The following is a 142,721-nucleotide window of genomic DNA, read 5'->3' as shown; positions in this document are numbered from 1 at the left end:
GTGCAGACAATATTACATAATAGAAGCCCTACAACGAAAATTGCATTGAAGGTTGTCATTTCTGGAACTAAAGAGTATGAGACAGCTAAGTTGCTGAAGGATTTGTTTTTGGCATTTGTAAAGCATCAAAGTCGACTTCACAGGAGGTTACTTATAGTAGAGGGAAAGATCTCGCATTTGATGCTCTAGAGAGGTGAACGCTTAAAGCTTAGTTTCTTCTACATGTTAGCGTAGGATCATACAAAGATATCATCTCTGATGAAGGGTATGAAAATGATAAATGATATTGTCTGTGTGGACTCCACGAAAAGCCAACTGCAAGTCTGTAACAACTAAATGAGACTTCTGATTGTAGACTGAGCCTGGATAGCGTTAGATATTTTGTCTGTGTATTAAAATCTAAGGGTGTAGGTATATGTTTATATCCAAATCTCGCTGGAGAGTCAACTGTGAAACAGAGTTATCAGGCTAGGAAGATATACTGCCTTGGACCCGAGTAGAAAACAATCTTGTGTCTGTTGTAACTAGTTGTGTGTATCCAATGTTCCAATCCATCTCTCTGCGGATTGTAGTTGGTTGTATTTTCTGCAACTAATTCTGTATCCATTTGCAAAATTATGATCAATTGTGAAATGTGAGTGATTTTCTGTAACTAATTTATTCAAGTAACATATTGCTAGTTCTAGCCACAGCTAAATTTATTTAACGTCCACAAGTATATGATTGAAGTCTAAACATGCATTTAGAACCGAGTAGGGTACAATATGAACTAGAGCCAAGTTTGGTAGGTACAATATGCATGAACAAGATACCATGTATTTCATGAACAATATACCCGTCTCGAAACAGATACCTTGACAAGAGTGTAAGCATGCATTTAGAACCGATTCAATTTTGTGAGTGAAAATACTCGTAAAGATGCAATTTCACGAATCTGATAAGTATTCTGTTTTTCAAGATGATATGTGTGAGTGAAAAGACTGAAAACTAAATGAGTGCATCTGGTAATTCTGCTATAAACATTTTTATCTTACTTTTGTAGATCATGGGATGGGGAACATGGAAGGGAGGGTGGGTTATGCCTACCTTTCTATTTGGGGTTGCCGACAGTGGCGGTGGGGATGCTGAGCTCCAAGGTGGTGCAAGGTTCCTATTCTCACAATATCGATCACTTGCTAAACATACCCCATACATTTTCTACGATTTCTATGAAACTCTATTGCATACGTTGTTGGACCTATGCAAGAGTTGGTTTCCTAACAAATCCAGCCATTTCAAACATACTGCCTCCCATTTTCTTGTGGTCTAAGTGTGGTGAAAAATCCGTTTTTAGCTGGTGAATGCTTGAGAGAGAGAGAGAGAGAGAGAGAGAGAGAGAGAGAGAGCAGCTTAGATTTCGAGGCAAAGGAAGTACAAAACTCTGGTTTCACTCTCACCTACCTCCAAGCTAATTAAACAGCTAGCATTCGGATCAAACTTGGTGAAAATTGAAAGCAAAAGCAAGAACACCTCTACACTCAAAGTCTCGTAAATACATACCTACATGTATACTGTATACATGGTCCATCGTTTGGCAAGCTGTTGGATAAAAAGGACAAATCAAATTATTATTATTCTCAGTCTATTCTATTAAGTTCATTTGGTAATTAGACTCCTAATTAATTTACTTTTTGAACTTTTGATGATTATTGCATTAATTTCTTCGAAAATTGAAATTGAAATTATATTTTTCATGTTCATACACGAAATGATTTGGCAAAAACTTTATTAAGCGCATTCAAATAGATATGACAAACATATCAGCCACGTGGTACACTCAGCCAATCAGGTCTCTTTATTTTTTAATTGTATTTCAAAACTATCCATGTTTAGTTATAAGGAAATACCCAAAATACCGTCTTGCACTTTAGGCGCACCGTCACATGGCACGCTTGCCCTACCTAAGAATCTCTCTTTCAGATAATAGCGTACTTTGCTAATGAAAAGAAAATTGTCAATTTTTGCATGAAAACTTGCTATTATTTTGCATGTGGCAGCACTAATTTAATTGAGACTCATAGCCAACCATCAACATTCCTCATAACAACTTGCTTATAAAAGCCAGCAAAATATATCTCATCTTTTTGTTGCTTGAGAGGGAATGCTACTTATCATTATAAGGATACATATCATTAGTTTTGAGTGGGATTTGGAGATTATTAATTAACAAGAATGACTTTTATATATATTGAGTAATATAAGGTGAATTATTTTCAAGTACCACGTCACATAAATCCCACTCGAATAGTCAAAGAAGAGGTTGGTTCAAATTAGCCGTCACATAACATTAATTGTTTGTAAGTTGTGACTAAAACGACAATTTATCGACTGTCTATAATATTTCTATAACTTATACATAAAATGAATATAAAAGAAGCTACTTGTCAAAAGATGTCACGATGGATTAGGTAACAACCAGCAACTTGCGAATAATACAAGGAGACCTCCCATTATTGGCAAAAATGTAAATTAAGGAGAACAATAGTTTAAATTAAAGAATATAACACTCCATTCGTACCTACTTATATAAATTCATCAACTAATAAGCAGTTGGAGTTAATCCAAGTATTTATTAAGTATTCTTTTCTCAAAAAAAAGAAGAAGAAGTATTTATTAAGTATAGACCAATCAGTCTTTGTAATGTTGCTTATAAGGTCATAACGAAGATTATGATAAACAGGCTTCGTCCCTTACTAGTTAAATGTATCTCTCCTAATCAAGGAGCCTTTGCTTCCGGTAAATCTATACAAGATAACATTCTTATTGCACATGAATTGTTTTCGACGTTCAATAAGAAGTGAGGTAGAACTGGCTCCATGGCAATCAAAATAGATTGCTAGAAAATACTTGAAACACCATCATTTGTTTACTATACAGAAAAAAGCATCCAATTCCCTGCCCTGGATGGGCATTCTTGATGCTCGAGATTTACTGTCACAGGGTATTATATGGATTGTTAGGGATGGTCATACTATATTATTTTGGTCTTTTAATTGGGTTTTTCTTGTTCCGGTTTTCCTAATGCTGCTAGAAGATCAACGTTCTCAATTAAACTGGAATCTTACAGTGGCACACTTTATCACTGATCATACTTGGGATATCCATATGCTCTTCACACTGTTCTGCCTCCTGATATTTTCCAACAAATTACAGCAATCCCTATTCCAATACATTCTACTCTGGATAAGTTTGTTTGGGGGCCTTCATCTTCTGGGGAATTTTCTATCAAATCTGCTTCTTGGATTCAGACCCAAAATATTCCTAACCATTCAAGATCTTTTTTTTTTTTTTTGAATAAAGGGCTTGTGCGCTGCCCTCAAGCCTTGATTAATGAAACCGTCGAATACAAGGGGGGGACATTGAGCCTAAACCCCTGATTACAATAGGCACCTAGAGTACATCCTGAAATAATATCATGAGTCTCTACTAAAGAATTGTATTCAAATACGCACCAACTAGCAAAGAACACGCTCCAGACATTTCTATTTGCTTCCCAGCGGTGACACAACGGAAAGATAACTCGATCTGCAACTCGAATACAACATAGCATAATATCCATTCTCACAGCTTTCCCATCATGTTGCCACTAGAAAATACATCCAGTGACACCAAGTTTCACCCTGCCACTAGGAGGTAGCGACCATTTGACAAAGCAAGAAAATCGCCACCTACCTAGAGCAGACAAGGCACTAGGAGTGCACACACAGGCACGCAGCCCGACTAGACCCACACGATAAGTGTATGGACTTATTACTCGCAAAAAGCGCAACCAAACTAAATAGCATAAATGTGGAAGCTCAACATTGCTCCTAAGGTTAAAATTTTTGCATGGAATTTAATTGGTAATGCACTTAAAACGCGAGATAAACTCTCTATCTATAACCATAACATTGCTCCACTTTGTCCTTTCTGTGCTATTGCTATTGAATCCATTGACCATTTATTTATGCGGTGTTCTTTTGCTGTTCAAGTGTGGTCTTTGGTTCCTACTTTAAATCCTCTGTCTTGGAATTGATCTTTTTTAGATTGTCTTGACCATATTGGAAACAATTCTTCTTGTTCTTTAGATTATTTGGATTATTTGGCTTCCAGTCTCTACACTGCTTGGGCCATTTGGCATGGCAAGAATAAATTAATTTTTAAGAACATCAATGTCTCTCCTGGTTCTTGCGTGTTTCAAGCTTATGTAATGAGCTCTAGTTAGTTGAAGGCCAATCCCAGATTCCCGCCCAAAAATTTCAAAATATTTTTTTTATCAAGTGGCAACCTCCCAACATAAATTGACCTGATTTGAATTTTGATGGTTCTGTCAGGAATGGTTTGGCTACTATTGGCTTTGTTATTCGCAATGAGGACGGTAACCCTGTTTTTGCAGCGGATAGAAAGATTGAAAATGAGTCAGTGCTTGTTGTGGAAGCCATGACTCTTAAAGATGGACTACATACAGCCCTTCATCATCATTTCAACATTATTGTGGAAGGTGATTCCAAGTTATTAATTGATTGTGTTCGAGGCCATTGCCAGACTCCTTGGCGCATTAAAACATTATTACAGGATATCAAGGCGCTTACACTTCAATTCCAGTCAGTAATCTTTCGACATGTCTATCGTGAGGCTAATTTTGTTGTAGACTGTTTAGCTTCGGAAGCGCATACTGCTTCATAATCCATCTGTTTGGTTTTTCTGTTTGCCCCTTTCCGTGTCCCCAGTGTTCCATTTGGATCAGCTAGGAGGGGGTGTTTCCCGTGGTTTTTTTTTTTAGTTTTCATTTGGTTTTTCAATCATAAAAAAAGGGGCTGTGACCAACTTACCCATTTTTAGCTTAAAAATTACCCACTTACTCCACTAAGAGTTTTTTAACCCCATTTACCCAATCTAAAATTCATTGACAATTTTGCCCCATTAAACAAATTAAAACTCATCATCTCTCTCCTCTCAGAATCACTCTCCTCCCGGACTCTCTCTCTCTCTCTCTCTCTCTCTCTTGGCTCTGACGGCACCGAAAAAGCTACGTTAGATTCCTCCAGCCTCAGGTCGCGGCCCTCCATGCCATGCCCATCGTCACCTCCTACTCCGCCGACTCCCTGCCCGTCCTGAAAAGCAGTTTTTGCGGCACCGGTGATGTGGAGGTGCTGTCCAGGCTGAGCCGGAGCCAGTTGCTGTAGGTGGTGGTGAATCGCCGGTGGTGCAGATGAGGATGTTGGATCTCAGTGGAGTAGATGAGGATGTCGGATCTCGGTGAATCGCCGGTTTCCTCCGATCTGGAGACGTCGAGAGATGGTGGCTGTGACGGTGGAGAGCGCCGGCGTGGGGCACCTGCAGGCATGGATGAGGCTGCGTCGGGGCTGGGACCGGTCAGAGATGGGCTGCAGGTGAGCGACTGGAGAAGAGGGCCTGGAGAAGACGAAGGCGGTCGGAATCTTGTTGGAGCAGCATGGGTGTCCACAGGGGAAGTGTGGGTGGCCGGGGAAAAATTCTTATGGTTTTTTTTTTTTTTTTTTTTTTTTCTGATTTCGATGGTTTTTTTTTTCCTGATTTCGATGGTTTTTTCTGTTTCTGATTTCGATGGGAAGAGCTCCGAGAATGGGGAAGGAAAAAAAAAGAAAAAAAAAAGTGAACGTTTACAATTGAACATATAAATTCCATTGATCAATTGTGTCTGTAGTGTATTCATTTTGGTTTTGAGAGTTTACGAAATTCACTTGAGGGCAATAATATGATTATTAGAGGGTAATAATATGATTATTGGAGGGTAATAATATGATTATGGGGGCAATAATATGATTACTGGGGGGCAATAATATGCATATAAATTGATCAATTGTGCCTGTAGGGTATTCATTTTAGTTTTGGGAGTTTATACAATTCACTGGAGGGCAATAATATGATTATTGGGGGGCAATAATATGATTACTAGGGGGCAATAATATGGTTACTGGGTATTATTAGGGGGCAATAAATTCAGACGCCGGAATCAGGTCAATAGTCCGGTAGTCGGATTCCGGTCATCGGTTGCCGGATTCCGGTCGCCCGAGTCCGGTCACCGGTCGCCGGAGTCCGTGGCTGGCCACTGGTCACCGGAGAACAACAAGGTGGAGGATGACATTTCTCTCTAAGTGAGAAAGAAGGAGAGGGCAAAAAAGTCCCAAAAATAAATAAAAATAAATAAAAAGAATAAAAAAAGAATTAATTGGGTAAAGGGGAAATAATCCCTTAGAATGTTTTGGGTAATGGGGTTAAAAAACTGTTAGTGGAGTAAGTGGGCAAATTTTAAGCTAAAAGTGGGTAAATGAGCATTTCCCCTAAAAAAAAGGGTTTGGCATGAAAATGTAACAGGGTTTCGATCCACAATATTAGAGAAAAGATAATAATAAAACCCTAAATTTAATTAGCCTACCTGTTGCATCCTTTGGGTCTTTGTTTGTGGCTTCTGAACTTCTGTGCTTTGCAGCAGGTATTATATAGCTTGAAAATTGATTGGTGTTAATCAGTTTTATTTAATGTTTGATCGAGAGCATCTCACTTGAGTAATGTTCTATGCGGCAGTTAATGTGGTATGGAAACCACCTTAATTATCAAAAACTTTTATTAAATGAATATATATATATATCACATCAATTGCCATATAAAGTAGTTTCTATAATATCATCTTATATCATCGTGATTTAGTATCAAAATAAATATGAGTAAAGCACTGAAGAAAGAAACGAGTTTCTCTCTCACCTAGGGAAACCCTAAGGCCTACTCTGGTGGCAAATTTGTTCTCATCCGGCGGCGTCCGGATGATAGGACCTGCTCTGAAATTTCAACATAAAATCTGAGGTGGCTTGTGGGGCCCCACTTGTAAAGAAGATTTTATCGAAAATTTAGTAAAACCTCCCCTAAAAGTAGGCAACCCAAAACCTATAAGAACACGTACATTTACACTTCTAACAATCCAACCTTATTCTCCTGAGCCATTTGCTCTTCAAATCACAACAACTCCACAATAAGCAATAGAAATCCGAAATACAACATGTTCTAAATCTACAAATTCTATAACAATTTCCCCACAGGTTATTAGAGCAAACTAAAAGTGGAAAATAATTCAAGATACAAGTAGGTTCAATAAATAACCTAAAATATAGAAAACAACATCAGCAGATGCTATGCCCCGAATCCTATTATGTCGAACTAGCTTCTCTGCAAACTGGGAATTTGAAACCGAAGGGCCCAGGGGAAAAAGCATATAAAAATGTTAGCGTGAGTGGACCAAAAAAAGAAGAAGATAATTTAAATGAAACAAGCTTTAATACTTTCCCACAATTTGAATTATTTACAAAACCTCGATGTATGTAACCTTTAGAAAACACAATTCTTTAAACTCGAAATCTCGAAAAAACAACCAACCCCGCTGGTTAGGCACAAATATATATATATATATATATATATATATATATATACAGGCGGGTTCTGAAGCGGACGTCCGCACTTCGCTAAAGTGCGGACGCCGGCGCTGCAGCCCAGCTCAGGCATCGACGGCGGAGCGAATCGGGCCGGAAGCATCCCAGACGGCTTCTGGGCACCGTTCGAGGTGGGAGGAGGTCTGGGTTGCCGGTTTCTGGGTAGCCACCTCACCTGCAACTGCAGGTTCTGTGTAGCACCGGAAAACCCATCGCCGACGACTCCACTCGACCGCAGACCCCTCTGCACGACCCCTGGCCTCCCTCCGGCAAGCCGCGCCGCGCCGTCGTGGCCTGAGTTGGGCTACACGAATAATTTCTATGAACCCAAGTATGGTGAAGAAAACATCTGAAAACCATAAAATCCATAAAGGTTCCCCACAATCTCGCAAATGAAGTCATGAGTACGATTCCTAATCGTACTCGGAAAATCTCAAGAGAAAAATCAAATAAATTCAATGACGTGTCCCACACACCAAAATATTCTCTAATTGATAACAAATAAGCAAGAATAAATTATAAATTGTAAATCATAAACAATAACTCAAAACCGAAATCATTGCTTAACGCATTCCCAATGCCAAAACCGAAAGTCGATGAATAATCGAGAAATATAAATCCATCGAAAATCCCATTTTCAAAAAGCTTTCAGAAATCTCAATAACAACGAATACACATATAAACAATTCCTGAAATCACCTCGGGAACTAAATTGTTGAAAATCGTTATAAATCAAAAATCAATTTAATATGCTCAACAAATATTATGATAATTAAGTAAAGCATTAATTTGAGAAATAAACGCATGCATCATTACTTAAGACAAAAGTCCACTCACAATATACAACTAACGTGGCCAAGTGTATGCATCCTCATCAAGCGATGGGCCAATACCTCATCCTGTACAAAATTACAATTCGTAAACAACGATCCGAAAATTATATACAATTCTAAAACGAAACCCGAAAACCCTTAGTAAACCAACATCTCCATTTCTTCTCCGATTCAACCCAAACTCCACCACTAACACCAGTTCATAAATTTAAAGGTTCTAGGGTAGAATCAAGAGAAATCTGACGGTCGGATTCTCATAAATCGATGACCAAAACTCCACACTTCGGAAAAATCACAATTGATACTAAACCTTCTCCAATCTTTACAAAACACACACCAACATGCTCCACAAGTTACAAGGAATGCAACCAGCCAATTTAGGAGGCCATAATAGGCCCCCACGCTCCCCCAAGCGCCACCAACAGTAGTTGCACATAGGCCCTACGCGCCGCTAGCCAACCCCGAAACCGAGTATCAACACCTATGCCAAAATCTTCCTCTCAACAAGCCCAACAACTTTTCCAACTACAACAAAGTCTAGAATTACCTTGATTAGTCCAAATTTGGCCGGAAAGGAAAGAGGCTGAAATTCAAACCCTGAAATTTCAAATCTTCGATTCTTCCTCCACACTTCAAATTGGATCAAGAGACTTGTAAGAGTTGAAGTACACCTCAAGAGTTTCAAAACAGGACTGGTTTCGTTGCCGGAGGTGGCCGGAATTAGGAGAAATTGCCGACTACCCCAAATCTGCTACAGTACACTGTTTTGCTTATATTCTCTCTCCTCTGGCCAAATCGCCACAAACTACCGCCGCAAACTTCAAGAAGAGGTGGAGGCGGTTCTAACCGTACAGGTGGCCGGACGGCGGAGAATGGCAGGAATATCGATATGGGTAGGAGAGGGAGAGGGGGGAGAGAGAGAGGGAGAGAGAGAGAGAGAGAGAGAGAGAGAGAGAGAGAGAGAGAGAGAGAAATGTCGGGGGTAAGTTTTTGAAAATAGAAACTTACTACAGTAACTCCTCCTTTTATAGAAAACTTATCATCAATAGTAACCTTTACGTGTCCACAGACTCGATTTTGACGTCCTCTACATCTTTCGTGAAGAAAATTTTCTTAAATTAGGAACGAAACAAAAAGTCAAATTTTAGGGCCCCTAAAGTACCGAAACGAAAGTAAAAGTAAAAGAAATTGTCGTTTACCGTCCAAATGACTAGTAAACTGGTAAATTGAGGTACGGAACGTAACATCGGATGTCGGGGCTGACCTCCAGCCTCGCTACCGTCATGGGGTTTGCTGTCAGATGGGAAATCTACTGCCCATGGGACTCTGTTGGAGGGATTTTTTTTCGGGTTTTGTCAGATGGTTCGACTGGGATGGTGGCGAAGGCGGTGGTCGTACAGTACGGGCCGATAATCGATCCCTGTTGATGGGTTTCTTGGATCAACAGTGTCATGGATCTCGATCGATGGCGGTGTTGGGTTGCGAGGCCTGGATCGGGGATGAGTTTTTTCCGTGGTGATGCAGGTCATGGCGGTTTGGATCAGGCGACGTGGGTCGACCGGACGGTGACGTATGATGGGGGTGATGGGAGGAGACGGTTGAATGGCCCGAACCAGGATGATGGACCTGGGGCGATTTCCTTGGTGACTACCCTATTAGGCCGCAAAATGTTGGGCTAGGGTTCTGCCCTAGTCCATTTAAGCCCTTGGCCCAACCCTATGTTTTTAGCTTTTTTGTCTAATTACAATAATTCTTCTTGCATTAGGAACTTAGATATTTAGCTCCTCCGGCGTAATACTAATGGAGGATCACCGCTACTTCTACATATTTGATTATATAGTGAGTATGTCTAATTCTATATGCCACTATGGGTACTACCACTATCTTCTTGTCTACCTATGTCCTTAAAGAGCAGCGGAAGGGTATGTAACGGCCTATTCTAGCTTCTGATGAATATATTATTTCGCCCCCGGGGCTTGACTCAAAAAAAAAAAAAATCAAATATAAGTAAAATAATAATAAATCTATCTAAAGCGATAAAACCATAGTGAATTACATATATAATCTATATGTGTGTACATGTATACAATAATTTTTTAGGACTAAATTCAGTTTGCCCCTCCAACTTTGGGGCAAACATTAGTTTGGTCCCTAATTTTTTTTTTTTTTTTAATCATGATCGTCCTTACACTTTTAATTTTCAACCAAATTTCAAAATTGACTCTAAACATGACGTCACAAACTGAGTTGGCCCCGACATGAGGGCCCACCTTTTAGTTTTTCAACCCTCTCTTTTACATAATCCCCAAAATAACCCTTGGCACAGTCTCTCTCTCTCTTTCACTCTTTCAGTGGTACCTTGCTGACCTCCTTCAGATTGGACCCAGTCTCAATTCTGGAAAAGCAAATCCAATTTCCAAAACCTCTGCATCTGTCATTAAACCCCCCCTTAATCATGAAGTATAATGCCCAAAACCCATAAACATGTTCATGATCTAATTCTCAATCATCTTCATCTGAGTATGCTTGCTACCATCCACAAACACATCATCTGCACCCAATTTCAGTGCTCTCGAAGTTATTCTGCTGCTTATGCAATCAGTCTTTAAAACAGCTCCAAAAATTGGCAACAACTCAAAAGAAGAAAAGCTGACCGCAAGAGGGTCTGCCCCTGGCAAGAGAATATCGAAGCAGTTAAGTCGTTTTCTGATAACTTATCTACCTCCTGGAGTAATGTCAAAGAGGAAGAAGCTCTCGGAGTACTGGAGATCAAGTGCCCATTTTTTTACTGTGGAAGAGCAGGACGTCGTCGTTTGTGGTGGTTCGGGTGGTCTTAGTTTGCCTTCTTTCTGCTTACCTTCTTCTTCCTCTACCCACCTAAGGCTGTCAATTCCTACATGACCTGATAACACGATTTGAAACTCGCATGAAATAAAGCGGGTTAAACCCGCACAATTAAAAAGCGGCCAACTCGCCATGACCCATTTAATAAATGGGTCGGCCATGGGTCAACCTGCCAACACGAAGTTAACCCGTATAACCCTATTATACTATACTTTTTCTTGAAATTTTGGACGTTGGGAGTATTTGATCACAAAATTAGACAATTTGAAATATTTTGCTTTATAATGATTGTATTTAATTATTTATGAATTATATATAATTATTTATATTCTTTGTCTTGTGGAGTTTTTAGTGAATTTAATCAATTTATGCATTTTCTTAGTTAAATAGGTCGCATAGTTAACCCTTAAATGAGTCATTTTGTCTAACACGACACGACCTATTCATTAAATGGGTTAAGTGGGTTGGAAATGGGTAATCCATTTAATAAATAGGTTGGGTTTGAGTTTAAATTTTTGACACGATTAGTAAATGGTTTGGGTTTGAGTTTGTCTCTTGCGACACGACAAATACCTTGACCCAACACAAACCCAACCCGACACGACCCATTGACAGCCCTATACCCACCTCGCTCTTTACCTTCTTCTTCAACTCAACCCATTGAATCACAACTACCCTCTGTAAATTCAATTACTTCCACAATTTAATTTCTTACTCTATAATTTTCTTCAAAGGCCCATATACTTTTCTTCGTATCTATTTTCTGTCTCTCATACAATTGCTTCTCTCTCCATGAACTAAATCTAGATGCAAGATGGTTTGGATTGCAGATGTAAAGAAGATGAGAAATGGTGGTGTGGATAGAGAAGGGAAAGCTGCAAGCTGCCAGTCGCATCAAAAAAGGACACACTGGAGAAGGATGCTGTGAAGAGAAAGAAAGAGGGCGGCGGGTGTCCAGAGTAAATATGGGTTTGCTATGGTTGTGTGGTGTGTGATGTGGGTGTCAAGTATATTTGTGTCTTCCATGGTTGTGTGGTGTTTGATCTGGGTTCAAGAGAAGAGTAACTTCTAGCTATTTTTGTTTGTTCTCTGAATTGGGTTAAGAACATAAAAACTTGCTGGGTTTACTGAGATTGAAACCTCCGAGGACGTGAGGCGGAGGACTAGCAACAGATTGATCTTTGAAGAAAAAGACCGCCAAGGGTTAGTTTGGGAATTATGTAAAAGAGAGGGTTGAAAAGCTGAAAGGTAGGCTCTTATGTCGAAGCCAACTCAGCTTGTGACATTATATTTAGAGTCAATTTTAAAATTTGGACGTTGGTGATGAAAATTAGAAGTGTAAAGACGATCATGATTAAAAAAAAAAAATCAGGGACCAAACTGATGTTTGCCTCAAAAGTTGGAGGGGGCAAACTAAATTTAGTCCATAATTTTGTGTACACTCACTTAACTACTTTTATATATACTTAATAAACATGCATTTGTGTTATAATCTATAATGTGTGTTATAACAAGATAACATGCAGGCAACGACTTCAAGTAATAATACAGTTTGCTTCCCATAAATATAGAACTAATACAACCATGCCGGCCGGAAAGTATTGGCAATACATGTGTCAACCGGCCCTCACTTTTTTGAATTATACAGAACTGGCATCTTTCTCTTCTATACTACTATATGTTCTCACAACGACTCGCATTCATTTTCTCATATGTTGTAAGAATTCATATATGATAGTCATCTTTAATTATTTACTCTTTGCATGATCTACCTCAAAAACCTTTATATAAAAACAGCTCCTCCACTTTTGACATATACATAAACTGCTCGAAAAATTGAGCGTATAGATATCACTCATTTCCTTCATTTGTCTTCTGAGTTGAGTCGCTTGCGGTCGATCTTTGGACAACTGTTGTTTCTTGTTTAATTTCTAGCCAATTAGTTTCTCTAGGTTTTACATTGGGAGTTTGGTTATTGCAACAACCTTCTTCGCTGGAGCAACCTTTTCTGGTTTCCTTTGTCTCAAATTAGAAAAGCCGAACAAGACACACGTACAGACCAAAAAAAAAAAAAAAAAAAAAAATTCACACCCGTTATTGGACCAACCTTTCTTTTCTGGTTTCCTTTGTCTCAAATTAGAAAAGTCAAACAAGATAAACAGACACCAAAAACAGAAAAAAAAAAAAATTCACCCGTTATTATATTATAGCAATCTTCTTTGTTAGAGCAACATTCTGGTTTTCCTTTGTGTAGGTACAAGTTTTGATCAACTTGGTGTGTTGGCATTCCATACAAAACGGGAAAGTATCTTTAGGGTTAATGAGTTTAATATCTTTTGGTTATTTAAAGATATTTTTCTGTGTGCCATATTGGATTATTGATTTCCCATATATTTTAGGGTTTGGTGTCCTTAATTATGTATATTTTTTATTAGCACAAAAAGATTTGTTTTTCCTTGTAGAAGGCGGATTAGGGTAAATAGCTGTTTTTTGGTTGTTTTGGTGTACATGGCAGCTAACCTTAGAAGGTGGAAAAACAGACGGCATATATGCAGAACCTAGAGACGTAAGAATACTTGTAGAGTCTTGCATGTTTGCTTGAGATTGAGTCTTCACAAAGAGTCAAAACACTTGGTCCATGTATAAGTGTTGTTGATCATGGTTTCATATGCATAAAACTCTCTTAAGATCAGTAGAGAGACTATGAAGAAAGAAGAGCAAGATTTGGTGATCGTTCAAGTGAAGGAGTTTAAGAAGGAAGACAAACTTTGTGGTAGATTTTGTCTAATCATTGTAGCCGAGCTAGTGCTATTCAAGTCTGTAAAAGAACATATCCTTCATAATAAGATCATTCTTATTTTGGGCTTTCAAGAGTAAGAGCCCCGCAGTGTTTTTAATCTCATATTTGAGGTTTTCACTGCGTAACCAAAATCTGGTGTTTTGTTTATTAATTTTGGTTTCTGCTGCCCAGTAAGCATTGATCAGTGCACTGCAATCCCCATTTTCTAGAAAATCACATTCTATCCTTGTATTTTCACTTTGTACGTATTAGACACACATCCCCGAAAGATAAAAAAAAAAAAAAAGTTTCACCGGTATCCTTTGTCCCTTAATTTGATTGTGTTATTTTCACCTTCATTTTTCTTTTTCTCTCAATTTTTTTTTTCCAACAGAACTCAAGAGCTAAAATTCTTCACTTTTGCTCACATTCTCTTGGTTTCTTTCAGGTTATTTTCCTTTACGCGATAGATTGTATTCTAGTTAAGCAGAGGAATCAGTGAACAAGTAGCCTCCTTGCCTCCTTCTCAAGTCAAAACCAAATTAAGGGATATAGAATGTACATTCTTGGGTACGTATTATCTGCTTTTGATTTACTAAGTTTCCATCTCACCTTGTGTTATGATCGACTTGTTTTCTAGCCATACCAAATTTAACATTCGAGTGTATTTTAGATTTCTTTTAGTGCATAGAATTTTCCTTAATCTATATATTGCAATTAATTGGGAGTTACATCCCATAAACATTTGACTTAATAACATGAGTCTTTCTTCTTAATTTTAATTCTAATGACCTCCTACTGGTTATTAATGTATAATAACATTAAAAAAATAAATAAATTCGTACAACGTTGTTAAAGAGATGATTGATATTTGATATATTAATTGTTGGGTTCAATATGGATATTATATCTTTTTGATTGACTAAGTTTCCATCTCAGCTTGTGTTGCTATGACATGGATGTCGAATTGTTTCATATAATTTTCCTTCATCTATCACAAGTGATGATAAACATCCTTAATAAGTCTCTGAAGCAAAACACATTCTTGGGCAGCAAGTGTAGCAGCCCTGTACTCTGCTTCTCTAGATAACGAAACTTGAGTCTTTTTTCTTGCTAGAAAAAACACCAAGAAACACTTGTGGAATTGCATTGAAAAACATAGCCTAATGTTGATCTATTTTTCTCTAATTCTCCACCAAAAATCAGCATGTTTATAGCCATACATCTTATAAGAAAACACCACCTCCTCTTTTGTAAAAGTGTCTCAAATCAAGCTTTTGTAAAAGTGTCTCAAATCAAGTGTATGATAAATATTGTTTCTGTTAATGTTTAAAGTTCGGCGGTAGCTAAACCTTTGTTAACGCTAATCCGATGGGCGGACCGATACTTGTGATGTTATCAGAGCTTCCGCTACCTGTCAAGTAAAATACAAAGGGCGTCAGAGGGAGACCGCGTCGGGCGGTCTTCTCTTCTCCGATGCCTAAGTTAGTCAATGTATTTATGTTGACAAAGTAATAGTAGGTAAGTATTGAATGCGTAATTTATAAGGAGAGAAGATAGAACCTTTTATAGGTGAAGAAGGAGCTAATCTTCTTCATGTTTTGGATGTGGGACTGATGTGCTTCAGTCCCTAGCTTTGGAGCCTCTGATGTTGTCTTGGCGCGGCGCGTGGGCGACGATCTGGGGGTAAGCCGGGTACCTGGCTGTGTTCCCAGAGGTCACTCCCTTGGCGGGAATTGGTACCGCTGACGGTAGCATGAGCGTGGCTCATTATAGCTAATTATGCTTGCAAATGGCTATGTAAGTACAGTTTCAAATCTTCTTTGTTGCCTCCAAACATAGTTTTATTTAGGGTTAAATACTGTTTAGTTCCTAAACTTTTACTGAAAAAAGGTGCACTTCAGTCCTTCACCTTTTAATTTGACATGTTTACTCCTTCATCTCTCAATTTCTCACTCAATAGGTCCAATCTGTTACTCCGTTAAATTATCCGTTAAGTGGTTGACGTGGCATCTCTTTCGCACTAAAATGTCTATTTTACCCTCACATACCTTTTTTTTTGTGCTGTTTACCTCTTCTTCTTCCGGCTCTCTCTCCATCTTTCTATTTCCCAATCTCAACCCACACTTACTATTATCTCTGGTCCAGACTTCAGAACCAAGTTCTGACATAGAAGTGCTACGAGAGAACAACCTCTCCTTCTAGCCTCTTGTACTCTTCACTGACTTCCTCAGAAAATCAGAGCATCTATACCACCCTTCACCGACTCCTCTAACGCCGCTTTGAATCCACGCCGCAATCTCGAGTGCCATCACCGACACCACTTCTCCGCCGCCCAAAACCCATCTCCTCATCATCGCAAATCTTCGCGAGTCTTCTCGATCTGGGTTTCAAGAAAAATGAGTCTCTCTTGCGATAAACATCTTTGATTCATGAAAACTTTGATCTTTTCTGCTTTTAATTATTGCAATCATCATCGCAGATCTTCGCGAGTGTTCTTGATCTGGGTTTCAAGAAAAATGAGTCTCTCTTGTGATAAACATCTCTGATTCGTGAAAACTTTGATCTTTTCTGCTTTTAATTATTGCAATAAGAGTTTTGCTTACTGTGTTTGATCTGGGGATCTCTGAGACTCAGTGCAAGTTCTAAGATGAAGGAAAATATTGGATTTTTAGTGTTGTTTGGTTTTTGCTATGTGGGTTTTCTGTGGGGAGGTTTGTGGTGGAGTACAACAGCTTAAAAGTGATTTCCTCAAACTCATTCAAGAATGTTTATGAATGTGCAACTAGAAAATTTGGGTTCCTCAGTATGGAGGAAACCGATGACGGAGGTGTAGAAGTGGAGGAAATCGACGGCGGAGGTAAAGGTGGAGAAGAGGACTGTGGTGATTGAATAGAGGAGAAAGAACGGTTTGTGTGAGAGATTACGGTACAGTAGCATGGTGACAAGCGATGGAAGAAGAGGGAGAGGAGGAAGAGAGTACTATTAGAGAGCTTCGACGTCCCAGAGATGGAGGCCGAAATAATCTTAATTCTGAACTTGTTGATGGCCATGATGGCCTTGGCGTTGTCAGGGGATAGCTCCTGGGAGGTGTAGGGCGGGGTTTCGAAGGGGTCGCCGGTGTCGGATAACATGGGGGAGAGGTAGCGGAAGGGGGAGTCGGCGGTGTAGGCGGAGTGATCGGAGTTGATGGAAGAGGATTTCTTCAGGGCTTCCATTTTGGTGCTCTTGGAAAAAGGCCAAAAAAAAAAAAAAAAAAAAGAACAATAAAATAATTGAAAAAAAAGAGAGACCAAGTTAGGGCTATAATAGATATTTTCATTCGAAATGGGTCCACCAAACTGAGTTAACATCAAAGGATTAGCCACGTCAGCCACTTAACAGATAATTTTGAAAGTTAATGGATTGGACCTATTGGGTGAGAAATTGATTGGATTGGACCAAGTTAATGGATTGGACCTATTGGGTGAGAAATTGAGAGATGAAGGAGTAAACACGTCAAATTAAAAGGCGATGGACTGAAATATTTTTTTCACTAAAAGTTCAGAGACTAAATAGTATTTAACCCTTTTATTTATCTCCAATGTCTTCTTTTGCTCATCTTATAATTGATAGAGGGATAGGTAAGGTTTTCCCTGTTGTGAGAAATTGAGATTTTTTTCTTTTCTTTTTGTACCAACAAATAATTTTGATCAGGGAGAAAAGGTTAGCAGTACAGCTAATGAAAACAGTGACTATATTATTCTCCATCATAGATGTCAAAAAAAAAACACTGACCCATCCTGTCTATCTTGCCCTATAAAATGCAAGCTGGTTTGTTCAAGTCAAGAATTTATAACAAATTAATCCAAGTAAAGTCTATATACATGCAACTAAAAACTCACCTAACATGTACGTCACTTTCGGGGTATAAATAGCTAGAAAAATCAATATTTGAATTTGTTAAGAGTTTGCCATCCGTGTCTTGCTAGTAGCCATGCAGCACCAACCCATTTCAAACTCTTCCTTTCTGCTGCGTCTAGGGCACCAACCATTTAATAAGAGTGACTTTTACTGCAAAATGCAAAACCCAAACTTAGCTTGCTTGCGACAAATTGTGTCTGAAAAGGAAAAATAGTGGACATCGATTGCCAACTACACTGTCTCTCTCTCTATATATAGGTATCGTGTCTTTGTAATAACGGAAGACATAACCAGAGAGCTAGGCAAAGACATGGCAAATGCAAAGAGCAACCTTAAGGTTCTTGTGGTAGGTGGTACTGGATATATTGGGAGAAGGATTGTTAGTGCAAGCCTAGCACAAGGCTACCCGACTTATGTCCTTCAAAGGCCGGCAACGGAGATTGGCCTCGATATTGAGAAACTACAAATGCTCTTGTCGTTTAAGAAGCAAGGGGCTCATCTCGTGGAGGGTTCGTTTTCTGATATCCAAAGCCTTGTCGATGCCGTGAAACAAGTTGACGTTGTCATTTGCACCATGTCGGGGGTGCATTTCCGGAGTCACAACCTTTTGTTGCAGCTCAAGCTTGTTGAAGCCATTAAACAAGCTGGAAATGTTAAGGTATTTGACTCCGATTTATTTTCTCTCATTAATGTACATAACAATTACATATGTATGGCAATCCAGGATTTTCTTCCTTCAACAAGGCTATGAACTAACTCAGGGCGTAGAATAGCTTTGGGTCAAAGTTCTAAGGAATAGGTTCTCGAATTTTTGCAAGCAGGTCTAAACCCTAACATTTAGTCTATCATGAGCCGTATTTACTTTTTTTCCTCTCTATGTGTAGCGCTTCTTGCCATCAGAGTTTGGTTTGGACCCGGCGCGTATGGGACATGGACTTGAACCAGGAAGAGTAACATTTGATGAGAAAATGGTGGTGAGAAAGGCAATAGAAGACGCCAACATCCCCTTCACTTATGTGTGTGGTGCTGGCTTCGCCGGTTATTTTGCGGGCAATCTCTCTCAGATGGGAACACTTGTTCCTCCGAAGGACAAAGTCCTTATTTATGGAGATGGCAACACTAAAGGTAACGTTTCATGTTATGCATATTATACTTATCAAAAAACAAGTAAACAGAAAAAATCTTATTGTCCTTATATAAAGAAAAAAAAATTTTGTTGTCCTTATACTCAAGTGTTACCCATCCCTTTGGTAATTATATTTATTTAATTCATTTGGTTTTTTAATTATTTAGGTTCTTTAAAGGTTGTTCACAAAAGGAAATAAATATATTTTCATTTTCTTTCAAATTAATTTTAAGACTCCGTAAACCATCCATCCTTTAGAGTTTTTAAGATTGTGTTTTTAACAAAATTAAAGTCCAATTTAACAACCAAGATATTTTAATGAAAATTCGATTTTATACAAGGGTACGCTACCAAATATTTGTCTGAAGTTTTTGTTGTTGTCCATGTACACAGTATCTTTCATGGACGAAGATGACATTGGAAGCTATACAATCAAGACAATAGATGATCCGCGAACTTGCAACAAAACATTGTATCTTCTTCCGCCCGAAAACCTACTCACTCAAAGACAATTGGTGGACATTTGGGAAAATCTTGTTGGAAAGAAACTAGAGAAAATTTCCCTTTCTAAAGAAGACCTCCTTGCCTCTATGAAAGGTAAGAGTACTAAAGTGTTGCAAGGTAGCTAGAAAGTTGTTTGAGTGAATATATATATATATATATATATATATATATATATATATATATATTTTAAAGAGGATCAAAGGATCGTGTTATGAATAATTTGAAACTCTCATACTTATGCAATTTGTTTTCCATTACTGTATCAAGCAATAATTTTAGTTTAGATTTTATTTTGGACATGCATTATTCATTGTTGGGTAAGTTCTGAACCTGCACGAGAGGCATAACAATTTGGACACTATTTCAGAGAGAGACTCGGTGAAATAGGCATGCCTGTGAAGATGCATATATACTACTTGCACCTAGACATGTATACATTGTACTTCCTCTAATCCTTTGAGTAATATATAGTTATATATATATATATATATATATATATATATATATATATATATATATATGTTTGTGTGTGTGTTTTTCAGGTATGGACTATGCAGGCCAGGTCGGGGTGGGGCATTTCTATCACATTTTCTATGAAGGCTCTTTGACAAACTTCGAAATAGAGGAGGAAGGAGAAGAAGCTTCAAAGCTTTATCCAGAAGTGAAATACACCCGCATGGATGAATACTTGAAAATTTATGCATAAGAATGAAATATATGTCTCTGCAATCTATATCTAGAATCACAATTAGCAGATGGACATAATCATCATGTAAACACACCAACTCACCAAGACATAAACGCGGGCTCGTGTGGCCAAGCATGTGCAGCACTCTTTGCAAACTCTCAAGTGTGCACAGAGCCCCCCTATTTATGGTGACCACGATCACTTAGTCTTCCATTTTTCTATCACTCTTGACGATATATGTATATGAGAAACAAGAAATAATATTACTAAGTTTTCGAAATTTACCTTTATAATAAGTACAAGGCTAAATGTGAATTGGCGAAAGAGGTCGGAGAAAGCATGCCGAGGTTGGATGTGCTGAATGCCTAATGCCCTTTTTTTCTTTTTCTTTTTTTTCCTTAAAAAGAGGGTAAAATTGAAAATTAAGGTACAAATTATTAATTGCTATGTGTATTAAGATTTTTACTGTACATTGAACAACACATTTTTTGAAAGTGCGTGCATGCACTGTTAATCTCCCATATCCCTCCCTCAAAAAAAGAAAGGGAGTTTCTATTCATATCTCTTCCGGATCAAGTAGTCACTTTATTGAGCGTTTCAACCTCATTACAAATGCGCTCCGTGGTCTATAGAGTCACTTGACTTGGGTAAATGAAGTTCATCATGAACCTTCATGTATATTCCGTATCTAGATCCCCATCGAGATACGTAGTGACCACATTCGTAAGCTATATGTTTAGTTATTCAGAAACTACCAAACTGACAAGGTAATGGAGTGCAAAGACATCCATTACAAGAGAATTTGTCTCATCGTAGTCGATTCCAGAGCGTTTTGTGAGAAACTTTGCACCATAAGGCTAGATTACCATATCTTTTTCTCATCACGCTTTCTAACAAAGACCCATTAATCAACAAGTTTTATGTTAGGAGGTGTTGGCATCACTGGCTCGAAAAACCTTCCTCTTAGTTAGAGAATCCAACTTAATCTGGATCGCATCTTTCTATTTAGGCCAATTTTCTCTATGTTGGCATTCATTCATCAACGGAGCGCAGTTCGATATCATCGGACTTAACAAACTCATGAGCTATGAAATGGCGAATACATCATCAATCATGATGGAGTTTTTATCCCACGTCTCATGTACACTAGTAGGGCTGGGATTTAGAACCGTAAAACCGAAGGAACCGCACCGAACCTCACCGAAAGTCTCGGTTCGGTTCGGTTCTACGGCATATGTGTTTGCATTTTTCTCGGTTCGGTTCTTGGAGTTGCATATTCGGTTCGGTTCCGGTGCTTGGTTTTAAAAACTCTTTGGAACCGAAATACACATGTCATTGTATAATTAGATAATAAGGCCAAGCTTATTTCTGTAAAATAGACCCTTTCTCATGTGATCAGGTCTTCCAAATGCGATCAGAACCTTCCATTTTATCTCATAATCTCCTATCCATTGGATCAAAACCCTAAATTATCTCTTCCCTCAAACTCTCAGTCTCTCACTCTCTCATTCGATCAGATTCGGAGACTCTCTCAGTCTCTCACTCTCTCAGTCAGTCAGTCTCCAACTCTCCATCCTAGATCACTCTCTCATTCTCTCAGTCTCCATCCTATCTTAGATTCGAAGACGACTCTGACTCTCTCAGGCTCTCATCCCAGATGTTAGTGACGAACCCAGAACGAGCGAGCGAGACGAACCCAGAACGAGCGAGCGAGACGAACCCAGACGAGCGAGCGAGACGAACCCAGAACGAGCGAGCGAGACGAATCCAGAACGAGCGAGCGAGACGAACCCAGAACGAGCGAGCGAGACGAACCCAGACGAGCGAGCGAGACAAACCCAGAACGAGCGAGCGAGACGAACCCAGAAACATCTCGTCTTCGATTTGTGTTGGCCATCTGCGATTTGGTTGATACAGCTCTGCCTGGGACTTGGTTGATGCAGATCCGTCTGCGATTTGGTCAATGTAAGCTTTCAATCCTTTCACTATGCAGATCCGTGTGCGTAACTGCTGGTTTTCTTGTTTGAGATGTTTATAAAAAATGGGAATGGTGGAACAAGGCTAAGGGCAAGGACCTAGGGTTTCTAATTAGTAATTAATTACTTACTGAGTTATTATGAATCCTCAAGTCGCCTCTGTGTTGGATGCATAATGGACTGATGGGGTATTACTTTATATTAAGGTATATGTAGGATCGAAGCTCATATGTTGAACCCATTTCTGATTATTACTGCACTTTGTTTCCTTCAGTATTTCACTCAAAGTAAAGAAAAAAATAGTATAAAAAGGGACATTGGAAAAATTAGTGTAAGTTTTGAGTTCTCTCATGAATGAAGTTTGGAGTTTGACATGCATATCATTCTTAGCTCAAACTATTAATGGTGAGTTTTAAAGGCTCAGTTCATGTGAGTTTGTCATTAATTGTTAAGAAAGTTGAGATGACTCAATTATTTTCACTGTCATAATCTAACTGTGATGGGTTGGTGGATTGAATTACATAATAAATGCATGAGTTTCCTCGAATACCAGCAGTTGCAGATCAATTCATGCATATGCAGCAGTTACGCACACGTCAAGTTGACAGTAGTTGCAGATCCATGTTGATTGTTGAGATTTGATGCCCTAGAGTTAATTCTGCTACTTTAATTTGTGTTTAGTTCTTGTGATTCAAGGGTAACTGAATGTGGCTTCATGTCTATCTGTTTGCAGGGAGGAGATTGAAAAAAAAAGGCTCATGAGCGATACATGTGGTTGCACTGTTGCAGGAGCAGGGAAAAACTGAACATGATGATTGGAAGATTTTGGATTGGTGGAAGCTGAGTGGAGGTAAATATCTCAACTTGCAATCATTGGCTAGAGATATATTAGCCATACAAGTGTCTACAGTTGCAAGTGAGTCAAGTTTTAGCACTGGAAAAAGGGTAATAGATCCATACAGAAGCTCTTTAAACCCAAAAACAGTTGAAAAACTGATATGTCTTCAAAATTGGTTGAAGGCTGATGCCATTATGGGGTTGGAGTACATTCCAACTATAGAAGAAATGGAGTCATATGAACAGATTGAAGCTGGTATGTGTTTTTGGTATTTTTAGTTGACTGTTTTTAAATCTGGTACAAGAAATTAGTTTCAAAATCTATGTGATTTACTGTTTTGAGTTTTGACATTGTGCAGACCATGAAAAAAAGGATAGAGAGAAAGCTGAGAAGGCCAAGAACACTGCTGCTGCATCTGGATCTGCACCAAGTGGCAGAGCAACCAAGAGTTCTGAAGCTTCAGCTTCAGCCCCTACAACCAAGAAGAAAAAGCAGAAAAAATGATCCAATTCACTCAACAATCAAGGCTGCACAAAGGTCTGAACATTTTTGCTTCATTTGAAGTTCAATTTTTTTTTAACTGTCCTAATATCATTGATTGCAGCTTCAAATTCTGTATGCAGATTTAATATTGATGGAAGCCTTGTTGCATTGAGGAAGCCATGCTGGAAATTTGTTTGAAGTTGTGCACTTTGATGAACTATTTTAATTTTAAGTTATTTGTTTCCGTTGGAGACTTTCAATTCATTTTAGTTTACTGCAAATTGATGCAGCTGCATTGTTCTGGATGGACTATGGACAATCTATTGCTTATTTTTATTTGTTGCAGTTTGCTGGAATATGTATAATTGTATATTGTTGCATACTTGCATCTTTGCATTGTTCTACAGTTTTGCTTTGATAGTTTGAGTCTTTGAGAATTGTTGGAAATTGCTGATTTGCAATTATGATGTTGAATTGTTGATTGTTATATATGTAGATAATGTTGAGCATGAATGAGTGAATAGATTGTGGTATTGTGCAATGTTGAGTGTGTGTCTGGAAAACAGGAAACAGGAAACTAAAAATGGCTGGAAAGTGGTATTTCATGCCAAACTGACAGTTTGGTTAACATAGGAACCGAGGAACCGAACTAGGAACCGAGGAACCGTAGAACCGAAGAACCGAACTAGGAACCGGGAACCGAGGAACCGTAGAACCGAAGAACCGAACTAGGAACCGAAAACCGAGGAACCGTAGAACTGAAGAACAGAATTAGGAACCGAAAACCGACCCGAACATAGTCGGTTCGGTTCTACCTCGGTTCTTGATCCCAAAAACAGCAAATCCGAACCGATAAGCAATAGTCGGTTTCGGTTCCGGGTTGAGTACTGCAAACTGCAGAACCGACCCGAGGCCAGCCCTATACACTAGTGTAATTTTCAGAGAGCTCTATGTTCTTAGGAATAGGTTCTAATGTTGAGGCGTCCCCCAACGATAACCTTAAACTAGAACATTCTCATGAGGCGGATTTTGAGTATCGATGATCAAATTATTGGATTGTGCTAAAGTATCCTTCGAACCCACGGGCCTCCCACACATCCTAGCTAGGGCCATGGCCTGTGATGCCAAAGTGCCACTCTCTCTGGCGTTGGTGTCATGCCTACCTCGATGTAGGGTGGCATTACGTTCTCTCTTAGGGACGTCCATCTTTGCAGGCATGTTCGCAGTAGATGTGTGTAATCTCGTCACTTTAGCGAGGATCGAGATGAGACATAGTAGGGACAGACCACGACAATTCCTGTCATTCCTGTTGAATATCCGTGTTCTTATCTGCCCCCTAACGACGGGAAAACTGTCTCATCAAAGTGACAGGACCAGCCCCAGATTTCACCCTGAAATCCGAAGTGACCCTGCGGGGCCCACCCACCTTAGAAGAAATTCTACCAAAAATTTGGCGGAACTTCCCCTAAAATGGGCTACCCAAACCTGTACAAAACATTTACACTTAATCAATTCATCCTTATGCTCCTGGAGCCACCCTGCTCCCCAAATCAACATCAGTCTCCAATTCCCAAAACACACATCTCAACTCCAAATAGCATAAATCCCAAAGGTAATCAGAGCAATTCTAACAGAAAGGTATAAGAGGAAAACCTAATTCAAAGGCAGATGCGGAAGCCATGCTGTTGACTATGCCTCAACCCGTGTACGCCCGACCTCAACCAATTCGCCTGCAAACTGGGCATTTGAAACCGAAGGGCCCAGGGGAAAGTACATAAAATACGTTAGCGTGAGTGGACAAAAATAAACAATTTTTAAACTCAATGGATTTTATATTTTCCCACATTTATTTCCTTAAAAACTCTCGATGCATGCAACGATTTAGAAAACAAATCACGAGAAGCTCCGCTCAAGAAAAACCGACTAGCCCCGCTAGCTAGTCACAAACAACTGAGAGGAAAGATCGAAACTCCGATACTCAACAGGATAAGACCAGCCCCGCTGGTTACACGGAAATCAGACTAGGCCCCGCTAGTCAAGAAATGATAGGATATGGGGAAGAGATATCACCATACGGGAAATGGAGCCTCCCAGGCTCTACCTACCCTCAACTGCCACTCACACATAGATTGTGCGAGGAGGAGAACTAATAACCTCAACTTCCACTCACACATAGATTGTGCGAGGAGGAGACCAAATAAGCTCGACTGCCACCCACGTGAGGAGGAGAATAAATCACCTCTACTGCCACTCACCAACACAAAGTAGGTGAGGAGGAGAACAAGCTACCTCAACTGCCACTCACCAACACAAAGTCAGTGAGGAGGAGACCTAATAACATAACCCGCGTATGGTGAGGAAAAATCATCGAAAACCAGTAAATCCATGTAGCTTCCCCACATTTCTCACGAGATAGAAACCATGTATTCAACGACGTGACCCCGCACGCCAAGATTACTCTCAATCTCAAAATGGATAAGTGAGAAATATGAATAAATCGACGGCGTGTCCCACACGCCCAGATATTCTCAAATCCGTAACCAAAACCGGAAATTAGTTTAGGTAAATCCCATTTCCAAAAATCTCTCAAAATCTCCAAGAAGCCAACCAAATCCAAAATCCTTAATTAGGCATTCCCGATGCCAAAATTGAAAGTCAATAAACAATTGAGAATATCCAACTCCATTGAAACTCATCTTAAAAATCTTCCAGGAGCTTAACTCGGTGATTAGGGATATGCTTAATTCCAGAAATTTACCTCGGAAATAAGGAATTCATCAAATAATATTATAAATCAAAACCAACCTTTGAAACTCATTATTGAAAGCAAATCCATGATATAATTCGAAATCAATTTCCGAAAATTAATTCATTTCCTCAAAAAGTAATATGAATAATCACTAGAGCATTATTTAAGAAAATAAATGCATGCATCGCTATTTAAAACAAAAGTCCACTCACAGTACTATTCCGACGATCACGCATTCGTGTTCCGTCATCGAGCAATAGCTCGGTACGTCGTCCTGTACACAATTATATTCCGTGAATAATTCTTCAATAATTTAATACAATTCCTAAAATCAATTCCTCATAATTTCACCTCCGAATTCTCCTCGGATTTAGCCCAAATTATACCACTAATACCAATTAGTTAATTTAAAGGTTCCAAGGCAGAACCGTGAGATATCTGACGGTCGGATTCTCGTAATTCGGTAATCGAAACCCTAAACTTCAGAAATTCATAATTAATTCCAAGTTTCTCCAAAAATCACCAAACTTCACATACAAGCTCTACACAATTTATAGGATTTAATGGGCTAAAAACCGGAATCAAAACACTGTCCTACACGCCTCCACGCGCCACCAACAGTGGCAGCGCGTGGGCCCCACACGCCACCGGCAACCACCTCCGATGGCCACCAAAATTTGGCAGTACCATCTACTCAACAAACCCAACCTCTTTCTCAACTACAAAAAGTTCCAATTTTACCTGGAAGAGCTCCAATTGGCCGGTGAAAAATTTCCAGAAATTCCAAGAACCCTAGAAATTGAAATTGTTAATTCGACCTCTACACTGCAAATTGAAATGAAAGACCTTAGGGGAAATGATCTATGTCAAAAACCGAACCTTCGACGCCAATTTGGTGGCCGGAGACTGCCGGAATTGGAAAATATCGGCGTTGACTCAAAACTGCTACAGTGACCGTCCTCTTCTTCTCGTTGCTGCACCTTCCACAGTTCATATCAAGCTACGAAACGAACCCAGAAATGAAGAGAAGGAAGAGAGCTTTCCAACGACATCTTATACGTCAAAATCCGTCGCCGGATGGAGGAGTTATGGCCGGAAGAAGGTGAAGAGGTCGGAGAGGAAGAGAGAATCGGGGAGAGGGCTCGGTAAGTTTCTGAAAATGGAAACTTACCACAGTAACTCGGCTATTTATAGAAAATTATCATGAACAGTAACTTTAGTATTTTGGCCATAACTTTCGCATATGAACTCCGATTTTTACGTACCACATATGCACGCGCTCGGTTTAACGTCCTCTACAACTTTCATGAAGAACATTTTCTCAAATTTTGACCCGAACAAAAAGTCATATTTTAGGGCCACTAAAAGTATCGAAACGACGGTAAAAGTGAAAGTAGTTGTCGTTTACCGTCCAAATGACTAGTAAACGGGTAAGTGAAGATATGGGATGTTACATGCAGTAACACCAATTCGATAGTTCTTAGCAACTATCAAAGCAGAGACGGGGAAGGTAGAGAGAGTCCTCTCAATCAACATCGCATCTGTGATATGTTTTCTACAGAATTCCATCGAGGATTTAATGCAAAGTGCTTCCGAGTTGTAGTCAAGAACTGTCTTGAAATCACAGAAGCGGAGATTATGCCATCTCACTTCTCGATCAGGAAGCAAGGAGTCACGGAAGTTGCTAAAGCATTATGCAAGTGAGACTCACAGCCTTCTAGGGTCTTCTTCATTCATATACTTGTACTGGAGTGAATCATACATATGACGAGACATTAGGATGATGGCTTTCGCCTTATTTGCCTCCAAGGCTGGTCTATTTGCTTCCAAAGCTTGAGCTTGCTCAGCAGTTAGCACGTCCTGGCTAGGCTCAAGAATCGTATCCAGGATTCCTTCGGCCTTGAGATGCTGGCGGACATTATGAACCCACTTCTGATATCTAGAGCCAGTTGTTCCTAATGGAGCAAAGTCCAGTTTGTTCAGGTTACTTATCCTGAAAGAGAATAAGAAAAATGGTTAGTTTCGGAGCAGAAAAAGCTACCACAAAAACAATAGAAATTTCTGAGCGTAATCGCTCCTAAGAAATTCGATTCCAAGAGGTATTGGATTATATTGAAACAATGATGTAAGTGGTCGATCATAAATTCTCTACAAACTCTATGTTTAGAGATCTCAACAAACCCTAAGTTTGGAGATAGCACAAACCCCCACAGTTCGTCTTAGGTCTCCCCATGAAAGAAGAAAGGGGGGTAGAAGAAGGGAGGTTGCAAGTCCCCGAGAAAAAGAAGAGAAATTGAAAAAACTCAAAAACGAGAACTTTCAGTAAAAAAAAAACCTCGAAATAGTGGTCGGAAAGTCAATGGAAAGTCACCGGAAAAGTTACCGGAAACTGGTGGTGGCCGGCGGTGGCCAGAACTTGGTTGGGGCTGGCTGCAAGCGAGGCTAACCTTTTGGATGCTGGCAGGTGCGTGCATGGGTTCTAGGCAGCAAGCGTGCGCTGGTGAGGCTAATCTGCTCGGCATCTTGCACTAGGGCTGCGCTGGGCTGGCGTGCGAGGCTACGCGTGGGAGCTGTCAGCAGGTTGCGCAAGGGGGGCTGCGAGGCTGTCGGTAGGTGGTGCGCGGGGCTTGCGTGAAGCATCTTTCGAGAGCTGTCGGCAGGATGCGCGGGGCATAGGGGTGTAGGGTTGCTGGCGAGGCTAGCTCTGGCAAGGCTAACTGAGCAGTTCAGGTTTTCCGGTGGCCGGTTTGGGGCTTTTTGGCCTGTTCTGGTGATTCCGCAGCAGGTTCTGGGTTTCTGGGATCAAGGGCTTCGATGTGTGCGGCGGTGGTCGGTAGGGTTTGAAGGCTACGATTTTAGGGTTTCAGGGTTAGGACTTCGTGCTGATAACGTGTTTTAGGATATCGAAATTGGGAGAGAAATTGTTGTGTCTTTCATTGATAATAGGGGTCTCTTTATATAGAGGATTACAAGCATAGAATCAGAGTTGTACATGGAAACATAATCGTACAATAAATGGATATCTACAAAGATATCTCCGAGAATATCTCTAAGATTAACCCCTATTACAACTTTTACAAATAACCTAGACTTTGGGTCAGACACATATTCTAGATATACTTGAACAATGACGTTAATTTTTTTTTTTTTTTGGTGGTGGTGGGGGAGAAACTACCTGTCTCATCCACTGTGGTTGTGGTCAACAGTTCTCTCGTGACCAAGTAAACTTAAATTAGGAAGGTTCATTAAGGGGGGAGGGAAAAAAAACACTCCAAAAAGAGCTAAAATGATGGCAAATTGATCATCGTGCTGTTGTCCACTAACCCAATGACAATTATATCTAATTGCATACCCAAATCTAGGGCTGCCACTTGGTTTGGTAATTACCAAACTGACCGAACACCAACTGATGTTTTAGGTTCGGTAAACCGACTTTTTGGTAACCGAGATCGATATAACCGAAATCGAAAATTACCGAAAAAGTTGGTTTGGTTTTGGTAAATATCGAATCTACCGATTATCTAAACATTAGATTTATATACTATAGTTTTCAATACACATACATGTATATTAATAAATAAACATAAAAACTTTTATAATAGTATGAACATTACTACATATACTACATTAATAGTACATGTATTTTAAGTAACCTAGTCAAAGACAGTTAAATAACCTAGTTTTATTGAAAATTTCTAAAACTTGATGTCATATATACAAAAGAAAGCTATAATTAGTAGATGAATACAAAGTTTATGACTATAAAATTCAAAAACCTAGTTTTGTTCATTCTAATTTATATTATAAAGACTTCGTTGTTCTAAAGTTGGTAATACCGAAAACCAAAATACCGAATTTGGTAGATATAATTAAAAACTGAAAATTTTGGTTGGTAATTGGTAGCTCAGTTTTGAAACCGAAAGCTTTGGTTTTGAAGTTGGCAATACCTAGGCCTGGGCACGGGCCGGGACTGCATGCCAATTAGCTAGGCCCGGGACCAAGCCCATTTTTTTCGGGCCGGGTTCAAATAAAGATTTTTAGTTATAGGGACCGTGAAGGACCGGACCAAATAGGCCCGGGCCGGTCCTGCCGGGTTTTCGGGCCCAAACGAAGAGAATAACATCCAAACTCATCCCCAATAACTGCAGCTGCTTCGGGTTCCATCACTGCTTCGAGCACTATCAAAATCGATTCTTGAATCCTTGTACCTAGAAACAAAAAATTGGAATCAAATAACCCCATGACTGAAAAAATAAACTAAAAAAGGAATTTTGAGTTACTGAACCATTTACTGGTTCCAAGCCATGACTGAAAACTCAGTTTGTATTACAACAAATTTCATATCAATGCACATACGAAAACCACTAACTGAATGGATACCTTGCTGGGTTCGAAATTGGGAATGCTAGGTTCGAAATCAGAAATGCTAGGTTCAAATCGATTGCTGGGTTCGAATCGATTGCTGGGTTTCTGGAAATCGGGAACTCGAAGGCTACAGATGTTACGGATTGCTGAGTTTCGATTGATGGGTTCAAAATCGGGCTAGGGATTGCTGGGTTTACATCGGGTTTTCAATGGCTAGGAATTCGAGTGGGTTCAAGCTAATCGAGGAAGGGCAGAAGGGATTGAGGGCTACAGATGCTGTGTTTCTGGAAATTTCAAATTCGAAATCGGGAAAGCTCCTCGGCTGGGTTCGAGGCTTCGAGCTGCTAAGGGAAACTGGAGATTTCCAGAAGGGAGCTCCGAAGAAGCTCTTGATTTGTTCTGATCACTCTCTCGTTCATAAAGTCTCCACCTTTTGCATGCAGTTTTGGGCTCACAGTCAAAGCTCCCCTGTTTCTTACAGGCTATTTCGATCAAAGAGGTATGTGGGTTTCCAGAAGGAGGAGTTGATGCCCTCCTTTTAGAGATTTAAGCTGTAGAAGGAGATTTAAGGTTGGGTTTACAGAAGGAGGAGGTGAGTTTGAGGTCAGGGTTGCGTTTGGTAGTTTGGGAAAGGCTCGAGTTCAGTAATTTCCAGAAGGAGGCTGTGAGTTTGAGACTTTGAGGTCTCTTAGTCAAGGCAATATACCTACAGATATTACCCTATATGACTTCGGGCTTTTCTTCGGGCTTTCAGCCATTTGAATAACAATGCCCGGGACTGGCCCGATTAAACACAAATGGTCCGTGCTTCAATTTTTTGTGTTTTTTTTTCCTCAAAGCAGATTTGGTCCGGGTTTTCGGGCTAAAATGCCCAGCCCTTGTAATACCTATAACCGATTCGAACAGACCGAGTGACAGCCTTACCCAAATCCCTAATACCTACTTCCATTTTTTACTTACTAATTTGGGTCTGACCAGTATATTAGTCATTCCATTGAGCCTGCTATATGGATGGGAAGAAGAAGATGGGCTGCATATGGGTGGGGAAGAAGATACTGCCCTAGTTCATTAGGTGAACTTAGAATTGTCCGTGGAAAAAATGAATTTCTAAACCTTAAAATATTAAATCAAAATTAAAACAAGATAAGTAATGGAACCCATTGTTTATACAGTTGAGTTAATCTAAGAGTGGGTAGCGGGAAAATTTTTAGGCTTCGACTGGTTGCTAGCTTCCTTTCATATTTTGCTATAGATCATATACGAAAGAACTTCTTAGGTAGAGTTTCTCCTTCTAATGATCGACTTATCTAAAATTTCACCTTGCTAGATGAAGTTTCAGACATCGATCTATAGAACTTAAAAAAAAAAGAAGACATGATTGTCGCATCACTTTCATGAACCATTTTTGTGAACTAAATTACGCGGTTTTTGAATAAATTCCACTCAATTATATTTAAAAAAAAAATATTAACGATCAATTATTCAAAACTAGCAATTTGCAACTACGTGGTGTGGTAAGGTTGGTCGATTTGCCTAGTATGAAACCCTCATGTTTAGAGTTTGAATCCCAACTCCCACCAGTTCATGGCTAGCAGGTTTGAGGGGCTTTCGGGTTCATGCGCTTGTGGCGGGAGATTAGTCTGGTTTTGCTGGGATACTCTAGTAGACCTTGATCTGAATAATAACTGGATAAGTGTATTACTAAATCGTTAACGTAACCGAGGTAACTTGCTACCTCACTCCCGATCAAAAAAAAAAAAAATCTAGCAATTTGCTGCTGCAATTCATCCCACAACTAAAAGAAGTTCCGGGGCGTGGCTGCAAAAAGGTTTGAAGATATAATTTGACAATATAACTTATAAAATAATGAAGGCAAATCAAATAATTTGCAAAGTTACCAACTTACAACAGAAGAAATGTATAAAAATCAGATAAACTCGTTCAATTTAAAGTACCATTTGTGGGACCATAATTATGGATTATAAACCATCACAAACGAAATTATCAAATTATGGTGGAATTGATCATGACATCTGGTCCCATTTCTCACCAGATTTGTGTTGATTTTCAGATATGAGCAACTCCGGAAGGATTTGATAATGATTAATTAAAAAGGAACTGAGCATGGATTTCCAGCAACTACTACTTTCGCGGTTTGCCTGCCTTTTAGACTTCTTTATATCTTGTTCTCAAAAAAATATACAAAAATCAAAGCTAGATCACCAACCACTCCACTTACCATGGAACACCAACCATTTTGTCTCTGGATCATCTATATATGAGGGTCTGAGCTGGTTTTGCTAATGGAGCAAATATTGGAAAGCTAAATACGTACATAGAAAATGGCAACTACAAAGAGCAAGGTTCTTGTTGTTGGTGGAACTGGTTACATGGGGAGAAGGATTGTCAAGGCAAGACTAGCAGCAGACCACCAGACTTATGTTCTGCAAAGGCCGGCGCCAGAGATCGGCCTCGACATTGAGAAGCTACAAATGCTCCTCGTTTAAGAAGCAAGGGGCTCACCTCGTCGAGGGTTCGTTTTCGGATTTCCAGAGCCTCGTCGACGCTGTCAAGCTAGTTGATGTTGTCATATGCACCATGTCGGGGACACATATCCGGAGTCACAACATTATATTGCAGCTCAAGCTTGTTGAAGCCATTAAAGAAGCTGGAAATGTTAAGGTAATAATTCAAGGTTTATTTTCTTAATGAGATTTCTCTGTGCATATATTAGACAATTGGATCAGCCTCTTAATGATCTTGAACTTTTTTTAAGCATGGACGGGTAGCCAAAGTTTCTAGACTTGGACGGCTGCTTGTCATAATTGACTAAATTGATAGAATGAGATAGGCAAATACCTTTCACTATTTGGATTTTACCTAAATTTCAGTTAGGTAGTAATTAACTTCGCTTTTCTATAGAGCACTCTTCGCTAATTTGTGTAGTTTAGAATACATATTTTTAGTTGAAACGCCTGTTATTATCTCAGGTGGTTATCTTGATGCTTATTATAATTTGGAGTTTAGGCACTATGTTCCTCCAATGTATTCTTTAGTTTCATTAATGGTCAAGACCTAAGAGCAGTTGCACCGGCCCTTTCTTCAAAAAAAAAAAAAAATACATTGATCATAATCATTTATATTTGAGATCTCAACCATGCAGAGTATATTTTTTTCAATATAAAAAAAGCGTCACATTATAAACCAATTGGTTATCTCAATCATACAAATAAATACAATTTGTGTGCAAAAACATAATGACGAGCATGGTATAGAATCTAATGACTAGAAACGATTTCCACTTGGTTGATTTCTTACATGGATGGTCATTGAGAAATGGTTTCAAACTCATTGAAAAGGAATTAACCTTCTGTTATTTTCTTTTTTTCTTGTAGCGTTTCTTGCCATCAGAGTTTGTCATGGACGTGGCACGTATGGGACATGCTCTTGAACCAGGAAGAGTTCCGTTTGATGACAAAATGAAAGTGAGAAAAGCAATAGAAGATGCTAACATCCCCTTCACATATGTATGTGGTATTGGCTTCGCGGCTTATCATGCCGGCAACCTCTGCCAAATGGGAACACGTACTGGTTCCTCCAAGGGATAAGGTGCTTATGTATGGAGATGGCAACCGCAAAGGTACGCGATTTTGAATCTATTTAGATTGGAAAAATCTTCGATCGTCACGTACTCGATCTATTGTTACGTATGGTCGATGTAAGATTATACTGTTATTTTGTTGTGCATATTTCTCTAGTGATACTTCTGGATGAGGATGACATTGCAACATACGCAATAAAAACGATATTTGATGATCCCCGAACATTAAACAAAACATTGCACCTTCGTCCGCCCGAGTGCATAGTCTCTCAAAGACAGTTGGTGGAGATCGATCTGGGAAGGCCTTATTGGAAAGAAACTAGAAAAGGTTACCCTTTCCAAAGAAGACTTCCTTGCCTCTATGAAAGGTACCATATTTTTTCAAGTAAACTTCTAGCTAATCCAAACAATGCTCTAATGCCGGAATGCCGGAATGCCGGTAACCGATTCGTTTTAACACCTCTTAGCCATGTTAGCATTATGTTATGTATCATGAAGGTCTATTCGATCAGTACGTAACACATTTATATATTTCAGATATGGACACTATGCAAATCAGGTTGGAGCAGGTCATTTCCATGACATGTACTATGAAGGTTGTTTGACAAACTCTGAAATAGGGGAAAATGCCGAAGAAGCTTCAAAGCTTTATCCCGAAGTGAAGTACACTCGCATGGATGAATTCTTGAAAATTTATGTTTAATAGTCAAACAGCTGATGAATAATTAGACACAGCCAATAAGTGTGTTGTTGTGTGGAGCTGTGGTTAATGGTTATAGAGTTAATAAATGGTTTTTATTTTTATTTTTTATTCTTCATTCTATTTTATGCCATTTGTACTTTGCTATTGTTGCCCATGAGGTTAACTTTCTTTTTAGTGTTTTTTTCTTTCTTTCATATTTAAACGTTATTTTGGTCTATTTCTTTCCTTATGACACATAGTTTATGACAAGTTTGAGCTTTTGAAACAATCTACTTCGCCAAAAGCACTCAATTGGCTATTTGGTTGAGGCTGTTAATCGCTCATCCCACCCTAACTACATATGTTTATTTGATTTAGTGAAAGATAAAATATTCTAAAAGGACCAATATAGATAACAACTATTAGCGATTCTCAATATTCTATGTCTATAGGGTGAAAATCAAACAACTATTTAGAGCGGATATAATAATATTTTGTATGTATTTTATGGGGAGAGTTTCTAATGAGGGCCACTGAAATGAGGACTTTATAAAGACTTTCTAATTAACGTTTTGGGAGACTCACTTTTTTATTACATTACCGTAAATTATCTATTGGATGTTTATGTATGCATCAGTATGTCTGCGTTTAGGAGGGGCTTTTTTGCTCCCCCGCTTATAGGGGTGGGTTCGGTTTCATTCGGTTCGGTTTTGACCCTAAACCGAAAACCGAACCGTATTTTATTTCGGTTCGGTTCGGTTCGGTTTTTTTTTTTTAAGAGTTTGGCACCGATAACCGAACCGACCAGTTCGGTTCGGTTCAGTTCGGTTGAAGCTCGGTTTATTTTATTTTTTTAGTCATTTATATATGTTTAAACATATTTAGTCTATTTGATCCGCAAATATAACCATTTATATATTTTTTAATATGTTTAGTCTACTTGAGTCCTGAATCATGTCCATCTTCGTTTAACAAATTACTTTGAAAACTGGGAATCAAGGCCGTTGGAGCCTAATCAATAAAAAAAATTAAAAGAGCAAATCATTAACATTAAAAAACAAGGCCGTTGGAGCCTTATCAAGGCCATTGGACATTTGCTCCCATTTGGGAAGTTCCCATATCAGAATATCTCCCTAAGGATCAGCTTGCTTCATATCCACAAACCTATAGTTTTCAACACCTGCAAATGAAATACGAGTTGCAAACAAAACAGAAGCAAAATATGAGTTGCGAATAGGGATTAAATAAATTAACTTTGAAGCACTTACCATAACTTGTTCGAACTTCTTGTTGTCATTTGCTCTCTAATGGAAGGGTGGTCTAGCAGTTGAGAAGCAGTAGCACGCTCAGATGGGTTCCATTGCAAGCACAGCCTCACAAAATTCTTTGCATCATGGGAAAGATAATCAGGAATATCTGGCATACCTTTGCTATTTCCGATCTTAAATATTGCAGCCACCTGTTGAATCCATCACAAGGAAACAATTTCTGCTCCATCAAAAACTTCATGACTGGTGATAGAAAAGACATTTTGTAAAGAAATAGGTTCTGAACATTAGGGAAAAACAATTTTGTGGAAGAGAGTACCTCGGGGGCCATCCAATAAGGACTTCCTTTGAATGACAACATTGAAGCAACATTTGTAATCTAATTCAGAACAGAAAATCATCAGGTTTCTCAAATGAAAACAATACCAAAATGCAAAACTGATTCAGATCTGCAATCTAATCCATTATACTAAGATGAATATGCATGATATATAAGGAAAATGGTATTTGCAAATTCTATTACACAAGTAAGATCAGAACCAAAATGGTATTTGCACACTACTCAACCTAATAGAAATGTATAATCCATACAAGTTCTTACTTGATTACAATTTAGCACTCGCCTTACTATCTCTCTGTCAAATTCAAAATGGTCGCCAATCATGAAGTTTTCTGCAGACGGATCAATAGCTGAAGCATAAGTTAGAATTTAACAGGAAACAAATGCACTGCAACTAGATATTTATATTAAAGTAGGCTACTATTTCAACTTTGAAGACAAAGAAAGTCACAATAGCCGTTATCTAGTTCATATACTGAGTAATTGTTAGCTAAACTTGATGGAATGCTAGTGTCGGACAAGTTAAGGGTATTAGATCAACATCATGAGAAAAAATTTAATTATTATAGGTATATCTTAAGGGAAAGGACATACCAAAATGCGATGCCCCTCATCTTCCTTCTTGTTAGTTGTTACCCTGCCCCTCATCTTCCTTCTTGTTGTTTCCACCGCTGCCAGAACCCAGAAACAAGCTCTTTGATTAAAGATCAACCACCAGCTCATACCCAAACAAAATTTATAGTAAATCACAGATGCAATCACAACAGATCTAACTTTTTCTTTCCTAGATACCCAAAAGATCTAATCATAATTGGATTTGAAATTCAGAGAGAACATATATTACCATCGAGTCATTAACATGCTTTGTAAGTATAATCAAAGTCATCAACATCATGATAACCCATGCCCTTAAGATCAAGTACGAGTCTTCATGCACCATCATACCCAATATCTCAGAAAAATAGATTGATCTGGTCCTTGCGGTGGTGGCGGAGGTCGTGCTCAGACTTCAACCACCATGGCACCATACTCAGATTTCAAACGAAACCCGATGACCCAGAGAAGAGAATTGATGAACACAACCGATCTGAACTTGGCCATCGATCTGGTCCTTCTTGATGAAGAGAAATTGACGGAGAAGATGAGAGAAGAAATAGAGGCGGCACAGAAGAGAAGATTGATGAAGAGGCGAGAGGCGAGAGGGAAACTGAAATGAAGGAGAGAGAAGAAAGAGAGGCGAGACAGAAAAGTCGTGGAACAGGCTGGAACCCTCTTAGGGTTTCGGACTCGGGACTTTATACTCAAAACGAAGTAAAACGACGTCGTTTTTGGAAGTTCGGTTTTTTTTCGGTTCGGTTCGGTTTTTAAAGTTAAAAACCGAAAACCGAACCGAACCGGTTCGGTTCAGTTCGGTTTTTTCACTTCGGTGCGGTTTTATTTCGGTTCGGTGCTTTTCGGCTTCGGTTCGGCTTTCGGCTCGGTTTTTTTCGGTTTTCGGTTTCGCGAACCCACCCCTACCCGCTTATAAGCACAACATCGTTTTGCGTTTGGTAACTCAAGAGAAGCCACTCTCCACTCACAGACGCAAAACAACCTTCGACGCACAGACAATTGGAGAGTGGATGCTTCAATTTTCTCCACGCACAGATGCTCCAATTCTTCTCTTTGTCTTCTTGCTTCAATTCGGAGGTAACCATCTCTCTCTGTCTTCAAATTCAAAATTTGGCGTAAATCATAACATAGAATAAACTGCTGAATCGGAAAAATTGGGGATTTCATTAAGAAAGGCTTTGTTGAAGCCATGGCATGGTGGTAGGGTTTTCCAAATTATAACCAGAGCCAGCTAAAGGTTTTTGATCACTCTTATGCTGTGGTTGCATTTTATTTCCACTAGTGTATCAAAATTCTACCTCTGATTCACAGTTTATATATAGGTTTGAGATGAAGTTCCGTTTATGTGTTCTTGTTCAGCTTTGTGTTTTCAACTTAGTTGGGTTCATCTGAAACTAATTTTACCAATGTGTCCAAAGTTTCAATGTTCAGCTATAGCCTTTTGTGATTATATGATCTGAGATGAGAATTAGGGGAAAATGAACTGAGATAAAAGAACATGTCAATGGTGAATACTGGTTTGACAAAAGCATTGGTTCAATGGTGTATAACATTTGATAGTAGGTTTGACTCTCATAGCATTGGGATGATATGGGATGGAATAGTGGTCTCCTTTGCTCTCTTCTAGAAGAAGAGTTAGTAAGTAAGATTTATGACCATATTGCATACTGGATTTGAAGGATGTGGTAGTAGTAGAATTATATGGGGTTGGTCTGCAAATCATTAGTTCTCTGTGAAAACTGCAAATGGCCCCTTCCATCTTGATTCTTGCTGGAAATTTTATTTGGAAGCTGCCTAAGTGCCTATTCCTCCTAGACTCGAGACCTTCTCTTGGCTCTTAGGGGAGTCTACTTAAGTAAGAAAAAATTACACTAGTGATCCACCTGAAACTTTTATCCATTACCTCAGCAATTATCCCAGAGAAACCTGCATTTGGATAGCATTATCTGTCGTAAAAAAATTCAAAGAGTTATGAATTTGAACTGGCATGGCTAGTTGCTGCTAATGCTGATCAGTGCAATAGAAAATGTTATGGTCAATTAGTAGGGTGCACATTTGGAAGTGGAGTTGCAAGGGTATTTATGAAAAGAAAAAAAAATCCAAATTCGCTATTATTGACTGTGATTGGATTGGTGGATTGAAAACATGCATATATTTGGGTTGGTCAAGTCACTGAGAGTGAGCTGGAGGATTTTTGCTGGATATGAAAATGGGTACTAATCTTCATATTTGCAGGCTAGTTGTTGAGTGTGGTTCTGAGATCCTGGTGAATAACTGAATATGATGAAGAAGGGAATTGATGGCCATCATCCTCCCAAAGCAATGATCAATAGCTATATGCATTTCAAGTTCCTCAGTTTGAGATTGTTAATATATTTACGAAGAAGTAATTAATATGGTTGCTCACCCCCTCTATGCAGCCTTGAATCTGATCTTGGAGTTAGGAGCAACCTCTCCCACATATCATTAGAGATATGCGTGATGATTTAAATATTCAAAGAAGAGCTATCATTGATGATTGTTTCATACTTCTTTCTACTGCTACTGGCTTTGTGTTAATCCAAGACTTAGCAGTGCTACCCCTGTTTATTTTCTTGTTTTAGTGGGTTTGTTTCATTTCAGCAGTTATTTCTTTACTTTGTTATCTCTGGTATCTGCTGGTTTATTCTTTTAATTATTGTCTCAATTGCCGCGGAAGGTGAGAAATTTATATACACCAACATTAAAGCTCATAACTGAAATTCTCCAGTATTAGTTGACTTTGATGTTTTAATTGGTTGATATGCCATATGTTTTAATTGGTTGATATGCCATATGTGTCATCTTTGTATACAATCGGAAGAATGATCCATCCAACATGAAAGTCTCTTGCCCTTTGAGCTGCATATATGTTAGCCTTGATCTGGTAAGAGGCTCATACCAGTTGAATTCCAAGCAAATACCAATCCTTACTTTCTGGTGTTTTCTGATACTTTTCACAGTATCTCTGAACAGCAGCTGCATGTGACAAAATCAAATAATGAGTAGCAATGTAAGGCTCAGTTCGTGAATTCCCAGCTGTGCAATTTCCATAAGCTTTGGAGCACCGTGCCGGAGGATTCCTTCCATTGTCATAGCCAAGAGCAACCACCACTCTAGGCTCATTGAATGTCATCCAGTTCTTCACTTTCCCAGTACCATCTAGGAAGATTCTGGACCATGATATTGAGATCCGATAGGCATCAAAATTTAGGTTTTTTCATAATATCAATGTCTTCTTTGTAACGGTGATATTTGTCCTGTTAATGTTAGTGACTGAAGGGTCTATTTAACGTTTAGAGAAAGGGAGAGTGGGAGAGAGAAGACACAATAAGTATAGTGGTTTGTCTCCCGCCTTAGTGGGAGACTACGTCCACTTGAAAGCTTAACTATGTGTGTTGGGCCTTGCGGCCCAAGAGGATTACATGAGATGTAATGGGATGTGGAGTAAGTGAGAAGGAGTCTCCTTTTATAGGGGAGGGAGGCTCCTTCCTTTACATGTTTTCCAATGTAGGACAAGAAACCTCTACTCTAGTGTAGAAAGCATGTTGGCAAGGTCGGAAATGTGGCTTCCCGGCTAGGTATTGGCCGCTTCCGACCACCGTGGCGTAGCTTGGACATCGGGCTACGGGATTCATGTCGCGGTTGGGTCCCACCATGGCTTGTGGGCCCCCCAAGAGGGTGTTACTTATGCTTGGTGAGATAGCAAACTAGCTTGCTAGTAGAGGTATCTACAAGTCAGTAAGAGGACCTTCTTGGTTGGGGAGTTATAAACATGATGTCATCAAGCATAAGTAACGTCCGAGAGGCGCCTAGCCCCTACACGTCCCCGAACTCCGTAAGCAAGAAGGGACTCGTTAACCTGCACAACAAAGATAAAAGCACGCATATGTAGAATGCTTGTTGTATTTGGGCAACGTATGTGAGTTGCTCCGATATGCATTGGCATATACGAATGTACGAAGTGCATGATACATGTTGATGTATACATGTGAATGTCGTCGAGTATGATCGTTTATGACATATAGGTTCGAGAACGCATATGCTTGTTTGAGCATACCAAGAATGAGTATACGGGTTGCATATGATGCGCGCGGTGCTCGCAAGAGAACGAACAAGGTCGAGTGGACGAGGTTACGCTTGGTGTAAGTTGCATGAGTGCCATGAAGGCAAGCATTTGTAGTTCGTGAACGATGAATACACGAACGCTTGTGTTTGTTTGGTTTTCGCTCGTATTAATGGAACACGAAAAGAATTCGATTTGTTACAAACGACAAATGGATTATGTCAAGGGGATGTGAGTGTAAAGCTTGCGAATGCCGGAAGGCAAGAGCGTGAAAGCTCGGGGGTGCCAGGAAGGAGTGAGCCTTGGGTTGCCGGGAAGCTCGATGGTTGCTGGGAAGGCACGAGTGGGAAGCTTCCCGATTGGGAATGCCGGGAAGGTGTGAGCGGGAAAGCTCGGGAATGTCGGGAAGGCGTGAGCGTGAAGCTCGGGGGTGCCGGGAAGGTGTGAGCGGGAAGCTCGGGGGTGTCGGGAAGGAGTGAGCGGGAAGCTCGGGGGTGCCGGGAAGGCGTGAGTGGGAAGCTTCGGGGTGCCGGGAAGGCGTGAACGCAAAGCTCGTGAGCGGGAAGCTCGAGGGTGCCGAGAAGGTCTTGCACGGGCCTTGAGCGGGAAGCTCTAGGGTGTCGTTAAGCTTGATATACTTGCACGGGCCGAGGAACAGCCCATGAAATTGAGGTCTTGCGATAGTGACACCCCTTATGAATGAGAGTAAAGCTGGAACGAACGGGACAATGGTTTGAGTCCTGAGTATGTTTGCATGTCAAGTTTAACTAGCAATAGTCCCCAAAATTTACCATCTACGTATTGAATATGTCTTTTATTTTTATTTTTATTTTTATTTTTCATTAAAGCTGGAAATTTAAGGACCTATTTTGGTGATGTTTTGATAGGAGCACAAAGTGTGACGTTTTTAATATGTATTTTCCCTCATTTGGTTAAGTTATTCTCTTAAAATTACTAACTCTAACATAGTTTCTATTTTTAGGTACTTCAAGGTCGGAAATGGAGATAAAGAGCAGAAATGAGCGTAAATGAAGGATAAAGCATTTTAGAAACTTTTCTCTTTCATTTTAGGAAATATTTCCTATTTTGTTTTAGGGAACTTTCTTCCTTTGAACTTTCCTACTTCTGATTTTCTTGTTTTAAATAGAGTCCATCCCATTGAGAACTCTTGAGTGATGAAATCAAGGAAACTTAAAGGATAAGAAGACTTATATAAATAAGGAGGAATTCAAAGAGTTTTCATTCACATAAATTCTTCTTATTTCGTGGAGATAAAAGGGGAGTGTTTATAGTCAATATTTATTCCTAATTATCTTATTTGTTTATTGATTATAGACTCTAATTAATTTCTGATTTTTCTTGATTATAGGAGTTCCTTGTGTGCATAACTCGTGGAAGAAGAAATTAGTGCAATTCAAAGGAGAGGAATAAGTGATGTATCTAGTCACTATTTAAGGGAAAAAGAAGGAGCATTGCATGATTAACTCTAGAGATATCCAAGGAATATACCGTGAGTCATTAAGGGGAAAAGAAATTAGAAAATATAAGACTCTGTCATGAGAAAATCAAGGAAATTTGGAGGAGAAATCACCTTTACATGAATGACCATGATTGCATCACAAGAGAGGAGGATTCCACTATAAATAGCAGCAATTCTTGACTCCAAGATCATCACTTCTTCACGCAAAATTCAGTTCATTAGCCTAGCTCTCTTCTCTCCAAAACCCTCTCCAAAATTCAGAAAAAGCCTCTTGTCGTGAAGAGGTTTAGGACTTCTCCAAGACTGTTCGTGTTCTTGAAGGCCTAGCTGTGTGTTCTCTTGACGTTCTCCAAGCTTCCTTGAAGATCAAAAAGTGTAATCCATGACCCTTATTTCTGTTTTCATACTCTTTAGTATTGAATTTCAGATTTTGATTATGAACTTTGTTATTGGAGTTAGATTTTTGGTTAAGAACGAGTTTATGTTAGTAATTTTCAGATTCATTTCTTTATGTTCTTGAGTTGTTTATGATATCTCTACAACCTGATTTCGTGCCATCCTTTTATATCTTTAAGTATATGATTTTGGTTTAACAATTATGTTAATCTGCAGGTTAATAAAGCCAAATTTGTGTTCTAATTTACCTAATCATTTTAGGGCAGAAATTGAAGTGGTAAAGGCTATGTACAATGGTCGAGATTATATGCTACATGTTTCGTGCGTTTGTAACTTCTTATGGATGCATAAATGTTTGAATTCAAAATTCTAATTGTAATTAATAATTCATATTTAATGTTGATGGATGCTCTTTAGTATTAACGTAATGTTTTATATGAAATATTTTAAGTTACGGACTTCTCCTAACTTAGGACATTAAAAAGAAGAATTAAAGTGGTACTCGATCTCTTCAGACTTATACTTCGAATTCATTTCTGATATTTAGTGTTGACACGATTTTAGGTTGTATAGATTGAAACAACTCGTTACATGTTGATATGGTTTGAAAATTCTGATTTAAGTGTGAAGAAGTCGATCATTGTAGGTAGTTTTATTTGTTTCGTTTTTATTTTAAGTAGATTAGGAACCGAATCTCAAAACCCTCATTTTATTCTTTTATTTGTTAATTGATCTTTTTGTGTAGGTGTACTCTACAATCCCCTGACTGAATGATCCCTGCTTATCCTACACTGACAACTACATTTTGCAGGGTTAAATGATGAGGCTATTTTAGCCGTATAATGTTTTACAAATTGTTGTAACGAAAATGAAAATACTAAATTAAATTCTTCATTTTTAAGATTTGAAAATAAAAAAATTATGAAATCATGTTTGATATCTTAATAAGAGAATGACATCGTAGTTCAGGCGGTTGGGAGTCGTCAGTCCGCCAACAAGTGTTGTTGGTAGAGAAAAGGGTAAGTTGGTCAATGAAGGTTTTCAGTCAACTCATGAGACCACCAGCTGGACGATTCTTAAAGAGTCCTTAAAGTCATTAGAAAGGTGGTGCTGGTACGATTATCAACGGCGGCAGTTGTTGGTTTGTCTATAAGATATCTATAGTTGGACAATTATACATAGAGTCGTCGATGACGTAGTGGTGGAATCATTAGTGATGTTAATGAGATATCTTAGCACCGTTTCCTGAAGTCGAGTATAGCATCGGTGTTTCCAATGTTTGGCGAGCCTGACCACTTCTAGTGTGCGTAGGTGTGATCATGTTGCGAGTTATGTGGAGGACTCCGTTTTATCCGAGTTATATATGCTTTCGATCGATGCAATGGGGGTGAGGTGGAGATCTGGTTCTAGGCTAGGCTTTTAGCTTGGCTTGCTGGGGTGGCCAACATTTGGATGTTTGATTCTGGTTGATGGCATTAATGACATGGCTAATGGCAACAACGGGTGCTAAGGTTACCTTGGCTTTGGCCTTTTCTCGGCTTTGGGTTCAAGTTAGAGCCAGTTGGCGCTTGTTTATCCTGCGTTTCTTGCCCATGCTTGGTTCCTTTGTTGTTTGAGTTTTTAAGGAGAATGTCTTGTCTCTCTCGATTGTTATTAATCTATTTAGGTAGATCTGGTCTAAGTATGGACCTTTTGGGTGATTGAATCATCTTTTGATCCCTAATAATATTTGTTAAAGTGGTTCCTATCATGATTTCTTTTTGAAGTTGGTAATTATCTCGAATTTGACATACGTTCAAGAGACTTATGAATAAAAAGTTGCTCTTATTTGTTTGCTACAACAAGAGACATTTTATTTGTATCACTATTACAAGCATAAGTGAATGAAAGACTAGTCAATGATTTTTCACTAGTAGGCATGAAGCTATTCTTTGCTTGTAAAGTTGGCTTTTTAGCGAGCTCATGATATGCGATGAGTTGTATATATATGCTTACTTAGGGTTTATAGTGTAAGTGACTTGTTCCCAATTTCCTTTTCTTTTCTTTTTTTCCCTTTTTTTTTGTACCTAAGTGTATGCATGAGACCAAAACAAAAGATCTGTGTATTGAAGAATGAAGACCAATACTGAAAAACAAAAGATTTCTATAGAAAATAGGGGAAAAAAAAAGCAAAAGTTTTCTTAAACAATAAGCCAAGGGTATGTATGAAAAGTATAGGGTGCAAATTGTAATTTTCCGAAATACAAAACTCCACTAAACCAAAGTCCTAAGCTCACCCTTTCAAAAAAAAGTCTTGAGCTCACATCTTCCAAATACTCCCAATTACTCAATTGTCTTCCTCACCAGTTTTTTTCCTCTCTACGAGGCCTACGCTTCCCCCACCGGCTTCCTCTTTCCCTCACCACCGTCCGGCTCCGACCAGAAACCAAGATGCCCACCGCCTCCGGTACAGAACTGGTATCTTTCTCTTCTATACTACTATATGTTCTCACAATGACTCGCGTTCATTTTCTCATATGTTGTAAGAATTCATATATGATAGTCATCTTTAATTATTTACTCTTTGCATGATCTACCTCAAAAACCTTATATAAAAACAGCTCCTCCACTTTTGACATATGCATAAACTGCTCGAAAATTGAGAGTTTGTTATATATCACTCATTTCTTTCATTTGTCTTCTGAGTTGAGTCGCTCGCGGTCGATCTCTGGACAACTGTTGTTTCTTGTTTAATTTCTAGCCAATTAGTTTCTCTTGGTTTTACATTGGGAGGTTGCAATAACCAAAAACCTTCTTAGCTGGAGCAACCTTTTCTGGTTTCCTTTGTCTCCAATTAGAAAAGCCAAACAAGACACGCGTATAGACCATAAAACAAAAAAAAGGTTTACACCCGTTATTGGACCAACCTTTCTTTTCTGGTTTCCTTTGTCTCAAATTAGAAAAGTCAAACAAGATAAACAGACACCAAAAAAAGAAGAAAAAAAATTCACCCGTTATTATATTACAACAATCTTCTTTGTTAGAGCAACATTCTCTGGTTTTCCTTTGTACGTATTAGACACATCCCCGAAAGGAAAAAAAAAAAGTTTCACTGGTATTCCTTTGTCCTTTTATTTGATTGTGTTATTTTCACCTTCATTTTTCTTTTTCTCTCAATTTTTTTTCCCAACTGTTAACGTTAGAGTCCGTGGGGGTCTTTAGTTAGCTTTAGAGAGAGAGAGAGAGAGAGAGAGAGAGAGAGAAGATGTATAGTGGTTCATTTCCCGCCTTAGCAGGAAACTACGTCCACTTGAATGTTGTAGTATGTGTGTTTGGGATTACAATGTGTTTGGGATTACAAAGGGTGTGTAATGGAGTGGCTTCTAAGTGGGAGGAGTGATCCCTTTTATAAGGAAGGAAGTCACTCTCCTTTACATGATTTCCAATATGGGATGAAAAGATAACTATTCTAGTGTAGAAAGCCTAGTTGTGAGGGCATGTTGGCAAGGCCGGGAAGGTGGCTTCCCGGCGACGTATTTGCCTCTTCCGGATACCGTGGCGTAGCTTGAACATACGGCTACAAGATGCATGTCTCGGTTGGGCCTCACCATGGCTTGTGGGTGTCCCAAAGAGGGTGTTACTTATGCTTGGTGATGTAGCAAATAGCCTTGCTAGTAGAGGTATCTACAAGTCCTCGAAGTCCCTAAGTAAGAGGAGCTTCTTGGTTGGGGAGTTATAATCATGAAGTCATCAAGCATAAGTAATCGGGCGGCACGGAGCCCCTACAAGTCCCCGAACTCCGTAAGCAAGAAGGGACTCGTTAACCTGCACAACAAAGACACAAATACGCATATGTAGAATGATCGTTGCATTGGGGAACAAATGTGAGTTGCACCGATATGCGTTGGCATATACGAATGTATGAGGTGCGTGATACATGTTGATGTATACACATAAATGGCGCCGAGTATGATCGGTTATGACGTAGAAACTCGAGAACGCATATGGTTGTGTGAGCAAACGAATTGTATATGATAAATACGTGATGCGCGCAAGAAAGCGAACGAGGTCAAGTTAACGAGGTTACGCTCGGTGTAAGTTGCATGAGTGTCATGCAAACAAGCGTTTGTAATTCGTGAATGATGAATACATGAACGCTTGTGTTTGTTTGGTTGTCGCTAGTATTAATGGAACGCGAAAAGAATTCAATTTGTCGCAAGCGACAAATGGTAGAAGAATTCAATGTTCCAATAATGTGTATTATGTTGAGAGGGTGTGGGTATAACACTTGGGAATGCCGGGAGGCACGAGCATGGAAGTCATGGGTGAGCGGAAGCTTGGGGTTGCCCCGAAGGCCTGAGGGGGAAGCTCGAGGGTGACCGGAAGCTTGGGGTTGCCGCGAAGGCGTGAGCGGGAAGCTCGGGGGTGAGCGGAAGCTCGGTGGTGAGAGGAAGCTCGGGGGTTGCCGGGAAGGCATGAGCGGGAAGCTCGAGGGTGCTAGGAGGGCGTGAGCGGAAAGCTCGGGGTTGCCGGGAAGGCATGAGCGGGAAGCTCGGTGGTGAGCGGAAGCTCGGGGGTTACCGAGAAGGCATGAGCGGGAAGCTCGAGGGTGCCGAGAAGGCGTGAGCGGAAAGCTCGGGGTTGCCGGGAAGGCATGAGTGGGAAGCTCGGGGGTTGCCGGGAAGGCATGAGCGGGAAGCTCGAGGGTGCCGTGAAGGCGTGAGCGGAAAGCTCGGGGTTGCCGGGAAGGCATGAGCGGAAAGCTTGAAGGTACCGTGAAGGCGTGAGAGGAAGCTCGAGGGTGCCGGGAAGGCGTGAGCGGGAAGCTCGAGGGTGCCGCGAAGGAGTGAGCGGAAGCTTGTGGGTGCCGCGAAGGCGTGAGCGGAAGCTCGTGAGAGAGAAGCTCGGGGGAGCAACGAAGGTGTGAGCGGAAGCTCGTGGGTACCGCGAAGGTGTGAGCAGAAGCTCGTGAGCGGGAAGCTCGGGGGAGCTGCGAAGGCGTGAGCGGAAGCTCGTGGGTGCAGCGAAGGCCTGAGCGGAAGCTCGTGAATGGGAAGGTCGGGGGTGTCGCGAAGGAGTGAGCGGAAGCTCGTGAGCGGGAAGCTTGGGGGTGCCGCGAGAGCGTGAGCGAAAGCTCGGGGGTACCGTGAAGGCGTGAGCGGAAGCTCGTGGGTGCCGCAAAGGAGTGAGTGGAAGCTCGGGGGTGCCGCGAAGGCGTGAGCGGAAGCTCGTAGGTGTCGCGAAGGCGTGAGCGGGAAGCTCGGGGGTACCGTGAAGGCGTGAGCGGAAGCTCGAGGTTGCCGCTGAGGCGAGAGGTGAAAACTTGAAGTTGCCACTGAGGCGAGAGCGTGAAAATTCTAAGTTGCCGCTGAGGCGAGAGCGTGAAAACTCTAAGTTGTCGCTGAGGCGTGATCGTGAAAGCTCGGCAGTGCCGCTGAGGCATTAACTGGTAGCTCGCAAGTGATGCCCTGAGGCATGAGCGTAACCGTTGCTAATTATGCTGGGCTGTATGTACAAGTCCCCGAAGTCCCCGATCAAGGAGGGTTTTCAGTGGGGTTGATACCAAAGCGTGGCTTTGTGCCGTATTGCGAGCATAATTAGTGCAAGTGCGTTGTCCATCTAGAATTGGTCGGAGTGAACGCTTATGCCCTTTTGGGTGGGCCCCTGGTAGGCCCTCCAAGGAGTCCCCAACTCCTGGCTATAGACCTCCGTATGGTCGGAAAATTGTTTGATGAGGGGAGCTGCGTTTAAGCAGTGGGTGTTAGATAGCGAACCTAATCTTTGATACCCAAGCGTCGGGGGGTTAATTGCCTGATCAATGGCTGCCGTGGGCTGCATTAACCGGTCCTTTTACTCTTTTCCGGAGGAGAAAAGCTTGACTGTAATGCCGCGTAGCGGTCATCGTCATTATGAAGCATTGTCTTACCGCTTGGCGATTGGCCATAGACCATAGACTCGTGGAGTCTAGACCCGTTTAGATCTATTTTTCGTGGGGAAAGTTTGACAAAGTATGGTGGCCAATAGGCTAGACAAAATATTTTACATATAGTGTACATGTAAATCTTGTTAATTGTATGAACAACAAATAAGCATGGCATAGTTTGTTTAACTAAGCGTTACATGTTTATTTAATTGAGTTGCAATTAACTAGAAGCATGGCATAGTTTGTTTAGCATGTACTTGTAGTAAAGTTGCTAATAATATTTTTGCATTTTGTAAACATGCTTAGAGATTATTGAGATCGATATTTGAAGCATGGCATATCTAGCATGTAAGGCCGAGAAAGTGTTGCCATATCTAAGAAATGTTGTAGGCATGCTTTTAAAAGTAGTAAAAGCATGTAAAGACATGGCAATGGCTCTAATTGCAAGTGCGTAAAAGATAAGATATAGTGACTTATCTTATGCCGATTTGGAGCGAGTTGGAATTGGAATTGATATAGGTACCCAAATCATGTTGGAGTTGTCCAAGCATGACGCTCCATTGCTTTGGCGGATGAAGTGTTCCGATAATGTACGTCAACTCGTAGTTGCCGTTGAATGCTAGATAGAAATAGTTGAATTTCCTTGAAACAAAATAGATGATTAATATGTGTATTTGTAAAATCACTATCGGTAACTTGCACAAGTGCTTTGACAAAATAGACAAGTTATTTAAATATATGTATCAATTGAGCAAAGTGTATAAGCCATGTTTATAGCTAGTTGATGACAAATGTATATGTGTATCTATTTTGAATGTCGAATTTGCAGGGAGCATGCGAACTCTGACTATGTGCGATGACAATTGATACATGCATGGTGGTGATGGTAAAAATTCATCATTTATATACAAATGCAATAATCATATGGTATAAGTGAGATAACCATTTGACATGCATGTTGTGCAGCGGTAATGTGCATGTTTGTTTTAATATGTATATGTACCCATCCTCTGCGCGCACGGTAAAAAGCATGAGATTTGAAGGATATCTCACAAAATATACAATTATTTTGATGGCATAAGCCTAGACTTGCATGCCTGCATACTGACTAATTGATGTGTCCCATATTTAGTGGCACTTGGGCAGTAGGAGCATACACATATATGATGAGCTATGTACTTGAGATTATAGAATTCATGAGGGTATATGTATGTGAAGTAGTGATGGTTCTGGACACCACAAGGCAGCAAGTAATTAAACATAAATGTGGCTGCAAGTACTTAAACAAACAACGTGGCTAGCGGACATGCACCAAACACGTGTGTAAGCTATGTACATAGCTATGCATGCCAAGGTGAGCTGAACGCTTGCAGGGGTGCACACGTGTTTAAGTAATCAAGTTATATGACAGCAATTTACAGATGGCCATGTGCAGCAGTGCAGCATGCGGTGATTTATGTTTATAAACAAATGAGAGACCAGTGAAAGTCAACGAATCTTATCTTTGAGGTGTAGACTTGCACGGATAGCCAAGAGCTGATCGACCAACTGAGAAGACCTCAAGTTCAGCTGGATATTTGCGCGGATAACTGAGGGCCGTTCCCAAATTTAGACTGAAGGCAACGTCAAGAATGGAGATGACGTGATGGTGACTGACATTTCATCGGACTGCAACCGGAGCCTGATGACCGGTGGTAGTTTCCGCTGATGGAGTTTAGCGGAAGAGAATTGCGGTCAATTGCCGTTGATTTATCTTAGCAGAAGAACTGCCGCTGATGAAGATTAGCGGAACTTTGTTTCCCGCTGATGAAACCTAGCGGAGAAGTTTTCCTGTTGACGAAGCTCAGCGGAGGCGCCTGCACAGTGCGTCAAGATGGCTGGCAGTCAGCGGAGCTTTGGTAAAGATGGGTTCGGCGGAGAACTCTTTACTGTGACTATGACGAGCTTTGTCAGCAGTGCTTTGTCAGCGGTGTTCGATCGGCGGAGATGCCTTCAAGAGGAGGATGTTAAGCGGACTGTGACGAGCGGGGCATGTCCAGAGGTGGTCGACCGGTAGATTGTGACCAGCGGAGCTGAGCTTGTCAGCGGTGGTCTACCGGCGGACTGTGACCAGCGGAGCGGTTTCCAAATATGATTTTCCTGGATCCATCAACTAGTTCTACTAGTATTCGGTATGAAAATCCGAAAGAAACTCGAGATGTCAACATGATGAGCATCTTCGGGAAAAAGAAGGGAGTACAACTCCTAAATGTTGAAGAATTCGAATATAACGAAATCGAGCATGAGGTAAAAAACGTCTCAATTCCAAAGCTAGATTTCAAACAAATCTACAAAAGGGGAACATTTGACCTGATGGACAGCCATCACTTCAAATTATTGGAATTTACAACCCCTTCCATAACAGGAGAAACAGATCTCTTGATGATCACTCCTGCTGAAGTTGCTAGAGCAAGAGAAAAAAACTATCAATTTATGCATATTGGAGCAGTCCAAGTAGGCATAAAACTTCTTGCCCGAGAAGGCATAAATTGTTCAGTCCTGTGTGTCTTACAAGACAATAGACTAACAGATTTTCAAGCTAGTCTGCTGGGAACCCTTGAAGCATCCTTATGCAATCAAGTAGCTTATTTTAACTGCTTCCCAAACTTCTCAACCAGCTTGAAAGATGCAGCTCACTGTCTCAGACTGAGAGTCAAGACGGATGGCATATCTATGAAAAATGATATGCAAGAATTGGCAATAGTATACAGGATATACTATAAACTGATGAGTACTACAGTAGAGCAAAAGACAAGGATATCAAACATCCCTGGTCTTACTACTGGATTCCTCACCAGTCAGAAGAACCATTCTCAACAGATTCACAAAGTTACTTGGGTTGAAGTGACTTTTCCTATCGAATGGAAGTTATCTGGTCCGATGCTACCAGCAGAAAGTGCAAAAGCTAAAATTTATGAAAGTAGAAAGACTGGAGAAATCAGTCTAAATTTTGACAATCACAGGAAAAGTGATGTCTGTCCTGAGAATATCAGGATAAACAAAAATCTTCTCAGAAGAAGCTACAGCACTAAAGAAGCTAGTATTAGTGGTACCAAACCCACTATTGAAGAGCCAATATCTGAAGAAGAATTAGAAGCTGATCTAAACAGACCAGTAAACATGCTTAGAGCACAAAAGCTCTATGACCTCTATGAAGAAGCAGAATTCTGCGAAAATCCTGAACGATTAGAAAAACTAATCGAAGAAATGAAAAAATTCAATCCAGGAAAGGAAAGAAAACTCCTTCCCTACCAGGATATTGAAATGGAAGAAGGAGAAAGCTCCAAAACTTCCATAATTACAGAAAAGGAAAAACTAAAACTCCCTGTACAAAAGGCCCCTATAGGCAGAAATGGAGAAAGAAATTCTCAAAGATTTTTCCCAGAGGACAAGATACCCAGAGTACCAATTTCCAACTATGGAATTTGGCTAGATCTGGATAAAGCTCTAGACAAGAGAAAAACTCTTGACCAATGGTTAGATAGCCTGATGATGGCCTCTGCTCTTACCCTTGGAAAATTTGAAGCTCCTGATCTTCAGATGTACTTTGAAACTACTCTCACTGGGGTAGCAAAGAAGTATTACTTCTCTTTCAAAGAAACAGCCAGAGGAAAAGATTGGCTGGAAGAAATCAAAACTTCGAAATCTCCGTATGATTTTGCAGTACCCCCGTACGATCAGTTTTGTGGAGACCTCTCAAATCTGTGTGAAAAGGCTAAAGAAACGGCCAAATCAAATATCTATGCTCTCAAAATCTGTGACATGAGATATTTTGAAGAATACTTGAATGAATTTCAAGAATATTACTGTACGATTGGTGATCTAGAGAATAATGATCTAGTCAACCTGTTGCATAGGAAACTCCTTGAACCATGGAGAACATCTGTGAGAGAAAGCATAGCTGAAAAACTAATTGAAAGATTTTCAGTTGGAGGAATTGCCGATAGAATCCGGCAATTACTGAAAGAGCAATGCAAAGTCAATCTTAGAGCTAAGATGGCCAAGAAACAACTCAAAGGAGTTGAAAATTTCTGTTATGGAATACTGGATATGCCAACCAACTGGCGATGTCATGAATTCAAATTTCACAGAAAGAAGAAAGAAAAATATTACTCTAAAAAATTCAAAAGGAGTAATCAGAAAAAAGATTGGAAATTCAAGAAAAGTTCCAATTACAAGAGACAACAGGATGAAGATCCTAAGAAAAAATTCTTCAAGAAAAAGAAGAATACTCATCAGCATAAACAACCAAGCAAGAAAGCTTGCAGATGTTGGTTATGTAAAGCTGAAGGGCACTATGCCAATGAATGCCCGGAAAAGGGTAAAAGATCTACTAAAGCTTTCTTTGAAGAATACGAGCAGATAGTAGAAACAGCAAATATAAAAGGCTACGAAATAGCCTATTCTGATGATGAAGAAGACGACAGGTCAGTTTATTCTGCCTGGTCTGAAGAAGAAGAAGATTCATCTGAATCTGAGTCAGATTCTGAAGTAGAGTACTTCGAATCAAGGCAGATGAATATTCTAAGAATCAAAAACTGGGAAGAAAGCAAGACAGAATCCTTAATGTCTTCTTATGAGTTAAACCCTTGTACATTCGTTTGTGACTACTGCCTATGTCATGAAAAGGATGGTCTCCCTATGTTTTGTGAGGAGTAAAAAAAGACTTATCACAAAGAATGCTTCATAGCTGAAGCAAGAAGGAAAACCAAGAATGGCCTTGTCAGCCAATTGGTAGAACAAGAATATGAAGAATATTTCTCTGAACAAAAAGAGAAAAAAGTAGAAGCCTTGTTCCAAGAAATTATGGAACCGTCTTCCTCAAAAATAAAGGAAGAAATCATTGATGAAGAAAAAATCGATGAAGATGTAAATTTTGAACTGGTTGAACCACCAAAAATCGTTCCAGAATAATATAAACCATTCATTCCAAATGAACAAGTTCAAGAAAATGAGCTTCAACAATCGAAAGTCGTCTCTACTAGTAGATACAGCAACTACATAGAGATTGGACTCAAATTTTCTGATCACAAAAAATATCATCTACATGCTTTTGTAGATAATGGATCAGGATTTACAGTTGCAAAGAGATTTGCAATTCCAGAAGAACTCTGGAAAGAAGATAAGAAAAGAACCGGTACTGGTGTCACTTTTGATGGAAGCCATCTCACCATGAATAAGGTAGCAAAAAACGTTCATATTACCATTGGTGGAGGAACATTTATCATCCATAATGTTTGGCAATCTGAAGGCCAAGGATCAGATTTCCTGTTGGGAAATGATTTTATTCTCCAACAGAGATTCATTCAGGATGAAGAAGCGATAGGCTTCAGAAAAGGAGAACATGTGTTCTGGGCAGACCAACTTACACAAGCAAAAAGTGTAGTAGGTCCTCATTTTACTACTCAATATCAGATATCGCAACAGAATAGTGGTGATCTTACCCCCTACAAACCCAAATTTGAACCCATACTCCAGATCAAACAACAAGAAGAATTACTTGTTGAAGAATCTTCTGAAGAAGAAGAAGAAGAAACTAATGAAGAAGAAGAAGCTAGTTTCATCCATGAGCATAACCTCAAGCACTTTCAGAACAAGCTTGAGTCTCAGAAAATTCCCACTCTTGAAAAAATCAAGAAACTACTCGAACAGAATATCGATGTAGATCCTCAGAAGTTTTGGGAAAAAGACCCAGTGGTCTGTGAATTGAGATTGCATGACATGAATGCTATCTGTCATGTCAAAGCCATTCCTCAGTACAAAGAGGAAGATCAAAAGGAATTCAGAAAAGATATTGAAGATCTCCTGAACAAGAGATTAATTCAACCTTCCACAAGCCCTCATCATGCTCCAGCATTCTACGTGAGAAATCATGCAGAAACTCTAAGAGGAAAAGCTAGAACGGTAATTGACTACAGAGATGTCAATAAAAAGACTGTCAAAGATGGTTATCAAATTGCTCAAGTACGAGTACTGATCAACCAGCTCAGAGGAGCTAAAGTCTTTTCGAAATTCGATGCAAAGTCGGGTTTCTGGCAAGTCAAGATGCATCCTGAGAGTATACCTCTCACTGCATTTGGAACACCTCAAGAACATTACGAATGGCTGGTAATGCCTTTTAGTCTCAAGCAAGCTCCCTCAATTTTCCAAAGAAAGATGGACAACATCTTCAAAAATGTTGCGGAGTTCTGTGTCGTCTACATAGATGACATCCTTGTCTTCTCCAAAAACAGAGAAGAACACATGAAACACCTCCACGAGGTTGTAAAGCTGATAGTTCAGCATGGAATTATCCTAAGAGAAAAGAAAATCTTCTTTATCCTCGATGAAGTTGATTTCCTAGGAATAAACATCAAGAATGGAGTAATAAAACTCCAACCGCAGATCCTTGAGAAGATCTGGAAATTCCCAGATAGAATTCCTGATGCTAAGTGTCTAAAGAGATTCCTTGGTGTCATAAACTATGGGAGAAATTTCATACCCAAAATCTCAGGGTTAACAGCAATGTTATCTCCTAAGACAAGTTCCAAAAGAAAATGGAACTTCACAGAAGATGATGAAAAAACTGGGAAGCAGATAAAAAATCTCTGCAAAAACATTCCTCCTCTGCAACAACCAGAAGAGAATGATGAGATTATCCTGCAAACAGATGCGAGTGATAATTATTGGTCTGGTGTGGTTCTGGCAAAAACGCCTGGAACTAACATTGAAAAGATCTGTGAATTTTGTAGCGGCAAGTTCAGCCCTACAGAACTGAATTATCCCACAGGGGAAAATGAAATTTTGGCTGTCAAAAAAACAATTTTAAATTCTCCAGCTTTTCTTGGAAAACCCTTTACTGTCCGCACCGATTGTGCTAGAGTAAAGAATTTCAAAAATTTTAAACTTGATAAAGCTGCTAACAGAGGAAGATTAGCTAACTGGCAATTAATTCTTAACCAATATGATTATGTTGTTGAATTAATTGCAGGAAACAAGAACTATCTTCCAGACGCCTTAACTAGAGAACTAGCAATGTTCAGCCGAAAAGATGACGACGAAGGTCGTAATCCCAGAAGCAGAAGAACTGGGAAAGAACATGAACCTAAAGAAGATCCCATGGAAACCAAAGAAAAAATCCTCAAAAGGTTTCTGCTAAGTCCTGAAGGACTAGCCACAACTGATCAATCCCAGGGTAAAGGATTGGCTAGCCCGTCTCAAACGGCAGACGGTAAAGGCTCATCAAGACCGTTGAAGGCTGTTGCTTTCCCAAAAAGCAAACCTACTCCAACTGGAGTAATAAATGTTTTTAATTATGAACTTTAAACATTCGACACTCCTGTGTTCAGAACTGGCAGGAGACTAGCCTACCACCAGAAGGCAATTCTGGATAACCTCTTATTTGCCTTTCAAGAAAGAAGCAGTGGTTTGATATTTCCAGCACTCTTTGCACTCGCTGAGGAACTCTATGAAATTGGTAGACCACAGTTTAAAGAACTTCATACACAGCAGAGTGCTGTAAGAAAAGAAAAAATTCACTTCCTTGAAAGCCCAGCAAGTGCTAGGGTCCCTATCATGGCACTTAATGAATCAGACTGGCATAAATTTCATAGTCTGATAGAAAGTCATAATTCTGAAGACCGAGTTCCTCCAACTCTCTTTATCATTGCAGGACCATATGTTGGAAGATACTTAGTCAATGTTCAGAGTGAACATCCTCAAGAACACAAGCTTTGGCTTGTTGAAAATGGTTTTGTCCATAATCTATGGACCAAAATAAATGATGTCTAAAAGGTTTGCCTCCCATCATTGTCAATACAGTCAAGAACATTAGAAAAACTGACTGCATGCTTCGTCTGAAGTTTAGATCCACTCCTCCAGAATGGATTCAAAAGGCAAACAAAGGAGTTGAGTATATTTCTCCATACCATTATGTGAGAATTATTCAAAGAAAATATCTTCAACCAGCCTATGTTGGGTACAATGGCCAGCCAAACTCAAGCATCCTATGGATGAAGGCCATGGCCCTGGAATACATCAAGAAGATCATCTCTGAAGATGTCAACAATACCTTCCTGGCAGCAGGAGAAAAAACTATAATCACTGCTTACGATCACCCTGACGTAGTCAGCAGTGATCTGTTTCTATCTCTTACCAGAAAAGAGATAGATTCGACACTGACATGCTTACAGTGGGTCGAAAGACTTGAAACAGACAACCACTACAAGATGTATGTTGATACGGATGTCGAAGATAATGCCACAACCACTCGTATGGCCTAGGCAGACAACAACTCCTTTGTCTTTGGCCACAATTCTGAAACAGACGAGAACATGTGAAGCTACAGGTGAAGAATCAACACCAAACTTGCAACTGTAGACCTTTAGACTTTTCTAAAGCTGCTTTTGCTTTTTCAAAAGTCAAGTAAAAAACATTTCACCAACTACTTTTCTGCTTTCCCCATCCGACCTCCATCATCAGGAGCACTCAGAAAAGCTGAAAAGTCACGGAGTTGTTCTGTACATTTTTATGTTTTGAATTCTAGTTTGAGTTTCGCTCCCTATATAAAGAGCTTTAGTTTCAGTAGGAAGGCATTCGAAAATTTCCATATCAGTTCTAGATTCGAAAAACAGAATTAGAAAATTGAGCAGAAGAGTCTTCTCTCAAATAGTATAGCAGTGTGCTTCCCTTCCTGTCTAAGTGTGAAATAGTGTGCTTTCATTACAAGTAAGTATCTATTATCATTCTTATGGATAGCTAAACAGCCTTGTGCTGTTTACCAGAGAATGAGGCTCTGAATGTTTAGCATGTATGTATATTTGAATAAATGAATTCAGGTGGTTGCTCACCCACTTCTTCAACAAATATAGTTGTCATTCATTACATTACCTTAATTATAGTTGTCATTATGTTTCACTATCTAGATGCATGCATCCTATAGAAATGCATCCTATAGAAATCCAAAGTTCTAATCGTATTATTCACCTGAAAAAAATCAGTTTTAAAACCAAAAATTAGGACAAGCAGCAGTGATTCCGCCTGTTAAAGTAACCGTTAGGCAGGAAGCCGTTAGATGAAAAACTTAGGCATGTTGAAGGCTAGTCTTGTTTTTGTTTTTGTCGTTTAGAACGAAGTTTTTTATGGGTCGAATAAATATCACTTAAGCCACGGGTCAACATAGGATACAAAAAGCATTATTTTGAAAAGACCTATCCCTTTTAGTCTTTTCCAAAAGAAATAGTGTAATACAAAAGTGTTGGGCAGTTGGGAAAAATACCGAGGCTTTTTAGGTATACGGGAAAAGACCCTTTTTTTTTTTAAAGAGCATAGCCTCGGAGTCCATGACCATGAATCAAAGTCGTCGACAACACGTATGTGATCCATGAATTTAAGGACCTGGGATATATGAAGTTGTATGTGAGGAGTATAAATAGAGACATCCCGTATTTGCATAATCAACTTTTGTTATCTAATTACAAGAGGGATTGAGGGAGAAGAATCTGTTGATGTCAATTAATTTGTTGCTGGGCTAATGGATTAATGGGAGAAGGCAGTGAGATATCAGAACCATATCTTACTCTTAGTATGCTTGTGATGAAGGCGTTATGCTGTAACAAACCATATCTTCCTTCTTCTTTTTTTTAATTTGAATTTGAAAATGATCATTTAGGCATTCAATTAATTGCTAAGAACTGTTTGGTACAATTGGAATGGCAAACAAAGTGGGTGTTGTTGCTATACAAGAATGTTGTGGAAGAAATTTTCTTCGATCTCTTTCATTTTATATAATTCATTTCTATAAAATAAAAAAAATAAAAAAAACTGAAATCTACGTACACCAAATAATAATGAATGAGAAAAATATACATTGAATTTGCAGTTACTCTCAATAGGTCTATCTGTATGATGATAGTTTTCAGAAGATCCGGAGATGAACCTGCTACAATGGGTAGCATTGAAGACATTTCTATCTCAGCATTGTCAGCCAGTACTTTCTCCAAAGAAGCCCTTGCAACTTTAGTATTGCAAATCAAAAGAATCACGGATATTCCAAAACCAAGTAACACTCAACGAATTGTTGAAACTTCATTCCATTGATCATGTGTAACATCCGAAAGATCGTTAAGAGTTGTGCCAGCAAATTGGTAATTTGATATCGGAAAGAGACTTTTTTTTTCCTCTGTTGTGTTCTTATTGGTAATTTGACATGAGTTGACAAAATCAACCATCACTTGAAAAAATAGAGAGGTCCATATGCTAATTTTGGAGGTATGAATAGAAGCTCCTTAACATAAAAAAAATAATTTAAAAAAAAAAAAAGGAATCGTACAACATTGTTAAAGAGATGATTGATATTTGATATATTAATTGTTGGGTTCAATATGGATATTATATCTTTTTTATTGACTAAGTTTCCATCTCAGCTTGTGTTGCTATGACATGGATGTTGATTTGTTTCACATAATTTTCCTTCATCTACCACAAGTGGTGATAAACATCCTTAACAAGTCTCTGAAGCAAAACACATTCTTGGGCAGCAAGTGTAGCAGCCCTGTACTCTGCTAGATAAAGAAATTAAGTCTTGTTTCTTGCTAGAAAAAAAACCAAGAAACACTTGTGGAATTGCATTGAAAAAACATAGCCTGATGTTGATATATTTTTCTCTAAGAACAAGTTAGCTCGTTGGGTCACCAATTCACTTATTATTCACTACTTTTTATACACTGTGTCCGTGATCCAGAGAGTGAAAATACACATAAAAAGTAATTAATAGTAGGTGATCTGGTGACCTACGAGTGAACTTGCTCTAATTCTCCACCCAAAATCAGCATGTTTATAGCCATGAAAACATCACCTTTTGTAAAAGTGTGTCAAATCAAACTTTTGTAAAAGTGTCTCAAATCAAACTTTTGAAAAAGTGTCTCAAATCAAGTATATGATAAACATGGTTTCAAATCTTCTTTGCTGCCTCCAAACATAGTTCTATTCATCTCCAATGTCTTCTTCTTATAATTGATAGAGGGATAGGGCCGGGTTTTCCCTGTTGTGAGTAATTGAGATATTTTTCTTTTGTTTTTGTACGAACAAATAATTTTGATCAGGGAGAGAAGGTTAGCAGTAGTGCAGTACAGCTAATGAAAACAGTGACTATATTATTCTCCATCATAGATGTCAAAAAAAAACACTGACCCATCCTGTCTATCTTGCCCCATAAAATGCAAGCTGGTTTGTTCAAGTCAATAATTTATAACAAATTAATCCAAGTAAAGTCTATATATATGCAACTAAAAACTCACCTAACATGTAAGTCATTTTCGGGGTATAAATAGCTAGATAAATCAATATTTGAATTTGTTAATAGTTTGCTATACGTGTCTTGCTAGTAGCCATGCAGCACCAACCCATTTCAAACGCTCTCTCTCTCTCTCTCTCTCTCTCTGTTGCGTCTAGGGAACCAACCATTTAATAAGAGTGACTTTTACTGAAAAATGCAAAACCCAAAGTCAGCTTTCTTGCGAGTTGCGACAAATTGTGTCTGAAAAGGAAAATAATGGACATCGATTACCAACTACGTACACTGTCTCTCTCTCTCTCTACAGGTATCGTGTCTTTATAATAATGGAAGACATAACCAGAGAGCTAGGCAAAGACAGGAGATATCTGGAATACGCAGGCCGTAACTTACACCTCAGGGTTACGTGCATTGCTGTTTAGAATGATAGTGGGGTATTCGGTAATTTCAAACAGACGGAAGTTGGTGATAGACGGTTTTGACATTAGAATCCCAAAAACAAAAAAACTATTATTTATCCTTTTATTATTATTGTTACTATTGCTTTTTGACAGTGTGTTACCTCTATCCAGATGCTTCTGCTTGTTCTTGTTCTTCTTCATCACCAATCCTTTACACTTTAACCCCATACAATATGAGACAAGCTGCTATGTTTTTTCTTTTCCTCTTTCAAACTCGCTGGCTTGAAGCTTTCTGGGCTTTGAAGAAATTCACTGTCATTAGATCTAGCATGATTACATAGGCTATTCAGAATTGATTTTTTTTCAAAGATTGACATCGTTCTCGAGATGAAGGCAAACAATAGATAAAGTGTTTGAATTTATATCTGGTTATTCTTCAAGATGAGGACCTTGATCGAATTCATTGCTTGAAGAAGCTTGTGTCGCTGAGAAAGAAAATTTCTTCTTTCTGGTATTTGCCGGATTTGCGAGTTTTAAGGCCAACAATTTGATGTTTGGGACACACCACCAGAGTTGTTGTGATTCAATCCAAGATTGTAGAAAAATTATATGAAAGAGATATTATATGGAAGATTGTACTGCAGTTCCTACTCTTCTGCAGTTGTTTATGAAAGAGCGGTGAAGTGTTAAGTGTTTACTGGATATTTCAGACTTATCATAAAATTTGACGCGCGCCGTTAGAGGTTGTAATTAAGTTGCAACCTGCGTATTCTAGCCTCCGGCAAAGACATGGCAAATGCAAAGAGCAACCTTAAGGTTCTTGTGGTAGGTGGTACTGGATATATTGGGAGAAGGATTGTTAGTGCAAGCCTAGCACAAGGCTACCCGACTTATGTCCTTCAAAGGCCGGCAACGGAGATTGGCCTCGATATTGAGAAACTACAAATGCTCTTGTCGTTTAAGAAGCAAGGGGCTCATCTCGTGGAGGGTTCGTTTTCTGATATCCAAAGCCTCGTCGATGCCGTGAAACAAGTTGACGTTGTCATTTGCACCATGTCGGGGGTGCATTTCCGGAGTCACAACCTTTTTTTGCAGCTCAAGCTTGTTGAAGCCATTAAACAAGCTGGAAATGTTAAGGTATTTGACTCCGATTTATTTTCTCTTATTAATGTACATAACAATTACATATGTATAGCAATCCTGGATTTTCTTCCTTCAACAAGGCTATGAACTAACTCAGGGCGTAGAATAGCTTTAGGTCAAAGTTCTAAGGAATAGGTTCTCGAATTTTTGCAAGCAGGTCTAAACCCTAACATTTAGTCGATCATGAGCCGTATTTACTTTTTTTCCTCTCTACGTGTAGCGCTTCTTGCCATCAGAGTTCGGTTTGGACCCGGCGCGTATGGGACATGCACTTGAACCAGGAAGAGTATCATTTGATGAGAAAATGGTGGTGAGAAAGGCAATAGAAGACGCTAACATCCCCTTCACTTATGTGTGTGGTGCTAGCTTCGCCGGTTATTTTGCGGGCAACCTCTCTCAGATGGGAACACTTGTTCCTCCGAAGGACAGAGTCCTTATTTATGGAGATGGCAACACTAAAGGTAACGTTTCATGTTATGCATATTATATTTATCAAAAACACATAAAAAAATCTTATCGTCCTTATATAAAGAAAAAAAAAATCTTGTTGTCCTTATACTTAAGTGTTATCCATCCCTTTAGTAATTATATTTATTTAACTCATTTGGTTTTTTAATTATTTAGGTTCTTTAAAGGTTGTTCACAAATGGAAATAAATATATTTTCATTTTCTTTCAAATTACTTTTAAGACTCCGTAAACCGTCCTTTAGAGTTTTTAAGATAGTGTTTTTAACAAAATTAAAGTCCAATTTATCAACCGAGATATTTTGATGAAAATTCGATTTTATACAAGGGTACGCTACCAAATATCCACCTGAAGTTTTTGTTGTTGTGCATATATACAGTATCTTTCATGGACGAAGATGACATCGGAAGCTATACAATCAAGACAATAGATGATCCGCGAACTTTGAACAAAACATTGTATCTTCTTCCGCCCGAAAACCTACTCACTCAAAGACAATTGGTGGACATTTGGGAAAATCTTGTTGGAAAGAAACTAGAGAAAATTTATCTTTCTAAAGAAGACCTCCTTGCCTCTATGAAAGGTAAGAGTACTAAAGTGATTGCAAGGTAGCTTAGAGTGAATATCGTGTTATGAATAATTTGAAACAGTCAGACTTATGCAACTTGTTTTTCGTTACTGTATCAAGAAATCATTTTAGTTTGGACATGCATTATTCCTTGTTGGGTAAGTTCTAAACTCGCACGAAAGGCGTAGCAATTTGGACACTGTCTCAAAGAGAGACTCGGTGAAATAGTCATGCCTGTGAAGATGCATACCACCTGCACCTAGACATGTATACATTATACTCCCTCTAATCCTTTGAGTAATATATATGCATGTGTATGTGTTTTTTAGGTATGGACTATGCAGGCCAGGTCGGGGTGGGGCATTTCTATCACATTTTCTATGAAGGCTCTTTGACAAACTTCGAAATAGGGGAGGAAGGAGAAGAAGCTTCAAAGCTTTATCCAGAAGTGAAATACACCCGCATGGATGAATACTTGAAAATTTATGCATAAGAATGAAATATATGTCTCTGCAATCTATATCTAGAATCACAATTAGCAGAAGGACATACTCATCATGAAACATACCAAGACATAAACTCGTGCTCGTGTGGCCAATCATGTGCAGCACTCTTTGCAAACTCTCAAGTGTGCACAGGGCCCCCCTATTTATGGTGACCAGGTTCACTTAGTCTTCCATTTCTATCACTCTTGATGATATCCTTTAATGTATATGATAAACAAGAAATAATATTACTAAGTTTTTTAAATTTACCTTTATAATAAGTACAAGGCTAAATGTGCATTGGCGAAAGAAGTCGAAGAAAGCACGCCAAGGCTGGGTGTGCTGCATGCCAGAATGCTGTTTTTTTCTTTTCTTTTTTTCCTTAAAAAGAGGGTAAAATTGGAAAGTAAGGTACAAATTATTAATGGCTAGGTGTATTAAAATTTTTACTAGGTACATTTAACAATACATTTTTTTTTAATTTCTCTTTTCCTTTTTTTTTTTTGAGGAAAAAGAAAGGGCTAAATACTGGTTACTATCCTGTGGTTTAGGTCTAAAATCAATTCAGTCCCTGGACTTCTAATTTCATCAAAAACACCCCTGCAGTTTCAATTTTGATCTAATAGGTCCAATCTGTTAGTCTTCCGATAATTGAGCCATTTAACTTGTTGACGTGGCTCATATATGGCCTATGTTTTATGATATGGTGTCGAGGTGGCATGCATAGTCAATTTAGGAGTGGGTCTGTCTCATTATTAGAAATCTATCAAATAAAAAGCTTTTCATCAAATAATCCTTAAACCCATAACAGAATATTAATGAATTGGACCGATTAGATCAAAATTGAAAGTACAGAGGTGTTTTTGATGAAATTAGAAGTCCAGTGACTGAATTGATTTTGGACCTAAACCACAGAGTAATATCCAGTATTTAGCACAAAAAGAAAAGTTTCCTTCTAATAAGTTGCACTCTTCTAATGAATTTTTTTTTTGCTAACATCTCTAGTTTTTATATACTTATTTTTCTTCTTTTGATAGAGTTGTTACACGATCCAATGATCGAGCTCCATCTATCCATGTGAAAAGTTTAGACCTTGGATCCCGCCTTGATTTCATTTTTCTTTAAGAATGGGTAGCTCTATTCAGACCTCCTTATTTACTCTTTGGACCTCTCTATATTTTTGCAACTTTTAAAATTCTAATTACTCTTATCATTGGAAAGAAAGAAAAAATTCTGAAAGTTTCCAATCCAACAAGATCTCAATGGTGATCTCTCCTTTGCCACTCTCAACATCGGCGTCAAAACAAATTACAAAATATAGATAGATGAGTGGTGGTGAAAGTTGAAGGTATTTCAAATCGAAGGCGATTCTTGTTCATAATTACTTTGCTTAGATAGAAACATATCAAATACTTCCAATGGGGTTATATTTGTGGTGTTAAGATAATGAGAAAATGATGGGTCATAACCAAATGCTAATAGAAATAAATCAAATCATGATTAAAGTAAGTGAATAAATAATGAGAACCTTCATAACCAAATGTCACTTATACCCAGCAACCCCAGTGTGGTTCATAATCAAGTGGTCTTCTACCTTGATCTTCTGCTTAAAATTTACCCATTGATATCTTCAGGAATTCACCATTATTATCGATCATAACATGAAACTAGAGACGGTGTTGGAGATTGAGATTGAGTCATTAGTGGAGATTAATGGTGTGAAGTGGGGAAGAGGAGGTGCAGAGAGAAAAAACACCATGGGCAAAATTGGAAATTTAGTACTCAAAAATATCAAAGGAGGTCTAAAGAGCAAATAAGGAGATCTGACTAGAACTGCCTTTTAAGAAATGAAAATTCTAATTAATAAATTAAAGACTAAATACTTGTTACTCCCTGTATTTTGCTCCGGAAAACAGTTAATTCTTCACTTTTTAAATTAAACAATTTAGTCTTTACTCTATCTAATTCTCACACAACAGGTCTGAAAATGACTATTATACCCCTCATTTCCTTTTATATATATATTTTCTCTTTCTTTTGTATTGGAAAATTTTCATTTTACCTCCATAATCTTTAGACCCTAAATCATTTGTATCCTTGCACTTTTAATTTCATCACGGGTGCCCCTGTACTTACCAATTTCAATCAATCTTATCTAACTTTTGGTTTTCTTGCCAACTATTGTGTGATGTATTTTGAAATTGTAGTCACATACAATATAATTTTACATGTTACATTAGTGAATCATCATTATACATGGGAGGCCATTAGATCCACATTTTCATTTTATAAACAAAAGAACTAATGATTGATTAAATTAGAGAGCACAGGGGTACATACGATGAAATTAAAAGTGCAGGGCCACAACTGATTTAACACATGTAAAAAGTTAGAGATGTAACTCTTTCTCTCTCGCTCTCTCCCTCCCCCCCCCCCCCCCCCCCCCTCTTCCTCAAAACAAAACCCCTAATTTGTATTTTGGGTATTCAATTCATCAAAATGTCAAATTCCTCATCTCAATTCCATTAGTACAATTCAAAGAAAGAAAAATAAATCTATGGGATGGACCATGGAAGAAGACGAGGGTGTGGCACATTTGATACACCGGAGAAGGCAGCTCTCACCTACAACGGCGCCGCTAGGTCTCTTCACGGCAACAAGGCCAAGACCAACTTCCTAGCGCCGTTGACCAGAGGAGATCTCTCCCTCGACCTCAACATCTCCTCCGCCCAGTGGGCCTCCCACTCTAGCCGTCTGGTTGAGTTTCTCCACATTTGCATCCTGAATGACATCGTGAAGATCAAGGAGGCGACAGGGACGTCGTTTGTTGTGTCCAGTGTTGTCTGAACCTGCTTAGATCTTGAATTGTTCAAATCTAACACTTTGCAGTGGTCAAAATTAAATGGGTCGACGATGGCAGAGCGGCAATTGGAGTGGAGGTCGAAGAGGTCGATGGTGGGGATTGGTTGGGCGTCGGATCGGGTCAAGGGCTGGAATTGGTGTGATGTTATGGGCGGGTGGATAAAGATTTGGGGGATGGAGAAGAGATCTGAGTCAATGAGGCATTTTACTCCGAGCTTGGAGTCGTCGAATTGCTTTACTTCTTCAGCTCGATCATAACCCTGTTTGCCGATCAAGGTACAATTTGCCGCCATTTCCTTTGTGACATTTTTTGAGTTATCTGTTATCTTCGTTTAATTAAGTGGGTTTTATGTCACTGTTTTTTAGCTCTGCCATTGGAGATTTCTGTCAGAGAGGTGGGGGGTCCGATCAACCCTAAAAACTCACCGTCACTATGGATGAACTCAATGTTAGAGACGAATTTGGAGAGAGGGAGAGAGAGAGAGAGTAGGGCTGGGATTTTAGACCGGAAACCCGGAACCCGACCCGGAACCGGCCCGGGACCGGCCCGAACGGTCCGGGCCCTTAAAATTTTTTTGTCAGTTTTATAAAACCCGGCCCGAAAACATTTTATAACGGGCCGGGCTCGGGCCTTATATTTAGAAGAAAAAAAAGCCCGAAAGCCCAAATCATGTATAATTGCATAGATTATTTTATCATTTTTTTTTGTTACAACTATTTTATTCTTTTCTCTCTCCTTTCTTCTCCGTTCAGACACTCTCCTCTTCTTTCTCTTCTTTCAAGAGAATCCTGTCTCTTCTTGTCCCCTTTCTCCTCCTTTTTTAATTTTTTTCTTCTCTCTTCTTATCTTCTTCTTCTTTTCCCATACGCCTCCTTTCTCTGTTCTTTTTCTTTTCCCTTCTCTTCCTAGTCCTCCTTCTCCATCAGATCAATTGTAGATCATTAAAGACCCAGTACCCCTCTCGCGCTCCCTCCCTTTGTAATTGAATGGTTCTTGGCTGGTTTTTTCACTTGGTCTGCCACCTTCTCTCTGCATATGTTGAGATTCCTTTTCAACTGGTTTCATCCATCTCTCTTCTTGCTCCCGGCTTTTGGATTCTCCTCCTTGAGTAGTCTCAGAAGTCAGAACCCTTGTTCACATCAAGCAATAAACTGATTATTTTGTATACTAATTGCTTATCAATACGGATAAACCCCGACTTTGGAATTTGGATGGTGGTGGTTAGGCGGCTTTGGGGGGGGGAGGAATTTGGGTTTGGAGCAGATCTGAGAAGAACCCGAAAAAAACCCTTGTTCTCAGATCTGCTATTTTTTATTTTTTTTTTAGCCTTTTGGGCCCGAAAAACCCGAAAACCCGGCCCGAAAAAAACAGTCGGGGCCCAACTCGGTCCCAAAATTGAAAAAATGTTATTTAGGCCCGGCCCGAAAATTTCGGTCCTGGTCCGGGCTCTATAAATTTTACACGGGCCGGGCCCAATCCCAGCCCTAAGAGAGAGAGAGAGAGCCATTGGAGATTTCTGTCAGAGAGGTGAAGGGTCCGATCAACCCTAAAAACTCACCGTCACTATGGATGAACTTAATGTCAGAGACGAATTTGGAGAGAGAGAGAGAGAGAGAGGTAGGAAAAATAAAAATAAAAAACAGAGAAAAATAAAAATATATAAAAAATAGAAAGTGAGAGGTATAATAGTCATTTTGAGACATGTTGTGTGAGAATTATGGAGAATAAGGACTAAATTGTTTAATTTAAAAGGTGAAAGACTAAACTATTTTCCGGAGCAAAGAACAGGGAGTAACATGTATTTAATCCATAAATTAATATAAGGGACATAGAGAGTTATTGTAGTTAACTAAATGGATAGAGATTGAAACTATGATAAACATCGCTAAATTTTTTACGATAAGTGTAAACTATGGATGCGTTTGGGGGAGCTTTTCAACTCTTGTGCTTATAAGCAAAGCATAGCCTGCTTCTGTAAGAAGCCTTGGCTTTTTGGAAGAAAAAGCAGAAGCAGCCAGGGTCTCCTTTTGGAAGTAGAGGAAGTAGAATCCGCGCGTGTACTGTAGCGGCAATTTAATGAAATTTTTGAAATTCCAATGGGTACCCTCATGAAATTCCAATGGGTACATGACTCAACCTCGAAGAGACCCCTCTTCTCTTCCTCAACTTTCTCTCTCTTCTCCGTCAACTCTCTCTCTCTCTCTCGGTGGTCTAAGGACTACGTCGTTCGTCCATCTTCGCTCTCCCCTATGGCCACCTCGAGTTCGGTAAGGCGTATTGTTTGTGATTTTGATTTCATGGGTTTTGTTTAAGCCCAAAAGTAATTTTGGCAATATCCTTTAAGAGGATTAAGCATAGAGGGCCGATACCTGCGATCCAAAAATAAGCCTACTTGGTTTTGGGTTACAGCTTCGCCCATTCCGGAGTCCATAAGGAAAACGAGCCCTTATAGGATTCAAGTAGCAGAGACCGATTAGGAATCTTCAATCAATAATCCTTCTATGGCAAGGAACAGTCGAAACCCTAGGTATAAATGCTAGGTTTCAAGGGACAACAACACACAATGCCTTAATCAACTAAACTCTCAGACTATCCAAAGTCTCTCCAGAGCAACTTACCTTTAACCTAGTTGAAACCAGCGAAGCAAGGGTAACGCCCTCGCAACCCAACGAAGCTAAAGTCAAGCTTTAGCAAAACCCGTGCTTTCTCCTACTTCCCAGTGATTGCTCTACCTAACCTACAATGTTAAGTATCAATTCGGTGAACACACAAGATCACACCACAAGTCCTTATCCGTAAGGCGAAAGTCCTTTTCTGAAAGGCTGAAGAAAGAGCCTTGTGAAGAGGTTGGTGTATCCTTGTCCACAACGCTTGAGAAGAAGTCAGGTCTAGGGACGCTCAGACGACTACACAGCAAGGTGTTGGCACGCTCGCGCACTCAAAAGAGACTGTTTGCTAGCCAGACTGGTTTTGGAGCCAAACAGGTTTGATTTCATTTCTCTCTATTTATTTTATCTGCCAATTCTGAGACTTTTAAATTGGGTAATTGTTCTGATGGTGTGTTGTTATTAAATGGAGCCTTGTTTTTCTCTCTAATTTCATGCTCGATCTTTTCTCTTACTTCTTTGTTGTGCTTAAATGGAGCCTTGTTTTCAATTTAGCTGAACTTTACTGAGGCCTTATGGATTTTACAGGATTGGTGTTAATATCTGACATAGGCAATGTTGGGTTTTCAGTCGGCACTCTACAATTTCATGCATTTCTAGTAGTGGCGCTGTTGGTAATTTGTACCTGCACATATGTGAAAATTGCATATCCACCACTTCTTGAGAAGAAAACTGGGTATGTTAGATTATGTTTACTTGCTTACTTGTGACTTAGTCTGAGGGATAAATGGATTCCATGTCTATTTTCAATTAAAATGGCTATATTACAGTGATCTGGCAAACTAATATGATTTGATATATACTTTTGAACTGCATTATATTTTTATGTCTCAAAACACTGAAAGTTAGAAGGTGTTGAAAGCTTTGATTAGTTCAATTGTGAATTGAGTATATGAAATGGTTGAAGGTGTTGCTGATAGTTGATAGACTAAGTTTGTTGGCCATGGCTTGAGGGAAGGCCTTGTGGACAATATCAAGGAAGAAGATAATTCTTGGAATGTCAGAGTCATTCGTTGGCCTTGTTTTCCTCTGTGCAATGAACTGCTGCTGTCCTTGGTGAAAAGAGCTTGGCATCTCAGATATGTGAGAAATTCGTTGCATTATCAGGATTGAAGGATGACTCATTGAATTAACGAACTTTCATCTATGCATAGTCAAACAGAACAAAGACAAAGAGAAAGTTTGGGAATTTCTGATGTATTGATCTTCTCCAAAGATGGAGTACATATACAAAGTATACACATTCCTAATAGGAAACTAATTACACAGTGATATTCTCCCCCTTAACTACATAATATTCTCCTTAACTATACAATCCTAATTATACTACATGTTAATGCTCAGAATACTGCCATATGATGTCGGCTTCCGATAACGTGGACAAGAGTCCAATCTCCCGATATATGTGTAGTTCATGAACTCCCACTAGTCTGTCAAGAGAAATACAATGACTTCAAGAGGGGAGACCGCGGTTGGCGGTTTTCGCTCCTCCGATGCTAAAGTTAAACGATGTATTTGTATTGACAAATGTAGCGGTAAATAGCTATTGAATGCGTAATCAATGAAAAGAGAGAAGTGGACCGTTTATAGGTGAAATAGTGAGTTACCTAACTATTGTTTTTGATGTGGGACTGATACCCTTTAGTTTGCTGAGTTTTGGTTCTTTCTGCAGAGACAACTTTGGGTGGCACATGTTGGCGGGTCAATGCATGTTTCGGCCTGGAGTTGGCTTGCCAGTGGAGGTTGTCTTAGTGTGCTTCTAGATATCACTCCACTGAGGTCGTTCCGCCAAGGTGGCATGGTTAAGTATGAGTGTTAATTATGGCCGGCAGTTGCCATGTATGTACAAGTCCCCCAAGTCCCCAGTCAAGGAGGGATTTCTTGGTTGGGGAGTTACCACAACTAAGGCGGAACCTTAGTTACATGTCGGTCATAATTAGTGCGAGTGCGTCGTCAACCATGGATTTTGTCTGAGCGAGCGCTTTTTGCCCTTTCGAGTGGGCCCCTACTAGGCCCTCTAGGGAGTCCCCCACTCTCCGGCTAAGAAAGACCTCCGTTTGGTCAGATGATTGTTTGTTGAAGGGAGCTGTGTGACAGCATGAGGCGGTGAGTAGCGATCCCACTCTTTCAGTGCCTTAGCGTCGAGAAGTTCACTGCCGTAAGTTGTGTTAACTGTTCCCTTACTCTTTCCCAGAGAAGAAGAACTTGACTGCACCGCCTTGTTAAGGTCGGTGTGCTGATGATAAATGGGATATCCCCTTGGGAATGTTAAGCTAAATGTAAATTGTGTCGGTTGAGTGACCGTCGATTGTTATTGGAAATAACAATGTGGGAGACATGTTGGTCAGTAATTGTTGGTTGACGAGTGATGGTATGATTGCCTTGAAAGTTTGTTGGGGCTAGGTAAATGTTAGCGGTGAAATGATATTTCTGGCGGTAACATTGATGCTGTTGGGGATTGTTGACTCATTGCTTGATGATTCGTAGCGGGGGATGAGATATTTAGCGGAGAATAAGGCTAAGTAGAGGAGGAGAAGGCCAAATAGCGAGAGAATGAGGCTATTTAGAGGAAGAGAGGTGTCTATGGCGGTGATTTTTGAATTTTGGTGTTATTTGGCCAGATTCTACGTGATCTTCTGACACTGTAGGTGACACGTGGGGGTTGTTGATAGGGATGGCATGCGCAAAAAGGTCGTTGCCCAGCAGTTGTCACTTTATCATAAATTTTGCATTTATGAGCACAGTGTTTTTACCGAGGCGTTGCCTTGGTTAGTGGGGGCACGTGGCGTGATCATGGCGGGCGGTTACTTTGTCGGCAACGGCTGAGATTTGTTGCCAGAGTTTGTATTTAAGGGGGAAATGAAGTTGAGTTCATTCACTTTGCCCTATTTCATGCTTTTGCATTCTTCGCCGAGTGAGAGAGAACCAGAGAGAAAGGCTCTGGAAACACCGTTGATCGAGTGGAGGAAAGAAGGAGGAAAAGAAATTGAAGGGGAGTGAAGGTGATCGAGCTCAGGTCGTGGTTGGTCTACTTCGTCGCTCTTCGGCGTTTGCTTCTGCGAATTTGAGGTATGCTCTATGTTTCTGGGTTTTCTTGTGTTCTTGTTTTGGTCTGGCTTTGTGTGAATGCATTTGGTCCTTTTGTACAGAGAAGATATGTTTGTGGTTTTTGTGTTATTCTCTGTTTGAGGGTTTCTGGCCTTTCTGGGACTTTTCGGGGATTTTCTGGGATTGTGGTGTGACTGTTCTTGAATGAGTTCTTGTGGTTTGTGGCATAGGGTAGGTTTAGATCTGACTTGATTGCTAACTTCTAGGTTTAGAGTGTTTGTGTGGCATGCCGGCCGTTATCGATATCTCAAGTAGTGAAGAATCGGACGTGTCGTCGCTTAATTCGTCGGAGATGGGTTTTATTGATTCGTTGCGTCGTCCCACTTATGCAGGAGATAGTCCTGAAGAACCGCTAGATCTTGTCCCTTTCCAAGTCATTTATCCGTCTCCTATGGTGGCACGTCAGAGTGAGGAGCACGAAGTTATTCGTCGTACCAGGGAGGAGGAGGTATCCGATAGTAGTGAAGAAAGTGTTGGCGCCTCTGGACAAAGTGACGATGGAGTTGAAATTGGGGATGAAGGTTAGAGTTCCGGACCTACCAACTTCTCGTGGGTTCTCAGTGATGGTGTCGGAATAGACGAACCTTCCTCCATTATGTAGTGGCGAAAGATACAGAAAATGAAAGATAGGTTTCGCTTGCCCCAAATTGTGAAGTTACGGCCGTTAGAGAAGGGTGAAAATGCTGCTGACTTGTCGGAGGGTTATGCCGCTATTCATGAGGCTATACTGAATCATGGAGTGAAGCTGCCGCTACTTCCGAGCCTACAGTATCTGCTGCATGAATTGAATGTTGTGGTGGGTCAAGTGTCAATAAACATGTGGAAGGTGTTGTTGGCTTTGACAGCTTTGTGGGATTTGTCGGGGTGTGAATTTCCGACAGTTGCGGAGGTATTATTCATCTACGAGTTGACATACAACGAGAGGAAAAAATGTGGCGGGACTGTTAAACTAACTCATCGACCTGGAGCTCCGAAAATTTTTGGAACATGAGCCCGATTCTTCCACAACATGGCGGGCCGCCGTGTGTGTTGCCACCGATGGTTGGGAGTATGACACGAGGCCAGATGGAGCGAAGGTTCCGCAGTTCCAGGTTCCCTCGAAGTTCCAAGCCATAAAAGGTTGTTGTTTATGTGCTTGAGGCTTTATTTTTTGTACTGAGTGTGATACTTGCTTCCTTGCTTGTTGTTTGTGCCGCCATGTTTTGTTATTGCGTCTGGTCCGTTATGTGATATCTTTTCTCTGCCTGCAGAGGGTTGGAGACCGAAGTTGACGGACATTGAACTACAGCGGGTGTGTCGGGTGCACTATTGTTGGGAGCACAAAAGCTGCCTAGATCTTCGCGTCCTCTCACATTGGTCTCTACTTATTCACTTGCGCTTGACTCGGGAGCCTGGTAAGTGCAACTAATTACTAGAACTGTGATATGCTGTCATTTGTCCGAAAAGTGACAGTATACGTGCTTTCTTTTGTAGTTACAATTCGTACGAACAAAAGAACCACCGAAGTTCTTAAAAAAGCGATGGCTAACATTGGCAGGATCAAGGACTACGTCAACTTTAAGATTGACGAGGCGGCCAAGGTGCAGAAACAGACAGTTGATCCGCAAACGAGGGAGATAATGACTGTGGGAGAGGCGAAAATTTTGGCGGCTTCGCTACACTCGAATCATGCCAATCTGAAAAAGAAAAAGACAGGGGCCAAAGGAAAAGATGTGGCGGAGGAAAGTGAACAAGAGAACGAGCAAGACACGAGGTTTGCCCTGGAGGTACCCGCTGATAAGTCACAGGAGAAGGCGACAACTGTTGTCAGGGAGGCAGACATGATGGCTGGCGCTGCTGAGAGGGAAAGAATAAGCAAAGCTGGGGCAGACATCGGAGGGTCCAAACATGTCTATGGTACTGGTGGGGATATTGGCGGTCAACCAGCAGGGGGATCCGGCATGCCGCAGAAGAGGAAGATTGTCGCCTCGACCATTCATCCAGATCCTTCAAAGAAGATGAGGGTTGGCGAGAAGCGTGTGGCGGAAAAGCATGCTGCGGCTGGCCATAAAGATGTTGGCGGAAAATTTATCTCCGACAACCCTGTCGTAGGATTAGTGCAAAGTGCACCCGCCAATCAACAGGCTTTCCTGCACAAGGTCTGTGAGCGTCTTGGTTTTGGTTGTGAGGCGAGAGTTCCTCGTCCAGCGGCGTCGTCAAAGCTAGAGAAATCCCTAGATCTAATTTTGAAGGGTGCTCATGAGCTGTACCTTCATCAGGGCTCGGCGGAGGAGTGCAAACTGAAAAACGAACTTCTGCAGGCACAGCGTGACCTGTCGGTAGAGAGGGAGAAAAATAAGTCCACTGCTGGGGACATTGCCAAGCTTGACAGTGCCCTTCTTGACGTCAAAGAGAAATTCAAGTGTGCGGTGGATAAGACTATCGCCGATACCGCCATCATTGCCAGCCTTAATGCTGAGTTGGCGGCCTTGAAGAAGGAGAAAGCTGAGAGAGAAGATACCATCGCCCAATTGCAGGAGGCGCTTAACGCCAAAGAAAAAGAGTTGGCGGACTTTCAGTCGGCTAGGCAAGCAGAGATAGCCAAGCTGGCAGAGGACGAGAGGGAGATGGAGCGCCTAGAGGCGGTTAACGCTTTCAAGAAATCAGCAGAGTTCAAGGCACTTCTGACGAATGCTGGTAAACAAGTTGCTACCGCCAACTTTAAAGAGCTCAAAGATAGCGGCTACCTGAACTTTGCCAAGATACTAGCTGATCGAGCCCCTCCAGAGTCGACGCCTGTCGAAGATGCCGCGGAGGATGTTGAGGGATCCGAAGATGACAGTTCCTCAGAAAGTGGCACTGTTGATGGTAGCGAAGAAAGTGGTTCTTCTGGAGAAGATGACGCAAGGTTCGATGGTAACCTTGAGACTCCGACGCCGACAAGTAAAGCTGAGAAGAGAAAAATTAGTTTGCTTCAGCTTGTGGAGAAACACCGCCGTGGTGATCATGTTTCAGGGTCCTCCTCTCAGGCCGGGCAAGATTATGATATGTCAACAATTTTTTTGTATTTGTTTTCCTTTGTATCGTGATGGATTTTTGTCCGTTAACTCCCTTGTGATTTTGGCGGAAATACTTTTGTACGTCAATGAAACATAAAAGGGATTAAGATTGGCCCGTTAAATGAATATATATCACCCTTGTCCTGAGGAGCAAAGGTGTTGGCCTGGCCAGACTTGATATATTTGACATGTATATTTACTTATAATATTTTTTTTTTGTGCATGTTTGGGACAATGGTTTGAATAATTCCTCGTTTCATTGACGACTAGGCTGTCCCAGCTTCTTACAAAAATATGCATCCGTAGGGTAGCTTTTCTTAGCTAAACTTTGCAAAAATTAGCTAAGTGAAAATTCTCGTGGGCATGTTATGTTGCTACTTATAGTAGTAACGGAGATGTTGAGTGTTCCACGGGTGAGTGGATGTGACTCCTTCCTTGTTTTTTAGATAGAATGTGTCGGGGCTCACTATCTCTATGATTTGGTAAGGTCCCTCCCAAGTTGGGCGAAGTGCTTTTGGCGGTGGTATGACTTCTTTCATGACCCAGTCGCCAAGTTGTAGATTTCTGGCCTTCACACGATTGTTGTAAAAACGCGACACTCTCTGCTTGTTTTGCAAGTTATGCAGGTGGGCTTTGTCTCGTCTTTCCTCCAATAGGTCCTTGTCGAGATTGACGCAGGCAACATTTGTTGCGGCGTCATGACCGTCAACCCTAGCTGTTGGTTGGGCTACCTTAATGGGGAGGACTACTTCTGTGCCAAACATCATGCAAAATGGGGTTTCGCCGTTGGTGGATGTTGGTGTTGTCCAGATGGCCCAAAGAACTTCCGGGAGTTTTTCAGCCCATAAGCCTTTCTTGTCTTCCAATTTCTTTTTTAGCAACTTCTTGATAATTTTGTTGGCGGATTCCACCTGGCCATTGGTTTGGGGGTGTGCCATCGAAGTGAAACGCATCTTGGTGCCTAGTTTGGCGGTGAAGTTGATGAGTTCTTCGTTGTTGAATTGCGTTCTGTTATCAGTAATGATTGTATCAAGCACTCCATATCAACAGTAGATATTTTTCCATAAGAAATGTTGGACCTTGGCGATGGTGATGGCCGTTAACGGTTCAGCCTCGACCCATTTGTTGTCGTAATCAATGGCTACGATTATGTATTTGAACTGACCTTTGGCGGTTGGGAGTTTCTGACAATATCCAGCCCCCACATAGAGTGAATCCAGGGTGCGATAATGATGGATAACGGTTCTGCTAGTGCATGTGGAAGGTCTACGTACTGCTGTCATTTGTGGCATGCTCTTGATGTTTCTTTGGCGTCCTCTCCCAATGTCGGCCAAAAATATCCTTTGAGCATGGTGCGGTTGGTTAATGATCTAGCTCCTGAGTGATTACCGCATTCTCCAGCGTGTATCCTTGCCAGGACTTGCTTTCCCTCTTCTGGCGTTAAGCACTTCAACTTGGGATGTGTGAACCCTTGGCGGTAGAGTTTGCCATTTTGAATATTGTAACGTGTTGCCCTTCACACCAGTCGTCTTGCTTCGACTTTGTCGGATGGCAATGTGCCGTCACGCTTGTAGTTGAGTATCTCATCCATCCAATTTGGGTCTACCTCGATGGTGTAGACCTCCACCAGAGTTTTAGTGATGCTAGGGTTATCAAGGGTCTCCGCCCTAGTATTGGCAGGACTTTGATGTGGCTGAGTTGTTGCCAAGTGTGCCAGGGAGTCGGCTTGTGCATTCTTTTCGCGGGGTATTTGCGTGATGTTGAAGAAACTAAACTGACCGAGCAGTGTCCTAGCGTACCCTAGATATGCCGCCAGTTGTTTGTCTTTGACCTGAAAAATGTCGTTGACTTGATTAACCACCAGCTGTGAGTCACTGAAGATGTTGACACTTTCTGCTCCACAATCGATGGCTAGCAATAGCCCTGCGATAAGTGCCTCGTATTCCGCCATATTGTTGGAAGCTTTGAAGTTAAACTATAGGGCGTGCTCTACGTTAAGTCCCCCTGGCCCTGTGAGGATGATTTAGGCACCGTAAGCCTTGGAGCATGCTGAACCGTCTACATAGAGGTCCCATTGTGATTGCGTCTTTGCCTGTGCTGCCTCAGGTTACCGACTGCTGTTCTCCGACATTACATCGGTGGTATGCTCAGGCTGTGGTTCCGTTAACTCTGCTATGAAGTCAGCAACAGCCTGTCCCCTGATGGCGGTTCTTGGCTTGTAATCGATGTCGAACTCGCTTAGTTCTATTGCCCATTTGCTAAGGCGTCCTGAGTGTTCGGGATTTTGGAGAACTTGCTTTAGCGGTTGATTTGTGAGAACATGGATTGTATGTGCTTGGAAATATTGACGTAACCTCCTGGAGGCCATTATAAGTGTTAGCGCCAGTTGTTCAAGTGGCGGGTATCTTGTTTCTGCTCCATTCATCCCCCTGCCGGCATAGAATACTGGTAATTCTTCTGTTACCTCCCTGCGGACAATTGCTCAGCTGATGGCGGATTTGGATACTGCTAGGTAGATGTATAGTGTTTCACCCGGTACCGGAGTTGAGAGTAGCGGAACAGAGGCCAAATATTCTTTGAGGTTTTGAAACGCCTCTTTACAATCAGGCGTCCAGTCGACCACTTTGCAATGGGACTGCTTCATTGCCTTGAAGAAGGGTAGGCATTTGTCGGTTAGCCTGGAGATGAATCGGGAGAGAGCCGTCAACTTTCCCTGCAGACTTTGTACCTCAACTTTTTTCTCTGGAGATTTCATGTTTATGACTGCCTGTATTTTGTCGGGGTTAGCCTCTATTCCCCGTTCACTGACTATATATCTGAGGAACTTGCTAGCGGTTAAGCCAAAGAAACACTTCTCAGGATTCAGGCGCATATCATATGCTAGTAATATGGCAAAGATGATGCGGAGGTTAGCTACATGACCTCTAGCTTTAACGCTTTTGACCAGCATGTCATCGACATATACCTCAATGATCTTACCCAAGTGCTCCGCAAACATTGTGTTCATCAACCGTTGGTACGTGGCTCCGGCATTCTTGAGGCCAAAAGGCATGACATTGTAGCAATATAAACCCTTGTCAGTGGTGAATGTCGTGCACTCCTGGTCGTTGGGGTGCAACTTTATCTGGTTGTAGCCAGAAAAGGCATCCATCATGCTGAGGAGCTCATGCCCTACTGTTGCATCAACCAGTTGGTTGATGCGAGGTAGTGGGAAGCTATCCTTGGGACATGCCTTATTCAAACCTTTGAAGTCGGCACACATCCGCCACTTTCCGTTAGGTTTCTTTACCATCACCACGTTGGAGATCCATTGTGGAAAATGCACCTGACGAATAAAGTCTATGTCGCGCAACTTGGTTACCTCTTCCTTGATGGCCCGATATCTTTCTTCATCGAATGCCCATCGCTTCTGCTTGACGGGGTAAAAGGATGGCTTGAAGCCAAGTTTATGCTGAATTATATCCGGAGAGATTCCCGGCATGTCAGCGTACGACCATGCAAAGACTGCGGAGTTTTCTTTGAGAAACTGGGTGAGTTCAGCCGCTATCTTTGGGGAGAGTTTAGCTCCGATACGAACAGTCCTCTCTGGGTGTTCGTCAGAGATGCTTATAGTGCGGAGCGATGTCTTTGGGTTGACGGGCTCTTTTTTGTAGTACTTCTTATCTTCTTTATCCCTGGGATCATAAATTTTGTCCGTCTACTGTGGTGTGTTGGCTACCGTTAAAATTTCATGGCGACCTCTTGACCTTGATGCCGTTGTGGAGTAGCATTCTATTGCAATTGATTGGCTTCCCCTGACAGATCTTGTGCCGTTGGGTGTTGGGAACTTCATGAGTAGCATGTATCCGGCTATAATGCATTTGAGTTTGTTGAGAGTTGGACGACCGATAATGGCATTGTATGAGCTGAAGTAGTCTACTACAATGAATTCAGTATGAATTTTCGCCGTGCAAGGGACTGTTCCGACAGATAAGCGCATATAATCTGACCTCATAGGTTGGGTCATGTCACCAGAAAAACTGAGTAGCGGCTCGTGGTCCTGCAGAAGCTTGTTGTTGAGCTGCAGTTGTTTGTAACAGCCGTTAAAAATGACGTTCACAGCTGATCCGCTATCTACCAGTAGCCTTCCTACCGACCACTTGTCGAGGACTGAATCTATCATAAATGGGTCGTCATGCAGTGAGTGAATACTGCGCTCATCCTCCTCGGAGAAAGTGATTGGTTCCCAACCAGTTTTGGCCATCTTGGTTGATCTGTCATAGCGAATATTGAATACCTCCCTTGGGTGGTTAGCGTGCTCATAACGCTTTCTTGCTCTGTGTGATAGGCTACCTATGAAAGCACCGCCATCAATGGTGTTGATCCTCCGCATTGGTTCAATGTTGGCGACACCGGAGGCGGTTGTCGGATCTTGTATTGCTCTAGTTTTCCATCACGGTATAATGACTCAATTGCAGTCTTGAGGGCGTTGCAGTCGTTGGTGTTGTGACCACTGTCTTCATGGTGTTTGCACCATCTACCGGTGTTTCTAGGTTTTCCTACTCTGGGGTATTTTCTTGGGGGTGGTGGCGGTATTTGATCCTTGCACTGATCATATATTTCTTCATACGACACTGTCAAGACTGTAAAGACTTCAAATTTTGGAGCACTTGTGGAGGGCTTATTGTGGAGGTTGTCGCGATTGTCGCGACGATCATTGTGAAAAGATCTGTTGCCCTTGTTATGATAATGTTGATCCTTTTGCCGCTTGTCTTGATAATTACCCTGCTGCCAGTCCCTTTTTTTGTCATTGGGTGGTGTGGTTATGTTTGGAGTGGCGGTGGTGTTTCTTTGTTGGAACGTGGTGGGTTGGGGGTTTTTAAGTGGAGTTTGCGGTGGTGGTGGTGTGGCACCATAAGTGTTGTACTCAGCTTGGGCATGCAGGATTGCCTCATTCATGACGTAGTCATATGTAGCATTTGGACAATTACAATTGAGGTGGTATAGAAAACTTGCCTTGTGGAGTCCTTGCTTGAAGGCCGCTAGAACAATCGACAGAGCCTTGCGAAACTTCTGTTGTCTGAGTGAGAAAAGACAACGGAGGATATATGTTGTCTGATGCCGTAAGAGACGGCAACTGGATACACAACATATATTTTACATATCAGACGACAGATGATATCTGTCGTCTTCTGAAGGCTTTATTGGCATAGTGATTATGGATTATAAACCATCACCAATGATATTATCATATTATGGGTGGAATTGATCATGACATCTGGTCCCATTCCTCACCAGATTTGTGTTGATTTTCAGATATGACCAACTTCAGAAGGATTTAATAATAGGGGAGTGCTATATACACACTCACTTGAGTGTGTGTGAGCCACACTCAGACAAGTGTCAGCTTCTCATAGCTTTTCACTATTTAATTACACAATAATAATTAATGCAACTTTGAATTTATTTTTTTCCATCTCTACCCCTGTTTTGGAAAACATAGAGATTAGAGACCCCTTTTCCTTTCCCGCCACAAGCCAATTAAAGTTTCAATTTTCCCGCTTGAGGGCTTAATTACCTCAAAGTAAAATTTTGAGATCCCTGATTTAGAAAGAAAAAAAAAACAAGCTTCTGAGATGCAATTTCCAGCTATATTAGTTACTTTTGTGGGTTGCCTTTTTCATTGAGGTAAGATTCTTAATCAATTTATGCGATTTTTATGTTGATAGTTGGTACTGATATATACTCATGATGGTCCCTAATTAAATCGGTACTTTATTGTGAGATAGTTCTTACTCTTATATACCTGATTTCCTCTTTTATTTGACGTGATTGTAGGAAATCAGTTAATTGACCTGCTATCATTTATATTGTCCAATTATCCTTGTTTCATTTCTCAGATAGTGAAAATTGGTTGAATAGTAGTTTTTTCTGATGTAATTTTGCAAAACGTTAATGCAAATAATGATCTTATTTTTGTTGATCTTAATGGTTGAAGAAAAAAAAAGGATCTTATAGTACCTTACCAACCAAGTTTGCTAAATGTTAGTTCTTGATAAACTACCTAGCTGTCATAAAAATAAAAAAAATAAAAATAAAAAAAAATAAAGAAATAAAAACTACCTAACTGCTATTACTAATAAATGCAACACCATTGTAGCCGAATAAGTCAAGAATGGAGAGACTAGTTTGTTTGATTATATTGTGTTTTATAATGCTCGTAATAAGCTATTAAGTGGTACCCATTTTTTGTCATAAGCATATTCACAATCACATGGGTTTTGATTAAATGGGTTCTAGCTATTCAGTGTTCTATCTAGAAATAGATAGTGGAGGGAAAGTAAAAAATGGAAGGAGAAAAATCGTTAGGGGTAGAGATGGAAAACAATAAATTCAAAGTAGCATTAATTGTTATTGTGTAATTAAATAGTAGAAAGTAATGAGAAGCTGACACTTGTCTGAGTGTGGCTGACACACACTCAAGTGAGTGTGTATATAGCACTCCCCTAATAATATGATTAATTAATAGAAACTGAGCATGGATTTCCAGCAACTACTACTTTCGCGGTTTTCCTGCCTTTTAGACTTCTTTATATCTTGGTCTCCAAAAAAATATAAAAAATTCAAAGCTAGATCACCAACCACTCCACTCACCATCGAACACCAACCATTTTGTCTCTGGATCATCTATATATGAGGGTCTGAGTTGGTTTTGCTAATGGATCGGAGCAAATATTGGAAGGCTGAAAACATAGAAAATGGCAACTACAAAGAGCAAGGTTCTTGTTGTTGGTGGAACTGGTTACATGGGGAGAAGGATTGTCAAGGCAAGCCTAGCAGCAGGCCACCCGACTTATGTTCTGCAAAGGCCGGCGCCAGAGATCGGCCTCGACATTGAGAAGCTACAAATGCTCTTCTCGTTTAAGAAGCAAGGGGCTCACCTCGTCGAGGGTTCGTTTTCGGATTTCCAGAGCCTCGTCGACGCTGTCAAGCTAGTTGATGTTGTCATATGCACCATGTCGGGAACGCATATCCGGAGTCACAACATTATGTTGCAGCTCAAGCTAGTTGAAGCCATTAAAGAAGCTGGAAATGTTAAGGTAATAATTCAAGGTTTATTTTCTTAATCAGATTTCTCTGTGCATATATTGATAAATTGAATCAGCCTCTTAATGATCTTGAACTTTTTTTAAGCATGGATGGGTAGCCAAAGTTTCTAGACTTGGACGGCTGCTCCTGCTTGTCATAATTGACTAAATTGATAGAATGAGATGGACAATTTTTAGGGGTGAGGTGTAAATGAGCATATTCATTCCCGTTGTCGATAAACATATTTTTATTTAATAAATTTATAATCCAACTGTGTATATCTTAAATTATCCTTTAAAGATCATCTCTGTAAAAAATCAATCGAATCAGAAATCGTTTAATTATCTAATTGAATCAAACAAATGGATGGTTCTAACAACACTTACTACTACTATGATGAACCGTCCATGTATTTCATAGAAATGAATAACTAAAAGGTCTTCAATTTGATTGATTTTTTACAGAGTTAATCTTTGTATTATGTTATATAACATGAATGGTTGGATTAGAAAATTATAAAGTTATTATGCGTTAATCGTAAAAGATGGTGAATATGCTCATTCACCCTAGGGGTGAACCTAAGAATTGTTCGAATGAGATAGGCAAATACCTTTCACTATTTGGATTTTAACTAATTTCAGTTAGGTAGTAATTAACTTCCCTTTTCTATAGAGCACTCTTCGCTAATTGGTACAATTTAGAATACAGATATCTCAGGTGGTTATCTTGATGCTTATTATAATTTGGAGTTTAGGCACTATGTCCCTCCTATGTATTCTTTAGTTTCATTAATGGTAAAGACTTAAGAGCAGTTGCACCGGCACTTTCTTTAAAAAAAAAAAAATAATAATAATAATAATAATAATACATTGATCATAATCATTTATATGTGAGATCTCAACCATGTAGAGAATATTTTTTTCAATATAAAAAAGGCATCACATTATAAACCAATTGGTTATCTCAATCATACAAATAAATACAATTTGTGTGCAAAAACATAATAACGAGCAGGGTATATAATCAAAGGACTAGAAACGATTTCCACTTGGTTGATTTCTTACATGGATGGTCATTGAGAAATGGTCTCAAACTCATTGAAAAGGAATTAACCTTCTGTTATTTTCTTTTTTTCTTGTAGCGTTTCTTGCCATCAGAGTATGGCATGGACGTGGCACGTATGGGAAATGCTCTTGAACCAGGAAGAGTTCCGTTTGATGATAAAATGAAAGTGAGAAAAGCAATAGAAGATGCTAACATCCCCTTCACATACGTATGTGGTATTGGCTTCGCGGCTTATCATGCCGGCAACCTCTGCCAAATGGGAACACTGGTTCCTCCAAGGGATAAGGTGCTTATGTATGGAGATGGCAACCGCAAAGGTACGCGATTTTGAATCTAATTAGATTGGAAAAATCTTCGATCGTCACGTACTCGATCCATTGTTACGTATGGTCGATGTAAGATTATACTGTTATTTTGTTGTGCATATTTCTCTAGTGATACTTCTGGATGAGGATGACATTGCAACATACGCAATAAAAACGATTGATGATCCCCGAACATTAAACAAAACATTGCACCTTCGTCCGCCCGAGTGCATAGTCTCTCAAAGACAGTTGGTGGAGATCTGGGAAGGCCTTATTGGAAAGAAACTAGAAAAGGTTACCCTTTCCAAAGAAGACTTCCTTGCCTCTATGAAAGGTACCATGTTTTTTCAAGTAAACTTCTACCTAATCCAAACAATGCTGTAATGTCGGAATGCCGGTAAACGATTCGTTTTAACACCTCTTAGCCATGTTAGCATTATGTTATGTATCATGAAGGTCTATTCAGTACGTAATACATTTATATATTTCAGATATGGACTATGCAAATCAGGTTGGAGCAGGTCATTTCCATGACATGTACTATGAAGGCTGTTTGACAAACTTTGAAATAGGGGAAAATGCCGAAGAAGCTTCAAAGCTTTATCCCGAAGTGAAGTACACTCGCATGGATGAATTCTTGAAAATTTATGTTTAAGCAATAGTCAAACAGCTGATGATCAATAATTAGACACAGGCATTGCGTGTGTTGTTGTGTGGAGCTGTGGTTAATTGGTATAGAGTTAATAAATGGTTTTTATTTTTATTTTTTATTCTTCATTCTATTTATGCCATCTGTACTTTGCTATTGTTGCCCGTGAGGTTAACTTTCTTTTTAGTTTTTTCTTTTTTCATATTTAAACGTTACTTTGGTCTATTTCTTTCCATATGACATATAGTATGTCTTTATGACAAGTTTGAGCTTTTGAAACAGTCTACTTCGCCAAAAGCACTCATTTGGCTATTTGGTTGAGGCTGTTAATTATTCATCCCACCCTAGCTACGTATGTTTATTTGATTTAGTGAAAGATAAAATATTCTAAAAGGACCAATATAGATAACAACTATTAGCAATTCTCAATATTCTATGTCTATAGGGCGAAAATCAAACAACTCCTTAGAGCGGATACAATAATATTTTGTATGTATTTTATGGGGAGAGTTTTTAATGAGGGCCACTAAAATAAGGACTTTATGAAGATTTTCTAATCAACATTTTGAGAGACTCACTTTTTTATTACATTACCGCAAATCATCTATTAGATGTTTATGTATGCATGAGTATATCACTTCTAAAAATTTTCTTCCAAATGGTTAATCGTTAAGGTACCGAACTATATAAAATCAATAGACGAACTAAATCTTTCAAACCTGAACTGTTCATGTTCTTAAATTATAAATCATAATTATGTATGTCTTAATAATTTCTAATTAGGTTGAAAAATTGCATTAATGATTTACACATGAATATCTAAATATCTAACGGTTGATTTGCGGAAATGTAATAAAAAAATGAGTATCACAAAAAAGTCTTCATGAAGTCTTCATTTCAATGGTTTTCATTAAAAATTCTCTCATATTCTATGAGCAAAGAGGGCCATTTGACACTATAACATGCACTAATGGGAACCACGAGGTTTTTTTTAAGAATAAATGACTGGTGCGGCTGCCCTCAAGCCTTAATTAATGAAACTGTCGAATACTAGTGGGAACCACGATGTTAAATTCCCTTGTAAATGTAATCAAGCTCTTAGGTTTGTAAGTAAACAAAATTTTAAGTACCTCTTCTATACAATGCTACCGTCAGCTGTGTCACAAGATTCATCAACGCTCATAAGATTAATTCAATTCTAGACAACTCTGCTTAAGAACCAATGAGAACAAGAAGCTAGTAATAGCAAACAAACTCCAACCCGGCCTTCTAACCCGTGAAGAGAACACTTGGTAGTGGGCTAGTTAGCCCCCCGTCTATATAAACTATTAAGCCTGATGCACGGACCGGGGAACAGCCCATGAAATTGAGGTCTTGCGATGGTGACACCCCTTACGGATGAGAGTAAAGCTGGAACGAACGGGACAATGGTTTTAGTCCTGACTCCTGAGTCAAGTTTAACTAGCAATAGTCCCCAAAATTTACCATCTACGTACTGAATATGTCTTTTATTTTTATTTTTCATTAAAGCTGGAAACTTAAGGACCTATTTGGTGATGTTTTACAGATTGTTGTAACGAAAATGAAAATACTAAATTAAATTCTTCATTTTAAAGATTTGAAAATAAAAAAAATTATGAAATCATGTTTGATATCTTAATAAGAGAATGACATCGTAGTTCAGGCGGTTGGGAGTCGTCAGTTCGCCAACAAGTGTTGTTAGTCGAGAAGGGGTTAAGTTGGTCGATGAAGGTTTTTAGTCAACTCATGACACCACCGGCTGGACTATTCTTAAAGAGGGGAAATTTTCTTAGGTACCTTAGTGTTTGTCATACACTTATTTTGTTAAATATTTTGGACCATTAGATTAGTAATATATCCAATGGTCTAAAATATTTAAAATTTGGGAACTTGTTTAGCCCTTAGCCAATTAATGTTTAATTATCAATTAACAATTACATTTTTTTTTCTTTAAAAAAAAAATTAAAAACCTTCTAACCTAGGCTCATCAAATCATTATTAGTTAAATCGACTTTATTACTAACTAATTTTATCATTGGCCAATTAATGTTTCATTAATGCTTGATTATCAATTGAAAATTACACAATTGACAATTACATTTTTTCCTTAAAAAAAAAACAAAAACCTTCTAACCTAGGCTCACGGAATTAGTATTAGTTAAATATTCTTTATTACTAATTAATTATATCATTAGTAGTTTTCTTAACTAAATATAATTATTTTTACATGCATTTTACGACAACCATAACAATTAATGTAAAAATGGATAATATTCGTTTTAGATGTAGTAACTACTTCACGTACAACTTGTTATTACTGCTTTTTGAACTAATTTACAAATGTTACCACAATGTGTTATCATATAGGTAAACACATACATTCTGAATAAAATCACGCATGTTCTCATTGGTGTAAAGAAGTTCTCCCTTGCGTAATTAAAGTAATATATTATGTAATATCCATCGTCAAAGTTGTAATTATTTTCAGTTGATGTAATTGATCACAAACTACAATAATTGATATAAAAACGATACTTTTTGTTCAAATTGTAGTAATTACTTCATCTACAACCTATGTACTAGTTTATGGACAATTTAATAAGTGTGACAACAAATTTATTGTCAGAGTGGTAAATCTTTATGTTTTTATCATTAATGAAATGATTACTTTAATGACCATGCATTTTACCACAATCCATGTCAATTGATGTAAAAACTGTAATTCTTGTTCTATTTGTAGTAATTACTCCACCTAAACTAATGTACTAGTTTATAGATAATTTAACAAGCAAATTTGTTGTCAGAGTGGTAAATCTTTATGTTTTTATCATTAATGAAATGATTACTACAATGACACTACATTTTACCACAACTCCAACAATTGATGTAAAAGTGGTAATTTTTGTTCTATTTGAAATAATTACTTCAAAAACTATATCATTTACAAGATTATCAACCATTTTACAATTCCGATAAAATTTGTCTTGTGAACATGGTAAAATTAATATTAGACCAAAAGATATGTAAGTACTCAGTATTGTAAGGAGGTTCTCCATTTGATAATCAATGTTCTCCATTTGATAAAAGTTGTCCAACTATGATATTTACATCTTTGACCACTCAATTACAATAACCACAATAAGTGTGGTCATAACTCGTAATTTTAGTTCTACTAAATGTAATTTATTATTATGACAATATTTGTTGCATGTTTCTGAACAATATTAGATATCAAGTGTGTTGTTAATATGGTAAATTTTATTTTTAAAAATGACATGTGTCAACATTTAAGTGGATAACATGTTAATCAGTTCAATAGATTTTCACTATATTAATTTATTAAAAATAGAAAAAATAAGGGTATGACATATATCAAGGTACCCTAGACGACCCCGATTAAAGAGTCCTTAAAGTCATTAGAAAGGTGGTGCTGGGACGATTATCAAGTATCAAAGGCGGTGGTTGTTGGTATGAGATATCTATAGTTGGACAATTATATATAGAGTCGCCAATGACGTAGTGGTGGAATCATTTAGACATGTTAACGAGATATCGATCTCAGCACCATCTCCTGAAGTCGAGTATAGCACCGATGTTTCCAATGTTTGGCGAGCCTGACCACTTCTAGTATGCTTAGGAGTGATCATGTTGCGAGTTATGTGGAGGTCTCCATTTTATCCAAGTTACATATGCTTTCAATCGATGCAATGGGGGTGAGGTGGAGATCTGGTTCTAGGCTTGGCTTTAAGCTTGGCTTGCTGGGGTGGCCAACAGTTGGATCTTTGATTCTAGTTGATGGCGTTAATGACGTGGCTAATGGCAACAACGGGTGCTAAGGTTACCTTGGCTTTGGCCTTTTCTCGGCTCTGGGTTCAAGTTAGAGCCAGTTGGCCCTTGTTTATCCTGGGTTTCTTGCCCATGCTTGGTTCCTTTGTTGTTTGAGTTTTTAAGGAGAATTGTCTCTCTCGATTGTTATTAATCTATTTAGGTCGATCTAGTCTAAGTATGGACCTTTTGGGTGATTGAATCATCTTTTGATCCCTAATAATATTTGTTAAAGTGGTTCCTATCATGATTTCTTCTTGAAGTTGGTAATTATCTCGAATTTGAATAGCATGTTCAAGAGACTTATGAATAAAAAGTTACTCTTATTTGTTTGCAACAACAAGAGACATTTTATTTGTATCACTATTACATGCATAAGTGAACGAAAGACTAGTCAATGATTTTTCACCAGTAGGCATGAAGCTATTCTTTGTTTGTAAAGTTGGTTTTTTAAGGAGCTCATGATATGCAATGAGTTGTATATGGTTATTTATGGTTTATAGCGTAAGAGACTTGTTCTCAATTTTTTTTTTCTTTGTTTTTTTTTTTTTGGTACCTTAAGTGTATGCATGAGACCAAAACAAAAGATCTGTGTATTGAAGAATGAAGACCAATACTGAAAAACAAAAGATTTCTCCTCTATAGAAAAGAGAAAAAGAAAAAAAGCAAAAGTTTTCTTAAACAATAAGCCAAGGGTATGTATGAAAAGTATAGGGTGCAAATTGTAATTTTCCGAAATACAAAACTCCACTAAACCAAAGTCCTGAGCTCACATCTTCCAAATATACTGAATTGTCTTCCTCACTAGTTTTCTTCCTCTCTACGACGCCTACGCTTCCTCTTTCCCTCACCACCGTCCGGCTCCGACCAGAAACCAAGACGCCCACCGCCTCCGGTACGATTTCTGATCTCTCACGGGGGATCCCCTTTTTATCTTCTTCTCAAATTTCCAAAACCCTAACCCCCAAACCATCTCAGCTTCCCTCTCACTTGGATTCAAACCAATCTATCTTAATTTTGATTTTCCGATCGATTTTGTTTGTTTGATTTCTGTCTCGATTTTGTTTTGTTTTTTTTTTTTTTGTTCTTAGTGCAGTGCTCGATCTCTGTTTGAAAAAGGTTATATTGTGAAGTTTTATCGCTTTTGGTGTTGGATTTTACTAAGGAATAGTTTACATATCATCTACAATGGAGATTTATTGCAGTAGCTGCTAATGTATGTGTTGTTGCTTGGAGTATTCTCATGATAGCTCAATAGATGCGACTTAGTTCAAGAGAATTGGGCATAATTCACGTTGCTTCTTGTGCGTATGGTTATTTAGTGGACTGCCGGTTCGGTATTTTCTGTTTGAGCTTTCTTTTTGCGGTTTTGATGCAGGACAAAGGGGAGTAATTTGTAGAAGGTTTCTTTGTTTGATTTAGGCCTTTTTACTGATGCTAAATTGTTGGTTGATGGGGGTTATAAAATACTAGCATCACACCCGCTAGGTTTACAGGTATCAGACTTAGGGTTAGGTTTCATTGACAAATCTAGATAGAATTGTAAGCTGCAATTTCTTAGTGCAAAGCCTGGGAGAAAACTAGCAAACAGGGGTTATTTAACCCCATATCACATTTATAAAAGGCAGCAATCCTGACAGTCGGAGCCATTATTTAATTTAACATTCCCAAGCCCAATTGAGCAAGATCCCAAGTAAAGCCTGTTATTATCTAGCGAGTACTCTTTGCATTGTGGATCGCACTCGGTCCTAGAATGCTCTTTACTACCCTTTTGATAACCTAGCTGCCACTCAAATCCTCCATCCTGTTTTTTTATTACCTATTGATTTGTATTGGTCATTTGGTATGCATAGACTTTAGAGCCTTTGTTTATTATTGGCTTTGTTTTCACTTTCACATTTGGGTGAAAAGGACACTCGATCAGTTTCCTTTTAGGTTTCATTTGCTTGTAGAATTTGACATGACTTGGTGTCTTTTTTCTTTTTGGGGTTTGTGGTCTCTCCTTCATCTGCATTTGGGTTAATAGCAGTCCAAACTGATTTTTGTGTTTTGTGCAATTACCATGTTCTTAGAAATTAGTCTTTCATCTTGTCTTGGTATAATTGATTGACTCTTTGATCTGTACCCCAAGTTATTCCGTTGGTATCTTAAGGGAATGTGGAGGAGTAATAAGAGTTCCCATTGAACACTTCCATCCATTGGTGTCTTTCATCTTGTCTTGGTATAATTGATTATCGTTGTGAGCTGTCCTAAGCTATTCTGTTAATATCTTGAGGGAATGTGGAGTAGTAATAAGAGTTCCCATTGATCACTTCCATCCATTGGTGTCTTTCATCTTGTCTTGGTATAATTGATTATCGTTGTGAGCTGTCCTAAGCTATTCTGTTAATATCTTGAGGGAATGTGGAGTAGTAATAAGAGTTCCCATTGATCACTTCCATCCATTGGTGTCTTTCATCTTGTCTTGGTATAATTGATTATCGTTGTGAGCTGTCCTAAGCTATTCTGTTAATATCTTGAGGGAATGTGGAGTAGTAATAAGAGTTCCCATTGATCACTCCATCCATTGGTGTCTTTCATCTTGTCTTGTTACATGGAAATTTTTCGTTGTTTGAAAACCTAAAGCTCTTTGGAAATAAAAAAACCTGCTCCAATTTATACGTTAGTTTAACCTAAAATTGTAGCTTTCTTTAGACGGAAAACCAGTGTATGATATTACTAAGACTACCTACATAATTTTAGCTCTCATTTCTTTCCATATGGTTTCCAAAACCTTTAACAAATGATTTTCCCAAATCTGTCCAGCTTTTGAAGAATCTAATCAAAATGGTAAACTGAATTTGTTTGTGTTCTGACATTTGACTTTGCTTAGAGGTTAGCCTATAGTTCCTTGACTGGCAGAGGTTACCCTAAAGTTCCTTGACCAGCAGAGGGTTAACCTGCTGTTCAACCTAAAACGTGTCTTTATATATATATATATATATATATATATATATATATATATATATATATAGACACACACACACACACTGATTCGACTGTATCAAAGATATAATGTGCCAGATGCTAACACTTTAAGCATAGACTTAGGTTAGCAAACTAGATAATGATAGCTTTTTGGTTGGCTTAACTTGCTTTTCTTTCTTTAGCCGAACCAAATAGATATAATTTGGAAGTTCCTATTTTTGTTTTGTTCTTTTTTTCTTTTTTGCTTTTCTTGGGGTTTTAACAGGCTCCCTATGTGTAGCTTTCTAGCACAAGAAAACCCAGAACAAGAAGATGAGTAGCATAGGAACAGGCTACGATCTCTCAGTCACCACATTTTCTCCTGATGGCCGTGTATTCCAGATTGAGTATGCAACCAAAGCTGTTGACAACTCCGGGACTGTTATTGGGATCAAATGCAAGGATGGAGTTGTTATGGGTGTGGAAAAGCTCATTGCATCAAAGATGATGCTGCCTGGTTCCAACAGAAGAATTCATTCTGTTCATCGCCACTCTGGCATGGCCGTGGCAGGATTAGCAGCTGATGGCAGGCAGATTGTTGCCAGGACAAAGTCGGAAGCTACCAACTATGAAAATGTGTATGGTGATCAGATTCCTATCAAGGAACTTGCTGAACGTGTTGCCAGTTATGTGCATCTGTGCACACTATATTGGTGGCTCAGACCTTTTGGATGTGGGATCATCCTTGGAGGTTATGACAGAGATGGGCCACAATTGTACATGGTTGAACCTTCTGGTGTTTCTTACAGGTATTTTGGTGCAGCAATTGGGAAGGGAAGGCAGGCTGCTAAAACAGAGATTGAAAAGTTGAAGCTTTCAGAATTGACTTGTCGGCAAGGTGTTATTGAAGTAGCCAAGATCATTTATGGAATACACGATGAGGCGAAGGACAAAGACTTTGAATTGGAAATGAGCTGGGTCTGCGATGAATCGAACCGTCTGCATCAGAAGGTTCCAGATGAGCTTCTAGAGGAAGCAAAGGCAGCGGCAAGAGCAGCATTGGAAGAAATGGATGCAGACTAATTGAAGCTGGAGGATGTTTGGGAGAACAGAGTTTCACTTCCAAAATAAACAAAACTTTGGCGTGTTTTCTTTGTCCTGATGAACTTGGCTTTACTGTTCCTTTCTATTTACTTTCAGTTCATCTGGTTTTAGATACTTATGAACGATTAAGTAGTTTGATTTAGTTTCATCTATGAAATTGTTATTGGCACAGTGAAAATGTCATCCTGCACCTTTTCTATTTGTGATTTAATGGTTTTATCAGTTGACGTACTGAAACTAGCCCTTCATTGAGCGACAGAAGTTTCTCTCAACGTTTGCACGAGACTTAAATGACTTCACCCGACCATGCAGTCGAATGGAAGAACATATGACAGTCGACATGCTTTTCCCTTTTGTGGTGGGAATGATATTTGTGGTGCTCGATAATTTTGATTGGAAATTCAGCGTACATTCATTAAGAGGATTGAATAACATTCAGGAGGGAAGATGGCCACTTAAATGGCTCCGCGCCTGTCACGAACGAGGTCAATAACACAAGGGAAGATGACCGTGCTGCATGGGTCCCGTCACAAACTGATTATTATCAAATGCCATAAGTCTTGAGATTAGCCAAGTGGTGAGAAAGTGTGAGAAATTGGGTTAAAGAGTAGACTAAATCAAAGAAGAAATATGGAAATGATCGGTTTCGAACCAGAGAAGAAACATGAAATGATCAAAATGCCAATGCATGGAGTCAAAATACAAAGCAAAGTTATATTTCAAAGCAACCGATGACATCCATCATCCTTCCTACTCCACCAAAATGGGATAATCCTAGAAAGGTGCAGTTTAGTAGCTCACGCGAAATGTCTCCGATCTCTATAATAACGAAAAAGAAAATGTCTTCAAATGCAGAAAATTGAAATGCATAGAGGCAAATCTGTGCTCGATGTTGGTACACTATACTTCCATTAAAATGGCTAGGATATCAGATTAAAACCATAAACTACAACCACAATTGAGCGATAACAACCGAAAACCATTTTCCTTTTTTCTTTTGTGTTAACAAAATATAAGCACCCTGTAATTTTGGATATAATATAAGCAGCAACAAAGTGTTACACGCTTGCCATCAAAGTGAACTATCTTGTAAACGAAAGCATCGTGGTTCGAATTCAGTTCCATTTGTACCAACATAATCATAACTACCTTTAGTATTTAAGTCAAAATGTATGGAACCCCTCTCAACCTTTAGCTTTGAATCTTTATTTTCTTCTCCAATATTCCCCTCTTCATAAATCTGGAAAGTTGAACCATTGCTCTTCTTATAAGCCTCATTCATCTCTATTATGTTTACTCTTCTCTCTTCTTCGCTCATATTCTCCATGAAGTTTGATAGAGCCAAATTGAAGTCTGTCAATTGCGCTCTTGTGGCTTCTGCAGTAATCGGCCCCTTCATGTCAATAGAGAGGCCCTTTTGAGCTTTCTCTAATATAGTTTGTAAGTACTTCCCTTGGGCTTCTATTCTCATTTGCAGCTTCTTTTGAACCTAATAAAATGTGGCAAAATTAGATACGAGTACAAGGGATGCAGTCAACTAATTTTATCCGACGACTGTTATTCCCATTCCCAATTTGACATTCTGCATTAAAATTTCATGTCTTAAGGCACTCATGAAAAAGAGTCAAGGATGATAAACTAGGATTGTGGTTAGCATCGATCATTAATAATTGAGCATGAAAAATATAAGCTAGTAAACAGTTTGACCATGAGTGCTAATGGCAAAACAACATACCTCGAGTTGCTCTTGTAATCTGTTCTGTACTTCAATCTGACACTTAAGTTCCTCCGAAAGCGGAATTGTTCTGTTTTCAGTATTACTATTGATCAGTATCCAGGTTGGGAATCTTAAGATCAGAAATTACACAAATCCAAACTAAGGACATTAATGAGGGACTAATCATAGTTTGACTTTGTTGGCCATCTTCCTGCTTAGCATAATAAGAAGGTGCAAGTAAAAACGAAAAACCGTTGTTGCTATTTTCAGTATTTTGGGTTACTAGAATACCTCTTATTTCTAATAACGGCACATTCTCTACTACGGAAAATGTTGTCTAAAAAAAGGGCAACAATTTAGATTTATTTGATAGAAAAATTTGAAAAGTAAGAAATGTAGTTGACAAATACCAGTTTAACTCTAGCTCTCATCTCTTTTAACATTTTAAATTTGGCACTCATCTATCTATAAAAAGTAAGCACATCAGTTGACAGCAAAAGTTGAGAACAGTTGGAAACTCTAATAAAGAATATATAAAAACCAAGGAGTAATTAATTGTAGTTGACAAGTACCAGTTTCACATACCCTTGTTCTGCATTACCTCTTGAGGATTTGGCGGTAGACCCTGTGGAATGATGATTACTGAAATGTACAAATGAATCCCCTAAAATTGTAAAAGGAAAAGGCATAGTGTAAGAGTTCCAAGGCCAAAAACATAGAGCGAAACACAAAACATATAGGGATGAAAAATGACAGAAGAACAATAAAATGAGTTCTCATGCATCAGAAATGTTGTGTTTGCCACTTTATAATTGCTAACAGAATCCTAGATAAACAGGATCAACTAGTTTTTTGAAATGAGTTTTCAAATCATCAGTTGTTCATTTTACTATGGAATTTAATGTGTATCAAGATTTATAAAGAGCTCACCATTGTTCTCTCTGCCTTGTTCTGCAGAATTTTGTTTCCGAGATTGCTGTCCGAGTCTATACTTCTGCATAATGACTAGTTTAGCTATGCATGCACTGATGCATCAAAACACCAGTGATTGAAAGAAGCAAATACTGACTAGGGAGGGGAAATTAGAAACGAAAAGAAGATATTAGGAGGCAAGGGTATACCTGCAAATGGCTTTTCAAATGGTACAATGTCAATCCCTTCAAGCCCATTAGCCTCAAGACAGACTTAGGAGTGGCCTCTGAAAACAGAAACACTCTTCAATATTAAATTCTCATCAGAGAATTGAAAGGACCCATGTACCTGCCTAATGATGTTCATAATTTGCATGCTTATAATATTGCTATACTGAGATAAATCACTACTTTCAGTAGAATTCGTGCAAATTTGATATAAGAACACAGAACCTACAGACTATTAGAGCTTTATAAGTTGTACCCTAACCACTAAGGCCAATAAAGTTGATCTATACAACTCGTGACCTTGTTCTGTTATCAAATGGGATTCATTCATCTGCTAAATAACTTCTTCGGTACTAAAACCGACAATCTAACTGCATAAGATATCAAATAATTTAAAAAAAAAAAAAAATACTCTACTTATGTTTTATAATACTACTGCATTGTATCCTCGAAATGTCAGCTTCTATTGGAAAAGAAAAAAAATCCTAGTTTTCAATCCAATAAATAACAAAAGTATAAACTAGACGAAGAGGTGATTGTAAAGAGGAAGGAGCTAGGACATACTGTCAGGGCCACCGAGCTTAGTGACGGCGTCGACAAATCTGTCGTGAAGATCCGGCGTCCACCTCAGCCGGGGCTTGGGGTCTCTGGTCATCATCACCCCATTCTCGTACGGACAGCTGATCTCTTGGCCGCCGCTGCCGTAGTTGTAGTTCATCTCCATCCCAAACTCCCAAGTTGCACTGATTGGAATTACTCTTCACACAGAACCAGAGCCCGCCGGAGAAGGAATAAGTTTAGGGAAGAGAGAGGGAGAGAGGAAGCATCGGTGGAACAAGAAACAAGAAGAATGCGTTGTTTTCAGCTCACACTAGGGTTTATATATTAAAAACTGAAAAGGGAAGAGAGAGAGAGAGAGAGATGCATGTTGTGAACAATTGGAGAGGAAAGGTCGGCGACGAATCTGAAGAGAAAGGCGAAGCAACACGTGGGAAGACAGCCAGCGTGGAATATTCGAAAGTCTTCTCCTTCTTCGTTCTTTTCTGGTCTCTACGGGGACGAGGAGAGGAGAGAGCACTGTAGTAATAATAATAGTAATGGAGAAATGGGGAGGGGTCATTTCGGCCTTTAGGGCATAGACATGTGCAGGGGGAGACACGTTGCGCGACCACCGCATGCGACGGGACTGCAGAATATTCTCACTGCCTGAGGAGGGGGTGTGTGGGGCCTGCCGGGCATTTTGTCCGTGACGAATATTGTTCTGTTCTGTAGTCCAGTTGCATGAGAAGGGTTAGATTTGGTTGACATTGGATTTTTTGTTTAAGAATTGGGGGATCTGGTGATCATGGTTTTTATCAATTATGAGAGGGGGTTTGCCGGTGGATATTGAAGTAGGGCGTTTCCAACAAGGGAAATGATGCTTCGACTAGTTAATTGGTTTAGTTAGAACAAAATAATGAGTAATGAATAGTCTTTGTTTCAAATTGATGGTTAGTACTTACTAGAGTTTGAGTCACGAGTGACGTGACTCTAATACACAACCTCTCTATATATCAAAGCAATTTCTCGTATTTTTTAATGCAACCTGTTCAAATAGTACAGGTCATATTTAATTGTATGAAAATTATAAACTCGGAGTGTTAAACTTTAATTATGCATCGTTGACACAGCACCATGCTCTTCCTTTGATGATATAGCTGGGCTAGGGGGTTATCCAAATTACGTCAGTTATGCCAAAAAAAAAAAAAAAAAAAAATTTATTTGCCACAACCAAAGGGAGAAACCCGCTTCAATCACGAAAATAATCAAATTAGAAAAAGTTCATATAAATAAACCCAATAATATCAAGGAAACAAACAGACGTGAGTTAGGCCAAAGAAAAACTCACCAACAAAGAGTATGTAAACCTAAACAAAGATGTTACCCAAGAAGAGTCAAGTGCGCCAACCAGCCAAAGCCTTAACTAGGACCACCCTCTCCTCCAACAGACGATGTTGTTTGGATTAGGGGTGGACTCTGTTAAATCGATTTAGTTTTTTGATACTAAAATCACAATGAAAATTCAGTTAATTGATCATATCGATTAACCTAAAGGTTAGTCGGTTACGATTAATTCAACCGTGTTGACTCTAATGACTTGATCCTTATTTTTAATAAAAAAAATAAAAAAATCCATCTTGAATTGTAATTGTATATTATTAGTAATTAACATACATAAAAGACCAACCAGACAATACAATTAAATATATTATAGCACGAAACCGTAAGGCCGAAACCTCTCTCCTTGAGAAACCCTAAGGCCGGTCTTTCCGAGTGAGAATTCGTGCTTGTCCGGTGGCGCCCTGCCGTCTGGGCTGGCCTCCGATCGCGCTGACGTCTTGGGGGCTGCTGCTGAATGGGTTCTCGATGTATATTGTTCGAGGGAGCTCCTTGGGTGGTTGTTTGTACTTAGGGTATACCAGATGGCTCTGGCATCGCTTTTCTGGGCATCATCTCTGAGCGGTGGTTGTGCTGACCAAGACTGGACGACCTTGTTGATAGCGGCTTGGATCAACGGCGGTGAGGATTATGAGGCGCTTGATCGAGGCGGTGCTGTTTTGTGGCGGTGTGGAGCAAGAAGATTTGGGTCGTGGTGGCACAGGCCGGGCTGAGCCAATCGGGCGAAACTGCTGCAGATGGTACGTACAACATGGCGTCTTGGAGATGGATGTGGGCCTTGACCATGCCAGCCCTGATGGGCTTTGAGTGGGAACTTCTTCCCTTAGAGGCGGGCTCAGCAATTTGGGCTGGGGTTATTGCCCTAGGTCCTTCTTATGTTTTAGCTTGCCTTTTACAATAAATTCCTTTTAGGAAGCTAATGCACTTTTGGGTGCACTCTTTGTACCTTAGCGCCTCTAGAGTAGTACCAAAGGAGGACTCCTACTATGTCTACATACATGAATGTATAATGAGTGAGTCTATTTCTATGTACCACTGTAGGTACTACCACTTTCTTATTGTTTGTTTGTAGATGGCAGCGAAAGGGTATGTAACAACCTATTCTGGCTTTAGATGAATATATTAGCACCAGTTTTGTGTTTGATTCAAAAAATTGAATATATTATAGCTGCTTTAGGGAATCGATATTTGAAATAGAGTTTGCTGTGTTTTCATTGATAATAGGGGCTTCTTTATATAGAGGATTACAAACATAGAATCAGAGTTGTACATGGAAACATAATCGTACAATGATTGGATATTTATGAATATCTCCGAGAATATCTCTAATATTAACTCTATTACAACTTGCACAAGTAACCTAGAGTTTAGGCCAAACACATATTCTGGATATACTTGAACACTCCCCCTTGTGTCGCCCAAACATGGTGCTCCTCTCGTTGCCTCGTCAAAAACCTTGCCGGGTAACAAAAACCCAACGGACAAAAATAATCTCGGTCGAAGGAGAAAAAGAGTACAACACACTCTTCACTTTTCAAGACCATACATGTAGACATCTCCCCCTGATGACTACGGTCATGGGAGTTCAGATAACTTCGATAAACGATGCTACCAACATGTTTCTCGAAAGTGGAATTAGGCAATGATTTAGTGAACAAGTCTGCTACACTGTCCTCAGATCGAACCTAGTCCACTTTGATCTTGAGGAGAGTCTGTTGTTGCTGATGATCCTTGGTGTTGTTGCTTTAGATGTAGTCTTGCTTCATTTGTTCAATACAAGCAACATTATCCTCATAAATGCTCATAGGTCATCTGTGGTAGATTTCAAATCACAATTGCTTCGAACATGCGTAATTATAGATCCAATCCACATACATGCACGAACTACTTCGTGAAGTTCGTGAAGAGCAATAATCTCTGCATGGTTCGAAGATATAGCGACTAGGGTCTATTCTGTAGACCTCCAAGATATCACGGTCTTACCCATGGTGAACATTTAACTAGTTTGGGAATGACCTTTATGTGGGTGAGAGAGATAACGAGTAACAACAAAACCTTCCAAAACGCCAATGTTGTTTTGGGATGGGGATAAATGATGTAGGCCAATGTTGGCGACATTCCTGGTGTGTAATGGGTCAGAATTCATCATCTTTCTGAAGGGATAGAACAAGCATATATCACCAGTCCAATGGCGTCGTGTTGGCACAGAGCTATGTCTAACTAACAAGTTCACTACAAATGAGATGTCCGGTCTTGTGCATTGAGCTAAGTATAATAATGCACCTATTGTACTCAAGTAGGGCACCTTCGCCTCTAGCACATCTTCGTCATCATCCTTCGGACGAAGAGGATCATTTTCAGGATCAAGACTATGGACGATCATTGGGGTGGTTGAAGGCTTAACCTTCTCAAAACGCCTAAGCATCTATCAACATGATACTCAAGTTCCAAACTGAGACATAATCATCTTCTCCCAAGATCCTTCATCTCAAACTCGGATTTCAAGTGTTCAGCGGTTTCCCTTAACTCTTTAAGGGCTTCCAATGAAGATCATGTCCAACATAAACCTCGATAGAATCTGAAACTTGTCTTAGAGATGCGAGGGCATTCACATATCATTTCCCAATCAAGTAGTCATTTTAGTGTGTGTTTCAACCTTATTGCAAACGCGCTCCGTGGTCTAGAGCCACTTGACTTAGGTAAATGAAGTTCACCATGAATCTTCATGTATATTCCATATCTAGATCCCCATAAAGATACGTAGTGACCACATTCGTAAGCTGCATGTTCAGTTATTCAGAAACTACCAAACTGACAGGGTAGTGGAGTGCAATGGCATCCATTACGAGAGAATATGTCTCATCATAGTTGATTCCAGGGCATTTTGTGAAAAACCTTGCGCCATAAGGCGAGATTACCATCTCCTTTTCTCATCACGCTTTCTAACAAATACCCATTAGTTAATAGGTTTTATGCTAGGAGGTGTTGACATCATTGGCTCGAAAAGCCTTCCTCGTCGTTAGAGAATCCAACTTAACTTGGATCACATCTTTCCATTTAGGCCAAATTTCTCTACATTGGCATCCATTCATCAATCGAGCGTGGTTCGATATCATCGGACTCAACAAACTCATGCGCAACGAAATACACGAATACATCATCAATTATGATGGAATTTATATCCCACGTCTCATGTACACTAGTGTAATTTTCATAGAGCTCTATATTATCAGGAATAAGTTCTGATGTTGAGGCGTCCCCCAATGATAACCATAATCAAGAACATTCTCATGAGATGCATTTTGAATGTCAATTATCAAAGGATTGGATTGTGCCAAAGTATCATTTGAACCCACGGGCCTCCCACGCATCCTAGCTGGGGCTATGGCTTGTAACGCCAAAGTGCCATTCTTTATGACGTTGGTGTCATGCCTACCTTCATATAGGGTGGCGTTACGTCATCTCGTAGGGACGTCCATTTCTTGCAGGCATGTTTGTAGCATATATGTGTGATCTCGTTACTTTAGTGAGGATCAAGATGAGACATAGTAGGAACAGACCACGACAATTCATGTCGGTCCTGCTGAACATCTGTATTTTTATCTCCCCCTAACGATGGGAAGACTGTCTCATCAAAGTAACAATCCGCAAATATAGTGGTAAAGAGATTGTCTAGCAAGGGTATTAAGTGGTGGATGATTGTTGGAGTCTTATATCCAACGTATTTACCCATTCGTCAGTGAGGACCCATCAAAGTGTGCTGTGGCGGCGCAATAGGCACATAAATGGCACACTCAAATATGCATAAGTACGAGATACTTATACCCAATCACTAGCTGTAATGCAGAGATAGATTAAGTGGCGGTGGGTTATAGACGAATTAGCATAACTGCATGCGATATTGCATCATCCCAAGCAGATATAAGGAGATTGGTGCACATTATTAATTTTCGAGCTACCATTGTAGTCGTTTCCGCGAGACCATTTGGGTGTGTACATGGGAATATGATGTCCAACATTAGTCCCATTGCAATGACCATCGAAAGTTTTCGATGTAAACTCTCTAGCATTGTCAAGCCTAATTGACTAAATACGATAATCCGAGAAGTGAGCCCGTTGTCATACGATATGTGCTAGGAATGTAGTATAAGCAGCATTTACAAGTGGACAATGGCACACCATGTGACTAGCATGTTTGCGTGTCAACCAACATCATAACATATGTAAATGTTCGCAAGTTGGTTGAATCAGTCCTATTTTTATATTATTTGCATAGGACGGTCTTAGTCCTAATTTTCCTAAGGAATAGGATTTGTAAAATGAGCGAGACGCCTTAGAAGCAACCAATGAGGATTTTGGTTGGGCCTGAACATCTGAAACGCCATTTGAAGCAAAGTTGGTGATTGCAGCATCACCTGAGGGGCTTCATCACCATGATGGACATGGATAGGGACTGTGCCAGCCCTAGGCTGGTGGTGGATGACTACAGTGCCAGAGGCAGCGACAGCGGTCACATTTAGTCCAGGAATCAACCTTTGATTCATGCTTCGTTTCGCTTGAAAGAATGGATATCCGTGTGAAGTCTTTAGTAGACGGATCATCATATCATGACTAGGATGACCTATCTTGTCGTGACAAAACCAATGTGTCTAAATACAAGAGATCTTCTCTTATAACTTTATTGGATTTAATAGCTCGAATATTGGCGACATAAAATCTACTAGAGAGACACATACGTTTCTCTAAGATGCATCTTTATACGCAATCATTAAAGATAGTGCAAAGGAACTCTTTTTTGTTCTCTACATGCATTTCTGCATGGAATCCATTGGCTATTCATAGGATGCGATTTTCCCTAGGAGAGTAGAGAGTTTCTGTGACATTAATCAAGGTGTCATTTGGCAAGGGGAACCTGGGCTATTCCATGTCCTTGAACTAATTCTGATGGCCCAGCCATCCAAGTCACAAAGTAATATGCTCCTAATCAAAATGGAGTCATAATGAAAAGAACTCAAAATTTTATTCATAAGCCAATGGAATGCATCATTGTTTCTTAACCATTAAGAGAATCTAATCCAAATTCTAGCTAATGCAAAACACTGGTAGTCGTTTGACTTATTTTGGTAACTCCAAAATAAATATGACCAGGTGAGTAGAGAGATGTTGGTCTTAAGTGCCACTTATCTCCTTCCTTGACATCATACTCACTTTGGATGAGCCTAGTGGAAGAAAAACTAAACCAATGGCATTTACTACAAAATATATGGCAATTGCCTATTACATCTCTTGAAAAAATAAAGACTTAAACTGAATTGGCGATCTATTGATCCCATCCAGATTTGAAGTCTTCAACCCTCCACTCTAGATCATCTTCTTGATTTCTTGTTCCACATAGTGAGCTTCTCTTGATTCACAATATGCTTTGTAGTCGTGACAATATCTTCACGAGCGCTACAAATGTGTGCCGAATGACCAGATACTCCATATCGGGAACATACATCTTTGTGCTCAGACTCCATTGATTGAACTGCTTTGAAAGCGTCATTTGGATAGTTCTTAATGTTGGTGGCCCCACCAACATGGTCAGAGGTGTTGCCTCCCTTTCTCTTCCCAAGTTGACCTCTTCGGTTCCATGTTTGCCTATTTTGGCAGTTACCTTCCTCATTAGAGCCAGAATATGCACCAAAACGTCAAGAAATGTCCCTAGATTTAGGGTTTCGCTCTTGGCGCCCTCCCTTTAGGGTGTGACTATAATTGGATTCCGAAATATGTTATGTTCCCACAGGTCTCGAATTATAGTTATTCACAGGAATGTTATCATGCTTTTCAGCAACATTCATGGCTCCAATGAGCTCATGAAATCTTGTGATCTATCCTGCAGTAACATTGATTCGATATTTCTTAGCAACCATCAAAGCAGAGACGAGGAAGGTAGAGAGAGTCTTCTCAATCAACATCGCATTTGTGATATCTTTTTCACAGAATTCCATCAAGGATTTAATGTGAAGTGCTTCCGAGTTGTTATTAAGAACTGACTTGAAATCACAGAAGCGGAGGCTATGTCATCTCATTTTAGGTCAGGAAGCAAGGAGTCACGGACGTTGCCAAATCTTTCTTCGAGTGAAACCCACAGCCTTCTAGGGTCTTCTTCAATCATATACTCGTACTGGAAAGAATCATCCATATAACAAGTCATTAGGATGATGGCTTTCGCCTTATTTACCTTCAAGACTGCTCTATTTGCTTCCAAAGCTTGAGCTTGCTCAATAGTTAGCACGTCCTGGCTAGGTTCAAGAATCGTATCCAGGATTCCTTCTGCCTTGAGATGCTGGCGAACATCACGTACCCACTTGTGATATCCAGAGCCAGTTGTTCCCAATGGAGCAAAGTCCAATTTGTTCAGGTTACTCATCCTGAAAAGAGAACAAGAAAAATGATTAGTTTCGGAGCGAAAAAAGCTACTACGAAAACAATAGAAATTTTTGAGCCTAATCGCTTCCAAGAAATTAGGAATTTTGTTGCGTAATCGCTCCCAAAAAGTTCTATTCCAAGAGGTATTGGATTAGATCGAAACAATGATGCGTGTGGTCGATCGTATCTTCTCAACAAACTCTAAGTTTGGAGGTCTCAACAAGCTTCAAGCTTGGAGATAGCACGAACCCCCACAGTTCGGCTTTTGTCTCCCCTATGAAGAAGAAAGGGGTGTAGAAGGAGGGAGGTTGCAAGCTTCTCCCTTCCCCTTTTTGTTTTTTTCTTTCTCTTCTGCCTTTGACCGAGAGCTCCTTCTTCCTCCTTCTCTGTGTTTTTTTCTTTTCCCTGGCAAAGCAAGCAGGAGCTGCTGCTGCGTCGGTGCTGAGGGTGCGCAAGATAGCTAGGCAAGACAGAGGTAAGGTTGTTGCTCGTGCTGGGCTAGGCGGAAGTTGCTAGGCTTTAAAGGCTACGATATTAGAGTTTCAGGGTTAGGGCTTCGGGCTGATAACGTCTTTCAGGGAGAATTTGTTGTGTTTTCATTGATAATAGGGGCCTCTTTATACAAAGGATTACAAACATAGAATCAAAGTTATATATGGAAACATAATCGTACAATTAATGATTGGATATCTACGAATATCTCCGAGAATATATATCTCTAATATTAACCTTATTACAACTTGCACAAATAACCTAGAGTTTGGGCCAAACACATATTCTGGATATACTTGAACAATAGCTTATGTATAATTTAAACCTATAAGAAATATAGAAATAAATAAGTAAATTAAAATTAAGGCAAATTTCATTTTACCTCCCTGATATTTACACCCTAAATCATTTTTGCCCCTGCACTTTTAATTTCATCACGCGGGCCCTTGTACTTACCAATTTCAATCAATCTTGTCCAACCCTTGGCTATTTTTGCCAACTATTTTGTGATTTATTTTTTAGTTTTTATCACCAATGGTGTCTAACTTTTTAACACTGAACAAAATGATACCCAACTTTCAAAAGTGATCAAAATGATATCTAAATTTTTTAAAACAAATCAACTTGATACATTGGCTTATTTTTTGTAACTTCTCTGTTAAAATTGATCACATGTGGTGCAGTGTTTTGTGAGGTTATAATAGTATTTTGACACAAAAACTTTTTTAATGATTTTTTATTTTACTTTGTTGATCCTCTTCTTTGTTTCTTCAGAAGGTGGGAAACATCCCAACTTTATTGTTTCTAAGATCGACGGTGGTATTGAAATTGAATGGAAGATTTTAATTCTATAGAAGAAGAAGATTGGGTTGTAGATGGTTGATGGCCCCTCTGACCATAAATCACTTCAATTTCTGGGTTTCATTTTGCATCTGTGCATTTCTATATTCAGTTTCGGATTCCAAATTTTCGAATTCAAATTATAGAAAGCTCATAGATTGTAAAACAAGGAAGAAAGAGAACAGAAAAAGAGAAAGAGAAAGAATTGGAGATAATATTGTCATTTCAAACTAAAAATTGAGTGAAATGTGGTATATACTCTTAGAGTCTTAGTTTTAACGGAGATGTGACAAAAAATGGACGGAGGTATGAAGTTGATCAATTTTTACAAGTCCATATACCTCTTTGATCACTTTTGAAGATTGGGTATCATTATGTGATGCAACAAAGTTTTTACCCTAGTGGTGATAAAAACCCTTTTGAAATTATAGTCACATACGATATAATTTTGCATGCCAAATTAGTGAATCGTCATCATACAAGGAAGCCCATTAGAGTCACATTTTCAATTTACAAAATACTTGACAAAAAAATAAATTATCGAACATGATTGATTAAATTGGAGAGCACATGAATACATATGATGAAATTAAAAGTGCAGAGCCGCAACTGATTTACCATGTAAATGTTAAGGAGGTAAAATAAAATTAAGTTACAGCTGAAAGAAACTAAAAGTAGCAGTAGGAAATTAAACACATTTAAAAATTAAACACATTATGGGTGATCATCTTCACTCATGACGTCGTTCTTTTACGATTTCTCGAAATCCAAAAACGTAATAAAATTCATTAAAAAAATGTATTCGGGGCTTCAGTGTTCTTTTTGTTTTGAAACATGCTCTAAACATAATGCTTTACGAGTTGTTATGAAGAAGTGCGCGGAAGGACCAAGAACCATAGAACAATTCCAGATAACATTTTCAACTCTGGAAGCTTCAAACCTTATTTCCCTGCAGCTTTTCTTTAATAGATGAAGATGAACCTTTGCAATTTTGTTGGTAAGTTAAAAGGAAATGTTCTTGAAAGATGCAATTTTGAAACAATGGAGTGAAGGAATTAGAAGACAATTGAAGATGCATGGCACCTCTGCTGAATTTGCAACTCTCAACTCACCAGCGTCACAAATGTCTTCAAAGAAGGATAAAAATGTGTGCAAATATGGTGCAACCACAGATCATTTACAACAGTACTAAAGAGAGGAAATCTGAAAGAGATACGTAACGAAGGGCTGAATTAGCCAAATCAATGCCAGAACCTCCTCCCTAGTGAAAGATGGACTCATATCAGAAACAAAGGCATCATTCCCATCCAGAAGATTCAACATTTTTACACAATTAATGCTCACCGGCATCAACATCCAAAACTACATTCCAAACAGTCCACTCCAGTTTTGTAAAGAACTCTGTTGTACTATCAAGTGTATCATCAAAAGAAAGTGTGTAAATATGAAACCCAACTGATTGAAAGACAATAATCGATCCACTACTGATGTGACAGTCCTTCCATGGTTGAGTTAGCAGCTCGTGATCTATCTTAGTATTGTTTCTCACTATCTGAGGAGGCATTATCTGTACGCAGCGCATCATGTTGTTTCCTACATATCCCAATTATAATGTACTGAAATATTACCATGCCTACCATAAACAGCCTGAACTGCAACTTGAATAGAGTAATTACACAGTTGCCACAAGTACTTTAACTGTTCACCTACGTGAACATAATGAAAGTTAGGCTGTACCAGAAGGGAAGGTTCAAGAACCCCCATATCGGCAGACCCCGCAGAAGAACAGATCAGCAAGTCAGAAGCAGCAACGTAAAGACAAAACCTGATGAATGTGGAAGGCAACTGAATTACGGTTTCTCTTATAGGCAAAAGGAAATGGCACCAAGTAGTGTCACAAATGACAGAGCAGATACACTAGCTAATTCCCATTTTTTATCAAATTGCTTGACACTCCATGCTGACATACTTGTATAATGGCAAGATGATAATATTCAAAACCACGACCACCATCCCAATATAAAACGGCAACCTACAAGATACATAAGAAGATAAGAAAAAATGCAACTTTAAATGTCTTTATTTTTGGCCAACTTGAATGTCGTTGAATCTCAATAATTAACACACTATCTAATTCTTGAGGAACTACTAATTTCATGCAAGTACAGCTTGCTCCCTTACAGCAATCCAAACACGGCAAAATTATGAAAGATATAATCCAAATCTTAAGCAAACCCATGCATGAATGATTTGACCATGATCTTACCATACTTACGACAATTGCGAAACAAATGATTACCTTTACTTTACAACGAAGAACTAGACCATGCTACGATTCAGCTGTATTCTATGAACACACGTGAAGAAGTATATTGCTACCATTGTGCAGGTGATAAACTTGCAGCAACTAACTTGCAAGAAATAGAGTACATTGTTCAATTTTTCCTAACCAAATCTGCTATTCGAGATTGAAAAACAACACTGCAAAGAAAGTTTTAAGCTCTATCAAAGCATGTATAAGAAATCAGCCAACTCAGTGGTATTATGTACCACCGACCATCTTGGGCTAGTATCACTCTTCTTTAGTATAACATAAAATTACTATACTTACTAATGAAACAATAGCAGGTAGTACAGATTATATGTGAGCAAACCAGACAAACAGGAATGGAAATTCTATACCTTCTCATTCAGTTATAGTGCCACCAGAGATACGTCAAGTTGGATTTTGAATCACCAAAGCATACAATGCCTGCAGCTGTGGCAAGCCAAATTACATTCTCCGCAATCTCTGCTTGACCAAACTCTCGGACTTGAAGCTGGCGAACTATGAAACATCAAGCATGCATCATCCTCAAGATCATCTCCACTTGACGCATAGCCCTGGCTATGCCTCTGCCTCATATATCCACCAGTTGGTGTGCCACCCGACATAGTGACTCACAATACAATCCATTAAACCAATCAACCTACAAGTTCCTCAAGCAGCACAAACCACTCTAATTGCTAAACCCAGTCCACAATTCCAGAGACTCTAGTAACACTTTTGTCCTGTTCTACTGATCCTTCTAAACCTCTAATATCAATTCTAACCCACAGTGTCTTTCAATATCTTCTATCAAAATCTCCGAAAATCAAATGCAAAATAAACATTGGTATAAAGAGAATGCAGTACAGGTTTTCGATCACCCTATAGTTATCACTTAAACTAAAAGAACTCTGCATGCTCATCAAAGCAAACAATCTCAAATAACCAATGGATCAGAAACTCAATCTCCCTCAATACCAGCTCAAATTTGAACACAGAAACTGAAAAAGAGTGTCAAAGACCCAAACAAGAATTCCAGAACAAACCCATCTGGAGCCCAGGTTCAAATTACTCCGCTAACCAACAACAAATGCTTGACATTCTTCAGCTAAGTTATGGGCCAAAAAGGAAAGAAAAGCCAATTAGCCAGTTATGGACCAAACAGGAAAGAAAAACCAATTAGCCATGTGGCCCGTGCCTTGTGCAGTCGACCCACTTTTAAAAATAACCTGTATTGATTATATTGACATATCACTAGCAAAATATTATCAACCACAAGCAATCTCTTGGAAAGTACAAAGAACGTCATGGTCGGTCATCAGTTACCACCTCCATTGCACAAGCCAACCAAGTCCATCATTGTCGAATATAACACTTCCAGGGATAGATGGCCTAAGAACTTCCTAGACTCAGATGCACCATCCGAGATGTCCAAACTGAGTTTTCGTTCTTCTACAAAACCATCCTCCATGACCAACCACCACGAGATGCATCCTTCAGTATCTTCTGGATCCACATGTGCCACCAAGCTTAGCGTTTCACCCTGCTCCAGCTCAAAAGACAAACATAGGAAGTCCCAGTTTGCTTTTATTCCAACCATTAGAGCTTCTTCGTGGAGCCAGCGTATAACTTGGCTTGCAACCTGTTGCATAAGTCCACAACCATTTTAGTTACACAAGAGTCCAGCTTACCTCCGCAAATAATTCATGTGGTACATAATTGGTTAACTTGACTGATATACATTTAGAATAACAACTACCTGCTGTAAAATTATCACAGAAAGATCGGCCAAATCACAGTCATATCTATTCATTGAACAGATTTCCTGGGAAGTCCCTTTGAACAGGCCTACAACATTAGGAGCACCTTCCCCTTCGACATTGATGCAATCATCAGTTACAACCACCTTAGTATGAAACTGAGACTTGGTAACATGCTTCCTGTGATGTGAGTCTGATGCTCGGGTTTGGCATGCATGTAGAATAGATTGAGGTATCTTCACAAAGAGTGTCCATGACGATGTCCGTGAATGCCAAGTGGGATGAGATGTCAACTGCATATATGGTACACCTCTAACCTACAGAATCACGAATACTACTAAGGAAATTTCAACCACAGACAATATTCAAAATTTGGTATATAGAGTTTAGGACTTTACCACATTTTCCAGCTCCATTAGAACTTTGTTTGAAAATATCCGATGAGCCAAAGACATGCAGAAGTGACCAAGAAGACCAGACCCTTCTTTTGCCGGTTGGCCAGATACTCCACCTCCGGAAGTGGGTCTATCCTTAGCTTTGAGAAATACATGCTGGTGAAATATCTGTAGCAGATATATTTCACAACTAATTTGGTTGGGAATTACTGACTTTTTCTTGGGGGTATCCGGTTTATCCTCTGGTAAATTCAGTCCATCCAGTGTATCCAAAGGTAGAATTGCATTCTCTAAATTCTGGGTGCTTAGACTATCAACTGTTTCCTCACCTTGACTAGTTGGGACAAGGGATATGAACACAGAGGTTTCTTGACCTATATTCAATTGTATATAGTTTTCCTGTATTCCAGTAACAGTGACGCCTAATGATTGGTTACATGCTTCACGATTTACCAAGTCAAATACCTGCAACAAAAGAGCGAAGAGCGGTAAACCAATAGTAATAAATAAACAAATGTGAAAGAGGGATAAAGAAGAGAAGAAAGAAGAACAGAATATACCTGCTCACTGAAGATCGCTTGATGCACTTCACGAAGAAGTGAATGCGTTTCTTTAACACACTCGTCATCACTTACAGATTCTTTGTCAGCATCACATGCGGATTGAGTTTTGGTTTTACTGGAATCAATAGGCATATCATCTGTATAAGCACTGAGAAAACCAAACTGAAGAGAGCGATATGACTTTGGAGGTAAATTTATCGCCAGCATGCCAGCTGAGTCATGGTCAACACAAACTGTAGACAGAGGGGATGGCCTAAAGATTCCAGCAGGATCATATAATGAATTGTCAAACAGGTCTATGGTGAAGCCTTCATTTCCAGAAGCTAAAGCTACTGCACGCTGCCGCTTAACTTTCCAGTTCTGCTGCAATCTATTTGTTTGTTAAGATAGAAGATAGGCAGAGTAAGTTGAATATTCTTGCAAGATAATTATGAATATTTTTGTAGTTACAAAGAGTATGTTGAGAAAAATAAATTACTAGATAGCAAAATTCCAAGGTTTTCCGTGAGAAAAAGATGCAATTATTACAAGTCACAACATACAAGCCATCTTAACTACCTTCCTTTGATACCAATTTCAGAACAGAGGATCCCCTTTCAGTTTTTTATTTTTATTTTTATTTTTTATTTTTTTTATATCTATTTATATATTCAGTATCTAGACAACCACTATTTCGTTGAACTAAAACCCCTTTAGACCCCTTCTTTGATTAATACTTAATTAATTAACGGCTAAGCAATTTCATAACCTGAGCTTCTTCTGCGCCATAGTTAATAGCATTGATCTCATGGCTTGAATAGTAAGCTATTTCAATGTTATTATTCTGTCTCTTTGAAGAGGAGCCAAAGGCATTCTGCTTCGGTTGGCGCATTGCAGTAATGAAGAAAATAATAAGATTGGTTCGGTCTGGGCGACTTCATTTTATTGAAGTTTTAGTTACAGAAAAAACTACAAAATCCTAAGTACACGAAGGAAGCAACAAGATTTGAAAGGCTTATAAGGTTACTTGGAAGGAGTCAGGCAGAAAGGTGTACACTGCATGAAATAAATTTGCATAGCCATTAAGACACATTGAGTGCTTCACTCTCCAACCATATGGCGCATACAAAATTGTAGACTCACCTGATTAGTGCACCATAAAATCTTGCTTCCCTGGCCATCTGTTGCTCCAAAGCATTGGCAGACTGCTTAAAGTATTTTCCAAGATGCTGCAACAGAAATGACAACACATAAAGAGATTTGTAAAAGTAAAAATACATAACTTAAAAATGAGAATAAATTTTTTTCTAAAAAGTACATTATGAAAGAATAATGCCATTGATGCGAAGTATATAGCATGTATGAATTTTGGATAAAAAGGAAAAGTAAAAAGAGAAAACAGGAGATCGTACTCGGAAGCATTGTAGCTTGGTGGCGGCAGACACAGCAAGATCAGACAGAGCTTCATTAGGAAATGGCCTCGGCCGGGTCATGCTAGCTACTGTAACTGCATCATTAGCTTCCACCTGTACGTGAAAAGATAAAGCAAGATTACTCCACAGTCACCTTTCATTAGCATCAGAAGTGTGACTCCTTATATTGAGTTTCTCCCTTAAAAGATGAATAAAAGTTGAAACAGAAAGGGGTAGGTCCCATTACATAAGGTGATATCATGCAAAAACTAAAGGTACATGCATACTATCAGAGCCTAAGCATCACTTTGGAAATTATAGCCCTGATAAATAACAAAACAAAATTTTGATTCATAAATGCTTCCGATCTTTTTCTTTTCCATGAAAAAAGAGAAAGAAAAATAAAACACACTAACACGCACAAAAACACGTTGAGATGAATGTGAGAGCAGCTTTTGAAAAGCTTAGGGCTCCAGTTAGTGTCAGCTCCAATATTAGCATTGCCTTCTAGTTCAAGGACACAGGTAGTTACAGTAATGCATCCCAAGGCTTCCTGGTTGTGTCTTAATGCAGGATGATCGAGTAATACATTATGCATCCAAACAGTTAAAACCCTAATCACCCCACCCACATCTTAAATTGGCAGCAAGACAAACTCGAACCATCTCTCAATTCATGCGCCTCATCCTTGTGCCTGCGCCATTCTAATCTTCTCTGCCTATCAAATATCTCCATTATATTCTACAGCCGTATATTTTCACATGCAGCCCCCTTGTATTCTTTGCTTATCTTACATTCTCTAAGCAACCTAATTCCGTATTCGTAACATCCAAACCATGCAACGCAATCCTTAACATCTATTAAGAAGTAAAACTCTGCTTGATTACAGCTATTCTTATATTCTTCTAAGCTCCAAATTGTCCCTTCATGGCTAAATTCCGGAGCAATTCTACGAAATTCACAGCCTAATTAACAATATGATCATGATTACTAAACTGAAGTGAGAACTGAGAAGTGAGAGAGAGAGAGAGAGAGTTACAGTATTGATGAGATCGACAATGACAGAGAGCTCTTGGTGAGCCAACTGTAGATTGTCGACCATGCTCTGAAACTCCCATTGCGCGGCGGAGGTCTCTCTGGAGCGCTTCTTCTGCTTGTTGTTCTTGTCGTCCTTCTCCACCGCCCAAGCGAAATCGATTCTCCGAATCAGCGACTCCCGCTTCTCCTCGTAACCTACATCGCTGGATATGGAAAACCAAAAGAAGCATCAGAGCTTGTGCCCTTCGAAAATCGAAGCTTAAGCGACAAGTTGAAACGAGGAAGGAAGGAAGGGATCGTACGGTGGAAATCGTTCGAGGCCGTTCTCTTCGATGACGTCTAGGCGCTTGATTGGGAGCTTGTCCAGAGAGATTTCCAGTTTTCCGTCCATAATTCGATCTTCTCCGGCTAAAATTAGGGCACAGCCTACCTTACAAATTGGAGTACTCCACCGCTGCTGTATATGTTGAAAAGACACCTCTGTCCCTATTATTGGACTTCCATTCTCAACTCTCTCTCGATTCTCGACTCCTAACGTTTTTACTTTTCACTTTTTTCTTTTTTGAGAAATTTTACTTTTCACTTTTAACTTCAGACTATTCATTTTGAATTTGACATATGGATCCGCCTTTAGATTTGCGATTATTGCAGACAACTGACCTAATTAGTAGGTAATGTAGTTTCCAAACTTAGGCTTTCACTCTAAGTAGTGTGTAACATCTCTTATTAGTTCAGAAACGTTCTATCCAGACCTTCTCAAATTTTTGTAAAAATTTATTTCTTACTTTACCCCTTCTACAAATTTTTTTTTAAAAAAAAATTCTTTTATTTGTGTTCTTCTCAATAGAGTAACTGTGCATTACAATCATAAATCAATGTCCAAGCCAATAAAATAAACTGGGGATGAACAATCAGCCATAGTGCAATACGTTTCAATCAATGCCTCAACCAAGACTGTGACAGTGCCAAAGAAGAAGAGCAAGAAACTAGTAATGCCGTAACTAAGACCTATACTGGTCTGTGAAAGAGTTTAACTGTCATATTATGGTCGAAAAGTACTTCCCCTCGCCACATTTATTGAATTGAAACCTAGAGGTTTTGTATACATTAATGTGTTGAAATACTTCAAATTTGGAGTAAAAGATCGTGCCATACAGAAACACTTGCGTATATACATAGCCCTTTTCATCCACTGCCACTGTATTAACAAAGAAACAAAATAATTAAACGAGGAACACATAATAACACAATCACAGAGGAGCAAACAGAGCAATAGGGCAGGCCTCACTGAGCGACTTTCACAATGGTTTCCCCCAGCTAGAGAACCTATTGCTTTAGGGCGTGGTTGAGCTTCATGAGCAAGCCTCACAGAGCTGTCCTTGGTGTTATACTACAAGAAAAGCCAGCTTTTATCTCAAACTAAACATCAAAAGCATATCATCTGTTAAATTAATACCAATAACGGAGAAGGCTATACACTTAATAACTTTGCCGCCAGTTAACTTAATAAAACAAATAGCAGGGAATATCCATGAAAGGCAGCATTGTCCAAAGATAGAACGGAGAAACCATAATCATTGATTGCTTGTTCTTGATTCTGAGATTGGATTGGGACTCAACAGCGCAAGTATGTAGCTGGGTTGAGGTTCAAATTGATGGCTTACCAAATCCATATTTATATAGATTGAAAGTACTATACCCCGAGAAAAGCATGATGAATTGGGTCTTGTTGAGCTTTGTGTTTTCTTTCTGGGTCTGTCATTTTGATTTTGATGACTTCTTTTCTCGTTTTGCTGCTCAGAAGGGAGGTTTAATTGGGTGCTTGGGTACATCGCCAAAGATCGATTCTGATCTTATTTCAAGTCTCATCGCTGGGAAAGATCAAATAGCCGAGTAAATTGAACTGGAAAGGAAGATCATCTGTAGGGATGGGAACACGAGTACGACTGTGCTGCAACAATCAGATCTTTCTTTTCTTCTCATTTTGTGGGTGGGTAATAGGAATTAAAATTTTACAAAAATTATAGGAAGTCTAAACAGCAAATTAGGAGGTCTAATTTCTCAAAAAGTAAAAAAAATATCACCCGGATTTGTCGTGTAATGGAAAGAAAAGAAACCTTTGTCTGCAATCGCTGCAGGCCCCCGTTATAGTACCACCCTTAATTTTGCAATCCAGAACAATATTCTTTCCAAGAATCAAAAATAGCACACAAACTCTCAGCAACCACTAGGCTATTGCAAATGGTAAACCAGGAGGGCATTCACCAGGACATCATAATGCGGCTGATGAAGCAGTTTGAGTTCACATAAATGGGAGTGAGAGAGAGAGAGTTATATCAACTAATAACCTTTCGTACTTGTTAGTCATGATAAATACTAATCACATGTATGGACTTACCAAACCAGGGAAAGAATCCATACCTGTTCCCAAGCCCTATTCCGCAACTACCTAAAGTTTGTCACAAGTTTGTGGATCACACTTCCTGAGTCTCAAGTCTGAACAACATTGTAATCTCTTGACCAAATTCTGAGTTTTCACAACCGACTCTTAGGCATTTTCAACTCATTAGGTGATCACACACATTCATAAACTATTTTGATCATGCTAGACAACCTCTGAAACCTTTCCTAAGACTAGTTTCATCCAGATTCCTTCCTATGAACACAAGCTTGTTAATCCTCTTCTCATCGGGTCCCCATGTGCCTCCTGGGCACCCATCCAATGTAGAGTGCACTCCCTGAAGAGTTGAGCAAGGTCAGAAATACAAGTTAAACCAATGGTACATGTTTCGTCAGATTACAAAATAGAAACAAATGCAGAATGAGAACCTGGAAAACATAACGTTGATCAGAACCGTTAACACATAAAACGCCCTTCATCCTGTACAAGTCCTCCCCCTTTTCTTCAATAAGTCTTTCCAACCAGTCATCCACCTGTTCCATCAATTTGATTATACAAAGTGGAAACAATAAATAAGAAACAGTTCAAAACAGAACTGGAGTTGCCTCTCCTTAGAACATACATATATTATATATATTTCTTAAACAAAACATCTTCTGTCCACGTGGAAATTGAGAAGTTTCAACTCTCTCACCCAGGAATTACAATGATTCCATATAGATGGAAAATCAAATGTATTCCCAATTTATCCATTCAATTCATACAGATTAGTTCTGAAAATGCAGATGCAACACCAAACTGCCTTTGGTCATACTCATCCATTCCCAATTCATACAGATTAGTTCTCAAATTATCATTTTCAAAGGATGGTTGGATAGTTTGACCTACATGTGCTTATCTTAAATCACTTAATTACTACTTACATCTTCACTAACTAGGTACATACGGTTCATTTTCCACATAGAGATTATACTATGTTGAAATATATTCAAAATCAGGGATGTAAAAACCTTGCATAGCAATGGTAAGGTCCTGGGGATTCTCCTATTGCCAACTCCTATTACCACTTAGTTTTGGGTTGGATACGCCAATTTTTCACCTAAAAATGTGGAAGAGGGAGAACAGACCAAGGACATCCCACAGGAAGATTTATAAAGGAGAACAAATCCGAGTAGAAATGATGTTCACGCATTGGGAAAGCCATCCTAAATGCGTAACTATTGAGAAATAGTTGTGACAATTTCTATAAGAAAGTCTCCTTGCTCTTGATTCTTATTATAAAAAGTTCATTGGACAAGTAGATTTGCCCGCAGTTAGTGGCTTAATATTTGAGAGAGAGAGAGCAGTGGAATTCAATCTATTTGTCATCTAGTGGCATAGATACTGGGTAAGACTAAAAGCCTAATTAGCTTCCAAGATGAGCTTAACTCTAAAGTACAGTACACACATACGCACATAGATAGAAACCAATAATAGAAAAGTATAAGAAAGAACTTAGATTAGATTTATCTACCTCATCAAGATCAAGGGTTCCCTCGGCAACAATACTGACACTTGAGACAGTAGAATCATGGACATGGTCATGGTGATGGTTGTCATGTTCTGTAATACCCAAGCAAAGTTAGAAACTTGGAATTAAATGGAACAGAAGAGAAGGTTAGAGTCAATTTAGAGAAATACCAAAGTAGATGATCTGATTAAGAAATTATTAGAAAATAAAGTCCAGAAGAAGTAAAAACATATTGGAGTAACGAACAATAAAAGGTAATTAACATATTAAAGTTTCAAGTGATCCAACCATGTAAACTCTATGTAGCTTCAATAATTTTTAATTATTCCAATTCTAATGTTACACAGACAAATCATTCATTTTGTTCTAACCTTAGGTTGGAGACCAACTTGTTTTGTTCGACAGTAGATTTAATAGATTAATTCCCTTTTTAAGATCATAACTTGTATTGCAAACCCAGATCAGCACGGGAGGAGTGGGAAGGGAACGAGATGCGAAACACTTCATCTATAAAATAAAGGGGGAAAATACAAAAGAAAGAAATACGCACCATGTCCAGCTTCATGGTGATGTGAGGAAGTACAGGAACTATCGACTTGAACTTCATTATCAATCCTGCACAACCAGGTGTTTAATGTGTTACCAAGATGAATACAAACACACACAGATATACATAAATATATGTTAAGCATAACAAATCTCTTTGCTGTGACAAGAACCTGAAATGACAAATTATGACCAAAAAGAGTTCAAAAAAGAAATGTATGGACTGATTTTGACTCAAGAATACAGATTAGACAATGACCTTTCGAGATCATATCCTCCCACACCCAGAACAAAGTCCATGTCCACGGATCCAAATTTAGCTAGCTTGATTTGCGCCATCCCATTGATATGCTAGCATCAGTGCACCAGGTAAAGTTTGTGAAATTAGTTTCTCGTTCTCTTTTAGGGGGGGAATTTCAAAAAGTCTAAAAGATGCAATAAAGTTCAGCATCAATACAAATAGAAACCAAATGTTACCAATCTAGTTCAAAGTTCAGCTTTTTGCATGCAAAGTGATTAACCCAATTTTTCCTTTTTAATTCTATGCACTATTAGAATAGTCCCGGTTTCAAATATTGAAGAATATTACTCTTGCATGTTATCTTAAAAGTTTACTATTTGCAGTTTGCACTCAGATGCCACAGTAGCACCTTAAATCACTTTCACTTTGATACACATGAGGAGGACACTGAAATGTAAAATGTGTGCAAGTTCACTAGACATCATTTTTGCCAATGAACCTTCAGCTCACATTTCCCCTCCAGGACCCCACCCTGCTCCATTTAGTGCAAACTTTGGAAAGCCTAGGACTATATTCTTGTTTCAATCCACCCTACCATCTACATATCTTCCTCTCCCTATTATACTCTGTTGTATTCTTCATTCAAACTAACAAATCAACTGGATAATCATCACCACTGGAACAAAATACCTTGATTTTCTTGGTCAATGTCTCTAACTCCGCCTCGGTTACCAAATCTATCTGCCAAAACAGTTGTGAGAAACTAATAAGATTTTGAAAACAGAGTTGAGATTTACCTTGTATTCAGGGGACGTGATTGTCTAGGAATAGACAATAGTAGAAAGCAGAAGCAAAAAGATAAAGGTGAAAAGGCAAGATATAAAACCTCACCTTGTTCAATATAATACGATCAGCATATGCAACTTGTTCTACTGCCTCATTCACCACAAATCTTGGTTTAACTTCATTCAGATGCTGCATTGCATGCTTGCAATCCACCAACGTAACAACTCCATCCAGTTTCACATGTCGTGAAACTAGCTCATCCATACAAAACGTTTCTATAACAGGAGATGGCTTAGCGAGGCCTGCAGAAAGATCTCAACATGTCAAGCTCAGCATACTGTCACCCCAATCTTTCAACAGAAACTAGCACCCTAAAATGAATGCAAAATCTGGCCTTCCCAAGAGGTTTAGTTCAAGTGGTCTCGGGAGGGGTGGGTAGAGGTTCAGATCCAAGGTTTGAGTCTCAGTCTAATAAAAGAAACACCATTAGGGCCCTTTCTCTCTGTTTTTCTTACTTTCCTTGCAACGGAAACTTAGTAGTATCAAATAGAACTCCTTTAATTTGTGTCCAAACAGTTTCAAAAGACTCAAATTCTTTCACCATTAACTTTCACCAAAGTAAAATTTGAGAAGTCTTAGCAAAAGGTATTAATATAAGATACCTGTGGTTTCTATGACAATATGATCAAACTTCTCTCGCTTTTCCTTAACCAATTGCAAGAGCATTTTTACCAGATCACCCCGAACAGTACAGCACAGGCAACCATTATTAACCATGACAATGTCTTCATTTGATGATGAATGACTAGCAACCAATGACCCATCAATATCCACCTCACCAAACTGCATTTAGCGTAAAAATTACTAACTCAGCTTCCAGGAAACAAAATCTATTGCAACTACCGACATGGAAATTATTCCACAAAATATTCTGAATAAGTTAACAAGCTGATGCTTAATGCTTCATATTTCTTGATGGGTGTGTTGAAGTGCATAGGGAAAACGAAACAGAGTCAGAGATACCTCATTTTCTATCACCGCAATCCGCTTGCCATGTTGAGATGTTAGTATATGATTGAGCAATGTAGTCTGCATCATCATAAACAAGAAAACTGATCAAAACCCAGATTGAAAAAAAACAATGAGAAGCAGAGAAACCAAACCCCACCTTTCCGGAACCGAGGAAGCCAGTGATAATGGTCGCCGGAACACGGGTATCGAGATCCAAGCTCGGATTCTCGTCAAGATTGTAGCTTGAGGCAGAGACCATGCTCCTGGAATACCCAGGATGAGGGTTCTTGGCATGGCGGGAATTGAATTGTCGGGAAACGAGGGAGCATAGGCTTCGGAGGAATTGAGAGGAGGATGAGGAATCGTGGATAGGAGGATGAAGGAAGTGATTGAAATTCTTGAGGGATGTTCTTGAGAGTAGGATTCTCGCAGCCATTTGGTACCCAGAGAAATGGAAACAGGGCTTAAACCCTGGGTTTGGAGCAAGTTTAACCGCTGGTCATCGGGTCACCCACTATTTGCTATTTTTTTAGTGTATATTTTCATTCTCGTGACACATTATGTTCATGACCCAAAACGTGAAATACACTGTACTCGACCCAGAGGGTGAAAATAACACTAAATAGTGAGTGACCCAGTAAGCCAACGGTGAACTTGCTCTTGAGGGGCTTTTTTTTTATCAGGTCCCTTATTTAGAAACATCTTGGTTTTGGCCCCTTATTTTTGTTGATATTTGCTCTAACGACCCTACACTTGCGGTTTGTTTCCTACATGACCGAACTGATACCGAGAACCGAACTGAACCGAACTTGAGTCCCTTTGAGAATTGAAGATGAATTACCTAAAGGTATACATGCTACTTAAGTTGCCGATCAATTAGGGAGATTATCAATGCTTAGGTTAAAATTAATCATAAGGTTCAAGAGTCTGGAAGTGTTTCCAAAATTACAATTCCTGAGCTACCATTTTTTGAACTCCAAATTTCAAAAGTAGCACTGCGCTGCAACTCATATGCATGGCAGAATGTGACTAGCTACGTTAGGAATGCATACATAAAACGTCAAATATGCTAGGTAAATTGAAAGAATGAGGCAGTGGTGAATATCTGTAAATGTAAACAATTACCCATTTGGGGATTATAACACAACATTAGGATTTGGTTAAATGAAGCAATCCCTGTCTAATCGATAGAGAAAAATCGAACCAACCCTTGAAGAAGGAAAAGCGAAGGGAAAGCCCAACTAGGAGGTGATTTAGAAAGGGACTAAAATTGGACAAATCAGAGTTCAAATATTGTGGTCGAAATCCCATCCACCCCAAATAGATGCACTTTCCCTTGATACAAAGTTTTTATGATGCCGCAACTTATGGTGGGGGCAAAATTTCTGTGAATTGAAAATAGTTTGAATGAGAAAAATTTTGGGGGAGAGTCAGCAGTGGTTCATTCCCGTTGGATTTGTTAACTGCCAATCCCAATGCATATCCTAAAGCTCGCGCGACAGGAATTGCAACTGCATTTCCAACCTGACAGTATCTGCATAAAGTAGACAGGTTAATCCAATTGACAGTATATTCTACAGTATATGCAAAACATGTCATTATTTTGCAAAAGAAACTAAACAAGCTATTGCACTTTTTGGACCTGTAAGCTTGTTTCAAATATAACAACACTTCCAAGAACATTGGTTACCAAATGGTAAGAATTGCACACCAGTGCCAACCATTTTTCAAAGATTCAGTTCTGGTGGCAACTTCTCATAGTTCTCCATTTTTTATGATTTTAAACAAAAATATGAAGGGAAAAAAAACCCTATTCAGCTACAATAACCAAGGAAGCCCTTAAGAATTAATATCTCAAGAAGCAATGTCAATCAGGTCCTTATACCTCTCTCTAACCGTGCCACAGAACCTATAATAATCAGGAAAGCCTTGCAATCTTGCACATTCTCGTAGAGTGAGGATTCGGTCCTGCTCAGGATGTAATACAACCTATAGAAGTTTATAATGTTAATACAATATCTGAAACCTGAGATTCCATAATGAACTAGAGAAGAGGAAGGTCAAACCTGGTTGTGACAACTTGGGAATGTCAATACAGTGGCCACGGTCTCATCCCACCATAACCTCGCAAATGGTCTGACCAAACCCCATGATTAGAAGAATACCATATCGTAAAGAGTAAATGCAAGACCAGAACATGAGGACTCACCTTTTAGACTTCCCTTGTTCAAAAGTAAAGGCATAGTCTGGTACCTAAGAGAAATAATAAAAGTATTTATGAGCCAATCTTCATTATACTCAAAACTAGAAATATAGGGAAAAGTCATAAACTAGATTTTCACCTTCCATCTAATAGTATCTTTAAATTTTTATCTAGTTACTAATTTATGGGAACATAATTTGGCAAATAACTGACAGAGTAAACTAGGGCCATACATTATGCATACACTTGCACCCCCACAAATACGATCTTGGGGCACAAAGGATAAGTTCAGATTCTCAACGTTATATTGCACATATATTGTTCTCTTTGAAGCTAAATAACATCAGCACTTACCAATGGCTTTCCAGATGGCAACACTGACTGCTTTTCAGTCAAATCCCTCCGAGCCACATTGTCTCTTCCTACAACAACACCAGGTAGGTCCCGGAAATTTGCTCCCTGGAAATGGTTAATCAATTGGAAACAGAAGATGGGTCAAAAAATTAACAATATCAAATGGTATAGCAACATAGAAGTACTTTCAACCATACTGTCAAGCTAATGTACATCCAACCTTTCTTTTCGGAATCTGACAAACTCGTGCATAATCATCTTCGTGTAAAGGGTAAGATCGATGGTCATACAGCAAATTTTCCTTTTTCTTAGTGTCATCTAATGCAGATCCAACCATCTCTACAGAAGCAGCATAAACAAAGTAAAGATGAAAGTCACCTAAACATTTCACAGAATAGAAGATATGAAAAATTCAGTTGCTACTATCTATGTTACAAAATCAATTAGATTGACAAGTTACTATTAAAGAAACCTCTGTATGACATGAAAAGTAGAAACGTATTTATATCATTATCTGAAAAAATGTTGCTAAGCATGAAGGATATATATAACTTCTTTCTTTTTCGAGATACTCTATATGTGACACTGTTACTCCAGATGTCAGCCTTAGTGTGTAAGCCAAAAGTACAAGTCCTTTTTCCTCTGGCCCTATTTGCCTATCAGGTAGAAAAACCAAAACAAACACCCATACTAATAATAGCAAAAGCAAAGGATTTGAAAATTTAGCTGCAGAGCAGAATCCGAGTATTAATATTACCATATTGTGTTGATCTTATATATCTTTGGAAATCTGTTTCAGGAGGGTTTTTGAACGACATTTCTTCACTTGTTTCATTGTGTTTGACCTGCAGCATTAACTAAGCTAAATTAGATTCTTTCTCAAATGTAAAAGAATATGTAGAAGGTTTAAATATAATGAACGCACAGCAGGAAGATCAGAGATGGCATCTTGAAGAAGAAGAGCTTTTTCTAGCTCACGAGGTTGGTCTTCATCATAAGCAACAACATTGCGCTGCACATGAAGGTAAACAATTTAACCGGAAAGAAAACAGGAATTGAGGTTTACCATAGAACGTAATAAGGAGTACCTCAAACTCTGGCGGAGGCCAGTATCTAATAATAACATCATGTGTGGGACGAGGAAATTGGGGTAGATTCTGCGAGCAAAAATGGCAAAAAAAAATGCAGTCATGTTCTTGTTTGGTTCACATGAATGATTATGTTAGTCAAGCTGTCCGACAAGAACTTTGCCAAGCTTGATTCATCACATATAACATTAGGCATTTTAAGCATTGGATAGCAGTAGGTATGGACTTTTGAGCCTCACACATACATTTTAATCATAGGATATACTGACAGAGAAATGTATTTATTTTGATCTAATTCTTCATTTCAAGTCTGGGGATGGCCACAGGCTCAGTCATGCGGTAACTATGTATTAAAGAAATACATGTACTGACTGCTCTTGTATTTTAGAAAACCTAACATTAACATTAACTAAAGGATACTTGACTCATAAATATGGATTCCAAGGTAACTCATGGAAATGAACCATTGTGTCTGTATTACCTCAAAGCATCCGAAATAAAATAAACTTCAAACATAAAAAGGTCACCTCAGAAGGATGAGCACCCCACAAGAAAACACGCAATCGAAATTGTGGAAGGCCATAACAACCAGCAGCAATTATTCCTAGCCTTGCTTGGTAAGTCATCTGCACCAAACGACTGAGCGCATACCTTCCAAGAGAAGCCTTATCAAATCTCAGAATGTCTGCTACATTTTCCATCAACACATACTTTGGCTTTAACAGATTTACTATATCCATGAAGACTATAATTTGACGATTTTTCTCATCATCCAAAGGAGAGTCGACATTTCTAAAGCGATTATAGCCACTAATTCCTTGGCAAGGTGGGCCCCCGCAAATTACATCAGCATCCCCCTGGCATATATTTATTTATTAGCTTCAGTATAAGGGAACAGAATACCAATATCTTTACAGTGCACTATGTGCAATAAGTTACTACTTACTGGAAGTGGCAAGATCTTCAGCTTCTTCCCATTTTTTACAAAATCTCGTATACTCTCTTTGCAGTTACTGAGAAGGTACAAGAAGTAAGTATCGATGCACACATACATAAAACCAATACAACAATTGGCAATACCTTAAGCCTCCAATTGGTTCCCATGTATCGTCACTGCTACCATAACCCTTCCAACGCACCTAGTGAAACAGGTAGAAGAATGAATCATCTAGGGCAAAGATTACTGATCAGAATCATCAGATACAAGTTATTATAAAGAAAAAGAAGGTTCTGATATCTTTTAAAGTCTAGGGCTCTTGAACTACTCATGGATTTGAATTAGATAAGAGATTGGAATGTAGTCTGCATCGCTGTAGCTACATTATCATATCCATTAACCACCAATATAGTTCTTTTTGTTAGACGTATAATGAAAAGAACACAAAGGCTTATGCAACAGAAATACTGCATGCATTGATCCATGACGTGAGATAGGATAGGAAACATGCATGTATATTTATTTTATCTATTTACTAATCGGAAATGACAAATTTTAGCAACTCCAATCTCTACAGCCATCCAGTAAAAAAGGTAGTATAACACTGCTACACTCCTTGTGTAAAATCCTGATATATCAAAGGGAAGCATACATGGTTTACACATGGACCACTATGTTGCCTCCTCTCCCTTACATAAATATCTTGGAGTCGAAAAGAGACTTTTAACTTTCAAGGCTGTTGTATGGCCCTGAACTTTGCTCTTCCTATACAGAACTACCGTATGACTCAAAACCAAGTATGTTCACTTCTTAGATTTCATAAAAAAACTTAGACTAAAATGCACCGAATATAATATCCTGGACATAAATTTTATGTATATCCATTTAATTTATATACCAACGTGTATCTCTTAAATCAGAAAAGTTGATCAACCCTAGCTCCACGGGACACAACCTGTGAAACCATATAAGATTGGTCAACAATTCACAGTTGGGTAGAATCTCAATTACCACGGGACAAACAAACATGGTAAAATCTCAATTACCAAAAACAAGGAATTGTTAGCCATACAGAAGGAAACTTTGTTCAATTACCAAAAACAAGGAATTGTTAGCCATACAGAAGGAAACTTTGTTCTTTCTAGTTTGCATTAGTCATGTGTATTTCAGTAATAATCTCATAGAATGTGATACTATACTCATGACTGCACCAAACCTATAAAGTCACTAATCAAATAATGATATCTAATAAACTGGTGAAATTCTGCTTGCTTTGACCTTAATTAGCAGTATGTTCATTGTCAAAGCTCTCGAGTTAGTCAATTGTATTTTTGTTGTACAAGTAGCAACGCTGTCATATCCTAAAACAAGTCACTTTTGTCTAAAGATTCATTAGAAATTATAGGATTAATCGTCAGCAGCATTTATTACTTTATTTATGAATATGCTGCCAATCTCCCTGGCACTGATAAAATGTGCTAAATGAAAATGCAATAAAATGATGACACATTCATCTAAGAAAGATATATATTTACCCTAAAGTTTACTCCACGCTTGCCTGTCTTATTGGGGTCACCATAGCAGATATCAATAATCCTGGAAACTTCAAATTCAGTCTCATCATTGTGCTTGGGTACTCTTGAGGTCTCTGATCTAGATCGATTAGTTCTCTCTACATTATCGACCTCATACTGTCTGCATAACTTTTCCCATTCCTTCAATAGTTCAAGAAAATCCTCGGCAGCTTCATTCCTGACCTACAGAGAGAAGCATAGAACTATCTTCAATGATATTAAACATTAAAAACAGCGATTGATTGGCTGTTAACCAAGTAATAGATAAGGCATACTCACATGTGTTTCTGGATGATTCAACTTTAAGCTTTCACAGGCAGATTTATCACTGTCAAGGGCCCATTTCTTAATGTAGGCAAGAAGGACTAATAAGTACAGAAGCTATTCTTAATATGAAATGCAAAGGAATAGAAATTGAAATTTAAGTTCATAAATACCGTGACAAGGTTAACAGAAGAAAGTTTGGCACCAAGGCACAATCCAGTTGACATTCCACCACAACCACAATAGAGATCTAAAAGTGAAAACTCTGCATTGTAAGTATCACAACTGGGACTGTTCCCCAGAGACTTGGCAGTTTGCAAGGCAGACTCCATTTCTATCAAATTGCTTGATGAGAAGCTATGGATCCTAAGAGAATTATCTGGAAAAACTAAAAAAAAACAACTGAGAAATGTTGAGTTTGCATTTTGTACAAATATAAACAATTTGTACGCATGTTAAATAGATATTAGAGTGCCATGAAAGAGTACTAGTAATAGAACTACAAGTTTTAAAGATACTACTAGAATTACCAAACCATTTCCAAATGCCATTTTAATCATCTTCGTTAGTAAATTATTCAAGAAAGCATCCCAACTTTGTTCCAGCAAAAAAGCCTCATTATGTTTACTTACTTTCATAAGAAACAGATAATAATTAAGAACCAAATTGTAATAGAGGTGAAGCATAAGTCCACCAAATATGTAAACTTTAGCTTTAACATCATATAACAAAAGGAACAAAATCTTCTCAGGAAAAAGTGTCCACCAAATCCACAAGGATGAAGAAATGGAATGCCTGGAAATGCCGATAAATATGCCAGTAAATCGAACACTATCGAAGCCATTGGGATTCAATTCAACAAAACAGTTGCCTCTTTTTCCTTCCACCATAAGCATGATATATTGCAATAAACAGAGATACATGAAGATGAAAAGTCTTGACCCTTTTGCAAGAACAATCCAGCTTAAACTTGTATCTAACCAGGCTGAGAATGAGTTTAAATATAAAGGAATGACTCATGGCATTGCAAAAGAAAATTCTAAAGATTCAAATCTCAAATTTTCTAGACCTATCCAACTCCAAAGTAGGGAATGAAACTCATCTAGCTCTAGAAGTTGATATGGGTCAAATAGGTAATAACCTATAAAGAAAATAAATGTAATGGAATAATTAACATAAGGGTGAGTCACCCAATCTGCTTATCCTTCCAATATCAAATTCTCTCCTCATTCTGTACTACAAAACGTAGACTAGAATAAAAAGAACTAACATTTAAGTAAAGAAAATAAGAAGTTCTGGGAATTGGCTAAAATGGACTGCAAGGTACCTCCTTTCGTTATTAATTATCTCATCGGTGCATGCAGAGACACAAGAAAGATATCTTAACTTATCAATATGCGAACCACATATATTGTGAGATATATATTAGAAAGTTGGTCTGATGAGATATATAAATTTCTCACTGTCACATTGTGATCAACTCACTTTCAGTTAATTGATGATGAGATGAACCCAACTCACCAGTGACCAAGGTGCGAAATGTGGAATAGTCTATGCAGTATTCCATATCATAGTAGAAGTCAGACGACGCAATGGATTTCACTTTTAATCCTACCTGTAAAAAACCACAGCAGACTAATAGTTAATTAATATCCTATCCCACGTATGCCTGTAAAAATCCATTCAGTAAGATGATTATACAGAAGGAAAAACAATGAGACAATGGCATAATTGAGAATTAGTTATACCCTAGGTGATATCTGTGTAACATTGACTTTCGAAATAATGCAATCTATCAAATTATCGTTCACTACAGTTGAATAGAATAAACGCCTCTTGTCATGAAAACTTCCAACTTCTTTGATAACCTGAGAAACAGATAAAAAGTAGAGCATGGTTAGTACAATGAATTATTGAATACTATCAATGACCAGTCCATACTTTATATAATAGAATTAAAATATTCAGAAACTCACAGTATCTTCAACCCTATAAAACCACTGAACTCTGAAATAATTTTCTCCATCAGTTGTCTTGAAAAACTCTATGATCCTCCCCACATCTTTTTTTCCTTCATTACCCTGTAATATTACTTTAACATTTAAGTGAAATGCTGCTCATGAATTCCAATAGAAATACCCAAGAGAACCAAAAGTATGCATGAGCCTTATTATAAATCGAATACAACTGTAACTAGAGCTACACTGAGTTTTACTATATAGTAGATAACTACCTATATCTGAAAGGAATAAAGAACAATATTAAGCCTTGTCAGCAGTGTACCTGTACATATACACAATCCCCAAGACTGAAGATGCAATTGCCAATTTTAGCTTGAGCAAAATGGCATTCCACGTTCAAAATTATCTCATCTTCTCCATCATCGCTACAAGAATGCATGCTTTTTAATAACAAAGAAACGTAGAACCAAAATGGCGTATATGAAAAGTACATAAGCTTCAGTCCTCACAGCAAGGGCACACTGTCCTAACTAGTGAGGTGGCCCAATTACGTAATGGCACATGTTCCATGTACCTTCATCTGAAAACATGCTTTCCCTTCTAAAGAAAAATAAATAAATAAAATAAAACAAAACCAAAAAGTCTGTTTTATCTCGCCCCACTATCCTCTTTTCCGTTTCTCTTGTCACCATGTCATTCCTCCAATCTCATTACCAACAGTCCCTCCTCAACAAGAGCAACTAATCTCATCGCATATGCTTTCAAATAATATGGCACCATGAAGTGTAAAAAAAAAAAAAAAAAAAAAACCTCCTTTCAGGAGCACAAGGAAGTGGCAACTATCTCCAACTGAAAAATGGTCCCTGCCTTGAAATTTTTCTCCATCCAGAGTAATAAACACTTCACCACTTGTGGAGAAGATGCTTCTCTCGCTAATACTTTATAGCCACAAAAGGGTATGGACCCCCAGTGTAGGTGTCACTTCCTTCTGCTCCACCAACAGATAATTAATTTCCCGGTGCCATGTGCTCTGAGAACATTGAGAAGCAGCAACATATAGACAAATAGATGGCAAGACAGAAGGGAAACACAGGGTGTGGGTGAAATCTAAATGGATTTTTTTTTTCATTTCAATTTTAAATATTTTAAAGAAACAGCGGTAAAATAGTTATATGGGAACATATGTCATTACATTTTGGAACACCTCACCAGTCCAGATCAAGGTTTGAACTATCTGCCTATATTCAACTACATCAGCCCATATTTTCTTTTCTCCGAGGGTTGATATTTTGTCTTCCAACAAATGTTCTCCATTTCTGATATACCCCATTTCAGTACTTATATATCTGTCACTGCTAATCTTTTAAACTTGGTCTAGACAATGTGCTCTTTAACAGGTAAGGTAGCCAAGAATCAGCATTTGGAATAGGGGATTGAAATTAGCACCCCGTTATGTGCATGGAGGGGGTGTGGTTTGTAAAAAAGAGGGTGCCAATTTCACCCCCTTGGAATAAGATGCCATTAAGGAAGACACAGTAAAACAACAAAAGAGACAAATTTGTGAACAATGATTACTCACTTTAGCTTCATGCTCTGACTGTTAGATCTTTGACTCTGCAAAACTCCAACAAAAACACAGACAAAAACATATTAAAGACTATAGACATGTAATTTACTACAAAATAAGACTTCTTTTGATATAAAAATAAATAAATGACTAAACAAACGTATATTTCTGAAGTGATGTAGAATGAGAGATTGTCCCCTTTTTCGATAAAGTGCTATGGTAGGAAAAAGCCACTACATATTTTTGAAGGAACCACCATTGATTAATTTCAGAGAGAGAGAGAGAGAGGCACAGATGAGTGAAAACAGGGTACCTTCAACTGACCAATGAGAAAAATATAAAAAATAATACAGCATGAATCAAAAAGAACAGCAGTGTTGTAAATCTAAAAGTATTGCAAAGAAAGACATTTCGAGAATTCAGGTAGAGACTGAAGCGCAAATAAAATTCCCAAAAACCTATTATAACATAGAGAAATCCAACCCCTCATCCTATCGGTCAAAAGTGATCCTAGTTCTTTCCCAACAATTATCCCCAAACATGGCCATCAGTCCGGATCTCCCTAATGCTTCACCCCTCTTCACACCACCAAGAACTATGACTTTAACAAACAAACAAAAAAGGAAACAAACAAAAAAAAAGGATGAACATTACATTGTAGCTGCCTAACACAAAGAAAGTTTCTTCAACAAACTTAACCAAAGAGGCATTCAAACATATGGCACACCTCACTCTAAGTCACACTTGACACACTATTTTAGATAGGCTAGGTCCTTCTCTAAGGTCGGTTGTCAAGTTGCCAATTAGGTGCTCTTACTAGTTCCAGTATGTGGCAGTCAAGGCTTATCCAGTAGTGGATAAGAAAAAGATAGTAATAATTTAAAGGAGATAGAAATCTAACATCTACAGAGAAGAGAAGAAGAAAGAGAAATCTAGGCAGAGTGATGAGAGTTTGTTTAAAGATACGTAACTAAGTATCATGTTCCCCTGATGGCATAATGAAGGTGAAGTGAAAGAATGCAAAAGAGTAAGTAATAAGTTGATCATTACCTTCAATTGATACCGCCAACCCCATCTTTCTTGTGCTTCAACATCAGGAATCGGATCTCCGATAAAGAAACTAGTTTCGCAGTTCTTTTTTCTGTTTTTTGAAGAACCGAAGGTTTTCACGTTCTTTGGAGGTTGATTCACAAATGTCTCAGGCAATTCAATAAAAGCATGTTCTGTTTCTCTAGTTTCAGTCTCAGGCAATTGAATGAAAGCACATTCTGTTTCTTTTCTTTTAACCTCAAACATAGATGTCGCTCTTATTGGAGATTGCCTCAAGCATCTCCCATCAAAACATTTTAAATCAGATGTTCCTAATGAGACCATAATCTTCTTGGAAGAACCCATACCTTTTGAACCGGACAATTCAATGGAAGAATTTGAATTGGAATTTGCTGCTGCCACACTAGGGGAAAATCTAGGAGATCTTCTTATGTGCTTCTCATTCAATGTGTTGACCAAAATCTTCTTAGAAGGACATTTCTCCTTTGAATCAGATAAGTGTTCAAGTTTTATATCTCTAGGTGATCTTTCAGCATCTGCAGTTCTCAATGACATGGCCCTGGAACAGCCCTTTTCACAGGATTCCAAGTTTCTCAAAGATAACTCTTGTGTTGAAACTTTTGGATAGCAACATTTCATTTCAGACTGATTCATCAACCTCGGAGATGTCCTTGTAAACTTCTCAGTATCTTTCTTTTCATCCCCACTGCAACAGTGAACATGCAAAAGTCAATGAACGTGGCCTATGAATGGTATAAAGACTGGGAAGAAACACACAGCTATCATGTCTGTGAACTATCACTCACTTCGATCCCATGCTTCCACCCTTGCACTTCTTATGCTGTATAACCCAAGGAATCCACTCGTAGATTTAGAATAATTCAAAATGATAAAAAAATGACAGGAAAAAGAATACTCAAGGCAAACACACAAATGAATTGGACACATAAACCAAAATAACTTCTTTGAAATATAAATAAAGAAACGGGCCAGGTCAACGGTCAAGAGAAAAATCAAGCATTCCAAATCCTCAACATCCTCTGAGGGATAATAAAAAATAGAGTTATCCAAAGTGAACCATCATTAGTTAACAAATTTTAACAAAATCATTTATTGCACTTGTGCAAAATGTAAAACAGGAACATCTCTCATGCTTGCTAATTGTTATGGTAAGAGTTTAAACAAATCTAAGAGACCTAACTTCAATTAAGATTTATGTCTATCCCAGAGTATGAGCAGGTATCAATAAGACTGGAATTTATTTTTCCTGGGTTGATGCCCAAGCGGTCAATGGGGACAGACTGTAAATTCGTTAGCAATATGTCTACGCTGGTTCAACTCCGGCTCGGCCCAAAAATTCACTGATCTACAATGAAAACAAGTTGATATACCTCAGTACCGGACATACTTTCTCACTTGTGAGTCTGGCTGAGCACCGTTAATTCTGACCCATCTAGTGGCCTATGATATTACAGACTAGAGGGACTACATCATGACAAAAGGACATCAAAGCATCTGGACCCTTGTGTATCCTGCCAATGGCTAGAGGGATAAACTCATGCTTAAGAGCAGAGAGTGAGGCTCCTAATTCCATCAATATAAATACTAAACTACTTTCGTAGTACTGATAGATGCAAATTATATCAAATTCTCCATATTTACTTGGCTAAATTCTCGCTATTATGAGTAATTTACTTGTGTATTGTACTTTATAGGTTTGGGAAGCAAAGGAAGCAAAAGAAGGAAAATGGTGCATAAATGGTGAATTCCTCATCAAGCTAGTAGATCATTCCCAAAATGGAGACCAAGTCTGAAACGATAAGGAAAATTCAAAAAGAGGAAAGATGTAATCATAAGCTACACCGGAAGATCAAGAAAGAAAAGAAATTTCTTTAGGATTTTCCTTAATTGCTACTACATCTACTCTTCTCCTGCCAAAACAACTGTGGAAACAGAACATTTCTATTTGGTCCCTCTCACCGACTTTTGGTGACTACTCTTTTTCAGTTTTCCACGTTCCTTGGAGGGCACGCTACAGCTACAGCTACAGCTTGGTTACTCAGAGCCCCACATTAAACCCAAGTTCCCTGGTCTGTGGACCTATGGCCCCACGTCAGCCCATCTGGTCATCTAGTGGGCTACGTCCTATTTTCACTCCCCTGTACTTCTAATCTACCCTTTGGAAATGTACAGACCTTTTTGTACCACTCATTAATGAAGTGACTCAACCTTTTTTTTTTTTTTAGAATTAATATTGTGATTTTTTTTTTTTGGAGCAATTTTCAACAATTAAATGACTAATTTTGGCTAATATTTTTCTACTTAGCCAATAAGTGGCTAATTTCTATTGCTGATTGGCCAAAAATATGTGTCTTAATAAAAAATATAAAAAATAAAGTGTCTTCTTACACTTGAAATTATCAGGCCAGAAAAAACGTATCTTAATTTTTTTTTTTTTTAAAAGGTGTCTTCTTACACTTTGCAATTATATTTTCATCAAAAAAGAAATATCATTTTCGGACAATGAACGTGCAGTTACACGTAACCCAGAAAAAACAATAACGGCGGAAAATAAAAAATTTAAAAAGAAATAAATCAAAGGATAAAAAAAAAGGGTGAGAGGCGCATGCACCTGAACAAAGGTTTTGCCGTTTCCGGCTTCCACGTCAGCAGACGCAAGTCTAGGCGAGCTCCTCACACAATTGTCAATAGCCACATTTCCCAAACTACCCCTGGCCTTCTTGCTAGGCGAGGGCAGATCGGGCAATGGAGACAGTCTCGGCGACCTTCTCAGGCTCCGGTGCTCCTGCATTTCCCGTACGCCGTCTTTCCCGGCCATCTCCGGCGCCGAAGTCAGCTCCGGCAGGCCCTCCGAGAATGCAGATCTCGAATCGACGAAGTTCAGCGGCCGTGCATGTTCGTCGCAAGCCACATTCTCGTCGAACACCGTGACGGCCAGGGAATTGGACTCCGATTTGGATTTGGATTTGGAGCTCCGGAGCTTGGGCCTGGGTTTGGGTTTCATGAATGTGGAATTTTGGGAGGGAGAGGGGAAATGAGAGAAGCCCTGGGAAGAAGTAGCTAGAAAGAGAATCGGATTTATGGGAGTGTGGTGGTTTCGAAAAGGTGATAAAAGGGATTGTCCACTGTCGACTGTCCTCTAGCACATGACACAGCTAACGAGGAAGTCAGAATTCAGAAGGAGTGGGCAGGCATGTTTTACTGGGCTTATAAATGGCCTATGGGTACATAGCACTTCCAAAGTCTAAGGCTAATTGTACTATTATTCTATTATTCTTTTATAGTACGTTTCTTTAGCGGAAAGAAAGTAATTACTTTCTGTTTCCTACAACAAGAGAAATTAATAAATTATTTTATGAGCCTTCCATTCTGGAGGAGAGTTTCTAATGAGGACTACTAGAATAATGATTAGTTAAACAGTTTTGTGTGAGATCTGATTACTTTTAAGAGTTAATTTTTTGTTTTTGACTTTGTCAAGGGGAACCCAAAGGCTTCCTAGGCCCAAGATAAACTCCTTCGGCGCATGTGAAATGCTCCAACTGTGCATTGCAGCACAGTGCCTGACCACTTTGACAGCTTCGAGATTCGAACCTAGGTTGGGGAGCACACCGAACTAGACAAGAACCACTAGGCCACTTGCAGTGGTTACTTTTAAGAGTTAATTTGATTTAAGTCCAAAAGCTAGACCCTATATCGATCGTAGTCGGCATCAATTTTCTTGTAAATTGCAGTCTAATGACTCAGCTGCCACTTCAGATTTATTTCTTTTTCCATCTTGCTGACTCAACCCTCATTAATTTTTTTTTTTACATGACTAATATGCCCTTATTGAATATCTTTGCACATAAAAGTTAAGAATTAATAGGATTAAAATTAGCAATCTGATTAGTAATTTAAAATCATATTTGATGTATATCTTTCTTAATTTTTTTTTTTTATTGATCTGACCTAAAATTATGGAATTGATATGATATTAAATACATAAATCATTCCTAAAATTATTCTAATTAAAAACGTCTTCTATAAGTTAGGAGTCTTTCTAAAACAATTTTTTGATAATGTTTTTCTTCTTCAACACCAACGCTTCTATGGTTATGGCTCTTGTATGTAATGTCATGTTTTTTATGAACGTGGTTCTCCTTCTTTAACATTAAGCTTTTTATGGTCAGGTATTTTCTTGTCAGTCTTATACAATTGTGATCATTTTGATGTTCGATTTTCTTTTTCTTCCATCCATGGATAGTAGCTTTTCTTCTTCATTTTTTTTTTTTTACATTTCCTTCTTAACTTATCTTTAACCTAGAAACGAACACACACACACATATATATATAGAGGCCCGATCACAGGCAGACATCCGCACTGTCGCTAAAGTGCGGACGTCGACGGCGGCGCGCAGCTTGCAGGAGGGAAGCCGAAGGCATCCCGGACCGTTCTGGGCAACGATCGAGGTCGGAGGAGATCGAGGTTGCACATTCTGAGCAGCGGCCGGACCTGCAATTGCAAGCTTCTGGGAAACACCGCAACCTCGTCGCCGGCGACTCCACCCGACTGCAGACCGGCTTCTCAGACCCCTAGCCCCCCTCAGGCAAGCCCCGCCGCTCCGTCGAAGCTTGATCGAGGCCAGAGGAGCGACGTCCGCACTTTTTCTGGGTTTGCGGACGTCCGCTCTCTAACGGCTCTATATATATATATATATATATATATATATATTGTAGGTTGACAAATCACTATTACAACTTTATTCTAAGGTAGACATTACACAATTTTATTCAGTATTTCAATATACCTCATATACATGTAGTTTTTCTCACCATATGTATCTCGATTATATATACCTACAATAGAAGGAAACTAATCAATAAACTTATATCTCTTACTTAGGTACATGTCTCAACTATAGTAATCAAAGAACATTAATCCATAAACATATCTCTAACTTAGGTATGTATCTCTTACTTATGATATACCAACCAAAAGTTAATCCGTATATCTCTTACTTTGTATATATCTCGATTATTTATACCTACAATATAAGAAATCTAATCCGTAAATTTATATCTCTTATTTAGGTACATATCTCGATTATAGTAATCAAAGAACATTAATCTGTAATCGTATATCTCTTATTTAGGTACGTATGTCTTACTTATGGTATACCTACACTGGAAGAAATCCTTAAATTTATATCTCTTACTTAGGTTATACGTGTCTTTTACTAGAATGTTTTGATGAACATTTTTTTGTACCTTCTAGTTAGGTTGATTTCCTATCTCTATTTGCTAAGGAATTTTATAATAATAATTATTTTTTGAATTATTGCAAGTTCATCATGGATTCAAAATTCAAATTGAAAAAAATAAACTAATTAATGCTTAAAAGCAATTAATTTGTTTCCATATTTAACTCAAGGGGGAAAATGGGCATGAAAATATAATGACAAAAGTCAATGGACCTAGATTGATAATAAAATTACCTTTGGACTGCATCCATTATGACGTAATGAAATTGGACTTATATTCAAAAACCTCTATTTTCAATCATATTTCCACAAATCAACTATTAGATGTTTAGATATTTATGTGTAGATCATTTATGCAATTTTTTAACCAAATGGAAAATCATTAAGATATTCATAATCGTGATTTATTAGTTATGAACATGAACGGTTTATGTTTGACAGATTTGGTTCGTCCATTGATTTGATCTAGTTCGGTACCTTAACGATTAGCAATTTGGAATAAAATTTTCAGAAGTGATCTACTCATGCATACATAAACATTTAACGGTTGATTTGCCGTAATGTAATCGAAAAGTAGATCTCTCAAACCGTTGATTAGAAAGTCCTCAACTAATCCTCATTTTAGTGATCCTCCATCCTAGTTCATTGATAATATAAGAAAAATTATTTAAAAAATTTGTAATTAGTACAATAAAATATGTTGGATAGGAAAAATCCCAGATTGGAAAAGTGACAAATAAAATATAACTTATAAGTGGGTAGATCTCACCCAATTGTACCGAGGCCTTTTGTGATTAAAACCCAATACCTATCAGGTGGTTAAGTTGGGACAATATCGGTACAATGGTAGGCTACGGGCCACGCTTGTCGCTGTTTAACATGGTATCAGAGCCGGTCGCTCTTCAATATGTCATCATCATGGACCTGGATATGGGTTCATTCATTAATTGATTCACCAATCTCCTCTCCAATCATGGACCTAGTTTGGGTTCATTAAATTGGCCATCGGAAGTTTCCGATTGGATTATTGTCAAGTGTCCGATGTGGGCCTTGGATTGTTATGTGATTGGTCAAGTCTCTAATGTGGGACTTGTGACCCGATTTCCAATATGGAATTGGGTTTGTCAATTAATTCCACGTGCATACCTAGAGCTAGGGTGCACGTGAGGGGGCGTGTTGGAGAGGAAATATCCCACATTGGAAAAGTGACAAATAAAATATAACTTATAAGTGGGTGGATCTCACCCAATTGTACCGAGGTTTTTTGTGATTAAAACCCAACACATATCGGGTGGTTAAGTTTGGACAATATCGGTACAATGGTGGGCTACGGGCCACGCTTGTCACTGTTTAACAAAATAATGAGATGTGGTGAAAGAAATGGCAGACTTGAAAATGAAAACCAGGACGCCAATATTGGCTATAGAAGGTGTCTCCCTATCATAGCCTCATGGAATGCGAAAACTAGGGAGTGCGGCATTTGAATTGCCAAAGGTTGCACCACCACCTAGTATTACTGTTATTACAAAACTAAAATCGAATTTACAGGTAGCGAATTTTAAGAAGGGGTTTGCTCAACTGAACCCTACACTTCATAAGCCCCAAAGTAACTTATTCGACATGGCAGGTTTCTCCACTAAAAAATTTGCTTCACTTCCAAGTTTTGGTATGGTGTAGGAACAAATTGTTCTGAAAACTACTGTCGTGTCCAAACTAGTAGACATAAACATTTTATAGCACGGTGGTTCTTGACTTTGCTTGTTTGAATAAGATATCCAAACTTCTTGCTTTTCATTCTCCAAAAAATGCTTTGTCTTTGAATGCTGGTGAACTTGTTTTGGTAATTTCCAATGAGAATGGCCATTCGCTTTTCGCCCGCCACCTACTTGGGGTGTGTCCTAATGATGATTTCTTCTAACTACTCATCAAATTAAGGTGAAAAATCTTTCATTTCTTTTTTTAAAAAAAAATAACTAAAAATCACATTTCTCAATTTCACCTACAATAATAGATTAACAAATTACAAAAAAAAAAAAAAAACCAACACAATCGTTTCTCCCTTAACCAATGGTTAGAGCTAGTTTGCTTTGCAAATTCCAAAAAAAAACCTACCATAATCAATTATGTGGATGTCATGACTGCCCGACTAGCTTCTTCTCTTGCTCTGGCAAATGGAAAGCAACACCTGAAACCTTCAAAGGGGAAGGACTTCAGCAAGCCAAATATGTACCTAATAAGTAAGTTTCCATAGTACAATCACAATTCCTATGTGGAATGTTTGATCATGCTTGCAAAATCAAGGGTACTTTCAAGTTGAAAGAGACTGAGGGTGATCAAGTTATTTTTTCCTTCTCTGACATGCTAATCAGACTAAGTTTTGGTTATGAGGTCCATGGGGATTCAATAGAGTTCTGATGGCTTTAGTCAAATATAACAAAGTCCAATGGACTGAAAATATTAAAGTTCAAGTGCTCATCATACTGGATTGTTTTGAAAGGCATTCCACTTGCCTTCCGAGCAGAGATAGCTCTAGTACTTTTGATTAATTGGAAATATAATTAGGAGACTTGAATCAACTGGCTTTCTAGAAGGGAATCACTCTGATTCGGGTCAAGATTGAATTCACTCGGTCGTTGCTTTTTGAACGGAAATTTTTCATTGATGATGATATTGGGTTTCCGATCCTAAACCCTAACCCTTTTTGGTCAAGTTAATTCAAAGATGAATATTATTTATATTTATTATTATGATTATTATTATTATTATTGTTTCTTAATAGAGGATCAAACTCTTGACCTAGACTTGATCATAACCCACTTCTCCGCCTATTATCATTTGGTCTTGTGGTATTAGTCACATAGTCTCTCTCTCTCTTTGTAAGTGAGAGGTCATAAGGACTACTTACAGATGACTGCTAGTTGTGTAGTTTGAATTGTTGATATGAGAGCATCTTTAGCAGACTCTCTATTTTGGCTCCTTAGCTATTTTGGATAGCATGTTTAGCTTTTTATATATTTTAGTAGCTACACCAGACTCCTAAGTGGCTCTCCATTATAACTTTCAGCTATCTCGCTCCTAAATATAGAGAGCGAGACGAGACTCTCTATAATTTATAACATTCATTTTGAGTTATTTTATGTAAATTTTAAATACATTTAAACTATGTAACATTCCTTTAAAAAATATTATAAATTCAAAACTAGATATAATAGAGAGCACTGATGCAGACGTATTTCTAAAGTGGCTAGCCAAAATGACTTTTTAGCTACTTTGGCTAAAATTTGACTCAAAAATGGCTAGCATTGCTAAAGACAGATTTGCTCACCTAAGGGACAGTTTTAAGGGAATGTGAGGGACAAATGTATCTCAACCACATGTGTTAAATATAAAAGCAGAAATTATAACAACTTAAAATTATGCATTTATTTTCAGCCATCAGATTCATTTGTCTCTCACAGTCCCTTGGGTGAGCAGGCATTTTACTAAAGATACTCTAATAAACTAAAAAAAATCCAATTTCCAGCCCACCCTCTCCAAGAAAAATAAAAGAAAAAAAAAACACTAAAGATGCCTCCTATATAGAGTTAGGATTTTGTTGTATTCCAAATGACTGGACAAGAATTTCATCGGCACTTGCATTGGTTGAAGAGAAACCATTAGTGGATCTTCAGTCGCTCAACATTTCAGTGGTTTAAGATAATCTCAAATCTCTGGTGAAAATGTTGTCATCAACCGCTAGGATTTACCACAAAAACTAGTTTATAGGGATATTTCGACTTGTTTGGTGTTTGAATAATGGCAAATTAAGCGCATCGAGTGGAGGAGCAGGAGGGCAGTCACATAGTGGTAGCACAACCAGACAAAATGGAGGTGCTGCCAGAATTGTGGACGGAGCCGAGTAGTTGCACAATAGTAGAAATTGGTGAAGCGCCACTGTACCATTAACATGGTGAATCTTGACATCAATATGATTTATGGTGGAAATCAATATCTTCATAACAAAACAAACCAACAACAACAGCGTTGACAATAATAGGAATTAACATCATATCCTTGGAACAGTGAGTTTTGTACATTGAAGACAATATAATGACGATGCTTGCCCACCGCGTTAGAAACAGCAAGAAGCTAGGGTTTTAATATTGTTGGTACCCTGACAGTTCCATGCCATCTAGGGCTGAGCATGATGAGAAGGAGATCAGAGAACCGATGCATGACGGTGCTAGAGAGGAAGCAAGATCGGAGAACTGACGAAGTTGCGAAAGAGGAAGGGAGATCAGATTATGAGATTAACATGGTGAATCTTCTTGTGTAATTTTTCTCGACTAGTTCATACTAGTATAATTCTTTTAATGAAACGAGCCTCATCGTAGAGTCTTGAATAACAAATCATATATTAACGGAATAAACAAAGAAGAAATCTTAATCAATTAATGAAGATAACAACAAGTTTATTAATTTGCAGTGTGGTCTTTTGGAGTACATGATAAGAACAGAGGCACATTTTTTTATCCCTATTTCAAAGATCACCAAACAAATTCACACTATTCATGCTGTGTACTAATGAGATAAACAATGTAAAGAAATTGTTAATATGGTTCAATCCAAATTGGCATGCCCTTGGATGATAACGGCGATACAATGTTACAATTTCTTTATATAATTAATATCACCAGCTCCTCTCGGTCATACGCATAGAGAAATGTATAAAAATTAGAATTAGTCTATAGAAGATTTAAAAAAAAAAAAAAAGCCTCACGTACTTCCTCACTAACGCTTTTTCTCACATATATTGTTTCTCTACAAAAAATTTTTGGAGGATAAGCTCATAAGCCCAATCGAAGATACTAAACAAGAACTCAACTTGAAGCTAAGTCGCTAATAGTCCAAGGTACAAATACAATAGAACATTCTTGATCAAGTTTGAGCTATCTGAAGGAAACAAAACAAACCATTAACGCAAAAGCATATTGAAATAAGGTGGAAATCATAACTTATCGAAAGTTGTCATGTCGCCAACATCTCAACGTCTTGTTTTTTTTTTTTTTTTTTCCAAACTTAAATGCGTCCTCAAGGGACTCATGGGTCAATTTACCTATAAAAAAGAGGTGCAACACAGAATGTGCATGCCAAATGATTTTGTCTCATCTTTAGTCATTCGCACTGCTCTAACACTAACCATTATGAAATAACCAAAGAAAAGGAGACTGCACAAGAATATTAGCCTAAATCTCTTTTAATCTGATACACTAGCCATATATAATAGTTGTAATCTTCTTGTTGCCATAATAGTTGTAATCATCTTGTCTCATCCAATAGATGCTATTGGATGACATCTCAACGTCTTGTTAACAACCAGTCGATTAGGGTATGTTTCATGCTCAAAAAATAGGGTTTATTTCATGCTCACACATGCTTACAAATTGTTGAAGGCCAGACGGGCTATTTTGCCAAGTTAAAACCTAACCAAATGCATGTGAACCAAATCTGCAATGAGTTTCTTCCAAGTTCTACATGTTTAAGCCCCAAGTACTACATAATTAACCCTAATTAATTAACTCTATTCATTTGCATGCACAGTACGAGCCTCATCTAGAGACTTGCAATTTTCAAATAATTAACAAATAGGGAGTCCGTGTTCTGTAGTTGTATATATATGGTCTCCTTTTAAGATTAGACTGTCAAAATTGTAACCAACAACTCATAAGTAAGTGAAAACAAACAAGAAATACCAATCAATATAACACAGTAGATACTACAGACCTACAGTACTGCTGCCACCTAGCCTGTTGTATGATAGATTTGTAAAAAATGACAAAAGACAGTGAGAGTTGGAGAATGATGCCAAGATTATACCCTCTTATTGTATACATCTGAACATTCCGAGGCTTCTCAAACGCCTTGGTATTTTCGCACCCCAGCTGGTTAAGAAATTAACCACCTTTGTTTATATACAAGTCTCCTTCACCTTCCCCAACTCACTCTAGCTCATTGTGTAATAATCGAAAGGGTAATGGCTGAAGTAGTGACGTCTAGTAGTCCTGAAGCTGGAAGTGGTAGCGCTGTGCAAGACCGAGAGTTGATCCTGGCTAGGCGAGACGTGGTGGAGGAAATTTCGTATTCTACTCAGGATGTGCACGGTACCTCCATGAAACTTCAGAGGGCTAGGGAAGCTTACGAAGCATATGCAGGGGTTGAAGAGAAGCCTAAGAAGGTGGAGGTTTTGAGTTGGTATTTCTATGAGCTGTGCTCTCACTTCGTTCTTACAGTTCTTGTTCCTATCGTCTTCCCGCTCATCCTGTCCCAAATTATAAAGCTGCCGGAGAGTTGGGATACCTTGAGCCCCAAGAGCGGCGCCGCTTGCACTCACAAGGAAATTAACCTGTAAGTACTGCACCTCCTCTCTTGGCATAGCATCGATCATTTCGATCGAGTAGATAATTGAAATATAGACTTTAGATAATTAAGTCTCGAATGAAGAATATATAGGGAAAACTACATTTTACTACCCTCTAGCTCTACCCGTACCCAAAAAATCACTCCCTAATATTGTTTCAATTTTGTAGTTTGCTTTCCACCCTTATCAAGTCAAGGGTCTTTTTATCCCGAAGGTTTAGGAGAGTGTTTAGTGCGGCTTCACCATGAACAAACTAAGACTACCACATCTCATCGGACCAAGCTTCAGCTCATCAATTACAACTACAATATCCTGCACTTTCCAGATATATGCAATGTCGTCCACCCTTGACAATTTAACAGAAAACGGCCGTAGGCTATAAATCATTAACGGAAAACTTATGTTCACGTATCAAATTGTCTTATGAGTTATACGTACTTCAGTACATAACTACATATGTATGTATGTGGTAGCTAGGATATAACCAAGCAAGCATTCCTTTGTAAATTGGGGTAATATCATGTTCATGTAATTTGAATCTTGAATGTGGTTTTTCAACATTGCAGGTACCTTCGACTCACAAAAAGGACAATACTCTCCAAATACTCTCCCCTAGAATGGACTTCAATTTCTTGGGCTATAGGTCTAGCTATAGCTTCTCCATTCCTTGCTTTTGTTCCCATCGTCCTTGACCACGGCTACAACCAACCCATCATTGCCGTAGCCTCCATAGCGACGGGGTCAATCTTTTGCCTTCCAGCTGGTTCAATAAAAAACATATGGATCTTCCCACCATACATTGCAGCCATAGTAGCTTCAAGCGTCATCGCCACCGCCTGCCACACCCGCCACCTCGGTCTAATGGTTCGAGGCTTCACTGGACCAACTCTTCACAAGTCCCAATTCCCATCTCGAAGAGCAGTCAACTCTTGGCTCTCCCTCTACGCAGCCGCCGCAGGATCCTTGGGCTCAGCAGTCATCTCATCATTTACTTACCGTATGCTTAAAGAAAAGGAGGAGGTATTGAGCCTTTGGATTGTTTCAATCTTTAGTGGCATTAAGTGGCTTTGTGGGATATTCCACTTTCTCGTCACTAATAGACCTTGTATCAGCACACCAGTATCATCAAACTCCCTTCACGCCCTTTCTATTTTCAAGTTTCCTCATGCACTTGGAACCCTAGCTGGGATTTTTGTCTCCTCATTAACAACCATGTGCCTTTTCACTGGAGGAGTGCTCTACCTAGTTGGAGAACTATGCTACAAACCAAAATCTTTGCTCTACTTCTGGCTAACGTATTTCATCTCCCCTTTGATTTCCCTCCCACTGTTACATCCCCTGCAACAAGTCATCAAAGGTGACGCTGTGAAAATGCAACTTCTGGGCTTCTTTTTATCTGCAGCAACTTCCGGGTTTGGATTCTATTTCCGGGGCTCACCTTGGCACCAACACCATGTTTTGTTCTTTGCCGTTCTTCAAAGCACATCTACCGGGGTGTTACACGCTTACGGACGAGTTCTGTTGATGGACTGTTCTCCATCTGGGAAAGAAGGTGCATTCTCTACATGGTTCTCATGGACCAGAGGTCTTGGCATGTGTGTAGGGTTCGCA

At 39.0% G+C, this 142,721-nt stretch overlaps 10 protein-coding genes and 1 pseudogene across 26 annotated transcripts in view; 6 read left to right on the top strand and 5 right to left on the bottom strand.

Moving 5' to 3' along the window:
• Positions 1–1,614, top strand: part of LOC112177125 — a 4,781-nt gene extending 3,167 nt beyond the window's left edge. Inside the window, exons 6-7 of one of the 2 annotated variants that reach the window (XM_024315339.2) lie at positions 7–193; positions 1,043–1,614. In XM_024315339.2, the coding sequence (XP_024171107.1) occupies positions 7–189 (183 nt within the window). In that variant the 3' untranslated portion in view covers positions 190–193; positions 1,043–1,614. Of the gene's footprint in view, positions 1–6; positions 653–1,042 lie in introns of those variants that run through there. The other variant, XM_024315338.2, reaches the window with a different exon arrangement.
• A 16,498-nt stretch (positions 1,615–18,112) lies between these two features.
• Positions 18,113–20,438, top strand: LOC112177128 (isoflavone reductase homolog). Its single transcript, XM_024315344.2, has 4 exons — positions 18,113–18,498; positions 18,725–18,965; positions 19,360–19,563; positions 20,013–20,438. Exons 1-4 carry the CDS (start codon positions 18,151–18,153, stop codon positions 20,174–20,176), a joined length of 957 nt encoding a protein of 318 aa, XP_024171112.1. The 5' UTR covers positions 18,113–18,150; the 3' UTR covers positions 20,177–20,438.
• Positions 20,439–32,865: 12,427 nt separating this feature from the next.
• On the top strand, positions 32,866–35,033 carry LOC112177131 (annotated as a pseudogene).
• Positions 35,034–35,804: 771 nt separating this feature from the next.
• Positions 35,805–37,708, bottom strand: LOC112177134 (mitogen-activated protein kinase kinase kinase 3). 7 transcript variants are annotated; one of them, XR_005804159.1, is made up of 7 exons: positions 37,305–37,708; positions 37,055–37,131; positions 36,722–36,810; positions 36,440–36,499; positions 36,278–36,311; positions 36,121–36,172; positions 35,805–36,032 (listed from the first exon to the last, which is right to left on the bottom strand). XR_005804159.1 is itself a non-coding variant. In XM_040512162.1 (6 exons), exons 3-6 carry the CDS (start codon positions 36,782–36,784, stop codon positions 36,026–36,028), a joined length of 321 nt encoding a protein of 106 aa, XP_040368096.1. In that variant the 5' UTR covers positions 36,785–36,810; positions 37,055–37,154; positions 37,305–37,708; the 3' UTR covers positions 35,805–36,025. The 7 variants fall into 7 exon arrangements, 5 of the variants coding, with proteins under 5 accessions (XP_040368096.1, XP_040368097.1, XP_024171116.1 ...); XR_005804158.1 differs by having other exon boundaries at positions 35,805–36,172; XM_040512162.1 differs by having other exon boundaries at positions 36,121–36,311; positions 37,055–37,154.
• Positions 37,709–60,688: 22,980 nt separating this feature from the next.
• LOC112177129 (isoflavone reductase homolog) lies at positions 60,689–63,603 on the top strand. The gene is made up of 4 exons (XM_024315345.2): positions 60,689–61,783; positions 62,010–62,250; positions 62,636–62,839; positions 63,154–63,603. The coding sequence occupies exons 1-4, from the start codon at positions 61,436–61,438 to the stop codon at positions 63,315–63,317; spliced, it is 957 nt and encodes a 318-aa protein (XP_024171113.1). The 5' UTR covers positions 60,689–61,435; the 3' UTR covers positions 63,318–63,603.
• Positions 63,604–81,647: 18,044 nt separating this feature from the next.
• Positions 81,648–84,296, top strand: LOC112177130 (isoflavone reductase homolog). The gene is made up of 4 exons (XM_024315346.2): positions 81,648–82,063; positions 83,194–83,434; positions 83,553–83,756; positions 83,914–84,296. Exons 1-4 carry the CDS (start codon positions 81,722–81,724, stop codon positions 84,075–84,077), a joined length of 951 nt encoding a protein of 316 aa, XP_024171114.1. The 5' UTR covers positions 81,648–81,721; the 3' UTR covers positions 84,078–84,296.
• Positions 84,297–88,654: 4,358 nt separating this feature from the next.
• On the top strand, positions 88,655–92,198 carry LOC112178638 (proteasome subunit alpha type-3). Its single transcript, XM_024316803.2, has 2 exons — positions 88,655–88,812; positions 91,165–92,198. Exon 2 carries the CDS (start codon positions 91,197–91,199, stop codon positions 91,944–91,946), a length of 750 nt encoding a protein of 249 aa, XP_024172571.1. The 5' UTR covers positions 88,655–88,812; positions 91,165–91,196; the 3' UTR covers positions 91,947–92,198.
• Positions 92,199–92,530: 332 nt separating this feature from the next.
• Positions 92,531–96,193, bottom strand: LOC112179692 (myb family transcription factor PHL11). The gene is made up of 6 exons (XM_024318153.2): positions 95,388–96,193; positions 94,806–94,882; positions 94,615–94,678; positions 94,270–94,348; positions 93,703–93,772; positions 92,531–93,456 (listed from the first exon to the last, which is right to left on the bottom strand). The coding sequence occupies exons 1-6, from the start codon at positions 95,545–95,547 to the stop codon at positions 93,040–93,042; spliced, it is 867 nt and encodes a 288-aa protein (XP_024173921.1). The 5' UTR covers positions 95,548–96,193; the 3' UTR covers positions 92,531–93,039.
• Positions 96,194–105,642: 9,449 nt separating this feature from the next.
• LOC112176594 (mediator of RNA polymerase II transcription subunit 17) lies at positions 105,643–112,441 on the bottom strand. 6 transcript variants are annotated; one of them, XM_024314601.2, is made up of 11 exons: positions 112,262–112,441; positions 111,961–112,162; positions 110,922–111,035; positions 110,653–110,738; positions 109,528–109,900; positions 108,971–109,432; positions 108,572–108,889; positions 107,187–108,454; positions 106,474–106,536; positions 106,242–106,329; positions 105,643–106,097 (listed from the first exon to the last, which is right to left on the bottom strand). In XM_024314601.2, exons 1-8 carry the CDS (start codon positions 112,348–112,350, stop codon positions 108,131–108,133), a joined length of 1,968 nt encoding a protein of 655 aa, XP_024170369.1. In that variant the 5' UTR covers positions 112,351–112,441; the 3' UTR covers positions 105,643–106,097; positions 106,242–106,329; positions 106,474–106,536; positions 107,187–108,130. The 6 variants fall into 6 exon arrangements, with proteins under 6 accessions (XP_024170369.1, XP_024170366.1, XP_024170370.1 ...); XM_024314598.2 differs by having other exon boundaries at positions 106,242–106,536; XM_024314602.2 differs by lacking the exon at positions 106,474–106,536.
• A 1,721-nt stretch (positions 112,442–114,162) lies between these two features.
• On the bottom strand, positions 114,163–118,969 carry LOC112175638 (P-loop guanosine triphosphatase YjiA). The gene is made up of 10 exons (XM_024313346.2): positions 118,612–118,969; positions 118,467–118,532; positions 118,106–118,286; positions 117,549–117,745; positions 117,348–117,398; positions 116,676–116,767; positions 116,421–116,485; positions 115,874–115,962; positions 114,789–114,893; positions 114,163–114,697 (listed from the first exon to the last, which is right to left on the bottom strand). The coding sequence occupies exons 1-10, from the start codon at positions 118,888–118,890 to the stop codon at positions 114,560–114,562; spliced, it is 1,263 nt and encodes a 420-aa protein (XP_024169114.1). The 5' UTR covers positions 118,891–118,969; the 3' UTR covers positions 114,163–114,559.
• A 540-nt stretch (positions 118,970–119,509) lies between these two features.
• Positions 119,510–132,672, bottom strand: LOC112179548 (DNA (cytosine-5)-methyltransferase CMT2). 5 transcript variants are annotated; one of them, XM_024318003.2, is made up of 23 exons: positions 132,085–132,672; positions 130,259–130,293; positions 129,453–130,158; positions 128,415–128,449; positions 127,158–127,260; positions 126,851–126,955; positions 126,623–126,742; positions 126,396–126,489; positions 125,048–125,262; positions 124,890–124,955; positions 124,572–124,793; positions 123,180–123,238; positions 123,046–123,112; positions 122,627–122,956; positions 122,100–122,168; positions 121,937–122,023; positions 121,769–121,856; positions 121,232–121,350; positions 121,012–121,116; positions 120,664–120,707; positions 120,521–120,590; positions 120,340–120,443; positions 119,510–119,988 (listed from the first exon to the last, which is right to left on the bottom strand). In XM_024318003.2, exons 1-23 carry the CDS (start codon positions 132,475–132,477, stop codon positions 119,820–119,822), a joined length of 3,405 nt encoding a protein of 1,134 aa, XP_024173771.1. In that variant the 5' UTR covers positions 132,478–132,672; the 3' UTR covers positions 119,510–119,819. The 5 variants fall into 5 exon arrangements, with proteins under 5 accessions (XP_024173771.1, XP_040367697.1, XP_040367698.1 ...); XM_040511763.1 differs by having other exon boundaries at positions 125,048–125,253; positions 132,085–132,671; XM_040511764.1 differs by lacking the exon at positions 130,259–130,293 and having other exon boundaries at positions 132,085–132,219.
• Between the last annotated feature and the right edge of the window lie 10,049 nt (positions 132,673–142,721).

Source organism: Rosa chinensis, chromosome 7, assembly GCF_002994745.2.
Source record: "Rosa chinensis cultivar Old Blush chromosome 7, RchiOBHm-V2, whole genome shotgun sequence".
Classification (NCBI taxonomy): Eukaryota; Viridiplantae; Streptophyta; class Magnoliopsida; order Rosales; family Rosaceae; genus Rosa; species Rosa chinensis.
The sequence above is the reverse complement of the archived record's forward strand: the minus strand, read 5'-3'. Positions and strand labels throughout refer to the sequence as shown.

Coding starts and splice junctions, on each gene's coding strand:
- LOC112177130 (XM_024315346.2), top strand. CDS start 81,722: ATGGCAACTACAAAGAGCAAGGTTCTTGTTGTTGGTGGAACTGGTTAC. Junction 83,435..83,552: donor TGGAGATGGCAACCGCAAAG/GTACGCGATTTT, acceptor ATATTTCTCTAG/TGATACTTCTGGATGAGGAT. Junction 83,757..83,913: donor CTTCCTTGCCTCTATGAAAG/GTACCATGTTTT, acceptor TATATATTTCAG/ATATGGACTATGCAAATCAG.
- LOC112179548 (XM_024318003.2), bottom strand. CDS start 132,477: ATGAAACCCAAACCCAGGCCCAAGCTCCGGAGCTCCAAATCCAAATCC. Junction 125,263..126,395: donor ATTTCGCACCTTGGTCACTG/GTGAGTTGGGTT, acceptor GTTTTTTTTTAG/TTTTTCCAGATAATTCTCTT. Junction 122,024..122,099: donor GGCCTCCGCCAGAGTTTGAG/GTACTCCTTATT, acceptor CTTCATGTGCAG/CGCAATGTTGTTGCTTATGA.
- LOC112178638 (XM_024316803.2), top strand. CDS start 91,197: ATGAGTAGCATAGGAACAGGCTACGATCTCTCAGTCACCACATTTTCT.
- LOC112176594 (XM_024314597.2), bottom strand. CDS start 112,350: ATGGACGGAAAACTGGAAATCTCTCTGGACAAGCTCCCAATCAAGCGC. Junction 110,739..110,921: donor CCAAGCTACAATGCTTCCGA/GTACGATCTCCT, acceptor TTTCTGTTGCAG/CATCTTGGAAAATACTTTAA. Junction 109,901..110,652: donor TTTTATGGTGCACTAATCAG/GTGAGTCTACAA, acceptor ACAAACAAATAG/ATTGCAGCAGAACTGGAAAG.
- LOC112177128 (XM_024315344.2), top strand. CDS start 18,151: ATGGCAAATGCAAAGAGCAACCTTAAGGTTCTTGTGGTAGGTGGTACT. Junction 18,499..18,724: donor AACAAGCTGGAAATGTTAAG/GTATTTGACTCC, acceptor CTCTATGTGTAG/CGCTTCTTGCCATCAGAGTT. Junction 18,966..19,359: donor TGGAGATGGCAACACTAAAG/GTAACGTTTCAT, acceptor CCATGTACACAG/TATCTTTCATGGACGAAGAT.
- LOC112175638 (XM_024313346.2), bottom strand. CDS start 118,890: ATGGCTGCGAGAATCCTACTCTCAAGAACATCCCTCAAGAATTTCAAT. Junction 117,399..117,548: donor ATCGTATTATATTGAACAAG/GTGAGGTTTTAT, acceptor CTGTTTTGGCAG/ATAGATTTGGTAACCGAGGC. Junction 114,698..114,788: donor ATCAACGTTATGTTTTCCAG/GTTCTCATTCTG, acceptor TCAACTCTTCAG/GGAGTGCACTCTACATTGGA.
- LOC112177129 (XM_024315345.2), top strand. CDS start 61,436: ATGGCAAATGCAAAGAGCAACCTTAAGGTTCTTGTGGTAGGTGGTACT. Junction 61,784..62,009: donor AACAAGCTGGAAATGTTAAG/GTATTTGACTCC, acceptor CTCTACGTGTAG/CGCTTCTTGCCATCAGAGTT. Junction 62,251..62,635: donor TGGAGATGGCAACACTAAAG/GTAACGTTTCAT, acceptor GCATATATACAG/TATCTTTCATGGACGAAGAT.
- LOC112177134 (XM_024315350.2), bottom strand. CDS start 36,784: ATGATTGGCGACCATTTTGAATTTGACAGAGAGATAGTAAGGCGAGTG. Junction 36,500..36,721: donor GAGTGCTAAATTGTAATCAA/GTAAGAACTTGT, acceptor GTTCTGAATTAG/ATTACAAATGTTGCTTCAAT. Junction 36,312..36,439: donor CTTATTGGATGGCCCCCGAG/GTACTCTCTTCC, acceptor TGGATTCAACAG/GTGGCTGCAATATTTAAGAT.
- LOC112179692 (XM_024318153.2), bottom strand. CDS start 95,547: ATGGAGATGAACTACAACTACGGCAGCGGCGGCCAAGAGATCAGCTGT. Junction 93,773..94,269: donor AGAGGTAATGCAGAACAAGG/GTATGTGAAACT, acceptor TACTGAAAACAG/AACAATTCCGCTTTCGGAGG. Junction 93,457..93,702: donor GATTACAAGAGCAACTCGAG/GTATGTTGTTTT, acceptor ACATTTTATTAG/GTTCAAAAGAAGCTGCAAAT.